The 144,179-nt window shown below is 42.6% G+C and overlaps 5 protein-coding genes, 5 long non-coding RNA genes and 1 other non-coding gene across 11 annotated transcripts; 9 read left to right on the forward strand and 2 right to left on the reverse strand.

Moving 5' to 3' along the window:
• LOC110433012 lies at nt 24,245–29,017 on the forward strand. The gene is made up of 4 exons (XR_002450377.1): nt 24,245–24,324; nt 28,132–28,298; nt 28,440–28,518; nt 28,976–29,017. It is a non-coding gene; the product is annotated as an uncharacterized LOC110433012 (long non-coding RNA).
• Nucleotides 30,984–31,532, forward strand: LOC110433193. Its single transcript, XR_002450617.1, has 3 exons — nt 30,984–31,022; nt 31,105–31,144; nt 31,265–31,532. It is a non-coding gene; the product is annotated as an uncharacterized LOC110433193 (long non-coding RNA).
• On the reverse strand, nt 33,487–33,568 carry TRNAS-CGA. The gene has a single exon. It is a non-coding gene; the product is annotated as a tRNA-Ser (tRNA).
• LOC8084587 (prohibitin-2, mitochondrial) lies at nt 33,743–39,024 on the reverse strand. Its single transcript, XM_002461768.2, has 5 exons — nt 38,765–39,024; nt 35,862–35,978; nt 34,621–34,791; nt 34,308–34,520; nt 33,743–34,153 (listed from the first exon to the last, which is right to left on the reverse strand). The coding sequence occupies exons 1-5, from the start codon at nt 38,936–38,938 to the stop codon at nt 33,959–33,961; spliced, it is 870 nt and encodes a 289-aa protein (XP_002461813.1). The 5' UTR covers nt 38,939–39,024; the 3' UTR covers nt 33,743–33,958.
• LOC110432229 lies at nt 41,594–46,085 on the forward strand. Its single transcript, XR_002449640.1, has 4 exons — nt 41,594–41,692; nt 41,778–45,357; nt 45,572–45,631; nt 45,720–46,085. It is a non-coding gene; the product is annotated as an uncharacterized LOC110432229 (long non-coding RNA).
• On the forward strand, nt 63,215–63,922 carry LOC110433047. The gene is made up of 2 exons (XR_002450423.1): nt 63,215–63,516; nt 63,634–63,922. It is a non-coding gene; the product is annotated as an uncharacterized LOC110433047 (long non-coding RNA).
• LOC8084588 (E3 ubiquitin-protein ligase ORTHRUS 2) lies at nt 65,266–72,706 on the forward strand. Its single transcript, XM_002459630.2, has 9 exons — nt 65,266–65,775; nt 69,820–70,355; nt 70,464–70,589; nt 70,790–70,889; nt 71,091–71,155; nt 71,266–71,368; nt 71,449–71,563; nt 71,702–71,916; nt 72,020–72,706. Exons 1-9 carry the CDS (start codon nt 65,326–65,328, stop codon nt 72,416–72,418), a joined length of 2,109 nt encoding a protein of 702 aa, XP_002459675.2. The 5' UTR covers nt 65,266–65,325; the 3' UTR covers nt 72,419–72,706.
• On the forward strand, nt 91,799–96,973 carry LOC8054471 (hydroxypyruvate reductase). Its single transcript, XM_002459631.2, has 10 exons — nt 91,799–91,994; nt 92,937–93,073; nt 93,952–94,096; nt 94,184–94,311; nt 95,455–95,526; nt 95,619–95,733; nt 95,820–95,923; nt 96,018–96,059; nt 96,301–96,513; nt 96,696–96,973. The coding sequence occupies exons 1-10, from the start codon at nt 91,862–91,864 to the stop codon at nt 96,762–96,764; spliced, it is 1,158 nt and encodes a 385-aa protein (XP_002459676.1). The 5' UTR covers nt 91,799–91,861; the 3' UTR covers nt 96,765–96,973.
• LOC8054472 (hydroxypyruvate reductase) lies at nt 98,125–101,346 on the forward strand. Its single transcript, XM_021452571.1, has 10 exons — nt 98,125–98,323; nt 98,739–98,878; nt 98,984–99,128; nt 99,206–99,333; nt 99,971–100,042; nt 100,143–100,257; nt 100,336–100,439; nt 100,527–100,568; nt 100,690–100,902; nt 101,066–101,346. Exons 1-10 carry the CDS (start codon nt 98,197–98,199, stop codon nt 101,132–101,134), a joined length of 1,155 nt encoding a protein of 384 aa, XP_021308246.1. The 5' UTR covers nt 98,125–98,196; the 3' UTR covers nt 101,135–101,346.
• On the forward strand, nt 106,439–107,350 carry LOC8054473 (putative F-box/FBD/LRR-repeat protein At5g44950). The gene has a single exon (XM_021453384.1). It carries the CDS (start codon nt 106,439–106,441, stop codon nt 107,348–107,350), a length of 912 nt encoding a protein of 303 aa, XP_021309059.1.
• LOC110433080 lies at nt 124,102–124,812 on the forward strand. Its single transcript, XR_002450473.1, has 2 exons — nt 124,102–124,583; nt 124,770–124,812. It is a non-coding gene; the product is annotated as an uncharacterized LOC110433080 (long non-coding RNA).

The raw sequence follows: 144,179 nt of genomic DNA on the forward strand, positions 1-144,179 counted from the left end.
TCTTAGTAGGCTGTGAAGACTTGACCAGAGACCGCTCATAGTCCGAAAGTGCTGGCTTTTTCTGAGCTTCGCGTTGCTTCTTTTGATGGTCCGCCACCTTCTGCCTCAGTTCCGATGGCTTCACATAAAAGTACGGCTTTTCTGGGTTAAGCCGTTTTTTCCTTTCCTCCTTTATTTTATCAAAAAATTGTTGGACCTCAGCTTTAGATGTAGCAATTACCTCCTCTTCACTCTTTTCGTAAGGTAATTTTTCTGGCGTCTTAGCTCTCTTTGCTGAGGCAGCCTTCTTTGGAGGTGGGACCGATGACTTCGGTCCTTCTTGGACGGACCGCTTCTTACTACCTCGCTTTGGAGGCGAGGGGACCGACCGTGCACTCTTTGGAGAGGGCGGTGCAGGCGGTGGAGGGGGTGGGGCCGATCTTTTTGGCGTTGGAGAACGCGGTGGAGGACTTGGAGAACGCGGTGGAGGAGTTGGAGACCTCGGTGGAGGAGGTGGAGACCGTGGTGGAGGCGGTGGCGGGGTCGGTGTGGCCGCCGCAGGTGTTGGAGGAGATCCAGCATTGTCACCGCCCGCAGCACTATGATGCGCTGGGGAGAGAACTGGACTTAGGTTGGAGGAGTCCCTGCAAAGAAAACAATTACAAGTTTTGTGAGTAAACTTTTTTTAAATTTCAATACATAATAAATAATATAAGAAGTAAAATCACACACAAACCTATGCTGAGGAATAATTATGAAGCGCTTGCGCCAACAAATAAATGTCTTCTCAGCTTCACCTAAGGTCTTCTCTCCGTCTCCCCCTTCTATGTCTAGTGGCACATTGCCACAACCTTTCTCAACCCTATCAACCGAGACGCTAGCATATCCACCAGGTACTGGTCGATTATGGATTCTTGGAGTGCCCGTTCGGTCGATAGGGTTGACAACAGCGATAGCCACCTTTTTGGTGGCATTCCCATCTGGTACATGCAGCTCACAGGTAGTAAAAGCCTCTGTGACATCATCCACGGGGAAGTGTAGCTTCGTGTCATCCTGAATGGTTGGTACTTCCGTGGATGCGCAGCTGCTTTTCAACTGGCCTGGGGGGCTAACATTGACCTCAGGCTGTGATGTACCTTGCCCTTTCGTCATTTGACTAAGTGCTGCTTGCACTTGCCTTTGAATCTCTGCCTGCATCCATTCTTCACGAGCTTTCTCGCGCTCTTGTGACTGCAGAACAAAAGCTTCCAGGCGGCGGATCCGCTCTGCCTCCTCATCCTTCTTTCTCTGGCGGCTTCTGTAGGTATCTTGATCGGCTTGGAATGATTGCAGCCACGGAACTGCCCCATAGCCTCTCGTACGCCCACCGTGCTCAGGATTTTCAAGCGCATAGGTGAGTTCATCCTTCTCCCTGTTAGGCCTGAACTCACCAGACTGAACCGCCTCTCGTGCACGGACTAGTCTCTCTGCTGCTCTAGAGATTTCTTGGCCCCAAACTAGCGCCCCGGTGTCTGGGTCCACGCTTCCCCCATGACCGTAGAACCAATGCTTGGAGCGCTCGCTCCAATTCTTTGCTATTGTCTCGGGTGTGACCCCCCTAGCAAGCATCTCCTGTTCCATTCGGTCCCACTTGGGAGCAGCACTCTTATAACCACCTGATCCCATATGATGGTGGTATGCCTTTTTACTGGCATTCTCTTTGTTTCTATTGGCTCGTTCCTCGCCCTCTTCTGATGTTTTGTACTGCACAAAGTCATCCCAGAAGGCCCTCAGCTTTACATATTGCTTGAGGTTGAAATCTGGAGTCTCGTTTTTCTTGACATATTTATTGTACAAAGACTTCTTCCAATTCTGGAAGAGTACTGCCATCTTCTTCATAGTCCAGTCATAAATTCGCACCTTCAACTCTTCATCGTTGGTGTCGAAGGTGAAAACGTCTGTGACGGCTTTCCAAACTAACTCCTTGTCACGATCAGAGACAAAACTGATCTCAGGAGCACCTCGCTTCTCTCTCCATTCACGACAACTGATCGGTATTTGATCTCTCACAATATATCCACAGTGATTAACATATTTATTTGCATGCTCACCAAGTGGTCTGCCTGTAGCTATCTCAAACTCAGAGATTACATAGCGGCCCTCCAACGGCTTCTTTGGCCCTCGTGGAGGTACGCTTCTCCCCGTAGAGGTCGATCCAGAAGGCTACACGTACATATAGAAACAAAAATACTAAATTAATAACCAAGTAATAAGTCTAAAACCTAATGTAAGAGATGCATTATTTATATATGTTTACATTTACATACCTCGCCAGTATTTTCTTCTTGTTGCACGACAAGTTGTTGCTCAGGGGCATTGCCCTCTTGTTGCTCAGGGGCATTGCCCTCTTGTTGCTCAGTAGGATTGCCTTGCATGATGTCGTGGTAATCAACGAAGTACTGACTACCGTCGTCGATTATATTTTGAATGGCAGCTTCCATATAATCAGGATCATCATGAGGACGGTCAGCCATTTCTATGTCTGCAACCATACATATATATATTCTATATAAGATAAGAAATACACTAATACTACTACAAATGAAAGTGTTGGAGTGCTCTAAAAATAATACTAGGATCTTTTAAGCCAAGTAATACATTAGAATAAAAAACAATACTAGAATAATATATAGTAGAAACAAAAATATATACAAAACCCTACTAGAATAAATTTGGTGGCTAAACACTACTAGAACATATATTAGAGACTTATATACTACTACTAGTACTACTACAAATGAAAGTGTTGGAGTGCTCTAAAAATAATACTAGAATCTTTTAAGCCAAGTAATACACTAGAATAAAAAACAATAGTAGAATAATATACAACAAATATATACTAAAAAAACTACTACAAATAATATATTAAAAAAATAATACATACATACATACAAACAATTATAATTCATACATACAAACTATATATATGTGTGTATATATGTACAAAAAATAATATACATACATACAAAAAATAATACATATATACAAAAAATAAAACATACATACATACATACTATATATATATATACTACAAATATTATATTAAAAAAATAATACATACATTCATACATACAAACAATTATAATTCATACATACAAACTATATATATGTGTGTATATATGTACAAAAAATAATATACATACATACAAAAAATAATACATATATACAAAAAATAAAACATACATACATACATACATACATACTATATATATATACTACAAATATTATATTAAAAAAATAATACATACATTCATACATACAAACAATTATAATTCATACATACAAACTATATATATGTGTGTGTATATATATGTACAAAAAATAATATACATACATACAAAAAATAATACATATATAAAAAAATAAAACATACATACATACTATATATATATACTAGAATAATATATTAAAAAAATAATACATACATACATACAAACAATTATAATTCATACATACAAACTATATATATGTGTATATATGTATAAAAAATAATATACATACATACAAAAAATATTACATATATATACATATAAATATATACAAAAAATAATACAACAAATCAAAACACCATATATACATATATATATACATAAAAATATATACAAAAAATAATACTACAAATCAAAACACCATATATATATATATATATATATATATATATATATATATATTGATTTGTAGTATTATTTTTTGTATATATTTTTATGTATATATATGTAATATTTTTTGTATATATATTTCTGGTCTAGCTAATGTATATAAATACATAATTAATCAATGGCGTTCTCGATCTATACTTAGCACCGGCCGGAAGAAGATCGACGTGGGATGTTTTGGAGGCCCGCGCGCTCGATCTGGCCGTGGCCCGCGGCGGCGGCGTTGGAGGAGGGGCGCGGCGGCGCTGGTGGAGAGCCGCGGCGGCGCTGGTGGAGACGGTGGTCGCGGCGGCGAGGGAGTCGAGAAACGACGGCGGCGAAGACGATGAACCCGGCGGCGCTGGAACGAAGACGAAGACGAAAGAACTGCCGGATCCAGGATGCCTGTGGCTTATATAGGGACGGACCCTTTAGCACCGGTTTCCACTTTGGGCCGGTGCTAAAGGCCCATTTTTTTGTTTAGGGTTTTTCAATTGTTTTATATGTACAGTTTATATTATAAATTGTATAGTAAATTAAATATTTTGCATAATGTTTTTTAAACAGTGACATATATTGTAATTTGTTTTAATGTACACATAAAAATTTTTAAACTTAAATATCTTATTGTATTTTTATAATTTACAATGATTTTGTAAGAAATGTTTAGTATTTTGTTAATGCAAAAATATATTATTCCAATAAATTTACAAAAACTATATCCAATGAACTGGAAATTTATTTTCACATCATATTGACGTAAAACTTTTTATTTTTGTTATTTATTACTAGGAATGCTACTTGGGTATAATTTTCATCAAATAAAAAATCATATAAAAATATATATCTTGATGAACAAACCCTTTGACCGAACCCTAGATTGTCCCAAATGGAAAAGTCATGAATACAAAGTTTGCTACACTCATCAAGTTCTACATTTTGTCTAATGGTCAACTTTTCATTTGGAAAAGTTTGAACCACTGAATTTTGAATTTTCATGGAACTCATAGCCACGCAGCGGTTTCGGAACCCTACATGGTCTCGAATGGAAAAGTCATGAATACCAATATTGTTCCACTCATCAAAATCTACATTTCATATATAGACCATTTTTGCATTTGACAAAGTTTTGGGAAGGTGTAGTTGAAAATCCACAATTGACACATATAGTTTCATATAGTTTGTGTGAGAACTTAGAATTGGTGGGTATTGTTAAATTAGATTTTCTCAAATGGAAAAGTTGTGTATATAAAAAGTTTAGATCTTGAAGATATCTAACAACTTGGTATTCAAAATATTTTCATTTGAAGTAATTTAGTTTGTCATTTGACCAAGTTTGACCGAAACCCGTCTTGGATTTTATAGAAATGTAACTAGAATTGGCTCAAAATTATCCAAATGGAAAAATGGACAATATATAAAATATAGATTTTGATGATCTCTAACAACTTTGTATTCAAACTTTTTTCATTTCAAGTCATCAAATGGGCTATTTGACCAAGTTTGACCAAAGTCAAAGCATTGGTTTTTACAAACACACCCTTTGACCGAACCCTAGATTGTCCCAAATGGAAAAGTCATGAATACAAAGTTTGCTACACTCATCAAGTTCTACATTTTGTCTAATGGTCAACTTTTCATTTGGAAAAGTTTGAACCACTGAATTTTGAATTTTCATAGAACTCATAGCCACGCAGCGGTTTCGGAACCCTACATGGTCTCGAATGGAAAAGTCATGAATACCAATATTGTTCCACTCATCAAAATCTACATTTCATATATAGACCATTTTTGCATTTGACAAAGTTTTGGGAAGGTGTAGTTGAAAATCCACAATTGACACATATAGTTTCATATAGTTTGTGTGAGAACTTAGAATTGGTGGGTATTGTTAACTTAGATTTTCTCAAATGGAAAAGTTGTGTATATAAAAAGTTTAGATCTTGAAGATATCTAACAACTTGGTATTCAAAATATTTTCATTTGAAGTAATTTAGTTTGTCATTTGACCAAGTTTGACCGAAACCCGTCTTGGATTTTATAGAAATGTAACTAGAATTGGCTCAAAATTATCCAAATGGAAAAATGGACAATATATAAAATATAGATTTTGATGATCTCTAACAACTTTGTATTCAAACTTTTTTCATTTCAAGTCATCAAATGGGCTATTTGACCAAGTTTGACCAAAGTCAAAGCATTGGTTTTTACAAACACACCCTTTGACCGAACCCTAGATTGTCCCAAATGGAAAAGTCATGAATACAAAGTTTGCTACACTCATCAAGTTCTACATTTTGTCTAATGGTCAACTTTTCATTTGGAAAAGTTTGAACCACTGAATTTTGAATTTTCATAGAACTCATAGCCACGCAGCGGTTTCGGAACCCTACATGGTCTCGAATGGAAAAGTCATGAATACCAATATTGTTCCACTCATCAAAATCTACATTTCATATATAGACCATTTTTGCATTTGACAAAGTTTTGGGAAGGTGTAGTTGAAAATCCACAATTGACACATATAGTTTCATATAGTTTGTGTGAGAACTTAGAATTGGTGGGTATTGTTAACTTAGATTTTCTCAAATGGAAAAGTTGTGTATATAAAAAGTTTAGATCTTGAAGATATCTAACAACTTGGTATTCAAAATATTTTCATTTGAAGTAATTTAGTTTGTCATTTGACCAAGTTTGACCGAAACCCGTCTTGGATTTTATAGAAATGTAACTAGAATTGGCTCAAAATTATCCAAATGGAAAAATGGACAATATATAAAATATAGATTTTGATGATCTCTAACAACTTTGTATTCAAACTTTTTTCATTTCAAGTAATCAAATGGGCTATTTGACCAAGTTTGACCAAAGTCAAAGCATTGGTTTTTACAAACACACCCTTTGACCGAACCCTAGATTGTCCCAAATGGAAAAGTCAAGCCGACACAACAGTGAACTTCTTCTTGACGTATGACCCTTGGTTATGATCCTGCCGTAACCATGGAGTATCCTCATTGTTTAACAGAATGCTTGGGTCTTTGTTGACTATGAAGGGCGGAATTCGATCATCCCTTTCGTAATCGCCTGACATGTCTGACTTTTCCTCAATTCCGACAATGTTTCTTTTCCCAGAAAGGACAATGTGGCGCTTTGGCTCATTGATGATTGAGTGGTCATCATTTTTTCCTCTCTTTGGTTTCGTAGACATATCTTTGACATAGAACACCTGACTCACGTCTGCAGCAAGGACGAATTGTTCGTCTTTGAACCCACTATTGTTAAGGTCCACGGTTGTCATCCCATACTCCTTGTCGACTGTTACCCCACCTCCGGTCATCTTCACCCATTGGCACCGGAACAAAGGAACTTTAAAATTAGCTGCATAGACTAGTTCCCATATGTCTTCTATGCGTCCATAATATGTTTGCCTGTTCCCATTTGGATCCGTGGCATCCACGCGTACACCACTATTTTGGTTGGTGCTCCTTTTATCTTGGCCAACTGTGTAAAATGTGTTACCATTTATCTCGTACCCTTTGTATGTGATGACATGCCATGATGGTTGCCTGGCCAACAAATAAAGCTGCTCATCAATGTTTTCATCACCTTGACATTTTTTGCGCAACCAATCGCCAAAAGTTTCCATGTGCTGACGCATTATCCAAGCTTCATTCTTCCCGGGCCACTGGGACCGTAGGTAATCTTTGTGTACCTCAACATATGGTTCCACCAATGAGGAGTTCTGGAGAACTGTGTAGTGTGCTTTATTGAAGTAATCGTTTCCCGTACCAATATATGTTTTCTTCCCAAGTGTTCCCTTTCCGCTGAGTCTGCCCTCGTGTCGAGATTCAGGAATGCCAATTGGGTCAAGGTCTGGAATAAAGTCAACACAGAACTCTATGACCTCCTCTGTTCCGTAGCCCTTGGCAATGCTTCCTTCTAGCCGGGAACGACTATGGACATATTTCTTTAGGACACCCATGAATCTCTCGAAGGGGAACATGTTGTGTAGGAACACAGGACCGAGAATACGAATCTCTTTGACCAGATGAACTAGGAGGTGTGTCATGATATCGAAGAAGGATGGAGGGAACACCAACTCAAAGCTGACGAGACATTGAACGACATCATTCTGCAGAGTAGCTAGTTGCTCTGGATTGATTGCCTTCTGAGAAATTGCATTGAGGAATGCACATAGCTTTACGGTGGCTAGACGTACGTGTGGAGGTAGAATTCCTCTTAAAACGACCGGCAGCAATTGCGTCATTAGAACGTGACAGTCATGGGACTTCAAGTTCAGGAATTTCTTCTCTGGCACATTAATTATTCCCTTGATATTGGAGGAGAATCCAGATGGGACCTTGATGCTGCTAAGACATTCAAACATGCTTTCCTTCTCTTCTTTGCTCAGAGTGTAGCTAGCAGGGCTTAAGTAATGACGTCCATCATCTGTCTTTTCTGGATGCAGGTTGTCTCGTTCTTTCATGCGCTGCAAGTCTTGTCGTGCTTCAAGTGAATCCTTAGACTTCCCGTAGACACCCATGAATCCGAGCAAGTTCACACAAAGATTCTTTGTCAGGTGCATCACGTCGATCGCGTTGCGGACCTCTAGGACATTCCAGTAAGGTAGCTCCCAAAATATGCATTTCTTCTTCCACATGGGTACGTGTCCCTTAGCATCCTTGGGAATAGGTTCGCTGCCTCGTCCCTTTCCAAATACCACTTTTATATCCTTGACCATTTCGAGTACATCATCCCCGGTTCGATTGAGAGGTTTGGTCCGGTGGTCTGCCTTGCCTTTAAAATGCTTGCCTTTCTTTCGTACTGGGTGGTTCACAGGAAGAAACCGACGGTGGCCAAGGTACACGACCTTTCGACATTTTTTCAAAAATACACAGTCAAGGTCTTCATAACAATGTGTGCATGCATTATATCCCTTGTTTGACTGGCCTGAAAGATTACTCAGAGCTGGCCAATCATTGATTGTTACAAACAGCAATGCTCGTAGGTCAAAGTGCTCTTGTTTGTACTCATCCCACACGCGAACTCCTGGTTTGCTCCATAAAAGTTGAAGTTCCTCAACTAATGGCCTAAGGTAGACATCTATGTCATTGCCAGGTTGCTTCGGTCCTTGGATAAGCACCGGCATCATAATAAACTTCCGCTTCATGCATAGCCATGGAGGAAGGTTGTAGATACATAGAGTAACTGGCCAAGTGCTGTGACTACTGCTCTGCTCACCGAAAGGATTCATACCATCTGTACTTAAGGCGAACCGCAAGTTTCTAGCATCATTTGCAAAATCTGAGAATTCTCTGTCTATCGCTCTCCACTGGGATCCATCGGCAGGGTGTCTCAGCATATTGTCTATCTTACGGTCTTCTTTATGCCACCGCAACAACTTTGCATTGTCCTTATTTCTGAACAGACGTTTTAATCGTGGTATTATAGGAGCATACCACATAACCTTGGCTGGAATTTTCTTCCTATGACGTTCTTCACCCTCAACATCGCCAGGATCATCTCGCCTAATCTTATACCGTGATGCCTTACATACTGGACATGCATCCAAATTCTCGTATTCCTCCCCACGGTAGAGGATGCAGTCATTAGGACATGCGTGTATCTTCTGGATTTCTAATCCCAAAGGGCAGACAACCTGTTTTGCTTCACACGTAGTGGTGGGCAATTCGTTGCCTTTCGGAAGCATCTTTTTTATGATCTTCAATAACTGCCCAAATGCCTTGTCAGATGTACCATTCTTTGCCTTTCATTGCAGCAATTCTAGTGTGGTACCCAGCTTTTTTTGCCCCTCTTCAGCGGTGGGATATAGCGATTTCCTGTGGTCCTCTAGCATGCGCTCGAACTTGGCTTTCTCTTTATCACTTTCACATTCTCTTTGTGCATCACGGATGGCATCACCAAAAGCATCATCGCCCCGATCATCTTCTGCCGCCACCTCTTCTTCATTATCTCCCCCCATTGCAACATCATTGAAGCCACCGTACTGAGCAATAATATTGGCATGGTCCAATTCTTCTTCTTCTTCTTCTTCTTCACCTTCATCCATTATAATCCCGCTTTCTCCATGTTTGGTCCAACAAATATAGTTTGGTACGAAACCAGACTTTAATAAGTGTGAATGAAGAGTTCTTGAGTTAGAATATTCCGTCAAATTCTTGCACACGGCACATGGACAGCACATGAAACCGTCCCTCTTATTTGACTCGGCCACACTTAAGAAATAGTGCACGCCATTAATGAACTCTTCGGAGCGCCGATCGGCATTATACATCCAATTACGTGTTACCATCTGCATTAAAGATAACATATATATTATGAAAACCATGCACACATATAGTTTCTCATCTTATTGCACAACATGTCTAAGATACATAGTTGATTAATTTAGAAAAGCTTGGCTACAACAAATACAATCGCAACTAGCATTAAAAAAAAACAAAACTAAAATGCACTTAAGCAACATAATTAGTTCGCGTCCGATCCCAACTATAATAGATAGATCATTCGCTTGATCAACATCATTGAACTTCTTTCGTCGGCTCACTGCCTCACCACCTTCAGCCTCAACCACCTGTGCAAAAGATTTCTTAATGTGTTCAATGTATTCTTCCTCCCAGTACCAACCTGTACATCCGCCGGTACCGTCCCACTGAAATTAAAAGAGAGAATCAAAAGTTTAATTAATATCATTTAAAAAAATATGCACATATATAAGCAAATGTCTGGAAATAACTCACATTACGATCTGGACACTTGTAGAATATACGACCCTTGTTTACTCCCTCTTTCGACACTTTGTACTCCATCAAAATCTTCTGCCCACACTTGCCACAAGTAATGAGAGGGAGTTCCGGACGGTATCGCTTTTGAACCCGTTGAGAGACGGAAGACCCGGTCACGGTTGCCATCTACTATCCATACTCAATTTTAAAACAATTATAAATTCCACATTTACTAGTAAACATGTATGATACAATGGACATTATATGTAGTAATAAAAATAAATCAAGTGATATTAACAAACCAATTAATTTGAACTATCCTACTTTCTATGATCATAAAAATATACTATAATTCATTCTTGCAAAATATATTAAAACTAGGTCAACCATGAAATATGATATATATATATGGATACTAATTCATGTGAATGATTCAAAATAACAAAGTGGATTTGAGCTAAAAAATGATGGGAACATCACAAGCCAAAAACAACATGAAAAAGACAAGAAAGGCTGAAGTTAGTCACCTCTAAGCGCGAAGAGACGATGACGGAGTCGAAGAAGATCAACGATGGGCGTTGGAGATGAAGAACAAATGAAGAACAAGCAAGAAGAAGCTCCAAGAACAACAATGGTGCTCTCGGTTTCAAATGGGCAGAGGGGAGGAGGGAGCCGGCCTATAAACCAGACCTTTAGCACCGGTTCAGAGCAAAAACCGGTGCTAAAGGGTTACCTTTTAGCACCGGTTTGTAACACAAACCGGTGCTAAAGGGTTTGCCTCGGCCCGTGGCTCTGGCCGGTGCTAAAGGGACCCCTTTAGCACCGGTTCTGGTTAAAAACCGGTGCTAAAGGGTCCCTGCCCCGACAGCACATGTCAGTAGCCGTTGGGCAGGACCCTTTAGCACCGGTTTGTCACACGAACCGGTGCTAAAGGGGTCTTTAACCCCGGGCCGCAAAAAGGCCGAGGTTTTTGGCCATTTTGGGCATCGACCAATGCCTCATTCTGTAGTAGTGTAAGTGAATTAAGAACAAATAAAGGGGGTCTCGATGGTTTAAAACAACTAGAATTTGGCTTATTTACAAACCCAATGAAATAAATCATGAGTCGGAGTTGAATATGAGGATTGTTTACCTTCTGGTTTGCGCACTCTTATCTCACACTCATGTGAGCCTTCGAAAGCAGTAATCCAGATTGTATCCAGAGGAGGGACCAGTGCCAAAGGCACCGGCGGCTCCATTCGCACTAGTCGACATAGTGCGTTGCTCGAAGTAGCGGACCACAGTCGGTGCAGGAAGATGTTCGCAGTGCAGTCCCGCGAACGGCCACCAGGAAGAAGACGAAGACGCCGTAGTCGATCTCGATCCGCGCGGACGTCCACCAGGAAGAAGACAACGAACTCGCCGATGAGCAGTCGCGGAAGACGCTCCCCAAAAAACCTGATTGCCCGCAACACCCGAGCAGGAGTCTCGTTGCAAGGCGTCGGGTTCCGGAGGCCTGCTCTCCCGATCTCTGTGCACGCAGAGGTTCGGAACGGGAATGGACAGAAAGCAACTCGACAGGAGAGAGAGGACTGAATGTGTTCTCGCTAGTATGGAAAGAGTGAGTGCGTATGTAATATATAGGCCTCAGGAGGAAACGTCTGATTGATGACAATTAATCTCATTTAATTGCCATAAACCGAGTCAATCAATTAGCAATTAATTGCCATTAATTACACAACGGTCAGATCCCATTTTCCTCCCTTTCCTTATTCACCACGCATGTGCCACGTCACGTATGGTCTGGTCCTCGTGTGCCACGTCACGCTCGCTCGTCTCGACCTAGACAAGACAATACAAGACACGTCACGCCACGGCTCGACGGCGGCGGCGGCGCGCACGTGTGGCACCCCTTCACCCTCCCTCAACTTCTCCATAGGGGCTAACAAAGACCACCTATTTAAGTTGAGTTAACACATGGTCAATCATCAATATGGTACTAAACTATTTTCATTATAGCATTAATTATGGGCCCTTGAATTAATCATCAAATATAATTATGGGCTAAAAAGGCCCATTATATTCAACCCACCTATTTCTAGGGCACATAAGAAAAGCTCTCGAGTTTCCATGTCGTTTCATATACCAGTCGTTTCGGTGGAGACTGTTAAGTTGAACTTCCACCTAGAGTACAGACTACACTTAGCCACAACTTGAACAATGGACTATGCCTTGAATTGCAAGTTTTGTGTGATATAAGTTTCATCTACACTCATAACTGATACCGGGTTGCATGAACATCCCCTCTGGTTGAAACATATAAGTCATACTTCTGGTCCATTCATGAGTATCTAGAGATCACCCAAAATCTCATAGACTGTGACTAGCAGTCAAACTCATATAGGTGTATTCCTTAAAGATGTTCTGTAGGACAACATCTATCGCTTCACAAGCCGCTTTGGAATACATTAAGGTATATAACCAGCCTTCCTTAGAGACTTAGGAAAGAAGTGCAATTGAGATGAGTTAAGTAAAGGGTCTTTCCTCACAATCTACTTCTGGCTTGTTTCACCATTCTACTTCACGGGATCTCCGATCACATAGAACAGGTTGCCACCATGGTAGACCTCACGTGGGTCTCAAACCCATCTCACTCGATGCACTATCTATCACATTACGTGATAGTCCCTTTGTGAATTGATCTGCCAGATTCTTGGACGTATGAACATAGTACAATGCTATAACTCCAGAGTTTCTCAATTTTCTGACAGTCTTCAAACGCCGTTTGACATGCCTAGTAGACTTCATGTTGTCCTTAGAACTGTTGACTTTAGTGATCACTGTTTGATTGTCACAGTTCATGGAAATAGCCAGCACAGGTTTTTCAACCACCGGTAGATCCATCAGGAGTTCACGACGCCACTCGGCCTCAGCACCGGCGGTGTCTAATGTTGTGAGTTCTGCTTCCATGGTTGACTTCGTTAAGATAGTCTGCTTGCAAGACTTCCATGAAACAGCGCCACCTCCAAGTATAAACACATATCCACTTGTGGCCTTTAACACATCAGCATCAGATATCCAATTTGCATCACAATAACCCTCTAATACCTTCGGGTATCCGGTATAGTGAATGCCATAGCTCACTGTACCTTTCAGATAGCGCATCACTCTCTCAAGAGCTTGCCAATGAATATCTCCCGGATTTGACACAAACCGGCTAAGTTTGCTCACTGCAAACGAGATATCAGGCCTCGTGGCACTAGCAAGGTACATCTATGAGCCTATAATTTGGGAGAATCTTAGTTGATCACTTGCTATTCTTCGATTTTTCCTCAATAGCACACTAGGATCATAAGGCGTAGGAGCAGATTGACAGTCACTGTACCCAAAGCGACTTAAAATCTTTTCCACGTAGTGGGACTGCACAAGTGTAATCCCACCATTGCCTTCTCTTGAAAGCTTAATGTTTAGAATAACATCAGCTTCTCCCAAATCTTTCATCTCAAAGTTATTAGACAAAAAGTCTTTAACTTCCTTGATCACAACAAGGCTTGTCCCAAAGATCAGTATGTCATCCATGTACAGACAAAGGATCACACCTTCACCCCCACCAAACCGATAGTACACACATTTGTCAGCTTCATTAACAGCAAAGCCGGCAGAAGTTAAGGTTCTGTCAAACTTCTCATGCCATTGTTTTGGAGCTTGTTTTAGGCCATAAAGGGATTTTAATAACTTACATACCTTGCCCTTTTGACCACTTGTTACAAATCCATCAGGCTGATCCATATAGATCTCTTCCTCTAACTCTCCATTTAGGAAAGCTGTCTTCACATCCATCTGATGAATGAGAAGACCATGGGAGGTAGCCAAAGACAGTAACACTCGAATTGTGGTCAAACGGGCAACAGGTGAATAAGTATCAAAGAAATCTTCCCCTTCTCTTTGGGTATAACCCTTAGCCACAAGCCTAGCCTTGTACCTCTCAATAGTACCATCAGGCCTAAGCTTTTTCTTGAACACCCATTTACACCCTATAGGTTTACACCCATAAGGTCGTTCAACCACTTCCCAAGTTCCATTAGACATTATAGAATCCATCTCATTCCTTATTGCTTCCTTCCACAAGTCAGCATCAGGAGAGGAAAATGCCTCTTTAATGGTTGTTGGGGTATCATCTACGAGGTACACAATATAGTCATCTCCAAAAGACTTCACTTTTCTTTGTCTTTTGCTCGTTCGAGTGACTACATTATCATCCTCCTCAGGATAGTGAACATGGGGTTCCTCAGATTGTTCTATCGGAATAAATTGCTCATGGGAGTTTATAGACTCATGACTAGAAATATTAGGTGTACTTTTCATAGAAAACTCACTTTCAAAGAATGTTGCATCTCTAGATTCCATTATAGTAACAACATGCATATCTGGTACTCCAGAGTTTATAATTAAAAACCTATACCCTATGCTGTGAGTAGCATAACCAAGGAAAATACAGTCAACTGTCTTAGGTCCGAGTTTGCGTTTCTTGTTTATTGGCACATTCACTTTAGCCAAACAACCCCAAGTACGCAAATAGGAGACATTTACTCTTTTCTTTTTCCATTCCTCAAATGGTGTGATTTCTTTATTCTTTGTAGGAACTCTATTTAGGACATGACTCGCTGTCAATATCGCCTCACCCCACCATTCCTTAGATAGACCCGAAGTCTCTAACATGGCGTTAACCATCTCAGTTAGAGTACGGTTCTTTCTTTCGGCAATCCCATTGGACTGTGGTGAGTATGGCGGTGTCCTCTCATGAATAATTTCATGTTCTACGCAGAAGTGAGAAAAATCACTTGAAAAATATTCTCCACCACGATCGGACCTTAAGCGTTTAATTTTCCTCTCAAGTTGATTTTCTACTTCAGCTTTATAGGCTTTAAAATATTGTAATGCTTCATCCTTTGTTTTAAGAAAGTACACATGACAAAATCTAGTACAATCGTCTATAAAAGTGATGAAGTATCGTTTACCACCTTTAGTCAACTCACCATTTATCTCGCATAGATCGGAATAGATTAGTTCTAATGGTGCCAAGTTCCTCGCCTCCGCAGCCTTGTGAGGCTTGCGAGGTTGCTTGGCTTGCACGCATACATGGCACTTAGAACCTTTGACTAAATTAAATTTCGGAATTAAATTCATATTTGCTAGCCGCGTTAAACAACTATAATTAACATGACAGAATCGCGAATGGCAAATATTCGACTCATTCGAAATCACAGTATGGTTCACGATTTTATTACATACATCATGCATGGATAAGTGGAATAAGCCTCCGCAATCATAACCTTTACCAATAAAAGTTCCAAACTTTGAAAGTATAACTTTATTGGCCTCAAAGACTATTTTGTAGCCATCTCTACAAAGCTGTGAGCCGCTAACTAGATTCTTTTTGATGGAGGAGACATGCTGCACGTTCTTCATCAGCACTGTCTTTCCCGAAGTGAACTTCAGAATGACCGTATCAACACCAAGAACACGCGCATGAGAGTCGTTCCCCATTAGTAAGGCTCCAGTGTTGCCGGCCTGATAAGAAGAAAATAAAGAGATGTCAGCACACACATGAACATTAGCCCCAGTATCCATCCACCACTCAGGTGAATGACAGACTGAAAGAACAGTAGGTAAATAATTACCATACCCAGATGTTCCTCCTTCAGCCTCGCCAATGACCATGTTTACTGACTTTTTCTCTTCTCGTTTAAATTTGCGGTCTGGACAACCACTCGCCCAGTGGTCATCGCTACCGCAAACAAAGCAGCCACCATCTGCCTTTTTCTTCTTAAAAGTTGCAGTTTGTTTTGGCTTTAGGTTTGCTCCTTGCTTGTTCTCTTGCTTGTTCTTTTTCTTATTACGGAATGCGAATTGCTTTTTCTTCTGCACCACATTGGCACTAGAAGACTCAACGCCTTTCCCATGTGTATCTTTTGCTCTCGCCTTCTCAACATCAAGAGTCCCCATGAGTTCAGCAAGACCAAACTCTTTCCTCTGATGTTTTAGAGAAGTAGCAAAATCCTTCCAAGAAGGTGACAGCTTAGCGATTATACCGCCGGCCTCAAACTTTTCAGGCAATACACAAGGAAATTGTTCTAGTTCCTTAGCTAGTGTTTGTATCTCATGTGCTTGTTCACAGAACGGCTATCCACCATCTTGTAATCAAACAATTGTTCCATGAGGTACAGCTCGCTACCAGCATCAGAAACCCCGAACTTGGCCTCAAGCGCATCCCATAATTCTTTAGCCGTGGTGCAAATAATATAGTTGTCGACATACTTTTTATCGAGCGCACTTATGACGGCGCCTCTGAAGAGGTTATCAGCAGCCATGAATGTTTTCTCCTTCTCAGAAGTAAACTGTTCCGGCTTCCCCTTCGCGACGTCATAGCAACTCATAGCAGTCAACCACAGTATCATTCTCGCGCGCCACCGCTTATAGTTTGAACCATCGAACGCATCCGGTTTTAACGCAGCAGCAAAACCACTAACAGAAAAATACCTAATATCAGGTTTTTAGAATGTTAGAAATTTAGACATTTTAATGTTTGATTTAATCCAGAAAATTACCTATAAAATTGCGGTGGCATATATGTGTACGTGTGCAATTTTATCACTACTCAGATTAGAGATAAACATTGCAAGAACTACTGCAACTACAGCAGACATACTGAAAGTAAAAAACAATCGTTTAAGATTGTACCCAGAGGAGGGACCAGTGCTGAAGGCACCAGCGGCTCCATTCGCACTAGTCGACATAGTGCGTTGCTCGAAGTAGCGGACCACAGTCGGTGCAGGAAGATGTTCGCAGTGCAGTCCCGCGAACGGCCACCAGGAAGAAGACGAAGACGCCGTAGTCGATCCAGGTGTCTCGTTGCAAGGCATCGGGATCCGGAGGCCTGCTCTCCCGATCTCTGTGCGCGCAGAGGTTCGGAACGGGAATGGACAGAAAGCAACTCGACAGGAGAGAGAGGACTGAATGTGTTCTCGCTAGTATGGAAAGAGTGAGTGCGTATGGAATATATAGGCCTCAGGAGGAAACGTCTGATTGATGACAATTAATCTCATTTAATTGTCATAAACCGAGTCAATCAATTAGCAATTAATTGCCATTAATTACACAACGGTCAGATCCCATTTTCCACCCTTTTCTTATTCACCACGCATATGTGCCACAAGACACGGCTCGGCGGCGGCGGCGCGCGCGTGTGGCACCCCTTCACCCTCCCTCAACTTCTCCATAGGGGCTAACAAAGACCACCTATTTAAGTTGAGTTAACACATGGTCAATCATCAATATGGTACTAAACCATTTTCATTATAGCATTAATTATGGACCCTTGAATTAATCATCAAATATAATTATGGGCTAAAGGCCCTTTATATTCAACATGCCTCGCCTACATGAATATAAATACACACCAAATGTTTCCAAACTAAAGGTGACAAATTTGAAGTGATTCTTTTATCACCAACTAAGGCATCCCTTTTATAGGAGTGGCATAAAAAAGAACTCATAGAGAACCTTTTGCTCGCTCCTCGAAAAAAAACAAAAAAAATATAACTTCTAGCTCTGCCCTGAGTATCATGTGCGTGGAATGAAAGAAGGCAAAGAGCTTACTATGGAAATGAGAGGCATCAAGAAATAAGAAAGCACGAGGGAAGCTTGGTCACGGCATTGAAGCTTGGTCTCGTTGTATTTTTTTACTCCGATTAACATGACAAATTACTTTGCTGAAATAATGTTTGGCGAAGAGACCCCACTGCTTTTTACTCAACAGATTTGTTAGGACTGCTTTTACTCGACATTATTAAACAAAAGGATTGTTTAACAGTCCAACAAAAGAATCTTTTAAACAGTCAGAAAAACAGTTTAAATAGTGTGTTTAAATCGTCATACATTTATTTCTTAAGGTGGTTGGTGTTATCGGTGACCTCTAAAAATCAATTTCTAGAGATAGATCTAAAAAAATTAAATACACTTTAAAAATTGTTGAACTCTGCATCTAAAACTAATTGGAGCGGTTATATATATAATTAGAATTGAAACTCAAAGGAATATATTAAATAAAAAATTCAATAGATTTATTAGCAAACAAGTAGGAGTGCAATGAAAAATGCATTATAGTGGGATTCAGCACGTATTCATATGTGTCATGACTAGGAATGAAAACGGATCGGATACGAACGGATACCACTGATATCATATTTGTTTTCATATTTTTGGTCGGATTCGGATTCGAATACGGATAATATCAACAATGTTGGATAAGATACGATTGGATGTCGACATCATAAATATACGATTCAAATATTCGGATACGGATACGGTATCAGATATTAAACATTCGAACTCGGATACGGACAGATCTCAACCTCTCTAAACGAATTCGGTCTCGAATACGGTCGGAAAATATCCGTACCATTTTCATCCCTAGTCATGACTCATGATTTGGTTGAGGTGGAGGAGCTAATGAACACCTTACACGCAGGTAGTGAGAAGGAGAAGAGTCATACGAGGACTGTCGCCTTGGTATTGACCTTGTTGGGATGTGTCATGGTAAAATGGAAACCACACTCTTGCATTGCCACCGGAGATGCTATGGTGATGAGGAGAAGCAGCAGAATGGGTGGGCTGTCGTGCTTGGCTCATAGAGGCCATTGCTCTCTTATATCATAAGCTAGGGGTATGGGTTAAATTTCTTCTCCCGTTACAAGTTACTACAACACAAGGACATGTTTGGTACGAAATAATAAAGAAGAAGATGACTTGATAGCATGATTATATTCATGTGCAACTATGAATGTGTCCACAAAATGTGTCTGGCCTCTACTTGAATATAAAATTATAAATACACAACAAATGTCTGCAAACAAAAGGTCACAAATTTGAAGTGATTCTTCCAACCAATATATATACTAGGGCACCCTTTCTTTGGAGCGACTTCAAGAAAACTGAGGGAACTTTTAGCTCTCGCTCCTCGCAAAAGCAAAAGCAAAAACAAAAACAAAAGAACTTTTAGCTCTGCCCTGTGTATGATGATGTGCATGGAATAATATGCAAAGAACGCAAAGAGCTAATGATGGAAATGAGAGGTATCGAGAAACAAGACAGCAGGAGGGGCTTTCATCCACAAAAATATCCGATCCACAAGAGATGTTGGATCCAAAGTGATGGGTACGTGTGCAGAGAGAGTTTTCACTTTTTAGACGTGGGTTGCTCGATAACAACACGATGGAGCAGTCATGGAGGATTACTGCCACGATAGAGCCCAATCTTGAAAAATGCATAAAAAAAGAATTCGGCAAGGCGAGTTGATATCTGTGCAGGGTCGTGGATTACGGTAGAGAGCTGATGTGTTTTTTATTTATCATTTCATCTCAGCCGTTGGATTACGGTAGAGCTGATGTGTTTTGTGTGAGGAGATGGGTGGATGACACGTGGGTCTAGGGTGTATAGCTGTCAGAGGGACACCTTATTTCCTGCATGTCACAGGTGTCATGTGTTTTATTAAACTGTCTGGCGTGTAGCGCTAGACCATCCAGTAGGTCATATGCTATACAAAAACTGTGTAGACTTGTCAGCTTGATATGCAAGTTTCTGATATTATATTTTTTTTTAAAGTACAGACTAAGCTTCTGATACTTGTGAAAAAAGAGTTAACACGACTGGGCGTGATATAGTACGTGAAATTAAAGAAGGTATACTTAGGCCTTGTTTAGTTTGCAAAAATTTTCAAGATTCTCCGTCACATCGAATCTTTGGTCACATACATAAAGCACTAAATAAAGATAAAAATAAAAACTAATTACACAGTTTACCTGAAATTTGTGAGATGAATCTTATCAAGCATGAGTCAACCCTCTCCCTCTCGCCGCTACGGAAGGGAGAGGAGGGGCCACAACACAACTGAAACTCGCTTGGGGCCCATGGGCCTGCGGAGTACCTTCCAGAGGAAACCTCTCTACACGGACCCCCCCCCCCCCCCCTCCTCTCACCCGGTCAAGTTTCAGGCTTGGACTTTGTCCCTGACCTTGAGGATTATAGCGTGACAGACACAGCGTCACATAGTATTTTGCCTAATAAACTCATTTAAATTGTCATCTATACATGCGTAAATGAGAAACTATGGATATACAATGTAGTTTATTCCCTAAACAGGAATTGAAAAACATATAAATGGTAAAAAAAAGTTTCAACCATGTATTTTATGTCGTGATAAAAGTGGAAACGCATGTTTGCAATCCGAGAATGGTGAGCAGAAGCGATAGAATGGGTGGGGTGTGTTGCTTAACTCGTAGATGGCGTTGACCTGTGGTCAAGTCATGTTTACTCTGCTCATGACGTGTCTATTTACAACACACACGCACATACTCGTAGTATCAAGTAATAGAGGAGAAAGATGCCTTGCGAGCAAGAGTCGCAATTATAGTATTCTGCATGCACAACTATTGAATGCATCGATATATACATCGCCTACTTGAATATAAATACACACAACAAATGTTAGCAAAGTGAAGGTAACAAATTGAAACGATTCTCGATCTTCATTCTGACCAATATATATACACACAAGGGCACGTCCTTTCTTTGGAACCACAGCAAATTATCACTCATAAAGAAATTTTAGCTCGCTCCTGAAAAAAAAACACATAACTTTTAGGTCTGCCCTGAGTCGTATCAATCATGTGGAGTGCAAAGGAAGGCAAGCAGCAGATGATAGAAATGAGAGGCATCGAGAAACAACCTTGCAGTAGTAGTTTTCTTTCGAGCTTGGCTTAAATTATCCGATCCCCAAGAAATTTTAGCTCGCTCTCAAGCTAAGCAGCTGGGGTATGAGAATATGGGCACGTTTCTTATTCCACAAACTTCGTCCCGAAACGCGGGACAGGAATATCATAGGACATCATTCCCAAATGCAATGGAACGCGAATCGTATCCAGAAGCAACAAGAGGAATGTTGAGTACCAAACGCCTGTGGAACGTGACTCGCAGCCATAGCGATTCGGGGACATACGAAGCTTAGGCGCGGAAGAAAACGCACCTCAAAAGAAGATGATGATGAATTGATGTGAGAGGGCTATGAGTATCTATTTTAACAAGCATGTAGTCATATAATCATGTTCATGTAGTACACCAGTGCACTTTTGCTTAAATGGACATATTTGCTAGTAATACTTACTCCATCTATTATTGTTTGATTTAGATCAAATCATACATGTAACATTTGCCTAATCTATATCTCCTATATAAAGATAAACCCCACTAGCACATATAATTACTCCCTCCGTTCTGCGTTCAACGGTAGTTGCGTGAAAGGAGGACGTTAGCTTGTTTCAATGGCACTTTGGACGCTGATGCCCCTCTGTGTGAGCCCGTTCACATACTCTTGTCATTAATTGCGCCGTCCTCCAGTGAAGAGATTGTGCGCTGAACGTCCAACGCAAGTCTAGCACCATGCAAAAATTTAAAAAATACAGCAGCCCAAGTCCAGTACCATGCAAAATTTTAAAAAATACAGCAGCCGCCACGAATTGAACCGGCGACCTTTGGTCTTAGCTATAGAGTCTTGGCCAGCTAAGTTACAATTGACTGTTGTAGGGTAGCACCACACACTGTATTTAATAAAGACAAGACAGGAAAACTAACCCCTAATTAATCATCCCTTGGTAATCATACTCATGTTCTAAATATCATCTAATTAGGATACAGAGGAATATGATAGTTTCTCTTCATCCACTAACATGTATTTGGTTCTCCACAAAGATGTGTCAATCCATCCATCAAAGTTAGTTTAAGATAGTTTCACTCATATAACAATAAATATAACCAATCTAATTTCTTTTTAAATTATTTGGAATACCCACAACAACACGTGGGGTATCTACCTAGTGTTTTTTAATGACATATATTTCTCGTTCCATTTCGATTTGGTACGTGTTCTCTTTCGATTTGGTACACGTTTCGTAAACATCTTCCTTATTTTCGGGAACGTGTTCCATGTCATCGTTTTATTTCGATTTGGTACGTGTTCCGTTTAGGTTTGATACGAGCTGCAGCTGTATACCCCTCTCGTTCCATAGGTTTTGAAGATGTTGTACAGCGTACCACGTTTCCGTACCACGTCCCCAACGTTCGGGGAACATGGCTGCTAAGCTCTGAAGACAGTGTCAAGAAAGATGCCTTGAGAGCAAAAAAAAAGAGCCATTGAGCCTTGACCACGTTTTCTATTGGCCTGCGCTTCCCCTCTTTTTTTTCTTTTCTTTTTTTTGGTTCTAGCTTCCCAAAAATTTCCGTGTTGTCACATGGTATGTAGCTTCCGGTTATTAGTCTAAAGCTACCATTTTATTTATCATTTCATCTCGGCCGTTGAAAGTTTATATTTTCACGGATTAATATGAGAATTTATTGAGTATCATACATAGTGCAATGGTACGGATACAGGAAGCAATCTATAGGTTAGGAGTTTGACTTCCCCGTTCTCAAAAAAAAAAAGGGCCACGTGCTCCTTGTGCTATATTGGAGCCACCCTGTCTTCGGCGGGACATATACGGATAGTAGCGAAGCTAGAGTAAAATTAAGAGGGTGCATTTGGTTTTTGATGTATAAACTTGTGTTATTAGAGCATTTTCAAGATATTAGCTAAATCATTTTCTTAAGATAAATTTAGCTATTTGAAGAAAAAAATTTTCCAACAGACTCTGTAAATAACTCTCCAATCTATCACTACACCACAGCCCTAATACAGCGTCACATATGTGTCGTTATAAATGAACTAGTACCATTCAATATTCAGTCGGTATACCATGTCTACCGATTATTTGTCGGAAAACATTTGTTTGGCATTCGAGCATCGGTCGTTATAAATTTTGGGCTATATGGTTCAACGATTTATCGGGACAGTTCATCAAAGAGAGCCCACCATTGGTCGGAATAGGGCCATACCCCTTCGGCGCCCGGCCCGTTTAGAAGAGCCCCAAACCCTAACTTATCCCCTCCTGCCGTCCACTCCTGTGCGCCCGAAATAGAGAAGAGGAGACGGCGGCGCGTAGGCGACTGGTGGCGGCGCGTACACGGCGGCGCGAAGGCGACTGGCGGCGGCGCGACTGGCGACTGGCGGAGGAGCGAGGAGCTCGTTCAAGCTGGAGCACACCCTCGGTTCGTAAGTACCCCCGGCCTCCAATCCCTTCCCTGTTCCAAGTCGCTGCTCCAATCCCCTCCCCGACCTGGAGAAGCTGCCGTCGCAGCCGGCGGCGAGCTTCCACATGAAGCGTGTCACGATGTGGTGCACGGCCACCAGCGTCTCCACCTTGGCGAACTCGTTCCCGGGGCAGATGCGCGCGCCGCCGCCGAACGGGAAGATGGCCGGGGTCGAACCGGCCGGGGTCCGGGAAGATGGCCGGGCTCCACTGCATGGAAGGATTAGTGATTCCCTGTTTTGCTCTCTAGATGCTTTGATTCAGTTTAGAATTTATTTATATTTGGGCTTTGAGGCTGGATACTTTATAGTTTGCATATCCAGTTAGAGCAACTCCCTTTCTATGTATCTTCAACTATCATTTTAGTCTTCTATGTATTCAGAGATATTTGCATTGATATTCAGAACTATTTGCATTGGTATTTAGTAATATTTGCATTGGTATTCAGAAATATTTGCATTGGTATTCAGAAATATTTGCATTGGTATTCAAAAATATTTGCATTGGTATTCAGAAATATTTGCATTGGTATTCAGAAATATTTGCATTGGTATTCAGAAATATTTGCATGGGTAATCAAATCTACTTGTACATGTACTCATCTTATGTCATGTGTACTCACACTACAGGTGCCTTGTTGAGTTGGTGTTGTAGCTGAAAGAATCTCCACAGGACCGTTTACTCCAGCTTTAAGCCTAAGTGGCAACGGTATGATCCTCTATCTGCAGCTACATGCCATCTTTGTTAATATTGTTTGAGATCATGAACACGACAATCGTGTTTAAATTAAAGCTGCTTATGGTATTTATTTATTTTATAGTTCATTTCTAAAGTTGCTTGATATTTCACAAAGAAGGATGGATAAATCATGGATCGATAATGATGCTAGGTACCAACACTATTTTTAGAAAGACTAAAAGTTCTATCTTCAGTTAACATAGGAATTAACTTAAAAACTGCATGTAGGCACACCGAGATGTATCAACAAGGGGTGAACAATTTCATAGCTTTTGCATTTGAGAATTCAGCTGTAGGAAGCAAGATATTATGCCCTTGTACAAAGTGTGTTAACTCATTTTGGAAAGAGGGAAGTGAAGTACGTGAGCATTTGATATGTGATGGGTTTTTAAAAGGGTACAGGACATGGACCTTACATGGAGAAGTTAGCTCTTATTTGAATCATGGAAATGATGGTGTTGAACTTATGGAGGAGACTGACGAAGATGATAACATCTCTGATTTCCTTAGAGATTTAGCTGCTGGTATAGATGACAGAGGGGATTTTGATCACAACAATGAAGACCTAGAGCCCTGTGCAGAGCTAGCTGCCATTAAAAAGTTAGTATCAGAGAATAAAAAAGAGTTATACCCTGGTTGCAAGAAATATACACAGCTGCGTTTCCTAATTAGGTTACTCCACACCAAACTCCTTGGAGGGTGGAGTGATAAGAGTTTTAACCTGCTACTAGATCTACTAAATGATGCATTACCTGAGGGTTCGATGCTACCTAGAAACTTTCATGAAGCTAAGAAATTGGTGAAATCGATAGGAATCGGATACAATAGTATTCATGCTTGTGAAAATGACTGCATTCTATTTTGGAAGGATAAAGAGGGGTTGGATTCCTGTCCAAAATGTAAGGCTTCTTGGTGGAAATCAATAAGGAAGGCCTATGATGGAAAACATGTATATAAGGTTCCTAAAAAGGTTCTCCGCTACTTTCCAATAAAGAAATGTCTTCAACGCTTATTTCTATCATCTAAAACAGCTAGTCTAGTGAGATGGCATGATGAAGGCCGAAAAAAGGATGGTCTACTTAGGCATCCTGCAGATTCTCTACTATGGCAAGACTTTGATAAGAAACATCCAGAATTTGCTAAAGATAGCCGAAATATCCGTTTAGCATTTGCCACTGATGGTTTCAATCCATTTAGGACCATGAATGTTACTTATAGTGTTTGGCCTGGTATTTGTATTCCCTACAACTTTCCACCTTCAATGTGCATGAAGAAATCAAATTTCATCCTCTCTTTGTTGATCCCTGGTCCAGAAGCTCCTGGAAGTGATATGGATGTCTATTATCAGCCACTAGTTGAAGATCTATTAGATTTGTTTACCAAGGGAGTTAGAACATACGATGCTTCGAAAGGGGAGTTTTTTCAGTTGAGGGCAGCAGTACTATGGACTATTACTGACTTCCCTGGTTTAGGCTATGTGTCCGGGTCTGTCACATCTGGTGAAGCTGGATGTCCTGATTGTCATAGCTACACATGTTCACTTAGGCTTGGGAATGGTAGCAAGACTTGTTATATGGGTCATCGCAGGTTCTTGCCTGAAAACCACCCATTTAGGTTTGATGCTAATAAGTTTGATGGTAAAACTGAATTTAGGGCAGCACCTACTCCACTTTCTGGGGAGCAGATTTTGGAGTGCACTAAAGACATTAATCATATTTTTGGTAAAGATCCTTCTAGAAAGAAACCAGCAAGCAAGAGACGTAAGGAAGGAGAGCCATTGGTCATACTGAAAAGGAGATGTATATGGTTTAAACTACCTTATTGGAAAGATTTGATGTTGCGACATAACTTTGACTTCATGCACATAGGAAAAAACGTGAGTGAAAGCTTAGTTAATACATTCCTAGGCACAGAAGGGAAATCCAAGGATAATTTGAATTCTCGTTTGGACCTTCAAGCTCTAGGTATTAGAAGTGATCTCCACCCTATTGAAGTGGATGGCCAACTTTATTTACCACCAGCTCCATACTCAATGAGTCCCGATGAGAAGAAATTATTCTGTCAAGTCCTGAAGGGGGTCAAGTTTCCTGATGGATACGCCTCTGATATACGTCAAAATATACATGTTAGTGAGAGGAAGATATTTGGCCTTAAGAGTCACGAGAGCCACATTATTTTACAACACTTGCTTCCACTAGCTGTGAGAAAAATATTGCCTGAAACTGTGAGTGCTGCAGTGATCCATATATGTAATTTTTTCAAGAAACTTTCCTCCCCTGTCATTAGAATAAGTGATATGGAAAATTTAGAGGTTGAAATAGCTGAAACATTGAGCCTTCTTGAGACTATATTCCTTCCTATCTTCTTTGACATCATGGTCCACTTGATGGTTCATCTTCCTGCCCAAGCAAAGATACCTGGACCAGTTCATTTTCGTAGTATGTGGCCTGTGGAGAGGTATCTGATGAGACTGAAGGGTTCTGTTCGTACAAAAAGTCACCCTGAGGGATCAATGATGGAGTGGTCTAATTTTACAGAATGCCTTACACTTTTTTCACGCTACTTACATGATGGGACTCAGACCACACCTCAGTTTGGAGATGAAGAATGTACCACAACTCCTTTCTTTGGTACCATTGGTCGAGGATTGGCCAGAAAGTGTTTAGTGAGTATTGATCACAAGACATGGCTGCAAGCCCATAGATATGTTTTGTTCAACTATGACAGTATACAACCTTACTTGGAGTAAGTTATCTAGACCCATTGTCACACTTTTCATCACATGGTTGGTTTTCTTTGCATACTAAAGTGATAAACTGATGCACCTTGCAGCAAGCATGCTCACTATCTATCATCAATTGGTCTTCGAAATAGACGAGACATCAATTGCATGCATCATGAATCCTTTCATGAGTGGTTTAGGCTGCATGTAAGTAGTAATAAAACCTAACACTAGTAAATTTGGATTTTGCATGTATATTAATTGTAATTTCAAAATCACAGGTGGAGGAAATGGGAGAGGAAGCCCCTGATGAGATAAAAATTTTAGCTAAGGGGCCTGCAATGTTTGCACATAAATATAGTAGTTATAACATAAATGGATTCAACATTCACATAGTTTCTTATGATGAGGGTAGACCTATTCAAAGTAGTGGGGTTGCTCTAGTTGCTGAGTCCCCAAACTTTGAAAGTGGTAATAATGATAGCCTGTTAGTAGGAAGCAAGACATATTTTGCTATTATAACTGAAATTCTTGAACTGAACTATCACCACAAAGGAAATGTGGTGCTTTTCAAGTGTGATTGGGTCGACAACCGTGTGCGAAACAAATGGGTACAAACAGATCATTTTGGGATCACATCTGTGAATTTTAAGCATTTATTCAATACAGGTGAAAAGATATCCGATGAGCCTTTCATTTTAGCAACTCAAGCAACTCAAGTATACTATGTCCCTGAAGCAGTTGATACTGAGTGGGTTGTTGTTGTTCAGTCAGTCCAAAGAGATGTGTGTGACTTTGATAACTTGGAGGATGATCACATTGCTAATCATAATGGCCTAGTGTACCTGCCTAATATAAATGGCAATGTGACTGTGGATATTATTAATGGGGTTGTCCCATCTATTAGAACAGACATAGATGGTATTATTGTTGCTAAAAAGAATGATAGAAAAGGTTCTAGAAAGTAAGTTTTCTATGTATATTGTTGCTACAGACTCACATATTGTGTTTATTGTTTTCCTCTGAGTATTGCTATGTTTTTTGTCCATTCATAGGAGGAAGCATGCCGACAACTAGGAGAACCAGTAAGGATGCCCCTGTCAATCCTTATGAGAAATGTCGAAATGAAACAATTGCAGCGAACAACAGGAAGCTTCAATCTCTAAATCTGCCTCCTATGCAGAACTTAGGACAAAATGGTCAATCTAGTAAAAGAACAAAGGTGTTAGACAAAATCATTGCATATTTCTGTTGCATATTGATAACTTTTATTTATAGTGTTATGTCCCTTTTTCTATAGAGAACACACCAATCAAATGATGCAGCAGCTGATTTGCCCAATCTGCGCCGGTCACAAAGACAGGCTGAAATTGCAAGTCAGCAGATTGAAGAAGAAGACCCTGAGTATCAACCAAATGGAGATGATTTAATCAATGATGAAGGTCTTGTATAGTGTTACATGCTGCATCACAAATATCGTTTCATGTTACATGTTTCTAATTTAAAATTGTTTACTACAGATCATCATACTATTTCACCAAAGAAGAGGAAAGCAAGAAGCATCACAAGGATGGATAACTTGTTTGCAAGAACACCAAACATGTCTAAGATCCCAATAATGCTCAATGAATTTGCACAGCCTATTGGAGATTATTATAGACAATTTTCTAGTGTTATTGGTTGTCTAGTGAGAAAGAGTTTATCTGTTGGTTGTTCAGACTCGAGGCATGTTGATATTAACAAGAAAAACCAAGTGTGGGAAGCTTTAAAGGTAATGCCCCTACCCTGTCCTCTTGACATGTATACTGATTTGGCATGAAGTGTGGGTGGTTCCATCCCAATCCTCTTTAGATTATTGTGTTAAGGACTGATTTGGTGTGTTTTATTCATGAAACATAGGAAATCTATGACATTGATGAGGCGGCCAAAAACTGGGTTCTGCTCACTGTTGCAAGGAAATGGAAGGAATTTAAGTCTACCTTGAAGGCAGATTTTTTTAATGAAAATTTAACAAATGAGCAACTGCAGCGAAAACATGGTGATAGAGTTAAAGATGATGACTGGAAGTTTCTGATTAAGCATTGGACCTCTCCTGAATTTGAAGTGAGATAATTTTTATCTATGCATATTTGGACTTGTGTACTTCAATATATTTGCAAAATCTAACTGTTTGTATCCTAGGCTCGAAGGGAAATATCGAAAGCTAATCGTGCCAAGTTGGGGATACATCATACCTCTAGAAGCAAGAGCTTTGCTGCTTATAGGCATGAAATGGTATAGAAGATGCATTGAATTTTAGTGCATTTATTTTGCTGCCGTTATAACACAGAATTGAAACAATTTCAGAGTGTACAGCTAGGGAGACCGGTTCGAAGAGATGAAGTCTATATTAGAACACATACAAGGAAAACTGGAGTTCCAACCCAACAAGCAGTGCCAATAATTGTAAGTTCTTTCATAATAGAATTGTAGTCAGTAGCTGAATTGATCTTTCATAACTGATTTGATATTTGCATAACATCCAACTTCCTTTTTGTTAGAACAAACTTAAATCAATTGCTGAAGCCCACCCAGAGTTGACAGAAAGATCAATTCAACAAGGTGATGTTCTTGCTGCTGCCTGTGGAGAAAAGGAGCCAAGAGGGCATGTTCGGGCTTTGGGTCTAGGACCAACTCCCCAAGACATTGGTACCCCTGGTTTGAGGTGCTACAAGTCAACAAGGCTACAAATGGAAGTTCTAGCTCATCACAAGGTTGAGAGTGACAAAGCCGCTCTTGAACGACGCATACAAGAATTGGAAGAGCAACTGCAGGAAAGAAGAAATTTGGAAATAAGCTCGTAGAATTGTTCTAACTCACGGAGCCATGTGGTAAATGTCTTCTCCCGACTTAGAATTACTTCAGTCTTGATTATTGAATGTATGTTATACTGGATATTAATGTGACATGTTATGACTTCTCTTGTCTTGTTTATGTAGAGTCCAAGGTCTCAAGAACATGTTGATGAGGCACAAGCACATGATGGTCAAGCATTTGAAGATGAGGTTTTTCCATATATTAATGATAACTCTGAACAATCTGATCAAGAAGATTATTTGCTTCTTCGTAGGCCTCCTGCTGCCCCATCTACACAGCTTGGTAATTTCCTATCTACACAGCGTGCTGCTGCCTTATCTGCACGTGCTTCTGCCCTACCTACACCTCATGCTCCTACCCTATCTGATCAACATACTCCTGCCCTCTCTGAGCGTGCTGCTACCTTGTCTGCATTGCGTGGTCTTGCCTTATCTGTGCAGCCTGCTACTGCCCCGTCCACGCAACATGCTACTAACCTATCCGCGCAGCCTGCTAATGCCTCGTCCATGCAGCGTGCTGCTGGCCAGTTCGCGCAGCGTGCTGCTGGCCTATCCGCGCAGCATCCTGCTGCCCTGTCCACGTCGACACATCGTGCTGGTGGCTTGTCCACGCAACCTGCTCCTGCGCCATCTTCGCAACGTGCTAGTGCCTCCTCTGTGCACAGTGTTGTGGGAGGATCAAAGAATCAACTTATGGACTGCAGCGCTACCAGTCCCATGAAGAATGTAGTCCCAACAAGGAAGAATAAAGGCCCTCGTGTTTCACCTGATGATCTTGTAATTACTTCAATCTAATGGTGCTTTCAGTTCTAACAGTTCTATAAATGTGTTTATTTTTTGCTGACAAGTCCATAAACTATTTGTGTAGGTTGGAAAGGAGGTCACATTATATGCCATGTTGCGACCAGAAATTGTGGGTAAGGCGGTTGTTATTTCAACAAATCCAACCAATGTACTAGGAGGCCAAGCTCTAGGAAGGCTATTTTGTGAAGGTTGTGATCAAAAGGGATACAATGCTACCTCGCCCTTATGGTGGCATTGAGACTTTGGCTGATGCTAAGTCAATGCCAGTTCAGTGGCCATACAACAGGGTAATAGACTAGACAAGACTTTGTTTCTTTTATTCATATGTGGTAAGTTAATAAAGTGTCTAATTACTGATATTTCTTACAGTTGAAGGTTAGCATGACATCACATTCATCCCAGTCTACAGGTATGTTTTTTTCCTCAACATGACTTTCACCAAACTGCTATTTGTGAGACTAATATAAGTTTAATCTAGAGATATTTTTAAAAAAAAACTGCTCATACTTGTGGTATGTTGGTCTTGTAGGAGGGGATGTCCAGAAAACGCACTGAAGCAGATGGAGATGTGACCTGATCATTTTGTGGTGACCTGATCATTTTGTGAGGTGGCAAAACATCGATGATCCATGTTGCTGTGTATGGGATGCCATACCATTTTGTAAAGTACTGCTTGCTCATGGATGTTGGTTCCTTTGTTGCATGATGTTAGATTATGAAAAGAACTCCAAGGACATGCCTGTTAGTTGTGTTCTCACATGAGCATGTTAGTTGTAGTATGCAATGCAGACTTGTTAGTTGTGTTGTAACATGGGCATGTTAGTTGTGGTGTGTACAAGGCAAACTTATGTCATTGTTGCGAACATCATTGTACCCATGGCTGTTAAATGTGTCATTTGTTTGGCATGAATGAAATACTCCTATGTTATGACTTATTCTATGTCTGACATTGAATGTGAGCTTCTATATATGTTTAAAATGTCAAACAGTGATGCATTTGATAAAGCAGGATTGAAAATATGTATTTGGCTCATGTGATCATGGCGTTTGATTATTAGTTGGTATAGTTCCTATTAGCCTTGGTACTTTGGACGGTATAACATATATATGCCATCAGCACTTTGGTCGGTATTTGTTCATCGAATAATCAAACCATCGGTCTCTAAAAACATGTCGGTCGCTATAGCCTATACCGACACCATATTCAGCGTCAGCTATTAAGTGTCGCCATAGATCTGTAGCGACCGATGGGACGTCTCTATATCGATATATAACGACCCATCGTGCAACGTTACTCTTGGGCTGTGGTGTAGTGTATCCCACCTTATTCGCTCTCTACTTTTGGATAGCCTACCTCACTAGCCATCCTTTACAGAATCTATTGGAGGACTACTATTTTTTAATTAAATCTATTTTAGAAAGTAGCTAAATCAGTAAATTTGGGCTAGTCTTTTTGGCTAATCTCTTGGATCCGAGAGTCTTTCTAAATCTCACTCTCTAAATCATCATTTGGAGAGCTATTTGCATAAAAATCGTTTTCTATATATCTTTTCACTCTCCAACAGTTTTGCTAAATCTCATGCGCACTCTAGATAGTCATTTTTGTCTTCTATATTTGGCTAGCGAATAATCCAGAATAAACAATACCTATATGGATGACCATTGAGAGAAACTGTTGGAGGATAGTTTTTCACTAAAACCTTTATTCCTAACATTTAGAAAGAATATAGAGAGTCTCTTGGAAATACTCTTAGGGGTACATATATGGTGAAAATCTAGAGAAAATCACTGTTTTCACAAAATTTGAGGGGTGCATTGCACCTCCTAATTAAGCTTTGTTTAGTTCCACCCAAAAACCCAAAATTTTTCAAGATTCCCCGTCACATAGAATATTTAGACGCATGCATGGAGTATTAAATATAGACGAAATAAAAACTAATTACACAGTTTGGTCGAAATTGATGAGACGAATCTTTTGAGCTCTATAGTTGGATAATAATTATCACAAATAAATGAAAGTGCTACAGTGTCACGAAAATTTTCCCTTCAGGAACTAAACAAGGCCTTACTACCTACCTTTGCCTCTATATACGGATATACCAAATACTTGTCTCTCAAAGAACTCTGTTTTTGTCCAGGGTGACGCAGAGGATGGAAATGATCGAGAGTAGACCCTTTTTTTTTGCGAGTGGTTGTCTGGTCGATGCTTTGCCTAAAATGTTCGCAAGAGCCATTGGAAGGTGTCTAGAAGCTTTGTCATGCACAGCTACAGCCCAAATATGAGTTTCTCATATACTATACTATAATATATGAGGTTAGTAGGAGGGAACATCAAAAGCCATTATTAGCCTGTTTTTATTTCTTGAACATAGTCATTCGATTATGTTGCTGATATCGTGATATTTCCAATTAATCAGTGCCAACTTTCTCATCCTTTCTGAAGTACAATGAAAAGGACCACATTCATGTGATCTTTTCATCAGTTACGAGAGGTCTCTCCAGACAAACTCAGTGATTAGTAGGCCAACAATTTCAAAATTTTGTAAGAAGGCTTAATTATTTTATTTACATTGGTATATTTTGTAAAACTGTAAACTCTCCTGCAAGAGCAACAAGAACTTGTGGGAATACTGGTACAAAACTGAGGGTTAACAATTTCTAACGCTAAAACATATGAAGTAAATCCGCTACTTAAATTCTATGAAAATTTACACTATGTACAAATTGTGCAGCAAAAAGAATTAAAAAAAACGTCGACAGCAGGATTCGAACCTGCGCAGGCAAAGCCCAACAGATTTCGAGTCTGTCTCCTTAACCACTCGGACATATCGACGATTCGTTGGGGTGCAGCATTCCAGAACATTTATAAGAGAGTATTATTCCTCCGGATCATTCGGCTATATATGCCAATCACACCTACTCTGGAAGGTTGCCGCCAGTGATTCCAAAGCGAACGTCCGTAAAAGTAGTGCTGTAACAATATCTAACCCCCAAAAGGCAACAAAACAATGCCAACCATGGTATCGTAAATTAAAATAACAGAATTTGGTCTTTATTGAACTTCCTCAAGCTATAATCAAGTTTAAACAAACCCTGCCCAGCTTTGCTTGCCTTCGAGCACATACTCGCCAAATTCCACATCAGATAAGGCTGGTACAAAGGCATCCACTGCTAACTGTAATAATAACTCAGACGAAAGGGGGGGGCATAAAATGTGACATCATCATTTCTTCTGCTTGCTCGACACATTCAGCTGCTGGAGGTTGAGCAGCAGGTCGTTGGAGTCCAGGAACACCTTGTTGGCGGAGGACGAAATCGTGTGGGAGATCTCCCTTGCAGCTTCAATCTGCCTCAGGGCAAGGAAGGCAGGGTTGTTCGCTATGGCTTGACCAATCAGCTCGGCACTCTTAGCCTCTCCCTGTACACAAACACATACCAGAAGCAAATAGTGTTTCAGAGAGCAAGGTTCAGCTCAACACAATAACATCAACAAGGATACTACAATCTAGTCTAGGAATAAAAGCAAATAACTGCTAATGCTCTCATTTTGCTTCATGAAATTGGTTTCTTACCTGAGCCCTGATAATTGCACTTCTCTTATCTTGCTCAGCTTTCTCGACAATGAACTTAGCACGCTCAGCTTCCTGTGCAGCAACCTGCTTGGCTTCAATGGCATGAGTGAACTCCTTCCCGAAGCTCAGGCTTGTGATAGAGACATCATCAAGAGCAATGTTGAAGAATCGAGCCCTCTCAGTCAGTATCTTCCTAATCTCCCTACTCACAGTCTGAAATTGGTTGGAGAAAAGGGTTCCTCTCAAGTACTTACAAGTAGCTCCCTTTTGAAATAAAATATAGGTAATATGCAAAATATATGTTCAATCATACCTCTCTCTGTGTGATCAGCTGACTAGCATTGTATTGAGCAACAACAGCTTTCAGTGTTTCATGGATGATTGAAGGCAGAACTCTCTCATTGAAGTTCTCTCCCAGAGTTCTGTAGATATGTGGTAGCCTCTCTGGCATAGGCCTTGTGAGGACACGGAGACCAATTTTCACCTGCCAAGATAAAGAACACAAGAGATAAGTATCTCAACATATCAAATGAATCACTGTCATCCAAATCTTGTCTTAAAAAACAAAATCACATAGCACCACATGGTACAGGATGAAGCGCCTGATTAATGATGGCTTCTATTACCGAATAAATGTGTATTATTCCATTAACTACAGTGATAGAAACTAGTAAAATCAAAGGTGCCACATCTTAAGTTACATATAAGAACCAAATTCTAGCATTCTAATGAGTTCAATAAACATACTGTAGAAAAATTCATCATCATATAAAAAGGAGCATCGGAATACCAATAATAATACTCCTAGCAAAAAGGTAACTAGAATAAATGCAGGCAAATGGGCATGCAAATTTAAAATGTCCAAATATAAGGCCAAAACAGCCATATATGACAATAATCAATATTTGTCAAAAGCACAAGATGTTCTGAATTTATCAGGTTCATTGGTCACAACATTTGCAAGAAGAAATATTTCAATGAAAATTGCAGAGAAACTACAGGTGCTGAAATAGTCATAATAGCCAATGGCAGCTATTAGGGGATCAAATGAACAATAAATCAAGGAAGAAACAGGTTTGTTGGCCCAAATTTCAGCTGAACAATGTGATGAAACAACCAGACGCAGAAGCATGCATGTCAAGCAGCAGACAGCAACATTTACACTGGGACTAAAGACACGCTCCAAATAATGAAGAATGGTAGGCTGGAAGAATTGAACTAGAAGTGATGTGCATATTTAGGCCTTGTTTAGTTCCAAAATATTTTGCAAAATCGACACTGTAGCTTTTTCGTTTGTATTTGACAAATATTGTCCAATCATGGACTAACTAGGCTCAAAAGATTCGTCTCGTTAATTCCGACCAAACTGTGCAATTAGTTTTTATTTTTGTCTATATTTAATACTTCATACATGTGTCTAAAGATTCGATGTGACGGAGAATCTAAAAAATTTTGCAAAATTTTTTGGGAACTAAACAAGGCCTTAACAACTAAAAACAGGCTCCAAATCATGGAGAATGGTAAGCTGGCGGAATCGAACAAAAGTGTACTTACCATCTGAAGATCCCGGCTCCCAGAAGTACTCTCAACAAGATTCGGTCGAGCGCGGACATCATAAATGATTGGCCGTTCAAACCATGGAATCATAAAGTGAGTCCCTTCGGGGTATACCTGCATATATAAATTGTTTGGTGTAAATTGAACTGGTTCATTTTCTAGGGGGAATGCAAACTTAAGGATAAATTTTAAATAGAAACCCCAATCAACAATGCCAGTCAAATTGTACAATAAGAGTTTTTCACTAATTCAAGCAATTGTATAAGTACATCAACAAGTTTGGATGTACCAAAAAATATCGCAATTGACAAAAGCACTACAAATAAAGGTGCACAGAAAAGATCAACAAACACAACCTACTTCGACAGGTACATGTTCTGGTTCAGTTTGAAGCATGCTCAAGATAAATGAGCAAGATAGGTATGCTCCTATATCAAAACAAGATATTGCAAGCTGCATGTCATGTTTTATGCATCCAAAATTTCATATTTATACCTATACAAGTATATGCCCATTCAAGCAATCACAATATACTAATATAGCCAAACTTTATGCTATTTACATAGCCCGAAATACACCTTCTGGTGCATGACACAAAGGTAAACTGTTAATAAATCAAGTTATTTGTGATTACACATGAATCAAATGGAAAAACATGCTTTGTTAGCTTAGCTCTTCATTTCATTCGAGCTAACAAATAATAAGCATGAACAGACAAATATTTTGCAATAAGAAAAAGCTAGAACAATAGCTAACATTTTATTGTGCCTAATTGTGGCAATAAGCATGTAGACTTTATGAAGTTTGCATCAGTTCTCAACACATAAAACTCACTATTGACTCTGTAGGAACAATCATCAATGGAAAAAAATTAATACATAAACCTCCATTCGTCTCCGCTTGACACAAAACTAGCACCAAAACAAAACCTAAAATGTTTCATGGCAATATTATCCAGTGAATTCACACTATCGTCCCATCAAATACGTTGTAAATACTTGCTAGTATTTCACAGGAAGTGATGGAGTGTTCAGGCATAAAAAAACTGCAAAGATAACCAAGAATCATCACAATCATACATATGTCCTTTCCCCTCAAAGGATATCCAAGGCCAAGATACTACAATCTTTCTCTCAAAGAATTAATGGTTAGTCATTCAATACACACCAATGACACCTCTTCCATTTTGAAATTACAAAACCTAATTGGGTGCATCCAGAAATGTTGCAGACAATAGCATGGACATAGAACAACCTTTCATATGCAAACCATGATCTAGACATTTATCAGGAATAAATTATTTAAAATAAGCGAAGTCAATAACTTAGGGCCTGTTTAGATTTGAAATTTTTTGGCCCAAAGAGAAAATTTTTTGTGGAATTGGGGCCTCGGAACCAAACGGGGCCAGCAACTATGCACGCACTCCCATGGAAGCCCACCAATGACAACTGCAACTGCATGCAGCCAAAGTTGTGTCAGAAAACAATTTACCAAACTAAACACCTAAAATTTTTTGCGTGCGTCCGACCACAAAAAATTTTACCACTTTGGCCAAAAAATTTTAAATCTAAACAGGGCCTTAGACATTTGAATTATATATAGGTAACATAAATACAAATGTAGTAGACTCTCATCTAATCAGGTGAATATTTTATTTGAAAGATAAAGAGTATCAAAGAACATTGTCACGGGTCTAAATGGGCCCGGAAGCAGTGGACCCAGACAAGGGCCAGGGATAGCCTATCCCTGGCTGGGCGCATGAGGGAGGGTAGAGTTAATAGGCTCTCCTGCTCCCTAGCCCCCTTGCACCGACCCTCTTCCAGAGCTACCACCAGCCTGCCCTTGCACTTGCACGTGACCTGTGGGCAGCCATGGACCGGCGTCGCCTCCCCATTCCCCATCTTCCTACCTCCTACAATCTACACAGTCCACCTCTCACCAACATCGACCGATCAGAAGCACACATCAGTTAAACTAACATATCACAGAAATTAAAAATAGAAATGTTTCTGTGTTCATAATGGATAAGGAAAATCACATGAAAACCTAAGGGTTCAACTACAACAGAGAACGCACAAATGCATGGAGCCATAGACACACGTCCATGTTGATACCTCTGATAAGTCATTGCACTTGCCCATGACAAAGTTTCTATTTTAAGAGATGTAATGTAACAATGGTGAAGTGAATCATGAACTTTTCTTGTAAGTACATCCACAACTCCTAAGCTGAAAACAGAAGCCAGCAGCTAGTTCCAATTTTTGAACAATTTTTGGGTAATCCAGCACAGCAAATTTTAGAGCTACCAACCTACTATAACTGTCAATGTGGGACATTTGTTCAACAATAAAGATACCAAGCACTTCAGAAAGTAGGTGTCCAAACAGGATTTGGAATACTATTGCAAGCATCCTTGAAGATTTGACAAGCACATGCACCTCATGTTTTGTTTTGCCAATTGTAGTACAGGATTTGTATCTAATCTAAGGTGTATGTGCCCAAAAAATCTCAATAACATCCTGGACTGCAATTTACGGAAGCCCAACATCTCTCTAGCCACATTTGAACAACGACAAAGAGATGCCAATGCTGCTGACAATTTCACAAGTTACTAAGGCCGCGCATGCTATGTGTCCCAGACTCCCAGATTTTTTTTTCCTATCCTATATACAAAAGTAGCACGCATGGTTATCTCAGATTTACTGGGAAGTACCAAGAAATCGAAAGAAATCTTCTTAGGGACACCAAGCTAGAATGGAGTTCATCGCAGCAGAGCGTCCTCAGCAACATTTCTCTCCCAATCGCACCCGCAATGACTACCCAACCAAACCTTGTCCTTGATGGGGATAAAAAATGGGGGAAGCGGGGAGAACAGGAGGCGCGCCCGCGGAAGCCCAGACCTTGTCCTTGATGCCCTGGATGCGGTTGAAGACGATGGCGCGGTGGCCACCCTCGACGTTGTAGAGGCTGTTCATGGCGGCGTACACGGCGGCGCCGCCGAACACGGCCACCTTGACCAGCGCGCTGGCCCCCGGCGGGGGCACCGGAATCCGGCCGCCGCCCTTCACGTTCATCCTCGCCGCGCGCTCTTGGGGGGCCGCCGGAGACGGAGCTGCTGTGGTGGAGACTGGGGAGGGAGGGAGGGAGGGAGGAGCGCGGGGGGAGGGGGGGGGGGCGGCGGCTAGGGTTTTTGTGGGTTTTTGTATGAGGAGATGAATGGAGGGGATTGGGAAGGTGCGGCCTTGTGGAAGGGCGGCGTGTGATCGGAGCCTTTGGATTTTAAACGGACGGTGGGGCGCAGCAACGGGGAGTGAGTGGTTTCTTTCCTGCACGGCAAGAAAAGAGGTGGGAGGACCCTGTTGGTGGTGGTGGTGGTGGGTCGTCTTCAGCTCACGCCAATGGTGTGTGGGTCCACGCCGGGCGCTTCGAGATGGGTTTCTGAGCGGCATCCACGACTGTACCGGACCCGGGCTCCAACGATGACTCTGAGTAGTTTGTGCGCTTCATCAACTCCTTTTAGATTACTCTAACCCTTACTCAAATCTTCAGTAATCTATATAGAGCCGATTCTTCAAAACTTCTGAAGATTAGCAGAAACTTCGACTCCACAGCGGATTCCTTAGCACGTCAAGCTCTCAGTTCTCAATCTTTGGTCTTCAGTCTGGGTGTTCTCATCAGCATAGTTTAGACCATTGCTTTATTTCTCAGGCTCTGCATTCTGTAGACTTGCACAATATGCTTATACTTACAGCGCGTTGCTGCTAATGAATGAGAAGTTATGATTGCTGCAAAAAAAAAACGATGCCATGCATAAACACAGAGTCAAAATAGGTGCTCCCTCCATACTTAGACTATCTCCAACAATCATCACCCAAAATGCAAGACCTATTTGTTCTTTGGATAGTATTACAGGTAAAAGGTTTCATAACTATTTTTTATTTTCTCTAACAATAAGACCTAAAATACAACACTCTCTGCAAATAGATCTCGAGCAGAGAGGATACCTAAATTTGGGTTATACCTCTTTTGATACCCAAAATGGATCTTCTATATGAGTACTCTGTTGGAAGCTATAGAGTTTGTGTTGGAGACTCATTTTGGGTTTGAGTTCCCAAATAGGTCTCCTATCGGAGACAGCCTTAGAACAGCTACAGGGTTTTTAAAATGTCACTTTGACTTCTTATTTTTATGCAAACAAATTAAAAAATAATAATGTATATTTTTATTAAAGTATATTTTAAGAAAAATCTATTTATATAGTTTTTATATTTTTTAAATTTAACAATTTAAAAGTTATTCATGATTTATGTTCTCAATGCTTAACCAAAATTTTATCCAAAATGACTTTTTATAGGTATAGAGAGAGTATTTGCTGAAGAAGTTCAAAAAAAATATTTGCTAGAGATGTTTATTTTTGAAAATAGAGTTAGAATATTTGCTAGAGACGTTTTCTTTCAGAAAAAAAGTAGTGTGTTTGAATGTACCAATACCTATAGTTTACATATAGTTTGAAAACCAAATACCTGCCAAAATAATTTTATTTCTATAATTCGATTGATGTTTCTAATATTAATCATTCAGGTGTGAAAGACCATACGAAGAAATCATATAAAAGGCCACACGAAAACAGTGCATGACACAAAGATAATGCAAAAGGGAAATAATAGATGTGTTAATGTAGCTATGGCAATTATTAAAAAAAAAGCGCAGCACCATTCGAATGTCCATGCAACAGTAAAGCAAATAATTCAAAATGATCTGGAATGCTCATTAATAAGCTATTCAAGGATAAGCCAGGCACATGCATTCGACATGGGATAGCACGAACATAACCACCAACACAACCATAAGACACTTCTATCTTCGCTCCACTTTCCACCTATAATCTTATTCAACATTTCTAATATACTATCTCAATCTTAAATTATAATTTTTTCTAACTTTTTTAGAAAATCAAAGAATCTTTATTTAACTAAATTTATATAACAAAATAATAGCATTTATGCATACAAGTATGGCCTAGTAAGAAAAACCACCTTACCAACATTCTTGGATGGGATCTGACAGCACCGTGGATGACAGCTTAACAACCTCCTCTTTTGGATAAAGATGCAAGCAGGTGCGGGCCGACCTGCGCTCAGCCCGCCTACAAAAATAGGCCTTGTAGACATTGCAGCCTCCTGCTTCAAGTGATGCGGGCCTAAACAGCCAAGCATGCAAAGCCGAAAAGACTAAAGCAGACACCTACGTTAGCCTACAAAGGTTTGCTGTGTGGGAAGCACACCGGTAAGATTTCTTTATAGCCTTCTGGCAGCCCACTCATATGATGATTAGCTCATCACTATTAATACATGGCACACTTGTATATCTCACAAACTTTCTTGGTTTTTGTATGAGCCGGCTGTAAGCTTACAGCCCGCTTTTACTCTCTCTTCTTCTCTCCTCCACCTCAGCATTTAGATGGCTTAGGCCTTGTTTAGTTACCCAAAAATTTTGCAAAATTTTTCAGATTCCCCGTCACATCGAATCTTTAGACGTATATATGGAGTATTAAATATAGATGAAAATAAAAACTAATTGCACAATTTGGTCGGAATGACGAGATGAATCTTTTGAGCCTAGTTAGTCTATAATTAAATAATATTTGTCAAATACAAACGAAAGTGCTACTATTCATATTTTGCAAAAATTTTTTAAAGTAAACCAGGCCTTACAGCCTGCTATAATACTTGCTCCAAGCGGACTCCTACTTGAGCGCCGCATTCGCAGTGACGGCGCTAGGCAAGTGTCAATCAATTGCTCCAGTGAGAATCACTCATCTGTTGTCGGTGAGAATCACTCATCTACTGTTCTTCTTCTCCCTTGTTCTTGTTCTTTTAATCAGAATCTTCTTATTTTTGTTGGCGTCACTAGTCACCATGGCCACCGCCCTACCTCCAGATGGACGTCTCGAGTCCACCCCCATGCCTGATGTTGGCTCCCCATTCAACTCTTTGCCCCAACCCCATTCTACAGCAGGAGGGAAACACAACCCAGATCCACCTAACGCCCGCACCTTCAGCTCGCCATCGCTCCTCAGCGTCCCTGCATCGCAACCTTCGAGAAGGAACTTACGAGGGCCTCCGCGGCTCCAAGACGAGACCTTTGGGGCCGTGGTGGGGTTGGCCGGTGCGAGGAACCAGAGGCAGGCGTGGAGCCACGAGGCCTCCGCCGTCGGCACCCGCGTGGAGTCGGTACGGGATCAACAGGTAATTTTTTATTTTAGCCTGCTGATGCATTTCAGACATTTAGCTTTGTTAAAATATGTTCATTTTTTTTAAAAAAATTTGGTTCTTCATACTTGGACATAATATCAATTACTACTCCATATAGCAACATTGAAGAAGTTTCGTAGGTGTGCTGCCCCTCTCTCTCTCTCTTCATACTATCCATGTTTTGTAACAGAATCAACTTGACTTGGAAAGAATTTATAATCTTTTGTATTTTTTAGGAGTTTGTAAGAGCATCTCCAACAACTGCTCAAATTCAATTGGTATTCTTATTATTTTGAGAAAAACATAAAAACACCTCTCCAACAACTCTTTAAATTCAGTTGGTATATTTCCCAACTTGGTAAACATCGACTCCGCACGCGTAAATCTCCTCGCGCGGCGTAGACTCCCTATCGCGGTTTTCGACTTCGACGGCCTCTCCCGCGCGCGCGAGCGATCCTCCCCATCGCTGAAGACTCGGCCGTCCCTGATCGAGTTCTCCCTCCCCGTCGCTGCTGCTGAACGCGCGCCGTCTCCCTTCCCGTCGCGCAAGCGCAAGAAGCCCCGGCCGTCTCCCTTCCCGTCCCGTCGCGCCATGAACTGATGTCTGATCGGAGGACCTACTCACCAAAAACGGAGGAGGATGAGATGATGCAGGGAAGTGCTGGCTACTCGGTGACGCTTCGTTACGTGAAGTGCTGGCCGGAGTATACGAGCTGAACGACGACGGCTTGTGAAGTGCTGGCCGGAGTATACAAGCTGAACGACGACGGCTTCGTTCGGCGAAGCTTCGATCCATGAACGCCGGCTTCGTTCGGCGAAGCTTCGATCCATGAACACCGGCTTCGTTCAGCAAAGCTTCTGCGAACACATGGTTTTTACATAACCATTGTGGAGTACCCTTGTTGTGTGATGAGCGATTGTCAACATGCCAACATTTTGGTAGGTTGTTGGTTCGGTGGTTCTACTGATATCCTGGCACAGGGTTATGTGTCGAAACGGTGTCTCTTGGCTTCATGATGTGCAGGTGTGGAGTCTGGATGCGGTGGCAGCGGTCGGGTGAAGGTCAAGTAGGGCGTGCCGTGCTGACGGACTGGTTGCGGTGAAAGGATGGACGTGAGACTTGGACTGACGGACCAGGAGGCCGGATGACCAGCCGCAGTGGCTGACATCTGGGACATTGACAAGTGCAAGAGTACATGGGAGTGACCGTGTTGACCAAGTCAAGACGGCGGACGCGAGTCGAGCGAGGCTCAGGAGGACTTAGCGGGCCGGCCGGTCGAAGACGGTGGTGACACGTGTCGAGTGGCGGGGAAGCGTATGGAGTACGCTACTCACGGCGGGTTTCGCGGGTTTGGGCCTCAAAACCCGGGCGGAGGTCCCGATGCGGACGGATGGCACGTGGCGGCATCGGTGAGATCGCTTCGGAGCGAGGCTACCGGTGAGGAGGCGCGGTGGCCGTCGGATTTAGGTCATGTCGAGTTGGACTAGAATGCCCCTGGGGCTAGCTAGTTCGCTCAAAAATATCTAGGGATATTTGGAGAATATGTAATATGTCTGATAAATAAACCGGGGGAGTTCCCAATCTCCCTATCTCTCTCTCCTCTCTCTTTTCCACCGTCTCTCCCTTCTGTTATCCCGTTCTTGAGCAGTAGGTTCCTCCCCCTTGAGTTCTTTCATGTGAGAGGTCCAAAAATTCCAAAAATCTGTGTAACAAACTTGTGATTTTCGGTTTGGGAATGGAGGCCCGAATCCTCCTCGTGCCCTCTGGGATTCGTGGCATATACGTGTGATTTTGTCTTCACTATGTTCTTGAGTGTTTCTCTTTTTCGGGGTTAGCTGTGATCTGAATTTCCCAGAGTGTGGGTTAATCTCAGACGATGATTTTTGGGGAGTCGTTTCGTGTCTAGGTAAATTTCATCTGTGCCAAGTTTGGAAGTGATTCATGGAGTTTTTGTTTGGATTTCTGTGATTTTTGGGTCGTCCTTCTTTCTCTGTTCGTGGCTAGCAGTAGCTCTGTTCGTGGTGTTTGTTCTTTGCCTGTGTCGTTGGGGATTCTGTAGTTGGGGCGAGCAGAAGTGCTACCAACGTCAAGCGCTTAGGCGTCTTGCGTGCTTGATTCAAGCAGTACTCTCTCCTGTGCCTAAAGGTTCGTTCTTGCTCTGCGAGTCTAGTTTTCTTGTTCTTGAGCTGAGTACGGAAGTCACCGATGCAGTGGGATTCAGGCAGTGCAGACCCTGCTTATTCCCAGCAGCCACGTTCAGGAGCACCAGCACTGTGCGCATCTAGCGCCTGGTAGCGCCAGCGTCCGTGCGGGAGCTCGTTGAGAGTTCCTCTGTCCCTTTGGCAGCAGGAAGGTGTCTGCTCAAACTCTGATCTTCTCGTTCGTGCAGGTTCTCCACTGGTTTCCTGAGCAAATCAGCACCACAGTATGCTTGTTTTTGGTGGGTTGTTCGTCGTGCCAGAGCTCGGTACCGAGTAGGCTTGATCGTTCGTCCTGCCTGTTCTGCGTATTGATCAGGACCTTCCAGTTCGTTTTGTTTGAGCAAGGTCATAGCTGTGCTCGTGTTTTGTTTTTCTTGCAGATCAAGTGTAGCAGGCAATTCTTGTCCAGCAGCAAGGTTTTTGTTTTGTTCTCTCGTGATTTGATTTTCCCTCTTATGTTGTCACTTTCAAGCTACAGAAGCCTAAGCTATTGCTTGCTCTTTTAGCTAGTCTTTTCCTGTACGAGTGATTTCTATTGCTTTCAAATAAGTATCGTTTTTCAATTTTGCTCAGCAGTGCCTGCTACGAGCATTTTGCCCAGGCAACACAGGACCGTAGCACTTGTTCATGTGTGGCAGTAAAAAGAATTAATACAACCAGTGCCTGATGCTATGATTGCTGTCTGTATTTTTGGGTTGTATCTCTTAGGCTGTTTTCAGTCCTTTTTCCCAGCCACGATTTCTTGTTTCGCTCGTAATTTGGTCGATGAGCTCCGATTCGTGTTCCGTTTGTTTCGTTAGCTTCCTACCGTTCCGAAGAATTTTTCTAGATACTCTCGGCACTAGTTCGCTAGAGTATTTTAGTTTTGGATTGTGTTTGCGCTTGGCGGTGATTTTGGGACAGCGGCTAAATATTTCGAAAGAAATTTGAGGCTCCCATTCATCCCCCCTCTGGTCGCCTTTTTCGGTCCTTCAGCTTCGATCTGTGAAGCAGCGTTGCGGTCGACCGACGGCGGCGGCCACGCACGAGACGCGCAGGTAAGCCAATTTCACGTGACTGGAAGGCCCAGCACCGGTTTGGAGAAAGATGGGCCTATTTTTTTTTAATTTTACCAAGTGAAAATACCAATTTGTTGGAGACACATCCTTTTTCCCCTTGCCAAACAAAATAGCAAGTTCCTATAACTCAAGATATACCAAGTGAATTTTGAGGAGTTGTTGGAGATGCTCTAACCATGCACTCCACTTGCAGTGTATCAGTCATTGGCTAAAGACCCATCAAGGGTGCCTCTATTGGTCAGCAGCCCTGGAGGTTCTACCTCTTGATCAATGTGATTGTTATCTGTTACTCATGCCCATCCGCACCGTCTGACCTTCTAATTTGTAATTTGACATTGCAGATAACAGTGAGTGGGTGTTCCAGAAGTATGGTCACTAGAGAGTGGCTTCGGCATGGAGTTGCTTCATGTTTCTCGTAGTTTAGCAGTAGTGTTTCTTGTAGCTTCCACGAAATAGCACAAAAGATTGTTGAGGTGATTGCCAAGTCTTGCTTGGAGAAAGGGCTTGAAGTCTGCTAGAGAGCACATGCTTGAATTTTTTTCATATATTCAAGATCATTTATATTCTCTATTTTCTCCATATGTAGAACATAGTTCTTTTGTAGGCCTTGGCCTTGTGCAGGGTGCAGACATGGTCAGTCTTTGATCACGTCATATTTTGTAAGAGTCTTGTGTTCTGATGCTTTTCTAATTTAATATTAGCATACATCTCTCTCGCTGTTTGTAGCAATCAACTAGAAGATACATGCAAGCACCTGCAGATGTCTGCAACCTGCTGCTTGTTTTGCCGCAAAGCCCAACAGAACATTGTAGAAACTAGTGTAGGCATTAGCAGGCTCTGCAGGTGTGGTTACAAAGCCAGGGCAGATGATGCGGCGGCCCGCATGCACTGTGCAGAGCAGCCCGGCTGCATCCTTAATGGAGCAGTTTATCTCACAAACCGTTTGCTGCTTGATCTTTATCCTCAAACGAAAATCATAGATCATACCGTGGTGAACAACTTTTGTATATCTCTACAACTAAAAATTATGGAGAGGATCCATCTACCACATCCACGGTGAAGCCACAACTCCCGTCCATTTTACTGTGTCATGATAGGCTATCACATCAACTCAGACCCCACTCACGCCCATGCATACAAAATTGTTTTAGCAAATTAAAAAAAATCATAACTCTTAAACTGAAGATATAAATTAAATTCTGATTGCACCATTAAATTTCTTATAACAAATCCTTCAAAACAAGATCACACATGGATAGATATTTAGATAAAATTTTACTAATGAATATTTATCTCTACAACTAAAAATTATGGAACTCACATCCCTTTTGTGGTCTTTTTTTACTATGCGATGACACGCTATCCCATCAACTTAGGCCCCACTCACCTATGCATGCAATATTGTTTTAGCAAATTAAAAAAAGTCATAACTCCTAAACTAGAGATATAAATTAAATCTACAACTAAAAATTATGGAGATGACCCATCTACCACACCCATAGCGAAGCCACAACTCCCGTCTATTTTACTATGCCATGATAGGCTATCACATCAACCCAAATCCCACTTACGCCCATGCATACAAAATTGTTTTAGCAAATTAAAAAAAAACATAACTCTTAAACGGAAGATATAAATTAAATTCCGATTGCACCATTAAATTTCTTATAACAAATCCTTCAAAACAAGATCACACATGGATATATATTTAGATCAAATTTTATTAATGAATATTTATCTCTACAACTAAAAATTATGGAACTCACATCCCTTTGGTGGTCTTTTTTTACTATGCGATGACACTCTATCCCATCAACTTAGGCCCCACTCACCTATGCATGCAAAATTGTTTTAACAAATTAAAAAAAGTCATAACTCCTAAACTAGAGATATAAATTAAATCTACAACTAAAAATTATGGAGAGGACACATCTACCACACCCATGGTAAAGCCACAACTCCGGTCCATTTTACTGTGCCATGATAAGCTATCACATCAACCCAGGCCCCACTCACGCCCATACATACAAAATTGTTTTAGCAAATTAAAAAAAATCATAACTCTTAAACCGAAGATATAAATTAAATTCCGATTGCACCATTAAATTTTTTATAACAAATTCTTCAAAACAAGATCACACATGGATATATATATTTGGATAAAATTTTATCTGTACAACTAAAAATTATGGAACTCACATCCCTTTGGTGGTCTTTTTTTACTATGTGATGACACGCTATCCCATCAACTTAGGCCCCACTCACTTATGCATGCAAAATTGTTTTAGCAAGTTAAAAAAATCATAACTCCTAAACCAGAGATATAAATTAAATTCCGATTGCACCATTAAATTTCTTATAACAAATCCTTCAAAACAAGATCACACATGGATATATTTAGATAAAATTTGATTAATGAATATTTATCTTATAAAGATAAAATATTTTCTTTTATTAAGTAGAGACAATATTCTAGGTTCAACAAACAATGTTCTGTCTTTGTAAAAAATGTTATCGATTTAGAAGAATAGTATTTTGGTTTTAGGTTTATGAAACTGATATTACAATATACATAAGAATACATAAATACATGACATAGATAAAAATAATAATAAAATCTAGAGTAAAATGTATAAGAAAAAAAGTAAAAACACAAAATGGAGAAAAAATTCAAATAATATCAAAAGGTTACTTTTTAAATATCACAAATATATTTATAGAACACTAACATCACTAAATACATCATAGAACATCATTAAATATATTATAGAACATCGCATCTATTATAGATTACATGTATACTAAGTGAACACCATAAGAAACATCATAGAACATCACATGTATATACTACATAAATATGACATAACACAACATAGAACACTAAATATATACTACATAAACATCACATATATATATAGAAAATAAAAATAAAAAATAAAATTAATAAGAAGAAAAATATAAAAACAAACATAATTAACAAATGATAAAAAGTACATAGAGCGAATAAAATAAATGAATAATTTAAATAAAGATAAAAATAAGATTAAAAGGAAATAAAATATAAAATAAGAATGAAGAAACATAGAAAACCTAAAAAGAAAAAAAAACAAATAGAAGCAAGGAAGAACAATAAAAATAAAACAAAAAAAAAGAAAATAAAAAGTAAAATTAAAACAAAAAAGAATAAAAAAGACAGAAAAATAAAATAAAATCGAAAAACGAAAACTGAAAAGACATGAAAAAAAAGAATATAGACAGAAAAAATAAAATAACAATGAAAAAACATAAAATATGTGGATTTAAAAACCCGTAACAACATCATCTTAGTAATGTTAGAAAGCCGTTCCAAAGCAATGTGCCCAAAAGGAATGCGTCCAAAACCGAGCTGACGGTCGACGCCACGCGGCGCCACGTCGCTGTCCCACGACGCCGCCGTGGCCACTGGCCAGTGGCGTCGCTTCCCTGCGCGCGCCATCTCTGAGCCTTCGCCGACCCCGACTGATCCCGTTAACTTGCTCGTGGTAAGCTTCTGTTCCTCACATTCCCTGGCGGCCTGGCCAGAACACCCCGTAGCCATGCCATGCCGCCCCTGCCCATGGCCGTCGTCGCATGTGGCCATGCCACTGCATAGGTACCGAAATAGGAAGAGGGCGTCGACTGAAAGAATATAAGGAAAGACAGAGTTCTATTTGTGAAAGAGCTAGAGAGAAAGTTCTTTTTTAGGGAAAGATTTGGCTGGGCTGCTAAGCTGCTTGGGCCGCTTGCCCTTTTTTTCCTTGGGTTTTCTTCCGGTTTTTCCTTTTTCTTAAATATACACAATCTTGTAAATTCTATCTAAAATCAATCTGTGGAACAAACATTATGTAACAATATTTTTTAGAATTGTCCTGAGTAGATCCATGAAGTGAATGTGTTTAATCATGTTGCGTTTAGAAAATAATTATTGTAGCTGTAAATCTATTAAAAGCATGCTATATTTATATATATATGAAGTTCTAGTTGTCAATAAATCTTGGTAATATAGTTTATAGAAAATTGTGTTCTTTGTACAGTATCCTTGTTTTTGTGTAATCTATTTTCTGCAAAATTCCAATTTCTAGAAAACATAAGAACAAAGAGTTATAATGTTACCTTGTTGCATGTGATAGCGTTTAAATATATGATGAGTAATGGTTATGTTTTCTGAAACCACCACCACCCCCATTGTTTATGTGAAGAGTTTAGAATTCTTTTTCTACTCCATAAACGAGTGTCCAATGTGTTGTTAAGAAAGTAGTTGCACCATGTACGGTCTAGCTTTTATCTTGTTGGCTTTGTTGTTTATTAAGTGATATGCTTGTATGCCTTGTTGTGTGGCTTGAATACTTGCTTATTGCACTGTCATGCATGCATATAGAAATAAAAGTTGTTGAGAACATGCCAACCGATAAGTCATCAATGAGTATGTACGTGTAGGAGATTTTTGAAGCCCCCGCTGAATTTGTGACTAACACCCCAAGATTCCTCAAGGCAAGCCCCAGTGCATAACCTCTATTTTTCGAGATCGTTATTGTGCTACTACATTAGGTTATAGGAGAAGTATGATACCAACCTACATATATATAACTACCCTATAGGTCCTACTAATAAACAACACATGTATAGTTACTATGCTTAATTAGGGCTCTCGGTAAACATGAGTGACCTGTTGTCACTCACCATAGGATGATACTTATCTTGTTGATGCTATCATGGGAGGTTGATGATAAAAAATGGACTAGACCAGGCAAGATTGTGATGGTAGGGCAACAGGGTTGAGACCCTCGTTGCATTAGTCCCTCATGTGTCAATTAAGGACTGCACTCAAGGTAGTGCTTTAGTAAATTTGAATTGTTTTGGATGCATACCATTTGTATGGGGGTGGGAAGCAGTGTGTCTTTCTTATCCTTGAGTTGTTAAACACTATGTTGGCCCATTGGGATGTAGCTAGGTGGTGAAGAATCACAACTACAACTCATGGTAGATCTTGTCAAGGACATGGGCCATAGGGTTGGTTTCTCTAGGGCAGCTGGGTCGAATTAGTTCTTATGGATAAGATTGGAAACGACAGCCTTATGTGGGTCTTTAGCTAGATTTGTATGGGCATGTGTTTGGTACTCCCAGCTGGATGTACATAAATTGCAATTGCCACTCTATATGGATACCACTTTCTATCTTACTACTATCACAATAAACAACTAGAACATAAAGGAATAAATTGGAGGATTACATGAGGATGTTGATACTTGACTTACCTCATGCTTGAAATTTGTATAGGTGCTTACCTAGACTGGTTAATTAATGAAATTAATATTACTGCTAAAACTTCACTTGTAAGTATAAATTATATTATTAGTAAGCTTTCAAAAGAAACAATAGATAGCAAACAAAAAGCCTTTCACATTCTTTGAGAGTTAGGAGACTCCTCCCACCCTAGTCGGGTAAGTCTTGTTGAATACACTCCAATACTTAGGGTTTTATCCCCCTGTTGTAGGTGGAAGGTGGATCTAGGAGCTAAACAGTGTGTGGATACCTCTCCTAGTGGGCTCAGTGAGGAATTCCTTTCCACTTCAATATAGACAAAATTTACACTATCATTTTTTGTTTAATAAACTATATATGCTTCAGTTCATTCTTAATGTTTAAAATGTTTTGTGAATAAATGTTTTATTTCACTCTAACTCCAATCACTTGTATCTATCTAGCTACCTTGCATTTTTAATCCTATTAGTTAAGTAACTGTTTCACTTTTTTAATGTTACATTATAAACTTGTTGTAATAATTCTGATTCTGTAGTCATGTAACGAATAAATGGTTTTGATATTTTTAAGTTTTTATGTTCTCATTTTATGGATTATGTATAAAAGTAGATTGTTTCGAGTTCTCTCTTTGGGTATATACTCGACAAACTACCTGATTTGACTTGGTCTCTTGAGCATTTAGTGTCAAAAGGCTAACAAGTGCACTTGGGATTATGTAAAATTGGGCTACCATAGGCATTCCTTTGGAACTTTGCATGTTGGTGAGACAAAAGCTTCAGTTAGTCATGTGATGATGCTTGTGACAGTCCCACTCGGTACTCACTGTATGCCTTGCAAGCTTGCTTCAGAACAGAGATACTCTTACCTTTACTATCCCTAACCACAAACACATAAGGCTCATGCTTTGTCTCCCTAAGTGTCACACCCAATTTACTGAAGAAGACCTAGCACTAACTATATGCGTGCTTCGGATGTCCATAAGATATATATAATGACAAAATTTGAAATTATCAGAAATATTGTTCATTAAATAACATATACCTATTTATATTAAGACTTCCATTTATTGCACAACACAATAGAAATGATTGTTGATATTATCCTTGGAGCTCCATTTTCCACAAGGAGGATTGATTGCACTATTACATGTCTGGCATTTTCTTGAATTGAAGCAAGTGTGAGCTCACCATCTCAACAGGTTTAACACAAGTTTATGCAAAGCTTAAAAGGCTAGACACAACTGACTTGTGGTAAGCACTTTTATTTGATCGATTTTTATTCTATTAGAACCCGAGTAGCTAAGTCATATATGCTTAAGCCCCAAAGTGTTAGTAACTAAGATTGCAACATGATCAAATCATAAGCTAAACCATCATGGTAACCATTTAACTAAAAAACTAGGCCGCTCATGATTGAAGCATGACTTATGAGGCCTGCCTTAGTTAATCGAGCCAAGTCCATTTGGCCTACTCAACCCACTATCAAACAAAGGACATGAACTATGCAACGCCCTCCATGTAGGTGTAGCTGAACTGACTAGCATGAATCCAAGTTCTATCCATCTACTCAATACAACAAAAACCTCTAATTAGCCATGTCTGAATGAAATCTTTCCTGCTTTACGTTGCAAGACATTGAAGTACCAAGGATGACCATGAAAAGCTATGAATTCTAGGCCATGGGAGAGGACAATACCTATTGTTGGGGGCACCGCTACCGCTGAAGTCACCACTATAGCACTATAACTCTCCGTCGCTTCAGACCGCCATAGCTGGCCGCTGCTGCACCATATGCGTTTTTTTCCTTAATTTATGTATGTGAGACACATTACTGGAAAGATGAAATTCCCTGACGTTGCACTTATTGTCAGGGAAATTGAAAATATTGTCACGAAATAACTGTCAGGGCTAGCTCGACATGGAAATTAAATAATGTTTGCTTGATGGTGACGTACCGACAAGATAATTGGTAACCATCAGGGATAAATGACTTTCTCTATAGGTTACAACCGACAAAAAATCATAGACTACCACCAGGGAAAGTTATTTCGTTGTCAGTGTAAAACCGATAGGATATAGGGCTTACCCTGTGTAATTACCAGATACCGCTATTGGAACTTAGTGTGCAATAACACCACTATTCACAATCCTCTACCTTGATACCAATTCACTAACAACTCGCTATATGCTATTTAATACCTTGCTCACATCTATACATGTTGTTCTAGGCAGCTACCAAATGGCTAGCGTCATCCACCCTCCTTGTGGTCTCTGTTATTGGCGATATATGCCTTTATTCCTCTTCTCGATCTCTTAACCTCTCTATATCATATAGGTTACATAGTTTAACTTTTTGTTCAACTCCATTCTTTTTCTTGAGGCATTCAACACATGTAAATAAACTTGGACTTACAATTTTGTATTCCATGATTTGATGACATATAAGCTATGCAGTCGCTAACAACACTAACCCTCCTTATTAGGTGCATATTGACTCCGTCGGAAAAAGGAGGAAGAAGGAATCCTAAAATGCAAACTCAAACACACAATTGCTTCTGTGTTTGCTGACTGACATGACTCATCTATGCGCCACCAATGAAAGAAGGAGAAGAGCCCTGGTTGAGGGTTAGGATTCCCTAGTTGGGGGATCCACTCATCGGTGACTATAGAAGAGGGTTTGGGGGTGGTGGTGGGGGGCGGGTTGGGCGGTGGCCGCGACACGGTAGTAGGAAACATTGATTAGGCGAGGCTAGCAGTGGGGCGTCGCGATGTGAAAGATCTCTATGGTCCTATGATTAGGGGATGGCGGGGTGGAGGTGTTGGTGCAAAAGCTGATCTGCAAACACAAAGGGCTAATACCCGGTTTAAACGTTAAGGCGTGCCAGCCGATTTGACCTTACTACCGGCAAAGGTGATAACTCGAATACTTTGGTCCTGACAACAGCGATGCTCCCGGATGCCACGGCCAAGAGGTATTCACGCGGAACTTGAGAATACGCCGAGCTTAAGTCGACGAATTCCTAAGAACTCGTAATAAAAAGGAAAAAGTATGACGAAGTCGTCGAAAAAGTAGATGCTGGAATATGAGTAAAACTTGTGTTTGATTGATTGATAGATTCATCGATTACAAAGCCCTAGGGTCCATATTTATACCCTGCTCAAAGAGCTACAACCAGACATGACTAGAACTCGAATTCCAAATTATACAGAATCCGTATACAAAACAATTTAAATAACTAAGGAAAACATAAAACTATCTCCCCGTGACAAACTGGAACACCTCCACAGACCGATCGGCAACTTTCCAGACTCTCCTTCCATAGCATCGGTAGACTCCCTTGTCGTAGCCATCGGCACAGACACATCAACACCTATGGACTTAGTCACGTTTAACAACCCCTCCATCGGCAACCATCCTCATCAGCAACTCATCCTCATCGGCAACTCATCCTGTAGACAAAACACTGCCGTCTTATCTTGCCAACCTACACTTTACCAATCATGGACACGTGCCCAAAAACGGTGTCAACACATGCCCCCCAATTTCAGAGTATGAAATCATTAATGCTCCGAAATTCTCTGCAGTAATGATGCCCTTCCGCAATTAATGCTCCCAATCTGGTAACCGACAGCCTTAATCTGAGCAATTCTGATTTGATTCTTCCACAGATTCCTCGAAACCCTCAGCTTCCCAAACGGACATTTTCATTTTAGTCGCGTATCGGCAATACTACCGTTACAGGGACTTGCCGATGGACTGACCAGGACGCCCATATCTTATCTTTCCAAACGGCTATCTCCACTTCATTCGCCCATCGGCAATATGACCGTTAGAAGGCGCTGCCGATGGACCGACCAGGAGATCCCGCACAGTAAAATATCTCTGGATAATGACCGCTTCCTGTCCAATCACCTGCACAATCTCTTGATTATCGTGCGAACAGTTACCAAATCTACCTGAGTACCCTCGGATTTCATGGATACGGCGAAGAGATAAGTCAATTTTGCCCTTGCCCGTTTTGTCCTATAAATAGTTCCTTCTCGGGTACTCCTTCTCCATCACATCATTCCACAACCCCAACTTTACTTTCCCGGCGGCGGCGCTATTCAAGGTCTCCAAGCTCTCCGACGAAGTCCCTTCTTCACCAACTCTGAAGCCCTCGATCATCCTCCCCGTGGCAAGATGGCCGTCAACTTCATCGTTCCTGAGGTCGGTTATTCACCCCATCTCCTATACTTTTTCTCGCACCCCTGTTCATCCACAATCCATCTTACTAAACATTTTCTTTTTCTTTCTTTGTGTTTTTTTACCTTCAAAACCATTAGGATTTGTCCAATAAAATTGTCATCCCCACCGATCAACCACACCTCCAATGCCTTGGCCCGTTAGGGGATCCAGATCCAACCGATCTCATTAACGCAGAAACCAACAGGATTCCTTTTAGGGCCGAGAACTTTTCTTTGGATCTGTGGAAGGATACTTTCCGTTCTTGGCCCAGCCCTACTGTATGATGGACGGATTGGTTTTTGAGGGTCAGCAATTCAAATGAAGTCCAGTGGGGCGAGAGAAAGCTAGACCAATGCATTAGGTTGTCCATTGCCGATATGCATAGGAATGAATCACTGCTGATAGCTGCATCATATTTCTGGTCAGACACGCTCAATGCCTTTGTCTTTGGCCACGGCCCTGCCTCCCCTACTCTTGCCGATGTAGCTATGCTCACTGGCCTAGATGTATCTTCTGCCGATAGCACCCATTTCTTCGATACCAAACCCAAGGCCAAGGTAGAAACTCGTGCTATCGGCGGTTGGTCAGGGTACATCCAAAAATACAGCCGAACAGGCCCTGTCAACATAAAAGAGCAGACCTGCTTCCTGAATATGTGGTTAGATAAGTTTGTGTTTTGCGGCCGATCGGCAGGACCAACCTCCGTCTACTTAGCAGCAGCAGAAAATCTGGCTAATGGTGGCCGATTTCCCCTCGGCCGATACCTGCTTGGTGCAGCCTACCACCTCCTTCACCAAGTGACTAGGAAACTCTTACTCGGCCAGTCTATCGGCAACTTAGGAGGTCCCTGGTGGTTCATCAACATGTGGCTCAATCTCCATCTGCACAAGCGCCTTGAGTTTGACCTTTTCGCGCAGCGTTTTCTAAGGGACATAGCCGAGAACCATGAACTGGATGAAGAAGAATCGGCCACACGCCCTCCCCTGAATTTCGGTGAAGCTGTCATAGTCCTCCCTGGCTCAGGGGGTAATGCAGACCAGGTCAGCCGATTCTTCCAAACTTTGTATGAAGGCTTGACCAGAGAGGAGCGAGCATGGTTAGCTTATGACGATCCAGACAATATGTTTCCTCTGGTCTTCAACCCGTTCAATGATGCCCTTGACACAGATCATGAAGTGAAAATGGCACTGATCACCCCCAGAGCTATACCAGTGAATTTCTTTGGTAGTGGGAAAACCTCCATCCAGACCTATGAGTTTTATAACCCATCGGCATTAGCTCGTCAACTAGCTTTCGGCCAGCTGCCGATTGCACTCTGTTACGCCGATTTAATAAAACCCAGGGAAGCCATCACTAGCCTTCTTGAATGGATTTGAGTGGCCCAACTGCCATCAAGTTCCGATACAGATGTAGACCTGTCAGAGTGGGTTCCAGCCGCCTTCATCACTCAGGCATACAAGCAATGGTGGGTAGAATGGAAGGAGCATCTATTCTGCAAATCGGCTCTTACGTATCGCGACATGATCGATCCTGAGTACGAAGTTCCCAATAACATTGTAAGTATCTTTAAACCGATGTTTCAATTTTCTCAATTTTATTTCCATCGGTGATTCACTTCTGCACCATCTTGCAGGTTGACAGCATCCCTCCATCGGTCAGCAGGAGTGGCAAGCCGATTGACTTGTTTACATCAGGTCCAATTTCTTCAATAGGCCACAATGCTCCCACCCTGGCCGCCATCGTGCATCGAGGTATACGCCTCAAGAAAGTTACCACTAGGAGAACTCAGACATCACCATCGGTAGCTGCTTCCACCCTAGCACAGGCCTTCAAGGTACCGGTCAAACCTCTTCATCCATACCGATCTTACTTTTACATCGGCTGCATTGGTATTCACAAATTCTTCTTTCTGTAATAGCAAACCAGCACATCGGCAAGAACCAAAAGCAAAGGTGCCGATGCCCCCCAGTCCAGCCAGCAGAAGAGAAAAGGTGTCAAGAGTACCAGGGCACAAACAAAGCGCCAGATAGTGGCAACTCCTCCTCCTCCTCCGTTATCTCCTATTCCGGTGGAATCCTCTCCTTCTCCCCCAGAAACAGAGACTCAGCAAGTACCATCTCCCCCTCAACCGCAAGAGGCACCACAAGCGGAAGAGCCCCAGCAAGAAGAACCTCAACTAGAAGCACCCCAGCCAGAAGACACATCAGCCGATGTAGGCGAACAAACTACCGATCCGGCAGGTTCAATCATATCATCGGTAGTTTCTTCAATCCAGACCAGCACCGTCCCTCCTCAAGGTAACACATTTTTATAACATTACTGCCGATGAACTTATTCTTTTTTGGCCTTATAACCCCTTCTGTTAATTTTCAGCTGACGTAGTTCCATCGGCAACTCTGGCCGATCAATCTGTGGCTCCATCGGCATCTTCCAGTCAAAGGCGAGAGATTGCCTTGAAGCAAGTAAGCCATCCAATCTCCATCAGTATTATTTGCCGATGTTCTGACCATAGAATGACTCACTTTGTTTTCCTTTTCAGGAACAGGATTCTCCCGACAGCCTATTCTCCTTTGCCATTGACATCTCCGAAGACGAAGGTGAGGAAGCAAGTTCCTCCCGGGCAGTTGGGATCGCATCGGCAGAGATCAGGGCCATGCTGGAAGAACTGTCGGCTCTCCTCCATCAAGACACGGCTCAACTGGTCAATGACTCTGACCCAGCCAAGGTTCTGTTCAAGACCCTCAGAGGCCAGATTCCTGCCGATGCTGAAGAAATCCTCTTCCAGGCCACACATCTGGAGAGTCGTCAGCTGCAGTACCAGAGGGCCGCCCGACGCCTTGCCGATAGAGCTGCTCAGACCCGGCTTTCTGAGGAGATGATCAAAGAGAAGCTCCTGACCGATGAGAAGCACAAGAACATCGGCACCTTGAAGTCTTCAGGAGACGCACTGAAGCAGAAGATCTCCGATTTATCGGCAAAAAGAGAAGCCCTGTTGGCAGAACTCAAGCAAGTGGAGGATGCTCTATCCCAAGCACAACAGGAAGAGAGTCAACTGCCAAAGACCATCAAGCTCCTCGAGCAAGAGCGAAATGCCCATGGTCGCAAAGCACTGCAGTTGCAGAAGAAGTTGAAGCCGATAGAAGGCTCTGCCGATGAAGACATCAAAGAGATAGAAGCAGCCAACCAAATCCGCCTACATGCTATATCGGCCATCCAAGCGCTGCTAAACATATGAGCTCTTCATCGGCAGCACACCCGCCTCTTCCTGCTTTCCAGCTTTCTTGATGTTTAGTCTAGCCGATAGGATTGCTATCGGCATCTTTTTAGACACTAAGTCCGGCCTCAAACATATTTCAATCCAGCCGATAGGAGTGTTATCGGCATTTAAACTTTTATGCATCGACCCATATGCTGGGGTAGTACTTCTTTAAATATTTGCCATTTAATGCTCTGGGAAACTCAACTCCTTCGAGAGTTTCTAGAATATAGGCATTACCAGGAGCCGATTGACTTATCCGATAGGGACCCTCCCAGTTGGGAGACCACTTCCCAAACTTTGAACTTTTAGTCCCGATCGGTAAGATTAATTTCCATACTAAGTCCCCATCGGCAAATTCCTTAGCCTTTACCTTCTTATCATACCATCTGGCAACTCTTTTCTTATTCTCTTCTATACTCACCAAAGCCTTTAACCGATGCCGTGCTAGATCATCCAACTCGTCTGTCATCAAAGTAGCATAATCATCGGCAACCAACTGATCTTGAAAAGATAATCGCCTAGACCCAGCCTTAATTTCCCAAGGCAATACTGCATCATGCCCATACACCAACTGATAGGGCGAAACCTTGGTCAATCCATGACAAGCCATCCGATATGACCATAAAGCTTCATTTAACAACATATGCCACTTTCTAGGATTTTCTTCAATCTTCCGTTTAATAAGCTTAATAATTCCTTTGTTAGACGCCTCGGCCTGCCCATTAGCTTGAGCATAGTAAGGAGAAGAGTTTAACACTTTAATCCCCATACCGATTGCGAATTCATCAAACTCCCCTGATGTGAACATAGTGCCTTGATCGGTAGTAATTGTTTGAGGAATCCCAAATCGGTAAATGATGTGCTCTTTCACAAAATCAATCATATTGGCCGATGTGACTTTCTTCAAAGGAATAGCTTCAACCCATTTAGTGAAATAATCAGTGGCAACTAGAATAAACTTATGCCCCTTGCTAGATGGTGGATAAATCTGGCCGATCAAATCAATAGCCCATCCCCGGAACGGCCAAGGTTTGATAATAGGATTCATGACCGATGCGGGTGCTCTTTGAATATTGCCAAATTTCTGACATCCTTGACATCCTTTGAAATATTTAAAGCAATCTTCAAGTATGGTCGGCCAGTAATATCCATTCCTCCTAATCATCCACTTCATCTTGAAAGCCGACTGATGTGCTCCACACACCCCTTCATGGATTTCTCCCATCAAACTTCTAGCTTCATCATCACCCAAGCATCGGAGAAGAATCTCATCAATAGTTCGGTAGTACAATTCATCTTCGAGGAGCACATACTTGGTAGCTTGAAACTGAACTCGCCTTTCAACTTTCTTAGATGGATCCTTCAAATAATCAACGATTTCTTTTCTCCAATCATCGGCACCAATTGCCGATATTGCATCAATCATAGGCTGATATCCTGAGGCATGCTGAGCCAACCGATTGGCCTCTTCCTTATACAATCGAGGAATATACTCTAATTGGAAATCCTTGAATTCCTTCAACAATTGCATACTCCGCTCGTAATAAGTTATGAGAACTTCACTTCGGCATTCATAACTTCCAGCCAATTGGTTTATAACCAGCATAGAATCTCCGAAGACCTCAACAGCATCAGCACGAACTTCCCTTAATAATTCCAATCCCTTTATCAAAGCTTGATACTCAGCCTGATTATTTGTCGACGTGGCAACAATTGGTAAGAAAAGCTCATACTTCCTTCCCCGAAGGGAAATTAATACTATACCGATTCCTGCCCCTCGGTCACATGTGGATCCATCAAAGAACAGCGTCCAAGGTACAATTTCCAAGGCTTCCACCGCGCCGCAATGTTGAGTTACCAAATCGGCCATAATCTGCCCTTTAACTACTTTAGTCGATTCATAACGTAGATCGAACTCCGACAGTGCCAGAATCCACTTACCGATCCTGCCACTCATAATCGGCATGGACAGCATGTACCGGACTACATCATCCTTGGAAATAACAGTGCACTCGGCCGATAGCAAGTAGTGTCTTAACTTGACACAAGAGAAATATAAGCACAAGCATAATTTTTTAATGGCCGAATACCTGGTTTAACCATCAATCAACCTCCTGCTTAAATAATAAATTACACGCTCCTTCCCTTCAAACTCTTGAATTAAAGCCGAACCGATGACCATCCCATCGGTAGACAGATACAATCTGAAGGGCTTCCCTTGCTGAGGTGGAATTAGAACTGGAGGATTCACTAAATAATTCTTGATTTCATCCAGAGCCAACTGTTGTTCCTTCCCCCAAACAAACTCTTGATCGGCCTTTAGCTTAAGAAGAGGGCTGAAGGCACGAATTTTACCAGATAAATTAGATATAAACCTTCTGATAAAATTTACCTTGCCAATTAAGGACTGGAGCTCAGTCTTGTTGGTAGGGGCCACTATCTTATTGATGGCATCAATAGATCTTCGACTGATTTCGATCCCTCGTTGGTGCACCATGAAACCAAGAAATTGTCCTGCCGATACACCAAATGCACACTTATTGGGATTCATTTTCAAACCATGCTTCCTTGTGCATTCCAACACCTTTTGCAAATCGGCAAGATACTTTGTGAAATCTCCAGACTTAACCACCACATCATCAATATAAATCTCCACCAGCTTGCCGATGAACTCATGAAATATAAAATTCATGGCCCTTTGATAAGTAGCACCAGCATTCTTTAAGCCAAAGGTCATAACTATCCATTCAAACAATCCAACATGACCAGGGCATCTGAACGTGGTTTTTGGAATATCTTCTTCAGCCATGAATATTTGATTGTATCCTGCATTGCCATCCATAAAGCTAATAATCCGATGCCCAGCCGCAGCGTCGACCAGCAGATCGGCAACTGGCATTGGGTATCCATCCATCGGCGTAGCTTTATTGAGATTCCTAAAATCAATGCAGACCCGAAGCTTCCCGTTCTTCTTGTAGACCGGAACAACATTGGAAATTCATTCGGCATACCGACACTGCCGAATAAACTTGGCTTCAATAAGTTTGGTTATTTTGGCCTTGATGTCAGGAAGAATATTAGGATTACATCGGCGAGCTGGCTGCTTATGTGGCTGAAATCCAGACTTGATAGGCAACCGATGTTCAACAATTGATTGGTCCAAACCAGGCATCTCAGTATAATCCTAAGCAAAACAATCTTTATATTCCTTTAATAAATCAATTAACTGTTGCGTATACTCAGAATCTAACTTAGCGCTAATAAAAGTGGGTCTAGGCTTATCACCACTACCTATATCTACTTCTACTAGATCATCGGTCGATGTGAACCCCTGGCCTAACTTTCCATCATCGGCGAACCTATCCATTAAAAACCTTCATCAGAACCGACTGCTTGGATCGGTGGAATCTCATAATCGGCAACCTTGAGAAAATCTTTTCCCAAATTTCTTCTGAAATACACCTAGTCCTTTCATAGGTGTCTGCCTCCGCTGATGCGATGACATAAGAAGAATCTCCTAGGACAATTTCAATCTTGTCACCTGCCTCCGCTGATGCGATGACGAGGAGGAGGTGGCTGCCTACGGGGACGCGGACGGGGACAGGGACACAGACGAGGTTGAGAATGAGCAGGGTCGTCAGGAGGAGGTGGAGTGTGGGGACGAGGTGGAGGAGGAGGGGGACTGCGGGGGCACTGGTTCTGCTTCTTGTACTTCGTCGGGTCTCTACTTGCGAGGTCCCGCTAGCCTCCCACCTACGCCGCCTGTTCATCGACGCCCGGTGATTCGTCCTGAAGGGCAAAAGTAAGTAACTTTATATATTGTCATCAATACTAGAGGAACTGGACTTATGAGTAAGTACAATCTAATATGTGTTCTTAATCACTTATGCAGGAACTGGACTGTTGTGTCAGGTGGTGGTCTTGCACGCCATGTCAATGGCATCCTAGGTCTTCTGTGTAAGACCCACTTCCCTGGCCTGGTTCAGCATGCCAGCAAGAAGGAGCCGGCCTATACCTTTGACCACTACGCCTCCTTTCCTGATGTGGAGGCTACCAACAAAGCGATGCGGGTCAAGCGAGACTTTTGGGTAAGAATTGATTGCACCACATTGGTAGTACATCACATTCATTAAATAATGAATTGTCCACATTGTGCTTGTATGCAGCTTTATTTCAAATGCGAGGAGGGATTTGAGGTTCGGGCGGAGGCAGTGCTTACCAAAGCATGCAAGAAGCTTGTTGTGGACATTCATTATGAGGCACGCGTCCAGGCCATCGTCACTTATCACAGGTCGAAACTTGGTGAGGATGTGAAGAAGCCACAAGCAAGAAGCATGACGTTGACCCGAGAGCAGTACATAGAGGTACATAAAGAACTTTTCAATTTGTTAGTATTAATTTGTTTCTCTCATATGTCAAATACTTGATGATCTACAGATGTGTCCCTGGTGGTGCGCCGCGTATCCCGAGTGTTGGGAGATGATGGTGGACAGGTGGTGCGGCCCTGAGTGGGCTGAAGCGCACAACGCTGCTCGGGAGCGGCGATTGCTTATGCCAGGTGTATCACACCATCAAGGCAGCCGCAGCCTCGCCGCATACGGACAAGCATGGGTACGCAAAATCATTTCTCTATTTTAACGCTCAATTTTTCTTGAATTCTACTAATTTGTTGGTCCTTGCAGTCAGCGGCACATGCGGGCCAGGAGTGCACTACGTTCATGGCATATGCTATGGCTCACAAGGGCAAGGCGACGTCCGATGTCTCCTACAACCCGGACGACCCACCTGAGGCGTATACAAACCCGACCGCCTACGACCGCATCAGTGAGTACACATCAGCAGCAAGGTCTATCCATGGAAATGACTACAACCCGAGCTCCCAGGACTTAGATGCAGAGGTTGTCATGAGGATTGGAGGAGGAAAGAAGCATGGGCGGTACTATCTTGGCGATGGCGTCATCGATGCGACCTCTACTCCCTCTCTCTCCCAGCTCCGAGCACGGAGCACGGATACAAGCATTCCCATACGCCCACGGCCAGAGACTCCATAGCAGCGGATTCTTTCACTTCAGGTGATTTCTATTTTATTAGTTGTTTCTTGATATTTACATATCTTCGCTTCTCATTATTCAAATATTATGGTAATGTTGTAGGCCCAGGTCCAGGCTTTAGAGGCCCAGCGGGAGGCCGATCGACAGAGGATAGAGGCTATGGAGGTCCAGCGTGTGGAGGAGCAGCATCGACAACATCAGTAGATGGCGGAGATTCTACAGTACATGCAATCTCTTGGGCAACATACGGGTTTAGCTGCGCCACCTTCGCTATTCGCTATTCCTCCACCTCCACCTCCACCTTCCGCGCGCGGTACTCCTGTAAGTATGAGTATGAGTGTCTAAGTTTGTTGCTAATTGCTTAGGATTAAACCATAATATTATAGGTAGCCAAATGGATTTAGGATCGAACCATAATACTATATCTCTTTTGTGCAGCCTCCATCCGCCGGTTCGAATGTTCCAGGTCATGGTACACCACAGTCGCAGTGGGGACCTTGGGGAGCCGGGTAGTTCTCTTTGCATGTGTTTGTTCGGTTGGTACACCACAGTTGCAGTGTCATGGTACAACACAGTTGCAGTTCTCTTACGATGCACTTGTGTTACTTATTTGGACTTGTGATGGACTTGTGGATTTATTTAGATGGACTTGTAATGAACTTGTGGATTTGTACTTATGGATTTGTTTAAATGTGACATTTATGTGATGTGCATGATATTTATGTGATGGATGTGAGATTTATGTGACAAATATGAGATATCTTTGAAGAATGTGAAATATATGTGATATATTTTGTTTATCACGATTAAATGTAAAAATTAAATAAATAGGTCGGTTCTGGTCACTTTGCCGAGTGCCGGGAAAATTACATTCGGCAAAGTGACCATTTGACCCAGTAGGATTCCCAGCTTTTTCCGAGTGTCCCCCAGCAGAACACTCGGCAAAGAATTTTTTAAATAAAAAATTAATTTCTTTGCCGAGTGTCCTGCCTGGAGACACTCGGCAAAGAATTTTTTAAAAAAATCCCGAATTTCTTTGCCGAGTGCCTCCTGTCTGGGCACTCGGCAAAGAATTTTTTAAATAAAAAAATTAATTTCTTTGCCGAGTGTCCTGCCTGGAGACACTCGGCAAAGAATTTTTTAAAAAATCCCGAATTTCTTTGCCGAGTGCCTCCTGTCTGGACACTCGGCAAAGAATTTTTAAAATAAAAAAATAATTTCTTTGCCGAGTGTCCTGCCTGGAGACACTCGGCAAAGAATTTTTTAAAAAAATCCCGAATTTCTTTGCCGAGTGCCTCCTGTCTGGGCACTCGGCAAAGAATTTTTTAAATAAAAAAATTAATTTCTTTGCCGAGTGTCTCCTGTCTGGGCACTCGGCAAAGAAATTCGGGATTTTTTTTAAAAAAAATCTTTGCCGAGTGCCTTCTTGGAGACACTCGGCAAAGCTACCGTTAGTTTATAACCCATCGTAACGGTAACTTTTCTTTGCCGAGTGCCTTCTTGAAGACACTCGGCAAAGTCTTTGCCGAGTGCCCGATAAAAGACACTCGGCAAAGAAACCTTTGCCGACCCAAAATTTGCCGAGGGGCCTTTGCCGAGTGCGGCACTCGGCAAAGCCTTTGCCGAGAGCAATAGTGCCTTTGCCGAGTGCCGCAGGCACTCGGCAAAGCAGCTGTCTCCTGTAGTGTTGGAACGTCTTGCTTAAGTCTCACTGTGCTAGCCACTTTGCAAGCATTTGTTGCATAATACATACACACAACTCTATTTAATAAGGATAATTAGAGAAAAATTATCCTAATTAATCACTCATTATATATGTACAATCATGTCCTAAATAACCAGGGAGTGCCATGTATGGTTTCGCGTGGAAACTAGCGGCGGCGTGGTCGAGACTCGAGAGTCGAGACCGCAGCAGGCAGCGGCAAACCAGGCCAACATTCGAACAGAAAGTAGCTTTCCACCACCTTCCGCTTTCGTCACTTCCTCAGGCCTCACGCTTCTCATGTTTCAGCGTCCGCAGTCCGCTCCCCACAAAACCCTAAGACAGCGAACCACCGGCCGATCCCCCATTCCCCATTCCCAGACCCAGCCGCGCCGCCGCCGCCGCCACCCACCACCACCACCACCACTATGGCTGTCTTTCTTCCCTGCAACGACGCCGGCATCTGCATGGTCTGCGGCGTGGCCGTGCAATCCGAGGACGAACTGCTACGCTGCTCCACCTGCGTCACCCTGTGGCACTCCCCTTGCCTCTCGAATCCCCCCGCGGTCTCCGATGCCGCGACCTGGAGCTGCCCCGGCTGCTCCGTCGTCGTCGTCGACCCTGCACCTGCAGCTGCCCGCGCGGCGGCCCCTGCGACTGCGACAACAGGAGGCGAGCTCATCGTCGCGGCCGTCCGCGCGATCGAGGCCGACACCACCCTCTCCAATGCAGAGAAGGCGCGACGCCGGCAAAACCTTCTCGCTGGCCGATCTGCACCCGATGATGTCGACGACAGCGCAGAGGACGGCGTCCTCAACATCCTCGGCGAAAGCTTCAGCTGCGCCTTCTGCTTGGAGCTGCTGGATCGCCCTGTCACTGTGAGTTCCGATCCTTTCTCTCTCTCTGTCTCCCGCTCATCTATCATTCTCTCGAACTACCAGATGTGCTTTCGCGATTTGTTTTTCCCAGTCCGATCCGTCTGCTTCGTCTGATCTCTTGCATCCACGGATCTGCGTTCCTCTTCACAAGGTTTCTTGTTTCTGTGGTTTATTTCTTCTATACTGTAGCTAGCTAGGTGTTGCCCTGTGTCCCTAACATCTCTTTTGCTTCTATAGTCGTCCTACCAATTCTCTTGTGGTAGATTCAGGATTCCTACTTTCCTCAAGATAGTCATGTTTATATATATGCTTCTTCGATTGTGATTTTACTACCACTTTGTAGCTAGTTCTCTGAGTAGCTCTTGGGCGGGCTCTGTGCAAAATTTCCCTCCATTAGTGTAAAGTCAGAGATACTGTCAATGGTCATAAGTCATAGATTCAATGGAATGCTATTTTTAGGTGCTACATACGTATTATGTAGTCATGCATTTCTTTGCCAGTTTTGACATCACCATATGAGTCAGGAACTAATGATTTATCAACATACATAGTCTGTACAGTGATGATCTTGGCCCACGTAATGAATGAGCTTTAGCGTGATCGATGCAGCCACAAATAAAACTGCTTTTCTTCTTTTATATTTCAACTTTGAGATCAACGATTGCGCTTCACTGCTTGATGATAGCCACTGAACGAGTTATATTGGCTGTTTATCAACCTTGCAGTCTTTTCCAATTTTGTTTTTACGTTTCTACTGCTGCGCAAACATATCTTTGCTTATATATAGTTCTACCAATTCTTGTTGTAATTCCATGCCAGGATTTCTAGTTGCTAATATATCTTTGCTTATAGTTTTACCAATTCCTGTGGGCGGAGCTCATTCTTTGTAGCACTTTGCTATATGCTATATCATTTACAATAGTGTCACCTTTGTGTTCTGGTGTTGCTCCATGTTGCTTGGATTCTAGTACTGCTTCAACAAAATGGCATGATTTTTATGTATACCTAATAATCTTTGTCTTTTCCATATGACCATGTTTTTTTATATGCTAACTGGGTTTTGACGTGACCTTTTTCTTTCTCTGCATTCTGCTACAATGCTTAAGTTTGTGTTTACAGCACCAAAAGGCCATGGGTTTGTTTTACCTTTTTTGTAGCTAGCATGTTATTCATTAATATTGTATTTCTCCTAGAAATCTTAGATGCACTTGAATTTGAAGTCTGTTTATTTGTAACACTGTAGGTTGCAAACACAGATTTTCTATGAATACAGCAATGCTAGCTACTTTTAGGGCCGGGGGTCTCTCTTATGTACAGACATCATCCTTATCCTTTGCCATTTTGGGCTCGTAGGCTATGAACTAATGACTGGTGCCGACCTAGTTTCTAATGTAATGCCCCTTGGCGATACTTATAAAATTGATGCCATCCTAAGAAACAAAACCTGTTTTTTCTTTTTTTTCATGTACCAAATGTTTCACCTTGGGATGGATCTATATAATGTTTTGAGTCTGGCGTTTCTTGTATGCATTTTTTGTGCATCCAAATGCTGAAATATAAAAAAATTAGCATGAAACAGAAAATCAGTTGCTGGCACACACCTAATAGTCATCTAATTGTTTGATGTTTTTTCAGACTTCGTTTTTTTTGTCATTGTTGTTGTTAGCCTCTTAACAAGATGACTGAAAACATTTTTTATTTTCTCATTCTGAGCATGCCTTGGGATGGATCCTTGTTACTTTAAAAAAATTCTGCCATAAAGTTTCAAAGGAATATTTGTGGTCCACCCTGATATTGTAAATATATTGCTGTACTGTAACTCTTTGTATGTGTCATTAATTGATATGTTGTCATTGAGTCCACGAAAAACTTTTATTGTATGCCTAGCCTGTTGTCTGACCATCATCTAGCTTCGTCCTTGTACCCATGAGATCACAGATAATTTGACTAACATTTTAAGCAAAAAGCTCAGATAATCGGTGAGTTGTTTTTCTTTCAGTAGAACAAAATAAACTAGGTTCAATCATTGATTGGTTGGTTAAAAATAATTTTGTTCCTTTTAGTAGATAAAAATAAAGTGAAGGTTACCAATCATTCAAATCTTATTAGTACAATGAAAGAACAACAACTAGCATACCATAGAACACCCAAGCTAGCGCATTGAATCAAACTTTTTTTTTTCTGAATGAAGATTAAATCAAAGTGCCAAAGAAGAATGGCGAGAAGCAACCATAACAAAGGCATGACATTCACAAGAAACGGGATCAACAAAAATCAGCCAAAGATGGCATCAAATGCCTTGGCCTTATTATAGTATAAACAACAAACTCTGAAGCATGAATTGCTTCTAAATGTAGCTTCTCAACGCTCTTAAATTATGTAGGTCTAGACACATAAATGTTTCAACAATTTTATGACCTTCACAGCTATAGCTTCTTCTTATGACAGTCGCCCATCTAATCATTCAAGTTTGCAGTGGAGAAATACTAAATTTACAATATTACAAATGAAGAGCACTAATTAACACTAATTAGAATGTACTTGAACCAAACTATACCAACTTGATGGGTGACTCACCCCCAGCAACGACCTTCCAAGTTCCTAGATATTTTGCTAATCCTGTTGGATAAAGAGGTGTTGGGACCGGGTGCCAGGGGCGCTGGGATGGCAGGGTGTTGTGCCGACCGGGCAGAGCAGGGAGGGGCTATGTATGGTGTGAGAGTGGGCATGACGGCAGGGCGGTGCTTTGGCATGGCAGACCGTGCACAACGGCAGGGTAGGGCAGCAATGCGGAGGAGCTCTGGGTGGCGCTATTTTCTTTTCTTTTTTGTTTTAGATGGAGGGCTGCTGAGCAATAGAAACATGGTGGGGGCAGTAGTGGAGTGGAGCAAAATGCATAGGAGAGAGCGCCAAATGCCTCCTACTTTTTAAGCAGGAGAGAATTGCACTAGACTATGATCAATGTTCATTGTATGTGCACTCAACAAGGATTTGAGCCTGGTGGTGCTGCGGCGTGGAAAAGTGGGATGGTGGTTAGGTGGGATGGGGAGGGCCAGTTGACAGTGATAGGGGCTGCAGAGGCTACTACCGCGGCGTGAAAAAATTTCGGATTTCGCTACTGTAATACTTTCGTTTTTATTTGACAAATATTGTCAAATCATAAACTAACTAGGATCAAAAGATTCATCTCGCGATTTACAGACAAACTGTGTAATTAGTTTTTGTTTTCGTCTATATTTAATGCTTCATGCATGTGCCGCAAGATTCGATGTGACGGGGAATCTTGAAAACTTTTTGAATTTCAGGATGAACTAAACAAGGCCTTACATGGAGGGCTGGCGAGTGTTATAATAATGTCGTGGGGCTGGTAGCAGAGGGGGTGGGGGGTGGGGGTGGTAAAATGCAGAGAGAAGGAAGCGAGAAACACCTCCTACTTCATAAGTTGGAGAGAAGAGAATTTCTCTAGACCACGATAACAGATATTGTGTATTTGCAGTTTCAACAAGGACATAAGTAGAATTTTCTGCCAATTCTATTTTATATATATATATATATATATAAGTAATGGTTCAGCCTTTTTTTTATTTTACATCTGTGATTGTATCAAGCAACCACCTGTGATTCACACCTTATTGTTCAATAGACTGTGTATGCTATAAGTCCACAGAACATCTCAACTCTATACTGCTCCTTGTAGAAAACTCTATATTATGTTGACATTGTGTCAAACCCTTAGAGTTTTTTTTACCTTTAAGACATGATCTCAAAGTTGAAGTTCAGCGGTTCATGGGGAAATGAGATAATATGGATTTTTGCTAAAGATAGCATTGTCAAGTTTTTTTTGTTGCATGTTGGGTTAGAAATACGTCTTATTTCAACTGGTCTTTATTTAAAGTTGTGTTCAGAAATTGCAGCCATGATTTTTTCTCAATGACATGTTTGACCTTTTGTTCAAACATGTATGTTGTTTCTTTGTGTTTCTATTGTTTACAGTCATCCATTAAACATTCATTTCGTAACAGTAATACATCTTCTGTTTTGCAGACACCATGTGGGCACAATTTTTGCCTGAAGTGCTTCAACGGATGGACACGTAAGGGAAAAAGGGCATGTGCAAAATGTCGTCAACCGATCCCGTCCAAAATGGTGCAACAACCTAGAATTAACTCTAAAATGGATGAAGTCATCCGTAAGGCCAGGATGCCAAAGACAACTAATTCAACTGGCTTAGTAGATTCACATCGCCATTATATACAGAATGTTGATAAGCCCGACAGGGCATATACAACTAAAAGGGCCAAGCGACCTGGAAAAGCAAATGCTTCAAGTGGCAAGATTTTTGTGACAACTGAACCCGATCATTTTGGACCGATCCTTCCCAAACATGACCCCATGAGGGAAATTGGCGTCAAAGTTGGAGAAACATGGGCAGATAGATTGGAATGCAGACAATGGGGTGCTCATTTCCCTCATATAGCTGGAATTGCTGGGCAGAGCGGAAAGGGTGCTCAGTCAGTCGCCCTATCTGGAGGCTATGAAGATGACGAAGATCATGGGGATTGGTTTCTTTATACTGGAAGGTTTGATAATTTTACTACAAACCCTCTTCTACTGTTTTGTTTTGTCTAGTCACATATATATTTCACTATATTAAAATGTGCATAAAATAACAATTTATACTAATCCAGTGGCGGGAGGGATCTAAGTGGAAACAAGAGAACAAATAAAGAGCAAGGATTCGATCAAACATTTAGGAACATGAACGAGGCTCTTCGACAAAGCTGCTTGTCGGGTCACCCTGTTCGGGTTGTGCGGTACGTATGTTTATTTTCTTTGGGCATGCATATGCATATGCTTGAAACTACAATAATGTTCAAGTAGGTGATACTGCGTGGTCTATGATGCACGTGATTATAGGGCCATTTCTAGGTGTTATGAACTGTTTAATATTGAGATACTTTGCTATCTGTTGCTATCTTTGAACTTTTGTCTCATTATTACATTCTCTTGATAGGTCGCATAAAGTGAAACACTCTTTGTACGCTCCTAAATTGGGCGTGAGGTATGATGGAATTTACAGAATTGAGAAATGTTGGAGGAAGATTGGTATTCAGGTAACTTGATTCTCACGTGTAATGTGGATCCATGCTTTCGTAAGGCTGTATGCATTGAATGGTTCTAATGGACATAACAGTGTCACTTTTTGAAAAGAAAAGAAACTCCATGTTTCTGGTACCTTCCAGCTGCTTATTACCAGCTAACAAATGAAATAGGCTTATGAAAAAGTTTTAATTGTGCTTCTGCCTTTCCCATAGGGGAAGTTCAAAGTCTGCAGGTATCTCTTTGTACGCTGTGACAATGAACCAGCACCTTGGACCAGGTTTGACAAAAGACTCACCTTTTTTCTTTGACTATTAGACTTACCATAACTTTTAGAGAGAGAAAAAACTATACACAGTCCTGGCTGACACAATAGGCTTTGGTTGCTAGTGATGATCATGGTGATCGTCCAAGGCCATTGCCCGACATTCCGGAGTTAGAAAATGCAACTGATATATATGAGAGAGATGAGCAACCTTCATGGGGCTACGATGTATGTGACAGATCATTTGTTCCTAGCTTTTTGCAGTATGACTAAACTGTTATTTGACTAGTTTATATTCACTGCTACAGGAGAGAGAACGCTGCTGGAAATGGATGCGTGATGAACCGCAGCCAACAAGGATAAAGAATGCTGGCAAACAAGTCCAGAGAAGAGCAAGGTCTAACACTAAAAGACTTCTGAAAGGTTATCTTCTCTTCTCTTCGATTCATTTTTTTTGCAGCACAAATTTTGCTAGATTGTGTTTGTAGCTTGATTGAATTCAAAGTACTTCATGCTGAGTGTTGTACAATAATAAATTTTTTTTGTTGTCTTCTCCTGCAGAATTTAGTTGTTCTATCTGCTGCAAAGTGATGACAGAACCACTCTCTGCTCCCTGTGGTGACAACTTCTGCAAGACTTGTTTGCTGGGGGCATATGATAAGCAGTCCTCCGTGAGAGAAAGAAGCGGTGGCGGTCGTACCCTTAGGGCTCAGAAGATCGTGAAGAGATGCCCATCCTGTAGAATTGACATCAGTGACTTCCTAGTGGATCCACAGGTGCAATCTATTGAAAGATATGTCAGTCAAATTAAGTGTGATAGATCAAGCTTGTAGAGTCCCTAACATATATACGCTTGGTGATATTTATTTTTACTTTCAGATCAACCGAGACATAATGAATGTGATTGAGTCTCTGCAACTGAAACTCGAAGAAGGTAACACCACCAAGGACATACCATATGGTGGTGGTGACATGGCTGAGGAATTCCATGATGATGAACAAGAGGAAAATGATGGCGGCGGTATGGAGATGGATGAGGCTGGTTGTAGCTTTGATGTCGAAGAGGGAGACAATGCTGAGGATCATGAGGATAACCCAGCTGATATGGATGATGATGCTTGTGGCGAAATTGTGGTTGGAATCAAAGAAGAAGGGCAGCAGCCTGACCAGAAACGCAAGGGTGACACTGACATTGGCACTGATGGTCCTAATAAAAGGACGACAACCAGAGTTGGCGTGGGACAACAGAACAGCAAGGGCGATGAGGCAGGCATGTAAAACTCATGGCGGTCATGTTGCGAGCAGCGGTCGCAGGGGAATGTACTCAGGACAGTGTGAACAATGCTGGTGGTTGCTGAAGATAGTTTGTAGAGAGAGGCGGTGGAGGTGCAGGGATGCTGATGGCTTGGAAACACAAACAGCATGTTGTTTTAGGCTCTGCGTTTGTAGACATTGTATGCATGTCGACTGAGAGGTTTGGACTGTTTTCGTTGATTTGCGTACTCTTGTTGGGAACTGGATTGCGTAAACATGGTTTGCGAAAAACTTGTTGGAATACCTGTACTGTGGTTTATTCTATCGAAGATGTTTAAACTATTTTAAGTTACTAGTAGTCATGTACTTGCGTGACACATGTTTATGGTTGTGATCGGTAACATCCTCTGTTTAGATATGTGCTAGGGCTGTACCTAAAAAATGCAATACTCTTAGCTTACTTATGACAAATTGAGATAACACAATGAATAAGAACTGTGAAAGGAAATTATAATTAGCAATTTTACTATCTAGCTAATCCATGGCCAGAATTTAGCAAATATAATTCTACGGTGTTATAGATATCTCTGTTCACATGTATTAATACAAGCAAGAGCTAACTTCACCTAATAACAAACATTATTAAAATTAAAATGTAGTCCAATGATTTATCCTATTTTTGTATGAAACAACATGTACATAAATGTATATGTAAACTAAACTATAGGATTAAGGAGAAAACACAACAAAACCATGGAAGTTTGTGGCCCTTGTGGTTTGTCGGTTCATTGTAATTAACTTGCTAGACTTGCCTTCAAATGAACCGGACAATTATGCTGATATCCATGACTTCTTGCTCCTTATTTTCAGGCCGGCAATGCAACATACTTCTCCTTAGCATGTTGCGTCTATGTCCAAGCTGTTCCAGATTTACAATGTCCAAGTTTCTCTTATCTACAAATCTATCTCTCTTATAATCCTAAACATCACTAGCTATATATCTCAAAATGCAAGCTGTCCACACCTCAGCAACACTATCACTTCAAATTATAATCCAATAGCACATGTAATTGTAGTGTCCATGTCAGCAAGACATACACAAATGTTTTATTATTCTATTCTTGTCATGTCATGTAATCCATTACTCGGCAATTCTCGTAGAAATGTGCAGGGCAAGCTTCTAGTTTTATTCATAAAAGTTTTGTTTTCATAACTTAAAATTTACATGTTCTTTATATGCCAACATATTATTATAATGTAAATAAATAAATTAGTTAGCACCTTGTACATTATCCACCTCACTGGATGAAAAAGGATGTATCGGGAGCCACTACAAGTTGATTTTCTTGTCAAAGACATTTGTAAATCACAAATTCCACTTTAACGGGTGTTGAGGCTAAAATTGCAACTGCTGAAAACCACGTACAAGAACTTATCTGGAAGAGACATCAATAAATGTGTAAACTCTATTTTTTTCTAATGAGTGGAATGGACAATATGTTTGGAAAGCTATGAACTAATTAATGAAGCTCTCCATGAGGTTATTAACATTTTTTTGAGGGATCTGGAGGGGCCTAAGCCCCTACACTAAATTTATTTAAAATATAAAAGGTATCAGAAGCAAACAAAAAGGAAAGAGGGATACATAGGCAATAAGCATAGGAAACAAAGAAAGAAAAAAAAGAAAATCAACTTTAGGCAACTACTTGCTCCAGATTTTGTATCCATGATGAGAATTGATCTTATTGTCTTGTGTCTTGATTCTGAACTGAAGTAGTCTTAGTTCCTTTGAAGAAAACTCTTCAGTAGCCTATCAGGTTCGTTGTGATGCCTTCTCAAACTATTTTTGGTGCTCAACCTGTCCTTTATCAACAGCCAAAAGAAGACCCTATGCTTGCGTTGGCACTGACTTTTCCAAAGCCATTTGAAGGTAGGGTGGATCTCTGAATGCCCAATTAAGATTTTGTAAACTTTGGTTGATGCGAAGATGTAGGCTAGCTATTAATCTCTGTTGCTTTATCAAACCGATAGATCTTAGATTATCAAAAGAATTGAATAACTAAAATATTGATTTCAATGTTGTAGGTAACAAGCATAAGGTGTTAGGTATATGTACATGCCAAGAATTAAGATACACCTGTGGCCCATGCTACTTTTGGCCCTTTCTAAGGAAAAATCCATAAATCGACATAAAAATAGTACCACATTGATTCTTCCAACAGGACAAGATCATTGCTACTCCCTACAACATCCAACTGTCCAATTTATATTTAATATCCTTTTGTCCTTCAACCTCTCTACCCTTATGTTGTTGTTCATCTCTTGATCCGGTGACCAAGGATGGTGTCCTAGACTTGCTAGCTAACCTAGGCAACCTATCATTTCAACTTTATGATATATGACCACATCAAAATGAATCATTGTTTGGAAGGGGGTTTTATTCATCCATGCAAAGAACATTCAAGAAGGTTCAAGTACCTACATGCAAAAAGGATTTGTAGAAGAAGTTCCTAGGGAAGGTGAGCTACTTGAGGAGATTGATTTTGAGCTTGTCCGGGAAGATTATTCCTTTTACCCCCATACTTTGGTTGAGAGATGAATCTGAATTTACCTACGAAAAGAGCAACAAGTAAGATCAAGGAATATCTGTCAACATCGGTTCTTCATGCATCGAGGAGAGCTTCACTCAAATTATATACTGCTACCAAAGAGAAGATCATTAGTGATATTTTGACTCAAGAAGATGATGGAAAGGAATGTCATCACTTTTGGTCAATGTCTTCTTGATCCTGAGATAAGGTATGCCCATATTGAAAGTTAATTATGTTTGTCATTGTACTATGCATGTGGTAAATTGATACATTGTTTACTATCTAGTATATGCATCGTTGCTTGCTAGGACAATATTATTAAGCATATGTGTGGGGGTATAAACCCCTATACCCTTACGGCTAGACTTGGGTCAGGAGGCTTGGCCCATTACGAGACGAGTTCAAGGCTTGATCCGACAGCCTGGAGTTTCGCGTAAGGAAACAAGATGTGGAGATCAAGTAGGATTATAGTCGGTTAGAATAGGAATTGATATCGAATTATCCATGGCAATTGTAACCGACTAGGATTAGTTTCCAGATCTGTAACCCTGCCCTCCGGACTATATAAGGAGGGGCAAGGGACCCCCCTAGGACGGGATATTCTCTCAACACAATTCAATATAACCAGACACAGGACGTAGGTATTACGCCAACTCGGCGGCCGAACCTGGATAAAAAGCTTGTCCGTGTCTTGCGTCACCATCGAGTTCGTAGTTTGCGCACCGTCTACCGATAAACTACTACCATGGGTATACCCCAAGGTAGACTGCCAACTAGCTTTCGTCGACAGTGGCACGCCAGGTAGGGGGTGTGCGTGCAACTTCTCCGGCGAACAAGATGGTTACGATCCCAGCTTCCGCGACCGTGCCTGAAGGCCTCACGTTCACCGTCGGCCAGATCACGTGGACGACGTGCAGCGGCGGCCTCACGACCACGGTTTCGAAAGAAACTCAGATCCGATCTGAGATCACGCCGTCTCCGACCACTCGCGTGGCGGCACCGAGCGCCCGACCACCGCTCCCGCTCTACAAGGGAAAGAAGATCGACTGCTCAGACCTTCTCCAAGCACTCGATCGCGCTGATTCCAAGCTACTTGAAGCCTCCCAACTAGTGGACGGAATCCTACGTCAGCCTGATCAAGCTGCTCCAACGGATTTTTTCAAATCCCGTCGGTCAACTCGTGTCGTTACACACGAACGGCTGGGAACGTCTCTGACGATAACCTCAACTCCCTCAGGATGATCCGTCAAGCTCAAGAAGGGAGACTATCCTTGCGGCCTGAACAACTCGGTCTCTCTCTACTCGCGGCACATCCAATCCGTTTTCAGCAAAGCGGGTTGGTCGCCAAAAAGGAACGGTCGTCACTACGTCAACATGGTGACAGTACAAGAACTACGGGACGGCCAGGCTTCCAGCACCAACTCGAGCACCGGTTCCGTCCCCACCAAAGTTATAAACACCGAAGACGAGGACTACGACCTGGATTTGCCCTCGCACCCTCCGGGTTTCCCTCGTTTCCCGGTATTCCCCCCTCGGCGAGGAGATATTGTCTTCAACATCAGCGCCGACGAACCGGTCGTCGATGGAGAAACGGACGAGCAGAGGCAACTCCGCGAGCAGCGCAACGCCGATCACGCCCGACGACGTGCGGACGAGCAACAACAAATTCCACCGCATAATCTCAACGACGCTTTTGACATGGTCGGGGACCAGCCAGTCTACAAGACGCCAAGCGCCAACGTGGCTGTCGCCATGGCCAATCTAGATCGGCTCCCTGATACCCCTGAGTGCCAAGGAGTCCGGACCAGCATCCGAGCACACCTGATCGCCGCAATGGGACAGACAGCCACTCTGCTCAAGAGAGTCCAGGACGTCTCTTACATAGAAGCCACCTCCGACAAGACTAATCGTAGCCGGACCTCACCACCTCCCAGCAGGCGTCGCCATAGCCGCTCCCCCGACAACCATCGAAAAGATTCACGGCGCGACGATGGTGGTCGGGACACTGACGGTCACCGTGAGCAGAACCGCAGACGAGATCAAGAAGTAAACCAACACAGGGATCTCCGGCACAACATCCCTCCCAAAGATGCCCGGGACCGCATCAACAGGCGTGCCACAGAGAGAGCAGTCCACGAAAACCTGCGCCGTATTGAGTACGATGCAACACACGGCCCCCCGGGCCTAAGACAATTCTCCTCACACCTCCGCCAGGTCGTGTGGCCCCGCAATTTCAAGCTCGAAAAACTTAAAAAATACGATGGCAAGGAAAATCTAGAGAACTGGATCACTCTCTATGAAATCGCCGTCCGATCAGCAGCGGGAGATGAGCACGTCATGGCCAACTACTTCCCCGTAGTCCTCGACCAGGCCGGTCATCAGTGGCTTCTTGGCTTGCCCGAGGACTCCTTCGACTCCTGGGAAGAGCTACGCCAGGCTTTCATTGACAACTTCATTGCCACATGCGAGCAGCCTGGAAACAAGTATGACCTTGAAAGGATAAGGGATAGGAAGAACAAACCTCTGCGCGATTACATCCGACGATTCTCGGATATGCGCCTTAAGATCCCGAAGATTTCCCACGACGAGGCCATCTCTGCCTTCATCAAGGGCCTGCGTTTCCACAAAGCGCTGAGGAACAAGCTGTTGCGTAAACGTCCAACAACGGTGGCAGAGCTCCTCGCCACGGCCAAAAATTACGCCGATGCCGACGACGCAGAAAAACTAATCCGAGACGATGCGAGAGGTCCCGACCAGCCTCCCCGGCGAGATGACGGTCGTGGTCGCTACGACAACAGGAACCACCGCCGCCTCGACAACCGTGACCACAGAGAAGGTTGGGATCGGCGGCGCGACAACCGCGACGATTTCAGAGGAAAGCGCCCTCGCGACTACGACCACGAAGTAAATACGGTCAAGCGTCCCAATGGACGACGGGACTACCAAGAAGACTACAACAAAACGTTGAAGGGACCGTGCCAACTACATCCAAAGTCTAATCATACCATGGAAGAGTGTCGCGTCCTCAAAAGCATCTATACACGGCGGGCCACCCAAGATGACTCCGCCAAGAAAAACAACAAGCGAGACGGGCACGACCACGAAGATGAGGATGAGGACCAAGATAGGGACCCCCGACACCAATACGTCAGCCCCACTGACGTGGTCCACTCCATCTTTGGGGGCAAGGTCTCCATCGAATCTAAGCGAGAAAGAAAGCTGTTAAAGAGAGCCTGCCTCAACATAGACAGCACCGACGGGCTGATTGCAGACCCAAAATTTCCCCCGTGGTCGCACAGGGAGATCTCATTCAGCAGGAAGGACCAGTGGGCCGCTATCCCAGAGCCAGGTCGTTTCCCTCTGATTCTGGACCCTTGCATCAACAGCATCAGATTCGAGCGCGTGCTCGTTGATGGGGCAAGCTCCATTGACATCCTCTTCCGCAACAGCCTGCCTGCTCTCAAGATATCTCCTGCGCAACTAAAACCTTACGATGCCCAATTCTGGGGGGTTTTGCCAGGACAGAGTTCAGTGCCCCTCGGACAGATAACATTGCCTGTCCAATTCGGCACACCCGACCACTTTCGGACGGAGTTCATCAACTTCGTGGTCGCGGACTTCGACGGGACCTATCACGCTATACTGGGCCGGCCATCGCTGACAAAGTTCATGGCAGTCCCGCACTACTCATACTTGGTCCTTAAGATGCCTACGGAGAAGGGTGTCCTAACCGTCAGAGGCAATGTCTACACTGCGTATACCTGCGAAGAGGAGAGCTTCAAGATCACCGAAGCAATCAACCTCTCAATCCGCATGGCAGAAACAGCAACTCAGGCCGCACAGCTGCCTCCCGACCAGCTACGATTACCCGAGCAGGAGACAGCCAGGAAGAATTCAAAATCCAAAGAGTACAAAGAAGTACAACTGGTCGACGGCAGCCCCGAGAAGACGGCCCTCATCGGGGCCAATCTGGATCCAAAATAGGAAGACGCGCTCGTCAGGTTTCTAAGGGACAACGTGAGCGTTTTCGCATGGAAACCCGCAGACATGCCCGGCGTCCCACGAAACCTGATCGAGCACTCCTTAAATGTCTCGAAGACCGCAAGACCAATCAAGCAAAAGCTGCGACGGTTCGCTCATGACAAAAAGGAGGCTATTAGGACAGAAATAACACGGCTTCTAGCAGCCGGATTCATAAAAGAAGTGTATCACCCCGATTGGCTCGCCAATCCGGTTCTTGTACGCAAAAAGAATAATGAATGGAGAATGTGCGTTGATTACACTGATCTCAATAAACACTGTCCTAAAGATCCTTTTGGTCTCCCTCGCATCGACGAGGTGGTCGACTCAACGGCCGGATGCGAACTCCTCTCTTTTCTAGATTGCTACTCTGGTTATCACCAGATTTCGCTAAAAGAAGAAGATCAGATCAAAACATCTTTCATTACTCCTTTCGGCACATACTGCTACACGACCATGTCATTCGGACTCAAAAACGCCGGAGCCACTTATCAACGGGCCATCCAGCAATGCCTCCACGACGAGATTCGTGATGACCTCGTCGAGGCTTATGTAGACGACGTGGTCGTAAAAACAAGGGACGCGAGCACCCTAATCGACAACTTAGACCAAACTTTCAAGGCGCTTAATAGGTATAAGTGGAAGCTCAACCCCAAGAAGTGCATTTTCGGCGTTCCTTCCGGTCTACTGCTCGGCAATGTTGTCAGTCGTGATGGCATACGACCAAACCCTTCAAAAGTAAAAGCAGTACTCGACATGCGACCACCCAAGAACGTCAAGGATATTCAGAAGCTTACCGGATGTATGGCCGCCCTCAGTCGCTTCATCTCAAGGCTAGGAGAAAAAGGCCTCCCTTTCTTCAAACTATTGAAAGCATCGGAAAAATTTTCTTGGACAGAGGAAGCTGACGCCGCATTCAATCAGCTTAAGACCTTCCTCACTTCACCACCTGTCCTTACAGCGCCCCAGCCCAATGAAGACCTACTTCTTTACATTGCTGCAACCGACAGGGTTGTTTCTACAGCAATAGTGGTCGAGCGAGATGAACCAGGTCATGCTTATAAGGTCCAGAGACCCGTTTACTTCATAAGTGAGGTCTTAAATGAGTCCAAGGCCAGGTACCCACAAATACACAAGCTTATATACGCCATTCTAATAACATCAAGAAAGCTGAAGCACTACTTTGACGGCCATCGAGTCTTGGTAACAACCAGTTTCCCTCTCGGGGACATTCTGCGCAATAAAGACGCCAACGGCAGAATCGTGAAATGGGTGATGGAATTATGCCCATTTTCCCTGGAATTCCAGAGTCGCACCACAGTCAAGTCTCAGGCCCTGGTCGATTTCATTGCTGAATGGACGGATCTCAACGAGCCTCCCGTTCCCGATGTCTCCGACCACTGGTCAATGTTCTTTGACGGGTCCTTGAACATCAACGGTGCCGGCGCTGGGATACTGTTCGTGTCACCCAACAAGGACAAACTGCGTTACGTGCTTAGGATCCTTTTTCCGGCGTCAAACAATGTCGCCGAATACGAAGCATGCCTGCATGGCATAAGACTAGCCGTTGAGCTGGGAGTCAAGCGCCTCTATGTCTATGGCGACTCCGCTTTGGTTATCAACTAGCTCCAAGGAGTGGGACGCAACCCACGAGAAGATGGATCTCTACTGCAAAGAAATTCGCAAATGGGAAACCAACTTCTACGGCATAGAGTACATCCACGTGGTCCGGGATAAGAACCAAGCAGCAGATGTGTTGTCGAAGTTAGGGTCATCTCGGGCCCAGATCCCGCGGGGTATTTTCGTCCAGGACATTCACGAGCCAAGCGTAGGCTCCACCCTGGTCGACAAGCAACCCACCGAGGCAATGCTCATAGACGATGCCACTCCGACAACCGGTAGTCGTGATTGGCGTACCCCGTTCATCAAATATATATCGGACGGGACAGGCCTTCAGGAACAGAGAATGAGCGCCTCATTCGACGATCAAAAAACTACATCCTGGTCGACGGTAAACTCATGAGAAAAAACGCAAGCTCCGAACTACTGCTCAAGTGCATACCCCAAGATGATGGTATCAAGCTCCTAGAAGACATACATGCTGGATCTTGCGGCAATCACGCTGCTTCCAGAACGTTGGTCGGAAAAGCCTTCCGGGCAGGTTTTTATTGGCCAACCGCGATCAACGACGCAGAAAAATTGGTTCGACACTGCGAAGGATGTCAGTTTTTCGCTAAGAGGACCCACGTACCTACTCACGAAATTCAAACCATCCCGTCGTCCTGGCCCTTTGCTTGCTGGGGGCTTGACATGATCGGGCCATTTAAACCAGCCCCGGGCAACTTCAAGTTTGTTTTCGTGTTAATCGATAAGTTCTCCAAGTGGATCGAATACATGCCTCTGGTCAAAGCAACCTCCGAGAAGGCTGTGGAGTTCCTCAATCAAATCATACACAGATTCGGCATCCCGAACAGCATAATCACCGACTTGGGTACTCAGTTTACTGGCACCACATTTTGGGACTTCTGCGATGACAGGGGCATAGTCATAAAATACGTGTCAGTGGCTCATCCACGGGCCAATGGTCAAGTTGAACGTGCTAACAGAATGATCATTGATGCCCTAAAGAAGAGGCTGTACACCGAGAACGACAGAGCACCCGGTCGATGGATGAAAGAGTTGCCGGTAGTGGTCTGGGGCCTCCAAACCCAGACCAGTCGAAACACAGGAGCGTCTTCCTACTTCATGGTGTATGGCTCCGAGGCAGTCCTGCCGTCTGACATAACCTTCGGATCCCCTAGGATCGAACACTACGACCAGGCGACGGTCGACAACGCCAGAGAACTCGAAATCAACTGCATGGAGGAAAAGCGTTTGAATTCTTGTCTCCGAACAGCAAAATATCTCACGGCAGTCAGGCGATACCACAACAGGAACGTCAAGGACCGTTCTTTCGTGGTCGGCGATCTGGTACTTAGGTGGAGAACAAGCCAGGAGGGAATGCACAAGCTATCCACTCCCTGGGAAGGACCCTTCGTGGTCACCGAGGTCACACGACCCACGTCCTACAGATTGGCATACCCAGATGGAACACGCGTGCCCAACTCTTGGCACATAGACAAACTGCGATGATTTTATTAATAAAGTTTTAATAACTTTCCTTTGTAAGTATCTTATAATTATCAATAATAAAAATTTTTATTATTTGCCTATACTTTGTTGCACGCAGAACTCGGCAAAACTTCTGCAACGGAAGCTTTTAGCGACTACAAAGTCGAATACGGTGACACGTCACTCAGATAATTATACAGCGCTCAAAACGACAGTCATGACTAAAAGCAAACTTTATTACAAACTTTACATACAAATTTTACAATAAATACCCTGACGGGCAGACACTGGTTTATTCCTACAGACTACTCTATTGGCCTAGCTGCTCGGGCTGATCACCCGCCTGGCCCTGCTGCCCGGACGAAGGGGTCGGGGCCACCGACGCCTGGCTGGTCGAGACCGCAGGCGTCGACCGCCCATCTCCCGCAATGGACGCGCCTGACAGCTCCCTGGCCGACCTATCTGAACCCGGCTGGTCTGGGGGAGTGGCCGTTCCGCACAGATTGATGTCGCCGATCACCGTCGACGACAAATCCAGCAGACCACCCCGAAGCTCGTCCGCCTCCCGCGGGCCGACCTCCTTGGGGTACCCCTTCTCCAGCCTGGTCAAGTCGACCAGGGGGTAATGGGCGCGCACCATGCTAAGGACATGCGCGCCAGCAAACTCCCCGGCGTCCTTCACGAACTGCTGGAGCCAGTCCCACGCCCGTTGCGCCTTCTCGACTGGGGTCAACTTCGGCGCGCGGGGCTGGCTCTCCGGGAGCTCGGGACTGATCAGGTCCAGGACCGGGGATACTCCTTTCCAGATCTTACAACAGTTGACCTTCCAGGAGTCCCGGTCCCCGACTTCCGACCGCAGCTGGTCTACCTCCGCGGCCAGGGCCTTGTTCTCGGCTACGACGCCTTCTATCTGGTCAAAGCACCATTTCCGGTACTTTGTCGTTTTCATTGCGCCCTACAAAACGAAAATATGACGACCAAGCAAGACAGCGCACAGAATGTACAACAGTACAAAGAATTGCTTACCTTAACTTCGTCGACGAGGCGTTTGGCCGCGCGCTCCACCCTGGCGGCCTCCTCGGTCTCGGCGAGCTCCTCATGACCAATAAAGTGATCCCCGCATTGGCGCCACACATACACGTGTTGGCGGCCGTCACGGGGACGACCCTCAATCTCCTCCACCTCGTCGTCGGAGGTCGCTTGGGTTTCCTCCTCCGGCGCTGCGTTGCCCCCGGTAGTGGCCGCAGGCATTACTGGCCCCCGGACCAGACCCGGGGAGCCTGCGGTCAAAGCGGCTCATGCTCGGGGCGGCGTGAGGACTTCACTCTCCCCGGCGGGAGGGGGGGTCGGGGCTCTGCCCTCCCCTTCCGTGGAACTAGCTGGGGGAGGCGTCCCCGTAGCCTCCTCAACTCTGGTCGGGCTGCCTGTCGTAGTCGGTGCCGCGGCCGGGAGCTCCTCGGTGCTCCCAGGCACGGCTGCAGTCGTAGGCTGCTCTGCGGTCTGCGGGGCCGCGTCTTCAGCAGCGCAGACCGGCTCACTCGTCTCCTGGCCAGCGGCATGGCCGGGGTTGACATCCGACGCCGCGCTAAAGGAACAAAACTGCAATAAAAAAAACAAAAACCGCTGAAATACGTAAGTCGAACACTTACAGGTCTGAGCGACGGTGGGTCGCAGTGAACCTCCTCCTCATCCGGCCAGTCGGCACCTGTGCCCCCGACTCCGCAGCACGAGGCGCAGGAGGGTCGCCGGCTACTCGATCAGCAGTGGTCGGCCCGCTGTCCGGACGGCCAGGAGGCCTCCGGACCAGCGACGGTACGGCCTCCTCCTCCTCCTCGTCGTCGTCGATCCGAACGAACCGACGCCGTTTTGACGCTCGGCTGCTCTCTGCCGGCAGTGTCGGCGCCGGCGACGGATCTGCAGGCATTGGCCTTTTCCCCGCCACCCTTTCCTCGGTGGTCGGGACGGGGCGGGCTTGGTCCTCCTCACTGCTGGTGTAATGAGTACACCGAGCAGCGTCCTCCTCTGGCGGGTCTTCTCCCGCAGGATTCTCCATCCCCGGTGCCAGTGATACATACACTGTGCACCGGTCGATTTCGCCAATCTGCAAAAGCAACAAAGATGAGTCAGCTGCAGACGATAAACGAATGCTAAAACAAAATAATCTGCTACATACCTTTGGTGCTGGTCATCCTAACTTGAACGCTTGCACCCGATCACTGCCACGGATGAAGCCTCCGTCCGCGAAGTTGAACAGCTCGTTCAACAGCTGTTGTACCTCCGCCTTCTCCAAGATCTCCGGCCGCATCCTGGTCGGGTCCACGCTTCCGGCATACTCGTACGCCGAGTGCACCCTCTTCTGGCAGGGCATCACCCGGCGACAAATGAAGTTGCCGACCACGCCAAGCCCGTCCAGGCGCGACCAGTCGATCAGCTTCATGAGATCCGCCACTTGACCGTCGAAATCCGGGCGGTCGGTCCAGCTCACCCTCTTCTCAGGAATGTATCCCACATCGCAGAACGTGGAGCTGCCCGGTTCCTCCGTGATGTAGAACCACTTCCTGTACCATTCGGTCAAGGAAGTGTTCCATGGACAGTGCAGGTAGCGATTCTTCATTCCATCACGAAGGTTGAGGTATACTCCACCTGCAACCTTGGAGCCTCCAACTGCTCCCTTCTTCCTCAAGCAGAAAAGATAACGAAAAAGATCGAAGTGCGGCTCTATGCCAACATAGGCCTCGCACAGGTGGATAAAAGTGGAGATGAGGAGAATTGAGTTCGGGTGCAGATTGCAAATCCCGATCTCATAATACAAAAGAAGACCTTGAAGAAAAAGGATAAACAGGAACCCCAAAGCCCCTTTTAATGAAATCTTCAAATACGACGATCTCACCAGCGCGGGGGTCGGGGTAGCTCTCCCCTTCCGGTGTCCTCCAGCCGCCGAGCTCCGGGCTGTGCAGAAGCCCCATATCGACGAGGTCGCCAAGAGATTTCGTGGTGCTGCGGGACTTTTTCCACTCCTTGGCCATCAGTTCGGCCCTCTTCTTGGAGTCGCTCTTCGCCATTGGAGGTGAGAAATTGGGCTTGAGTTAGGAAGATGCAGGTGATTGAAGGAGGCGAGAGTGGAAGGCTTGAAGGCAATGGCAGGGTAAGCAGTACATGCGGAACTGTCAGGCTCTTATAACCCGCAACTCCACCTCTCCCACTTCCCGTATTCTCGAGAAGCGGGTGGACCATGCGGCGGATGTGGCGTTTCGGTTTACGATGATTATAGACAATTAATGCGGCGGAGTTTTCGTACCAATTGATGGTTTCCTTTTTCTCAAACCATGCAAAGGGCGGCTGCACAGTTGCCAGGCGCAACTTTTCATGCATCCATCTGACACCCCGTCAGGAGGTCTCGTCATGTCAACTTTAACTGGAAAGATCTTTTCAATAACAAGAAGACAAATATGGCAGAGAGTCAACAATCGGGGGACTGCACCGACCACCGAGCACTTGATGCTCGGGGACTGGTCGCCCAGTCTATCAGCTCGGAACTGCAAAGACTGCACCGACCACCGAGCACTCGATGCTCGGGGACTGGTCGCCCAGTCTATTAGCTCGAAACTTCAAGGACTGCACCGACCACCGAGCACTTGATGCTCGGGGACTGGTCGCCCAGTCTATCAGCTCGGAACTTCAAAGACTGCACCGACCACCGAGCACTCGATGCTCGGGGACTGGTCGTACAGTATAGCAACGCAGAATTCTAAGGAGCGCATTTGGTGCTTGGGGACTGGTCGTCATACTATTATACACCCAGGGACTGGTCGATTAGTCTATTCAATTGCAGACGGACTGGTAAATTCAATTTTTAGACCTTGCTACAAGGCTCATACTTCGCCTTCCAGCAAGCTCGGGGACTACATCGGTACGATGCATCTGGCGATGCATCTCAGTTACAGAATTTCTTTGAGGACTTTTATTTTGACCCTGGCACCACGTGCCTACGTCACCTACTACCAGGCTCGGGGACTAAGTGGGCACACTTCACCTTGCGGTGAATATGCTTGCTTTTTTTAGGTTTATACCTTTCAAAAAAGTAAAGTGGGCACACTTCACCAAGAAGGAAATCTTTTTGGATTTAAGAGCACCATGCATTCTTCGAACAACTCGCTTCTTCGATGTCAATGTTGATCAACTGTCTTTTGAGTTGGTCAAAGAACCGTTGCAACTGTTTGGGCGACTTTCCTGCTTATTGAAGATGTCAAGTCTCGCTGATCGAAGAAGCTCAAGACGGCGTGTTACATCACAATACATGGTGCTCGGGGACTAGCTGTGGGGGTATAAACCCCTATACCCTTACGGCTAGACTTGGGTCAGGAGGCTTGGCCCATTACGAGACGAGTTCAAGGCTTGATCCGACAGCCTGGAGTTTCGCGCAAGGAAACAAGATGTGGAGATCAAGCAGGATTCTAGTCGGTTATAATAGGAATTGATATCGAATTATCCATGGCAATTGTAACCGACTAGGATTAGTTTCCAGATCTGTAACCCTGCCCTCCAGACTATATAAGGAGGGGCAAGGGACCCCCCTAGGACGGGATATTCTCTCAACACAATTCAATATAACCAGACGCAGGACGTAGGTATTACGCCAACTCGGCGGCTGAACCTGGATAAAAAGCTTGTCCGTGTCTTGCGTCACCATCGAGTTCGTAGTTTGCGCACCGTCTACCGATAAACTACTACCGTGGGTATACCCCAAGGTAGACTGCCGACTAGCTTTCGTCGACAATATGTTATATCGGCCAATCCTTAGCAAAAGGATTGGTAAATGGCATACACACTAATTAAGTATGATTGGGCCTTTGAACCACTAAAACATTAAAAAGTCAAATTTTTGCTGGTTTTGTTGTTGAGCAAGGAATAAATTTAGAAGATGAGATCAATTACCTGATCTGTACCCCATGGAAGCTTTATTTCAATTAATTGGCTTGCAAAGAAGGCCAAGGTGTTGCCATAATCATTATTTCTCACAATGGTGTTGTTTGAGACATCAAGCTGATTAAACTACATATGCACCAACATTTGATGCTGAATTTGATTCTCTTGTTCATCTTAGCAATATTGCAATCCATGGAGGTGAAACACATGTTAAAACCTTTGGTGATTCTTTACTAATGGCACAACAAGACGCTAGTATGCTTCAATGTTATGGAAGGATCACTCAATATTTATCTTGATATGTGCCTTCATATCATTGCTTCTATTTCCAAAATCCAAATTTGGCATATCACAAGGCATGAAAACAGTAATGCTAACATGTTGGCTCGACAATCATCAGGCTTCGACATCGGTGGGGGGGACAATTTTCACATCAGAGAAAAGCTGGTGTAAAAGGATCAAGTGGCAACAAGTGTACCAGTGGTGGACGGGCCAGTTCTAAAATGTTTTAGATGGAAACTACTATTTCTAGGTCGTTCATGGATTCACATGTTGTATTTCTTCTTCTGGTTCTAATTGTACTTGCCAAGTTTTTTACTCACCCTTGAGCTTATTTGGTTTTTAGGTACCAATTGAATGTGACATGCATGGGGCTGGGGAGTAGCACCTTCATGAGCAAAATCACTTAGTTAGATTATGCTTAATTTTCTAATTTTTGCAACTATAATAGTTTAACTATGAGGTCACTTAAAGGTTATTTTGGATGAGATGGTATTTGTTGGGGATAGTCCTATTTATTCTATTTTTGGTCTGTGATGTTCATGTCTTTACGTATGTGGTTACATTATCTATGTTTGCTTTGTCTGTTCAGTTTACTGGGGAGACTTTGCCAAAATTTTAATAATTTCTGAAACTTAGTAGAATTTACGTACGTGGTCACACGAGCACGGACGGATCCAAGCTCCGCCACAACCGCATGAGCACCACCGAATCTGAGCTCCTCCTCGCCAAATTGACCGCCACAACACTAGCATCACCAGATCTAAGCTCATCTTCGTTGGATCTAGGATCATCATTGTCGGATCCACCGCCGTTGCACGAGCACCAGCAGCAAGAGAGGAGGAGGCCATGGGGAGGAAGGGTACCATAATGGAGGGGTCAAGTCGGGCCATCACGCTTGTGAAGTTGGGCCACCGCCGTCGAACGACCAGGCTATGCTGCCAAATGGCCTAGGAGCCATGCCCACAAGCTCTTCCTTCACCTCCAGATATGTCTAGTGAGGGAGAGGGACAGGAGGGGAGTGGTGGCACTCGCCGGAGAGCCGAGCTGAGTGGGGAGGAGTGGCCTCCGCCAAAGGAGGATGCAATGTCGTTGAGTCACGAGGAGGGAGGGGGCGCGACTCTGAGTCGGGTCGAGGGTGCGGCGCTAAAGGGAAAGTGTGAGGGGAGGTAGAGAGAGGGGGGTGGGAGAAGAAACCCTAGGTCTTGTTTTAATACTTGAGCGCCTATCGGGTCTCGGTCTAGGCCTGTTTGGGCCATGGCCTTTTTTCGAGGCAGGCAAATTAGGAGGTCTGCCTGCAAAAATGGGGGCATTTTTGGAAGCGGGCCTCTTATAAAGCCTGCCTTCGTTAATAGATTTTTGGATGCGGTTATTTTTTAACTTGTCTCCATAAATCGAATTTGCGAGGCGGTTCAAAACCGTGCCCACCTCCGAGGGGTTTTTGGAAAGGTCGTGGTTAAGTTTTTTTAGTAGTGTCAATGGGGATTTCAATCTGTTTAATCACCTGGGTACTCCTATAGGTTGAGTTTCATCATGATTAAACTCTTTTCCGTTCATAGCATTAATTAGAAATGAAACTCCTTGAAAACCCCATCGAAATTGGCCTAAGATGAAAAAAATAAAGACTCTAATATGAGAGGTCCGTTAGAGTTGCTGTTACATGGATGAAAAAAGAGACTCTCATATGAGAGGCCAGTCTTAGTGATGAGTTTTATAGCATAGTTTCAAGAGTGTCATGTTATTTAAATTGTAATAAAATATGGATGAAACACCCACTCTCAATACAGAATTTTCATTCTATGATTTTATAAACACTTAATTTTATTACTTATAGAGAGTTAGTAATCGTGCTATGAGAGTTTTATCTCTACGAAACTCACTTCTTCTTTCTCTTATCATCATAAAAAACACTTACATGACATCTTATTAAATGTCAATGTAATTCCGATGAAACTCCCACTAAGATGGCCTAATAAGAGAATATATATTGGACGATTTAGGACAACTTTAGTGTATATCTTGGCTTTTTTTTTGAAACTAATATCTTAGCATTTGCTAAAACTGTACACGTCACGAGGTGCTAAACTGGTGTAAGGCCTTGTTTAGTTCTAAATTTTTTTACAAAATCGATACTGTAGCACTTTCGTTTGTATTTGACAAAAATTGTCCAATCATGGACTAACTAGGCTCAAAAGATTTGTCTCGTCAATTTCGACCAAACTGTGCAATTAGTTTTTATTTTCATCTATATTTAATACTCCATGCATGCGTCTAAAGATTCGATGTGACGGGAAATCTGAAAAATTTTGCAAAATTTTTTGGAAACTAAACAAGGCCTAAAGTGCTCCGATCATTGGTTTGCGCAACTATTCTAACGATTGGACCCACAGGAATTAAAGTATTTAGTAGCTCCTTTGCTTGGTCACCCCCATCCAGGACTGGTAAATAAAGCCGGTCGTAGTTCTACCGTTGAGCAGAGACAAAATATTATTTAGGCTTGGCGAAATCAAAATTTTGAGAATCACATCAGACATGTTGAAAGAATATCAGAATGGGTTTTGGGGTTTTTTTATATTAATAAAAAAACAAATTTAATAGCTCGTTTGAAAACAATAAGACAAATTTATTAAGGCTAATTAATTCATCATTAACAAATGCGGTTACCATAGCAATTATAACTAATCATAAACTAATTAGATTTAGATTGGTCTTGCGATTTACAAGCAAACTGTACAATTTGTTTTTGTGTGTATATTTAGTGTTTTATGTATGTGTTTAAAGATTCGATGGGATAAAGATGACGCGCGGATCGGTTCGCTTGGCTGATAAGTCATAGCTAAAAGTACTGTTCGCTGATTTGTTATGAGAGAAAAACACTGCTCACTGGCTGACAGGTTCGGCAGATAAGCTCAAGCGAACTGTAGTTAATAAACGGTGTCCAATTATATATTAATTAAGCTCAAAAGATTTGTCTTATAAATTACTCTCTAGCTATGTTTTTATAAATAGTCTATATTTAATACTGCACGTATATATTAACATATTTAATGTGACAAAAAGTCTACGGAAGCAAACCAAACCGGACATAATAGAGATCGACGCAGCACAAGATTCACCGCGAGAGGAATTTGGGACCTGTCAATCACGCCGGAATCCAAGGCAACGGTGCCCGTTTAAAGCGTCTGAAGAATTACTAAGCCTTGTTTAGTTCATAAAAAACCAAAAAGTTTTTAAGATTTTCTTTCACATCGAATTTTTTGGCAAATGCATGAAGCATTAAATATAGACGAAAATAAAAACTAATTGCACAATTTAATTGTAAAAATCGTGAGACGAATCTTTTGATCGTAGTTAGTTCATAATTGGACAATATTTGCCATAAATAAACGAAAGTACTACAGTAGTGAAATCTAAAATCTTTTCGTATCTAAACAAGGCCTAACCACCAAACTGTGCCACAATTCCTTTTGCATTACAAATACTTTAGGCCTATAGATGCACTTAAAATTCTAAAAGTTTATAAGATTCTCTATTATATCAAATTTTTGGATGTATACGTGAAGTATTAAAAATAAATAAAAAATAACTTACACAGTTTGTCTGTAATTTATGAAATGAATCTTTTGAGCATAGTTAGTCTATGTTTAGACAATAATTATCAAATACAAACGAAAGGGCTACAATATCAAACTTCAAAAACTTTTGACATCTAAACAAGGTCTTAGAAGATTTTATCAAAATTTTCCGCAATTAATTAATTGCATAAGCGACCAACCTCACATAAAGGTAGCACAAGCATTGCAAATGGACAATGGGATATTCAATTTAGGAGACAACTCAATAAGACTCGCCCTCAGTGAATAATAGGATCAACTCACATTTTCAACCAAACGGTGGTTGCCACGTCACATGATACAAACAAAAAAAAAGCAACGGATGTACGTCACATGAAAAACTTTGAGGAACTAAAGCCTTGTTTAGTTCACTCAAGAATAAAAAACTTTTCACAATTTTCCATACATCGAATCTTACTGCACATATACGGAATATTAAATATAGACGAAAACAAAAACTAATTGTACAATTTACTTATAATAAATTGCGAGATAAATCTTTTGAGCCTAGTTAGTTCATGATTGAACAACAATAGGTCAAATAAAAACAAAAATGTTACAATATCTAAAACCAAAAAACTTTCGAAACTAAGGCCTTGTTTACTTCCGATAAATTTTCAAGATTTCCCGTCACATTAAATCTTGCGGCATATGCATTGAGCATTAAATATAAATAAAAAAGATAACTAAATGTACAGTTTATCTATAATTTATAAGATGAATTTTTTAAACCTAGTTAATTTATGATTGAACAATAATTGTTAAATAAAAATGAAAGTGCTATACCTTAAAAATTTTCATGTGTTGCATTGAGACTGTGTCATGAAACTATTGCCACGATTCCCAACCCGACAGCGGGGCGGGGGAGTGACGAGTGAGTCACTCTCTCCAACCTCCCGTCCGTTTGTTTCCTTTCCCTTTCCTATATGGCCGGAGGAGCAAGATTAGTTGGCAGACTCGGCCGCCACTCCACCTTCTTGCTCCTGCACCTGCCCCGTCACGCCGCCGCACACCACCACCGGCTCTACTCTCCTTCCTCCTCCTCATCCTCCTCCCAAGGTACCGCCCCTTCACCTCCCTTCCCCTCTTTCTCTGACCCCGGGCGCTTCCCATCCTTGTGCCCTGCCGCTGTCCTGCAGGGGCGGGGCGGCCCCTGTCCCTGATCTTACATCCCTCTGGATGCAGTTGCAAGAACCGGATTGCCAAAACTTGTGTGGGTTCGGGCTGTGCAGGGGCTAGGATGGTCTTTATTCTTTTCCTTTTGGGATCAATCGGTACGGGGCCGATGAAATCGTATCGGATTGGGTACTGCGACGAGGAAATGCAGAACAAATGATTACACATATACTGAGGTTGACTTTCACATTCCTGTTGACAGGGTTTATGTTGCTGTCACTGTCAGCAGGTTCAGATGAGTTTGTGTTGTTGTCCTAGTAACTGATGCAGACTTGCAGAGCACAGCTAGTAACCACTAAAACTATGAGATGCAGGGGAAAATGGGCGTATTAGTTGCTCAACCGATCTGTGTTGGAGTCAGTAAACATGGTTCTTTACCTCCTGTACCAGCTCTAGATTTGTCCCTTCCATCTCTTGGTTGATTCTTGTCTGACATGTTTTTACTTCATTCAAGAGTTGAACCTTTAACCAGTATAAGGCAGAGCCAAAATGACCTTGTTAGCTAAAGAATAACTGCTCTCGATAAAATTACTGTTGACCTGGCTGAAGATAGTCCAATATATTACTGCTTTCTGGAAACTTTTGGTTCTGATATATATATATATATATATATATATATAAGTCCAATTGTATTTATGGAATAATAGTTATGCTTCTGTGAAATTTCTAGGATGCAATTAGTTATTTTGGATATTCCAATTGATGGATGGATATCTCTGACATCTTGTTATTTTATTAATAATTCTCAGTCACATGGAGAGAAATGGTATCTGTGTTTCCACACAACAATTTATTTTATTTTGACTACATAGCTCATCATTACAGGTCATTACTCAAAAATGGGTGATTCAAGTGAGAAGAATGGTCATGGCACTCTAACCCGGGTGCTATTTTGTGGTCCATATTGGCCAGCTTCTACTAACTACACCAAGGAGTATTTGCAGGACTATCCATTCATTCAGGTTTGTTGCACATTTTACATGGTACCATGCAAAAGATCTGCTGATTCATGTATCTGTTGATTGAGATGCATATGAATGTACTAGCTGACTGTCCATTATTTTTAGTTTCATTTATATTGTACTAGTATAGTTGGCTTAATGTTACCAAAGTTAGAATTTTGAAGTTTTATTTATATACATCTAATGCTCTTGGAGGGTTACAATTTGGAATATGCATTGCAATATATCATTCTTGTCCTCTGCTAGTTAGTAGTTACCACTGCTGCTTCATTTATGTTTATTTGGCCCTTGTAGTGATAGTTTTCCCCCCAGAGCAACCATGAGATGGTCACATGTTCTTGAAAAGAACAGAAATCAGGACAACCATGAGATGGTCACAGCTTCTTGAAAAGAATAGAAAGCAGGGCATGCTTTGCTTCCCCAAAGTCAATAAGAGTAATCTGATCACATAATGTCATACAAATATCTGATGCTGATGTTTATTAATAGTGAGCTTCCTTTATAAGTGGAACATCGTACAAATTTCCAAATTTTCCATTGTGAATATAAAGTGATCTTTTTCAACTAACCAAACATTACAATATCAATACACTAGCTCTTGCAGATTTGAATTTGTGAAAGCTTAGCATTACCAAAGTTCTATAAGCCAGGCATAGTCTGGTTATTGGTTCCTTGTTGACATGTTTATTAGGAATACTGTACTCGATTTGTTTGACTGCACAGGGACCTGTGTCCTCCATTAGGATAACATGAAACAAATTCTGAATCCTCAGATTGTAATAATATAGTAGTTTCACAGTAGGTGCTTACCACATAATCTTGAGATATGAGCATGTCTTTTTACACGAGTTGCATTTGACTGTCAATTCTTTTTGCAGGTTGATGAAGTAGGTCTTGAGCAGGTACCTGATGTTATTGACAACTATCATATATGTGTAGTAAAAAATCGGCGTATAGATTCAGATATCATTGCCAAGGCAACTCAGATGAAGATTATAATGCAGTATGGTGTTGGGTTAGAAGGTGATTCAAATTCTGATGCTATCTTGTCTACTCAGTCAATCTGTCAATTTAACTACGCATATTATATTAACTGCATATTTTCCACAGGCGTTGATGTAAATGCTGCTACGGAACACAAAATTAAAGTTGCACGGATCCCTGGAAGTACGACAGGGAATGCCGTCTCTTGCGCAGAAATGGCAATCTATCTTGCACTAGGTGTTCTGCGTAAGCAAGTATGTGTTGTGTGCCTATAGTGCTGACCATGTGAATGTTGGAAGTGCTCTATTTTCTATCAGTTTTTTAAGGTTCTCTTTGATGAAAGTTAGCAACATTCCAACTTGACTGTTTCCACATTCATAAACAGTTACAGTTTCTACACTCTAAAGATATTATAATTTGTAACTAATCTTTCTCTATGATGCAAGCAAGCATGATTATTCTGCAGAATTAGGTCCTTCAGTTAAAATCCTAGTATTCTATATGGAAGACTAATAAAAACATAATAATTATTATTTTTTAACAACAACACATATTGTAACGGTTAGAACAGAGTACAAAGGTTTGGGATTGTACATCCCAAAGAACAGAGGTGTAGATCCCTAGCTACTAGAAAGGAGTCAACAGAATGACTCAGATAAAAAAGCCTATCCTCTTGAGTTTGAGTTACCAGCTTTGAGTTTGAGGTCTGTGAGTTTGGATGAAAATTAATATTCCTAGTTCTACTTTTTGTCTAAAATCTGCAACAATTATATGGTCCATCCCCATTTTATTATGTTTCAAGTTAGGCAGTTAACATGAAATCTATTACTGAGATATTTTCATGACAATGCATTTTCAGAGGAAAAAGAGTCTGTGATGCTGCAAAACTGTTACACATTGATGACCATTAAAACTACTCCCTTTTTTTCCTGGATTATGATGTTTTCCAACATTATTTCTGCATTTGAGATAAGACTTTGATCATAGGTTTTTCTAATAATGAATTAGCAAAAATATGAAATATACAATCATATGGGAAAAATGATGATAAATCAATTAGTACCATTTCTGTTTGAAAATCATAATAACTTTACTTTATAATGGTGTTTAAAATGATAAATTTTTTAATGTTTATACCTTGGTGACACCTATATAGGAACACACTAGCTTTAGTTCAAGTGTGTCCACTAATTTTTAACCAAAATTTCTGGCGATTGGACTAATCTTTGGCTCATCATGTATATACTGTAGAGGATATGTACTCATCTCTTTTAACATATACACTACTCTCCTAGTTTTCATCATCTTGAAGCTAAGTTATTTAAGTTTCTCAAACATAACTTCGATCCTTTCATATGTGGGCTACCATGGTTGAACATTGGGCATTTGACTTGCAGAAGGAGATGGACACTGCTGTGAACCGGAAAGACCTTGGTATTCCAGTTGGAGATACATTATTTGGCAAAACAGTATGGTTGTGGTGTATACACCATTGCATCTTTGATCTACATTCCATGGGAAATATCCCATTCATGTAGTTGTTGTTATCTGTGCTGTATAGGTCCTTATCCTTGGATTTGGGGCCATCGGCGTTGAACTTGCCAAGAGGCTAAGACCCTTTGGAGTAAAAATTCTTGCTACCAAAAGAAACTGGTCATCAGACACAATGCCATCTGGTAAGCTCCATTCTTCCATTTCCTCACATGGCCTTTATAAATAGTTTCTGTTCTGCTCCACCTGCTTAAAAAACATTCCAATGCAGACGTTGATGAGCTAGTTGACAAGAAAGGTGGCCCAGAAGACATGTATGAATTTGCTGGTGAAGCTAACATTGTTATAACATGCATGACCTTAACCAACGAAACAGTTAATACTTCTCTTTGTGTACTTAATTACTTATTAAAAGTTCCTTCCAGATGACCTTTGGTTGACCTTGATAGAATGTGATTATCTTTTACAGGTTGGAATTGTGGATCATAAGTTCATTTCATCAATGAAAAAGGTACATGCTTGTTTGTTTCATACTGATCTCCATGTTATCAGATCTGGGGCTCTTCATTTTGCTGACCCCATTCTTCTGTTTTAGTGTTACATAAGTAATAGAGAAGGAATGAACCATGAGATATGCTATCAGTTGAGAATATTCCTACAAGAAAATATTGTCTGGAGCATAATATCGTTGGATAAACAGATACCGCCACCATCTGCAATGGATTAACTTTAACTGCCTTAATTTTAAGCAGGGATCATATCTGGTCAACATTGCCAGGGGACGGTTGCTGGACTACAAGGCTGTGTTTGATCACCTGGAATCGGGCCATTTAGCTGGTTTGGGGATCGATGTTGCTTGGATGGAGCCATTTGATCCAGAGGATCCTGTTCTGAAATTCCCAAACGTTATTATAACACCGCATGTGGCTGGTGTCACTGAATATTCGTACAGAACTATGGCAAAGGTTTGCGCTTTGTGCTTGCTCCATTTAAATTATGTCCTCAGTATTTAGCAACCACCAAGTACTACTGCGGTTGGTCAGCAGATATGAATGGTGCAACCAAACTCCAATTATTAGTTATGCACTGGAGAACAGATTGCTGCTATTTTGGATACTTGTGGTAACTCTTGCTCTGCCTTTTGCAGTCTGTTGGTGACACTGCCCTCCAGCTTCACTCAGGTCAGCCGTTCACGGAAGTAGAGTTTGTCAACTAAAAAAGGAAAATTCTCAGGCAGCAGCCATAACTGCTGTTACTATCATTAGTAGCGAATAATGGGTCCGGCGATATGTAACCAGATGTTTGATGGTGATCTCCATGAAAATTGAAAACTCCGCCACTGGCTGGATTGTAGTGTTAGCGAGTCATTTTCTTGCAACATTGCTTCATCAGCTAATAATAATGTGGTCCCCTGAATCCCCTGAATCTCAGCATGATCACGGCTCTCTTTGTTAATGTCATTTTCACGTGGAACGCGCTCACCTTTTGAAAAATCGAAGTAGTTGATTGATCTCAGGAGATTGTCGTTTGGACACGGTCACCTTTTTTTTTTTGGAAAAAAACTACGCAAAGGTTTTTCTTTGGTGTTCACGCACCGGCCCCACCTGGCAGCCTCTGTTTCTTCGTTTAGGCCTACACAAGCGTGCAAGCCGAATTTCTGCCACAAACATTCTGCACCTTTATACTCAGTGGTAGATTCTACATCAGTCGGGAGAATCCATCACCGTCGGGTTTCACTCTAATCGACGATAGTAATAAAGGTTATGACCGCTGGTTTGCAACTGACATTGATAAGTTTTATATCACTGCTGGCCTAAGCATATAATTAGTTTAGCTAACTAGTTGGCCAGCCTTAGCCCTCAACTAATATATGCTAATTTTTAGCCTCAGCTAACAACTAGCCCCTCGATGCATAAAGGTAGTCCATATTGCTCACATTTCAATAAATGCAAAGTCTAGGAGGCGTGAATTTATAAAATACACAAATACTAGATTCCGAGTATGCAGGTAGACATCTTAGCGCGCGCACGGTCCACTGTTGATTTCGCTACAACTCCAACTCCCACTGCCCCCAACCATGTCTTCCACCTCTCTCCGCCAACACGCCCCTGCTCTCTTCCACCTCCCTCCCCTCTCCCCTTCACTAGGTAGGCCGCCTCCTTTCTCCTCTTCCTGGATTTGCTTTTCTAGGGTTCTGATGAGGTCTCCTCTCATCTTTCCCAACTCCGTCGGGTATAGAAGGGGCTAGCCGAGGGGAGGAGGCCATGCAGGCGGTGGGGTCGACAGACGAGCGATATAGGGAAGCTGGTGGTGGGCTAGGCGAAAAAGGTGGCGCCGCGGACGAGCTAGGGTTTCGCTGAGCTCCGATAAAACCTAGCTCGCGGCAAGGGCCTTGGAGCCAGGGAAGAAGAGCTGCTCATTGCCCAATAAAATAATATTAAATGTTAAATGTTCTTGTTGCATTAGGCACAGCAAAAAAAGTAATATATTTGGAAGCATAAACCAATCTACCTTCTAATAATTTTATATTATTATAAACATAAAAACGAACACCCCTAGCCCATATAAAAAGGTAGTGCACTACGCAGAAATTTTAGGAGGTGAATGAGATTTTGAGAGGCCTTTTGTTTTCCTAAATTCAATATTCAATGGCGGGAGCAAGATTGGCGGCTAGGCCGGCCACACACGCCCCAGCACACCAGCTCCCTCGCGCCGCCGCCTTCGCTGCCGCAGGTCGCCGCGGTGGCGATTCCCCTTTCTTCCCGCGAGCACGAGGTATGGCATTCCGCCCGCCCTTGATAGCCTTCGTCCTCGGGCGCCTCCTGGTTCGCCTTGTTTGTTCTTTGGTCCGGTGAATCCCTGGGTCTGGCGTCGAGGGCGATGTTCCGTCCGATCCGTTCCTGCAAGAAGTATTCACCACCACGTGGACTATTGGTTTCGGGGAAGATGGAAACTGGATGTGGTACTCAAATCTGAAAGTACCTGTGTTCAGTGAAATACTGAGGAGCGAAAATGAGCATTTCTGAAGGCATAGTATCTGGTCTGGCCACCTCCATCCGGTTCATGCATTGGATTTTTTTTGGTCAAATTGAGTGATGGACGGTGTTGCCGTTTGTGATTTTGGTAGTCCAGTAGAAAGAAACAACTGCTTTATGTCAGTTGTTTTGTTCATGCTGTTACTCCACTGCAGGTAGTGTTTTAACAGTAGCTTGTGCAATCAAAAGCAATGGCAGCAACAGCAAGGTTACAAGGGTGCTATTCTGTGGCCCCTATTTCCCTGCATCCACAAGGTACACGACCGAGTATTTGCAGGACTATCCATTTATTGAGGTTTGGGAACCTCTTCTTCGATCCCCTCTTTTTTTTAACACATCTTAGCAAGCTGATTACCTGTAATTTCAATGTGAAAGCCCCCCACTCCAATTCAATTTGCAGGTTGACGAAGTGGGCCTTGAGCAGGTACCTGATGTTATCCACAACTATCATATATGTGTTGTGAAGAATCGACGCATAGATTCAGATGTCATTGCCAAGGCGACCCAGATGAAGATTATTATGCAGTATGGCGTTGGGTTAGAAGGTGACTAAGTTTGTTATTATCTTAATTAGTATCAGCATGACTGCCTTCTCTGATATTAAGTTCACGATTTACATCAGGTGTGGATGTGAATACTGCTACAGAACACAAAATAAAAGTTGCAAGAATACCGGGGAGTATGACAGGAAATGCAGTCTCTTGTGCAGAGATGGCAATCTATCTTACCCTTGGTGTTCTGCGGAAGCAAGTATATTTTACAGATACCAGTTCCGACAACATGCAAATTGGATATGCTGTTCATATGTTTCATGTTTTCTGATGAATGGCTTCAATGATTGTTCATGGCTTCTTTTTCTTCACCCTCTAGAGGATTTTTAATACTGTACCAAGTTACAGTATTGAAACTAAGCAAATCAGGACTAATCCCATCTTAAGCAAGCAAGAATTTTTTTCTTCACTACAGCATTCTCATTAATTGAACATATGTATTCAAAGTCCATAGTATCCTACAGAAATAACAAAGACAAAATAGTTTTTTCTACGAGCTTTGGTTTTGGCTCTCCATTTTTATGTTTTGAATTTTTGATAGATAAACAAGTATGCCAAGGGGAAACATGGAAATTTGTAGTGTTCATCTGTTTTCTTATTTCAAGTTTGGAAGATACTATGAAATTTGTCAGAACTGAAGACTTAAAATGCATTTTCATGAAAGCAGCAAAATTCTGGTGTACAAGCTTGACAGGTCATTAAATTTAGTTTCTGTTATAAGTTTTTTTAATAGAATAAAAACATTTATTTAGTTGTTTTTGTTGTATTAATTAAAATTAGATGCCTTCATATATAATGAACCACTCATGGTTTGGACTTTGAGCATTACTTTGCAGAAGTTGATGGATGCTGCTGTGCATCAGAAGGACCTGGGAAGTCCAACAGGAGAAACAATATTAGGCAAAACAGTATGCTATTGGGCCTATTTGTGGAAATTGCTTGTTTGATCTACTTTCCATGTGAATTATCCCATCTGTGTAAATAATTGTGTTTGTGATTATTGTCTAGGTCCTTATCCTAGGATTTGGGGCCATTGGTATGGAAATTGCCAAGAGGCTAAAACCATTTGGTGTAAAAATTCTTGCTACTAAAAGAAATTGGTCACTAGGATCATTGCCATGTGGTAAGCTGCTACTGATATCAGGCCCACATGAAAATTCTTTACATGCCCCTCCTGTCACTTCAAACATTCCTTGTGCAGATGTTGATGGGCTTGTAGATAAAAAAGGTGGACCAGAAGATATGTATGAACTTGCTGGAGAAGCTGACATAGTCATAACATGCTTGCTACAAACCAATGAAACAGTTCGTTCTCCTCTTGGTTTATTTCTTTCCCTCTTCTATACAGACAGCCTTTTATCTACTCTAGTTACAAAGCAAGCATATTTGTAGGTTGGAATTGTTGATGATATGTTCCTCTCAGCGATGAAAAAGGTATGTGCATTTCATTCTGATAGTGACTTAACTTTTACTGACAAGAAGGTTCTGTTACAAAAGTTTTCCTGTTATAGTAATACTGAATAATTAAATGTTAGTGGTGTCTTTACATACGCAGGGTTCGTGTCTGGTCAATATTGCTAGAGGAGGTCTTTTGGACTACAAGGCTGTGTTCGATCACCTTGAGTCAGGTCATTTAGGTGGTTTGGGTATTGATGTTGCCTGGACAGAGCCATTTGATCCAGAGGACCCCATTCTGAAATTCTCAAATGTTATTATAACACCACATGTTGCTGGAGTCACTGAATATTCGTACAGAACTATGGCAAAGGTTTGTGCTTGTTTTCTATATGGCCTGTGGTTATTTTTCATTATTCATGCACTTCAGATATTTATTTTGAATGTGTAAACTCCAAGGGGCTCGTTACAAAGACAATGTTCTCTGTTTCTGTGGCCATTTCCATCTTGTAGTCAGCTTTGCTCTTATGGTGCAGGTTGTTGGTGATGTCGCTCTCCAGCTTCATTCAGGGGAGATATTCACCGGAATAGAGTTTGTGAATTAGATCAGATGGTGGCATGCATTATTGTTTATTTCCTGTTGAATTCAGACAGGTAACAATAACTGTTTGTGGGATGAGCATTTTGCCATGTCCAAAGGAATAGTGAATCGGCAATGGCTGTAGGAATTGTTGCTCTCCCCAGATTGAATTTGTATCAAGCAAGATTACTGCATATTGCAGCAGGCCTATCTATATGACATAATCTGCACAGAACACATGACTACTAGTGTTTGTATTTGCTTAAATTCGTATCAAATATTGATGGGAACTTGGGAAGCTAGTAAAACAGCTTCTCTCAGAGCAGCTGAAGGCCATTCCATTAGTAGTGTATTGAAGCCTGGATGGGTGGTGTTGCTAGCCCTTCAGAATTGTGGCCCCCTATGCCAATGGGTCCAAACAGCTTGGATGGATGGAGGCTCTGCCAGGTGGGCTCGTGTAGTCAACGGGCCCAAGTCTAGCCATCTAGTAGTACAAATCAATGGTCATAGCATTTGCTAAAAAAAAAAAAGAACAATGGTCATAGCATCGTGGTGCCCCGTCCCGCATATTCGAATATTCAAAGTTCCCAAAATCATTGGTCATAGCATCATGGTGCCCCGGCCCGAATTTTCGAATATTCAAATTTCCCAAGATATAGGTACGGGATGCAAATACTGAGAGATTATGAAAAAGGGGTTTATTTTTCCCTCCAAATAAAAGGCTGATGAACTTCACAAATTTAAGGCTCTAATGTTCATTTTGACTCTTTGTCAACTAAATCATGTGGATATTTTCTCTCATACTGCACATTTCTTTTTTCACCTTATGTTTAAAGGTCATGGTATTTAATGCGATCATATAAGAAAAAGGGCCACAATTTTTTTAAAATCTCAAGTTTCTCAACGTAGATATAGACACTCGTATATACACATATATAGTTAAACATATATACGTACGCTCTACCTATATGATCACGTCCAGTCACCATGGGCTTCTCACCATTGATGAACACGAGACCTACCCAAAAAATAGCATTATTAAATTGTAAAATAAATCTAGGGAAATACAACATGCCGAGTCGATGGTTCCTCCAAAGCATAAAAAAATTAGAGGTACAAGAAAGATGAATCGACCCTGCTTAATATTGCAAAAAATCAACTTAGAGGCCGTTTGGATCCTTTCATTCTGGAGGAATTCAAATCTACTTAATAGACTAGGCTATTTGGCTTGGAATTTGACATTCCACAAATTCCCAAAGTTCACATATAAGTCTATCTCAAATTCTTCATAAGGTGGGAGATAGAAATTTATGGTATGTATCACCATGATATATTTCTACTTTGCAACTTATAACACGCTTTCCAACTCGCTCCCGTACGTTAGAAACACAACATATAAGTATCTCTCTCTTATGACCAACAATAATGTATAAATATAATCCACATATATTCATATTAGTTTAATTAATCTATGTCTAAATTATGATTATTAAAATGAATTCAATTCCAAGGATCCAAATGGTGTTATTGTTTTGGTTGTACTAATCAAAGCATGCTGCGTCACACTAAAACAATAGCCCTTGGTGTAGAAGTTGCTTGTTTAATCAACAATTTTCACGGGAAGTGTCTTTATGTGTGGTTGTGATTATCCCCACATTACCCTATATATATCCAAGTTTATACACAATGCAACTTACCTGTGTTTTGTTTTGCCTATAGTGGTTGTAAGGAACAGTTACGCATAAAGAAGGGGGGAGAGGGGTTGGTGCATTAGCCTTTCTAAGAACTAATACACTCTAATTCTACTCATCAAAACCTATGCCTATCTTTATCTAAATGTGCATCTAGGTTTTGCTATGTGTGTTGCTAACTCTATCACAAGAGACTTATGCAACATAAATTCTCATACTCATACTACTACAAAGATGATCTTCTGAGACACTGCCCAAACATTAACGCAGGCGATCACAAAATGCCCATCTCCTAATTCAAATACCTATGGATTTTCAGAGGCGGTAACTTTGTTTATGGATGCGGTCATAGTTGCCCCTTGCAAAATTGATTTACGCAGGTTGATGTTTTATTTATTCAGGTGATTAGATTCTGCCTGTCTCCTAAAATCCATTTTAAGATGTCTACCTCTGAAATGTCAACCATTTTTCATAGGTGGACGTCTTTAGAGGATTGTCTCGGTTAAAAAGCCTAAGGCCCGGATAGGCTCGTGACCTATTTTGTGTATATAGACTTAGGCTTTGCCGGCTCCTCATCCCCCTCTCTCTTGACCAACTCTCCCTTGTCTCTTACCTCCTGACAGCACTCTCTCCCTTTGCTCTCTCGGCTCCTAGCAGTGAGGGCCACATGCGCCAGGCAAGGAGGACCACGTGCACTCGCCTTGCAGCAACAACAACCTCAAGTAGGTTATTTGATGCTTTATAGCCTATACTATCATATTTTATAGTTGAGGGGATCATACAATCAACCGTTAATATGTTAGAGGGTTATATAGGCTTTTTAATATTCCATATCAGCAAAACAACCTTTAAAACCGCCTTAGGAGATTATTTAAACGGTTTTTAATAGTTTGAGGGGTAGAATACCTGGTTTTATAGTTGAGGGGGTGAATTAGACAATCACTAATAGTTGAGGAGTTAAGTAGACTTTTCCATATCTAAAATAAAAGGCCATGTAAATGATATGACATTGTCACACGCCCAACGTGGGATACTCCCCATGGTGGAATAAACAAGCTAACAATAGCCCAAGAGGAAGCGCCGGGCACCCCTAACCCTAAACCCTAAAGGGCTGCGCGCCTAGGGGAGAGGCGTGCGTGCCATGGCCGTTGCTACCACCGCTGCCGCCGCCGCCCGCCGTCGCCGACGTCATCAATTGTTTTCTAGTTACCTTAGTTGAGTCTTAGTAGATTTGGAAAGAGTTGGTTCGTTAAGGAATCGTGTTTAAGTTTGTTCGGAAAAGAGAATCCAAATCCTATAAGGTTCTTCTAAGATTATTTAGGGGTCAAGTCTCCTTGGGACAATAAATACTAGGAGGATGTAACTGTTTAGATCAAGAAAGGAATAGCTAAAAGGCTTTTACCTCTTCCTCTCTTTCTACGCACCACCGCCCCTCTCTCCTCCCTCTCCCTTGTGTCGCTGCCCCAGGCTCCTGCCCTATCACGCTACTGCTGCCACCTCCACCATAGCCGCCCCCAAGGTTCCCCCCACGTCATGCTTGTTACATGGTATCCAGAGACTAGATGATCCTATGGCCACCACCACACCAACATCAAGAAGCGGTCTGCAACCTTCTCCACTACCGTGAACAACTGCCTCGATGAGATCAATGCCAAACTCGCCAATCTTGATGCCACATTGACTAGATCGAGCCTGCATGCCCCAAGGAGGACACCATCGATGACATCCACAATGTCATCAATAATTGGAAGGAGAAGTTTGAGGAGTTCAAATTTCTTACGCTTTTGTCAACCTGATTCAAATTTTCTAGACCAATTTACAGAAGACATGACTTGAATCTTTGAATACTATTCCTCTAGAGAGGAAAAGATTGAAATAACAAAATTAGAGATCGATCGCCACTCGCCATTGCCCAGGCTGCTTGCCTCGAGACAACCATGTTGAGGCCGATAGGGTGATAGGAGACGCCGAGACCAACAAGTTTGGGAATGATTGGTAGCAGTCAGAAGAAAAAATGATGTCGGTGCGGCCAGCTAGAAAATCATTTCTATTAGGCTAAGAGGAAGTACAATAATTGATTTATAGCAAAACAAATACTAATGTGGAGGATAGAACAGATAAGAAAGAGGAGAGCTTAATTCTCATGCAAGCAACAAACTGGTTACAGAAGCATAGACAGTGATTGACCATACATTAAGTGGGTGTGAGAAGAATTAAGAAAATGAAGGTGAGACATGGATAAAAGTAGAGAAAAAGTCTACATAACCCCCTAAACTATTTAGGGTGGACTACTTCACCCTCTGAACTATAAAACCAGATATTCTACCCCTAAACTTTCAAAACTGATGAAATAACCCCCTCAAGTGGTTTTAGAGGGTGGTTTTGTCTTTTTCTTTTTTTATTTTCGCTGAATCTTTGAAAAATCATAATAAATCACAGAAAAATCCTAAAACTAGAAATTCAATTTGGTTGGACTTCTGATGAGTAGATCTACACAGTGAACATATAATATGATATACTTTAGTGTAAAATTTTTGTTGTAGCTTTAAATGTATGTTTTTCTATAATTAATAAGAATAATTCATATATGTAGTTCCTATGGTTCAATTGTGGTAAAAATTTTATGGTGAACTCATTAATGTATGCTTGAACTATGGTAAAAGTTCTGTACCCATTGGGTCACATATAACTTAGTTATAGATTTATTTATCTTTATTCTTGTTAAATCTATGCTTTATCTATCACTAAGTTATACATGATCCAATGAGTATGAAATTTTTACCATAGTTCAAGCATACAATAATGAGCCTACCATAAAAATTTTACCATAATTGGACCATAGAAACTACATATATGAATTATTCAAATTAATTACAGAAAAACATATATTTAAAGTTATAGCAAAAACTTTATACTAAAATATACCATATTATATATTCACTATATATATCTACTCATTAGGAGTAAAAAAAAATTGAAAATTGCATTTTATGGTTTTTTATGTTTTATTATATTTTTTCAAAGATTTAGAGAAAATAAAAAAATAAAACCGCTATCTAAAACCACTCGAGGGGTTATTTAACTGGTTTTGAAAGTTTAAAGGCAGAATATTCCTTTTTATAGTTTGAGAAGTGAAGTAATCCACCCTAAATAATTTCAGGTTATGTAGACTTTTCCCATAAAAGTAACGATAAAATCGCTTCTTAGATACATGGATGATGGTGGGATCATTCCAAAACCCTGCATGACTCCGAACCAAACAGCACCAAAACTGGGATCGGTACCTTAGGGTTCGGTACCCGTGGCTTTTAAATTCGAAAGCTAGGCCATGGTAGCTACAGTGCCTTCGTCTCCCACCCAGAGCTTCGAGGGAAACGTCCTAACTTCGCCAGCGCCAGTCCTAGCTAGCTTGTTCCTCGAATCCGAAAGCTAGTTACTTACTTACTTTCTGTAGTGGTTGCCTGTGAATTTTTATGGCACGTTGAATATTGTTACAGCTCGGTAAAAATTAAACTTGGAAGCATTCACTCCGCCGATCGAGCTGGTGAAATCCAATGATCTGGCCGGCCGGATCCCCCATTCCCCCAGTCGGCGCTACAGAAACACTCCAGCCACCAAACCCTAGCCACCAACCAACCATGCTTCCCCGTGGCGAATCTCAGCCGCCGCCGCCGGCGGAGCGTGCGGTCGACCTGCTGCGCGACCTCCCGACGCATCTCCTCGACAGGATCCTCGCCGGCCTGCCCGCGCGCGACGTGGTCCGCACGTCCGTGCTGTCGCGGCCATGGCGCCGCCGCTGGGAGTCCGTCCCGGGCCTCGACATCGAGCTCCACGACGTCGGCGACGATACCCGCGCCTGGGACTCCGCCGCACGATTCCTGAGGCTCTGCGCGGGCCCCCTTGGCCGCGTCGGCATCCGCGGCGTCCCGCTGAGCGTCTTCCACCTCGCCGACCACTGGGTGCGCCTCGTGGCGGGGAAGAGCCCGCGCTCGCTGTCCCTGGCGCTCCCCCAGGCTTTCGTGCTGCGGTCCCTCTTCCGCTGCGACCCCGCCGCGCTGGCCGAGCTGGAGCTGCGCCGCTGCGCGATCCCGCCGCCGCCGCCTGTCGCGAGCGGTGGCTTCGCGGGGTTCCAGCGTCTAACCAAGCTCGATCTGCAGGACGTGGTTTTCACTGGTGCGCATGCGTGGCTGCAGCTGGAGGCCATGATCTCGGCGGCCGCGCCGACGCTCGTGGAGCTCCGCCTGCAACGCATCGCCTTCGCCGTCTGTCGCGACGAGCTCGTCCCAGGCGGGTGGGTCATCCAGGCGCCCAATCTCCGGCGGCTGGTGCTGTGCCTGAGCATCGCTAGAGCTGGCCTCTGGGAGCTTGGGCCGCTGCCCAACCTGGAGCTGGCCAGGATCTTCCTCAACGACTCCGCGGAGGAGAGAGACTACATCAAGATGTTCACAGCCATTTCCAACGTCAGGGAGCTTCACATCGGCAACTTTCGCATCAACACACAGGTTCTTTTGAGAGCGGCGCATCTCTTTTGCATACACACATGCTACTAAGGATGAAAACGGTCGGAAACGGTCGGAAACGGAATTACAATGTAGAAAACGAAAGCGGTCGGTACGGAATATTTCTATATTTTAGCAATTAAAGAGTACAAAAAAAGAATAAAAATGGTTGTGAAACCAACTGAAACTGACAATTTTTTATGTTTGACAAAATTCGAAAACGGTTTTATAATATAGAAAACGATATCATAATGTAGAAAACGAAAGCGGTCGGTACGGAATATTTCCGTTCCGTTTTCATCCTTACATGCTACATATGCTAGTCATATAAACGTTGTTTAAATAGCACTAAATTTCCCCTCCTCACATGCTAGTCTGATTTCATACAGCCACCTAAAGAGTTCATCTACAACGCAAACTTTCATGTTTATCATCTAATCGGATGTTTAAACGCCTGTTTTGACATTTACATCTGTCTAGGCACCGTTTAAACCAAGTTTTTTTTGACTGGTTTGACCATTTAGACATGTCTAGCATTTAAATTTTTTTCACAATGAAAGTACCCCTAACTTATTTTTTTCTCAAACCTAGTACCCCAAAATCCCAACATAAATTTTTAAAAGCATAAATTCAAAAAATGCCTTGGAACAAGTTTCATATCAATCTATATGCTGTAAAATCATAAAATTTCAGAGGAAAAGATATATTCAAAACTCAGTTATGGGAAGGTGTTCTTAGGTGTTTCATTAATTTGTCAGGTGCAAATCATTGCTGTTCAACACCGATTGTCTAAACCAAGAAGGCAAAGTATAATAACATATAACTTATGATGCAAACAAACAATTAGTCTGAAATATATAACATATGTGTGTGGGTTATCTTTGGATTTGTGTTGTTAGAGATTCACCAGCAGGGCGTATATAGATGGTTTGATATTTTAATTTTATTTTCCTTGGATTTTGTAGGAACCATTTTTGTCACTGTTAGCATATCATGTTTAATTTTGGAGACACAATGTCATACGTCTCCAAGAAAAACTAATTTATTTGTCGAAAAGATACTGAGAAGCTAAAGCCATCTTTAGCCCTGCATGCCCCTAGTTTAGATTGTATACTAGAGACCAGATATCCCCAATCTGTGCTATAGAAACATCATCAAACATGTTGGGAAGAGGTAAATTTCTATGTGTGGTCACGATGAGACACGGTCATAACTTGTTCCAACATTTAATTACTGAAATGCATGTAGTATGTGCTAACAATACACTATTTGCTTCTCATAGGTGTCCCCAGCATTCATGTGTAATTTATTAGTACATCCATATGAACATAGTGTTGTGAGAGGTTTTTTCCACATAATTTATTTATACTTAGTGTTAATTATCTGGCTATAATTCTATTATTAGAAGAAAAATAGGCTAATTCATAATGGAAGTCTATGCAAATGTAAAATCAACAAATTGACTCTTTGTTGTGTCCTCTGTCATCTCCTAGAGCTGGCACAATTGAATGTAAGACATAATAAAATTCTTATCTTTAATGTACAAAAAGGAAATTACATATATCTATAATGGGTAACTCATGTTTTCAGAGTGCTAGTTGTTCGTTATCCTTTGGTGCCTCCTTATAACAGTTGTGCATGTACATATTCGGGCATCATCTGTCATCACTGATATATGTCTACACAGAATTACAAAAAACAGGACCTGAGTAATTCTGATCTTCATATGTCACAAGTTCTTGTTCAAAAGATTGAATATCATTGTTAGGTCACTATAACATGACATTGTGATGATGTTACATAACAAAAAGATATTATGATTTTCAGGCAGCCGTAATGAACATATTCCAAGATCTTCTATGGAGTTTTAAAAATCTAAGGATTTTAAGAGTCGATGGACACTTTCATGAATCTCCAACAAGTCATCTGCTCAGCCTTTCTCAGTCCCTTGAAACTGTTGAAATTAAGGTAATTTAATTGATGATATCTTATTGTCGTTAGTATATGATATTTTATGTTAATTCAATCGATTGAAGACATTCTAAATATACTTACACGATTTTTTAGAGATGGTACTGATCAAAGTCCACAAAAGTATGGAATACACATTCCCAGTGGCAACAAGAGCTATGAAGAATTTGAAATAATGTTGCATTTCTGAAGAATATATAGGAAGGAGCTGAAAGAATTTTAAAGAATGTTGCAAGTAGAACATGTCCGCTTTAAGCATGTGGAGCTTCTTTTACTTCTATGTTGTTATCAATTGGAAAATATAAATGCCGTGTTGTATGATACTAGTACTTTGAGATAAGTTATGGGATTTATGTAACTAATAACTTTTATGTGGAAAACATAGTTGCTTGGTTGGCCGGTTGCCAATGTTTTGGGACATCAACAATTCAGTTAATGGCTTCTAGTGCTTCATGTATGCTGGTGAAATTATACATTATTTTGGAACTTCTTTTTTTGTATGCCTTTATATATGTGGTATATAACGAGAAAAGGCTTTGTTCCTCCAGTTTACTAAAAATAAATTAAAGAACACTTATAGGTTTTGTGATAATGGATAAAAATACTAGATCGTGTCACCGATTATACGGCTTGGCGAATTGAAAGGCGCGTTGTATCGCAAGCTCTTAAGAGCTTGGCAATTGCGTCGCTGTCATGCGTGCCAGGTCATCGTGGGTCTTGTTGTTCAGCATGACCTCTGTGTGCTTCTCTAATGTGTAGAGAAGTCACAGTCGACTTGGCCTGCATCGTCCGCTTTGGTGCTCCCCACCGGTATTTGGATGCTCGGGAATCTGACACACGCCATCACAATGTTAGAATTTTACCGTTCACAGAGATGCACTAGACAAAGGTCACCATCCACAGTGATGATCCCTTGGGGGCCTGGTATTTTGAGCTTGAGGTAGTTGTAGTTGGGGATAGCCATGAACTTGGCATAGCATGGACGACCCAAGATGGCATGGTAAGTGTCCAGGAAATATGCTATTTTGAAGTTGAGCGTCTCCATGCAGAAGTTTTCTAGACCTCCGAAAGTCACAGGTAGGTCGACCTGCTCGAGGGGAATAACCTGGAGCCTAGGTATATATGACCCCATGGAACATGGCATCTGATGGTCATATCGCCACTCGTTATAGGCCCATGGCATCGTTTGTTTCAACATAGAGGAGAAGATTGACGCCGCGCCTTCCGTCCATGAGGACACGAGATAGGCATGTCTTGCCGATGATTGGATCAATGATGAGGCCGAACCACCCAGGATGAGGAATATGGTTAGGGTGATTTGTCCTGTCAAAGGTGATCATAGTTTCCGACCATTTCAAGAAGACAAGGACAACCCCACCCAGAGTGGTAGCCACATCAACCTATCTAGCCGTAAGCTTTTGCTGGTGTCTGGATTCACTGGCCGCTGGTCCATTGATATCTTCAGGCACCCTATGAAGTCTTTCAAATAGTTGTCTAACAAGTTAGGGCCACTAGGTTTTATTGGTTTTATTAGTTAGTCTGTGTGATACAACCACTCATTGGGATCCACAGTTTGCTTTTCCCATTTGCGCCACATAGGTAACCTCTAATCAAGCTAGAAAAGATCTTCATACTTGCCTAAAGCTAGAGCCATATAGCCCTCATGTTGTACTGTAAATCTCGGGTGATCACATACAGATAAGTCTTCAAGTTGTTAAAAATTCATTTTTATCATTTGTTGCTTAAACATTAATCAAATCACAAGATCATGGTGACAGAAAGAAAACCCAAGCTATATTTGCCTTGATCAAAGTTTTCCTGCTTCTCCTACTAGTCATCAAGGTGCTAGTCAAACAATCAGAGGCAATCATACATGAAGAAAACAAAACTATAATTAGAATAGTACACCAACAGCCACAAAACAATGAGAAAAGTTTATCACATAGACATAGAGATCTCAAAAATTAGAGCTAAAACGCAGAAGTCATGAGTTTTCTAAGATTTCCTATAGAAAAGTAATTAATTAAATCATACCTTGAAAATAAAAAGTTGCAAACTAAAAAACAATAACACTAACACGTAAGTTACGGGAATACGAATCTAACGAACTTTCAATGAGTCAAATCAGAGTTAAAATAAGCATTTTATGACCAAAACATTCTCAATGGCAAAACTGTAATTACTTGAAAACGTATTTTGAATCTAATTAACTAAGTTTACGTTTTCAGAAAAGGAAAACATAATTTTAGAAGGCGCCAAGGATTGCGGGTTTTAGTAGACCAAAACCAAGCAGCACCAAAACTAGGATCGGTACGTACAACTAGGCCATGGTAGCTATAGTGCCTTTGTCTCCTAGAGCTTCGATGTAAACCGTAAACGTCCTAACTTCTTCAGCGCCATGTCCTAGCTAGCTAGCTTGTTCCTCGCAGCAGCCACTACTGGATTCCAGCACTATGCCGTGTGCCACATGCACTCGGCAAAGGCACACATACGCACGACAACATGTTTACCGTGTGCGAGACTCGTCATTCATCACACGACAAAGTGCTTGACGGGAAACACATGCTTTGCCGTGGGCTGACGTCCAAGCACACGGCAAGCTTTTGCCATGTACCCTAGGCCACACACGACAAAGAATAGAGTAAAGGATGGTGACTTAACGGCCGTCACAACAATTTGCCGTGTGTGGCGCACGACAAAGTTTGTTGTGGGCCTTAAGCTGCACTTGGCAAAGCATAAATGGAGGCTAAATAAAAACAATAAAAAAACAAACATATTTTGCTGTGGGCTTAAAGAGAGGCACACGGCAAACTTGGCACCTTTGCTGAGTGTTTCATGCACGACACACGACAAACTTGGCACCTTTGCCGAGTGTTATGGCTTGTGCGCTCGGCAAAGACATTTCCCAAGTGCCCAATTCCTTCGCTCTTTGCCGAGTGTTATTGCATTGACACTCGACAAGTGTGTAGAGGCAACATTTTTTTTGTTTTTTTCCTTCCCAAACAGTAAACAAAATATACATCACATATCACAACATTATATCACACCATAGCACACATATATCACCACATATCACACAAACATCACATATATGTCACACAAACCACAAGTTCATCACAAGTACCATACAAGAACATCAAGTTTGTTATGAAGTTCATAACCAAACCACAATTTTATCACCACAATTACCATGCAAGTTCACCAACCAAAAGAACCATTCCTATTGCCCCAACTAGATGGAGGTGTTTGCTCATTCGCATAGCCGTCCCACCCATAGGATTGAGGACTTTTCTCATTCACCACATCATTTGAAGCCACCGACTGAATCTACACAAAGGAGAAGTCAAACTTGTGGTAGGTGAAGTTAGATATTAAAGAGTTAAAGTTGAAGCTAGAGATTGCAAAGCAATAAACATGGTAAGTGAATTCAAACTCACAGGAGTACTTCTAGGTGGAGGCGGTGGAACAAACAGGAGGTCAGGTGGTGGAGGTTGACCCATCTGAGTGCCAAGACATTGCAAGTATACAGAGCCATCTGATTAAACCTTATTGTGTCAGCAGCCACCCTCGCCTCTAACTCCTGTAGGTGCTGATCCTTTTTGTCCATCCTTGCCTACAAGATTGAACACCTGTGTTACAACAGAAAGTTATGTTATGTTTAAATCAATAACCAACAAATGAAATAGCGAGAACCTACATTACATCCATCTGAAGCTGGTGAGCGGGGTGTATCTCCGTGCCTCGGCCCTTGCTTTGTGCTCTAATCTAGTTGAGACTAGGAGTACTAGATGAGTCGATTACACTATCAGTACCACCCATGCTTCTTGCCTCCTCCCACCGTCATCACCAATTCTTCATCAATCTTCTCGGTGTATGGGTCAATGTCTGGGCCACGTACCTCCCTTGCAATCAAAGTGTACGAACTGATGTGAATGTGGACAGTGGCGTTGCTGTAGGCCTGGGGCGGGTCCTCTAGGTTCCAGTCAACGTCAGATGTCACCTTCCCCTTGTGGGCCAGGCCCATGCCTTGAACTAGGAGCAAGGTTGGCCCTTGTGTGCCACCGACTACAAAAAAAATAGTGTCAAATGAAAATTTCAGAAGCACCTCCCCTGCATGAGGAGGTTCCCAAAACCTGCAACAAAATAACGGCACGATGGCCAGCAATGGCACGATGGCCAGCAACAAAATAATTCAACAAATTTGTGTTCATACCCATCTCTTTCTGTACTCCTTGAGGGTAAGGTTCCCTTGATGGTGTGCTGCACCTGGCATCTGTAGGCCTCGGTCACGGCAAGTGTTGTGGGTCTCCTCCCAACCCTCAATGCACCACTTGTTCACAATCACTTCCCAGCACTGGGGATTTTTGGCGCACCACCATGGAGGCACCTAGAGATCATCAAGTAATTGACATATAAGAAGACCAAATGAACCTTAAACTCAGAAGAAATGAGTATTAATGTTATATATTTACCATCATGTATTCCTCCTTGGTAAGTTTTTCGTTTCTTGCTTCCTCCTTGGTGACCTTCTTGTGCCTGTACTCAGCATTGAACGTTATGATGGCCTGGACGCATGGCTCATAATGCATGTCGTTCTCTAGCTTCACACATGCATTCATAGCCACGTCATTTGCCCGTTGCTCATATCCCTGCTCAATCCTATAGAAATCCTGCATGTACAAGTGATGTAGGCAGTCAATATTTAAAGAAGGTCCGAAGAATGTAATGTAGTGAGCAACACGGACAAAGAATTCTTACCCACATCTCCATCACCACCCTCACCGCGTTGCTCTAGAATTTCCTACCAAGCACATCTCATACATCGGGCGCGACAACATAGTGGTCAAAGGTGTAGGCCGGCTCCAGCGTGGAGGCAAGTGTCACTATGCTGGGAAAGTGGTGCCTACACAGAAGACCTAGAATGTTATTGGGCCTCCATTTGTGACCACCAAGAGCCACAATCACTAAGGTCTTACACAAGTGATTAAAGGAAATTATTAGTTTAAATTGTGATTTTCAACATAACAAATGACAAAGGGGTGCTTTCCAACATACTTCCCTCAACCGAACCATTGAGCAACGCTCGAACATTATCGGTCGCTTGGGAAGCCTCAAGGGACCTCGCAACTAGATAGTCAGCTACCCCTCCTCATCCTCATCCCTGTCCCCGTCCACGTCCACATCCTTGTTCCCCTGCCCTGTCTCCTACCCCTGCACCTCCTCCTCATTGTCCTCTCCCTGCCCCCGCTCCTCCTCCTCCTCCTCCTCCTCTTGCTGCCCTACTCCAAGACTGCCTCCTACTGCTCCTGGACTGCCTCCTACTGCCCCGACCCCTCAACTCGCTCCTCCTGCTCCTCGGTCTGTCTCTGGTATCACGGCTCACGTTCCTCACTCCACTTGCCTTTGTTCAATCACCTACATTTAAGAATAGTAATTCAATAAGCACAAATAAACAAGACGTATTTACATGCAAAATATAGAAAACATAATGACATAGTATTACATGTATTAGAAATAATAATCTTGATTGGCATTAGGTGGATCATCCCTCTCATCATCACTATCAGCCTTGTCCATATACTCATCACTATGCGAAGGAGGGATGTTGTCGTCACTGTCATTGTCTAAGCGTAACTGCTCAAGTAATTGTAAGTCCCCTTCACATTTTGAACCTCAATGTCATCGTCCTCATCAACAACACTCCCAACATCGATCGCTATGTCTATCACAAAAGTCCCTTCTAGCCCCTCTTCTTGATAGAACTCCCCTTCATATGTGTTTGGGTCTAGGTTGTAATCTTCTTTGTTTGGTACAGGTAGTCTACCGTGTGGCGATACCTTGTGCACAACATACCAACCCTTAAGATGTGCATCAGTTTTGCACGGGTATGACGTATAATAAACTTGTCTGGCCTGTTGAGCGACAATGTAGACATCTTCTCCTGCTAAGATGGAATGCTGTCAACTTTTGATTAGCCCAAGATGAGGGGTTCGTCTCATTACTTCAGGGTCAAACCAATGGCATTTGAATATGAAAGAATTAAGATCTTTGCAACCATGAAATGTGAGTTCATATATTTCTTCAATTCTTCCATAATACTCGACCCCATTTTGGCCGAGTGTGAAAACTCCAGTATTTGTGGTTTTCTGGTTGGGCCGCCTTTGCTCGTGCCTTGCTGTGTGAAAGTGATATCCATTCACATCATAACAGTCAAATGACATGACCCTCTTGGAACAACCATTGGCAACCTGTCTCAGTTTGGCGCTCACAGATGTATCGGTTTGGCTCTGGAAGGTCAAGATTTATAGTATGTTACATTACCAGCACATACCATCTACTTGTAATGTGAAACTAAGTGTACGAGCTAAATTGGAAAAGTCCTTTCTGTTTGAACCAAGAAATGAAATCGGGCCTTCCATTACCCGCACCCTGTGTGAGAAGGGTCTCACTTTCGTGCTGGGTTGGTTCCCTTGATCGACACCAGAATTCGTTGTGAAATTGACTGCATCATTGAGAAACAAAGGGGTTGCATGCAAAATAGTGATAGTGCATGTACGACACCAATGGGAAACAAAGGGGTTGTGTAAGAACTTACTGCATGTAGGGATCCACCTTGTCAAGACTGGGCAACACATATAGCATGATAGTGTGCCACAATTGATGACACAAATTCTTGGGGGTCCCTTCACTTGCACTGCTGAGTTGCCCTCAGAAGAGGGTGAGGTTCGATTCATTTCATCGGAATTTTAACAAGGGAGTGGATTATGCATGCTAGGATGGTTATCACTATAATATGATGTTGTGAAGTTTGATGCCTCCTCAAGGATGTGTGCCTTTGACATGGAAGCCTCTATTTTGGATTTATTTCTACATTTTTTCTAAAGGAATTTTAGATATCTCTCAATTGGATAGCACCAATGGCCTTGCATGGCCCCTCATCCTTGCCTCATACAGGAGATGCAAAGTCAAATGCTGCATCGGATTGAAGAAGCCGAGTGGAAAGATCTTCTCTAACTTACAGAGCAACACATGCGCCGCTTCTTCCAAGTCACGGATCATAGACCAAGATAACTCATTGGCAAAAAGTTGATGGAAGAAATAGCTCAACTCCGCCAGCATGACCTAGATGTGGCAGGGACGTAGCCTCGAACCATAACCGGAAGAAGCCGCTCAATCCCGACTTATGAGTCCACATATGTTTCCCCGGGTGTTCAGGAATTACCAAAGACAAGAATATCATCTGTCATTGGAAGATCATGTCGAGGAGGGGGGAGATTGAAGGGGATAACAAACATGGGCCAACAAGTGTACGGGGTAGCCAACAATCCATAAGGATTGAACCCATTTGTTGCGAGTGCAACACGTACATTAGAGCCACTAAAGATTTCTCACGATGAATCCCATCAAAATGGGTCCATGCTTCACCTTCAGATGGATGTACCAACTTATTAGGATTGTATCGACGACCATTTTTGTGCCAAGTCATTTGTTTCGTGGTCTCCTTGATCATGTATAGCCGTTGAAGCCTCGGTACAAATGGAAGGTATCGTAGGATCTTCATGGGGATGTCCAGGTGCCTCTTGTGACCATCACCAGAGTCTACCTCCAAGAACCTAGAGGAGCCACACTCTGGACAGTACTTTGCATTTTCATAATCTTTCCTAAATAAGATGCAGCCATTCGGACAAGCACGTATTTTCTCATACGACATCTTAAGTGCACGAAGAAGTTTTTATCACGTGTACATGTTCTTTGGTAGAATGTGACCTATCGGAAGCAAGGTGGCAATAATTGTCAATCTACCATCAAAGTGTTCTCGAGTCATGCTATACTGGGACTTCAAGGCCATCACACAACCGATGGCATCCAGTTGTGAAACCTCTGTATGGCCGCGGAGGGGTCTCTGAGCCGAGGACAACATGTTGTAATACGCCTTTGCGTTAGGCTCACGATCCTCCTCCATAACTCCTTCACCAAACTATGCTTGACCAAAGTCATCTAACATGTCTCCTACCCCACCATCAGCATGACAATCCTCAACACATGGTCTCACAACCTCCTCTCTCGTACGATCACCTTCACCATGGTAGGTCCATGGGTATAGTCCTCCATAAACCCATTGCAGAGATGTTGTGTCATGACCTCCTTTGTATGCTTCCGCCTATTTGCACAACTATTGTAGGGACACCAAGTGGTAGCAGTGCCTTTTGCCCTATCAAATGCTTGTTCTAAGAAAGCTTTAGTCTTGTCAATCCATTCCGGGGAGAAGTCTTTTTGACTTCTCTGGCCCGTGTACATCCAATCATGGTCATCCATCCTCTAATATATCATGCAATAATATAAGAATCAAATGCATCTACATGATATCCCTAGTACCTAATAGGTGAGGATAGGTCCTAATCCTACCCGACGATGCGTAGATGGGGTTAGTTTCCATGCCAATTCCCATCCGACATAGAATTTTGGCAGCACCTCCTCGCTGTTCTCCAAATGCACGTCCTAGCAGGGAGGTTGTGTATCCGAAGAATAAAAGGGAGGTGATACCGAAACTCTATCTCGGATCAGAGTACACAAGGAAACTAACCCCGTCTACACATCGTTGAGCTGTCGAGCTGTCCAGAAAACATGGACAATTCAAAACAGATACGAGCATAGATATGCAAAGATCTGCATATTTCCAACCATATCTCTTTCGAATGGGAGACACCTAACTAAGTTATGCCATCTACAAACCAATGGCATGAGCAGTTATACCGTGGATGGCGGTGGAGTCAAGCTAGTGGGGTAGTGGCAGCGCGATGCAGTGGCGAGGCGACGCGGTGCCGGCAGACCTGCGACACTGACGAAGACGATCGGGGTTGAGTTACTTCCCTCCTGCAAACAAAAAAAAGAAATAATAGGTCAAATGAAAATTTTAGCAGCACCTCCCCTAAATGGGAGGTTTCCAAAACCTGCAACAAAACAACGGTATGATGGCCGACATCCACAATGGCATGATGGCCGACATCCACAACTACCTTATGTAGCGACGGCGCTCAACAGGCCGGGGCAGAGAAGCTCGGAGCACCAGAATGGGACAGGCTGGAACGCTCGTGTCAAGTGGGACAACCGCGGAAGGCGACCCTCCTCCTCCTCTCCTCCTCCTTCTCCCCTTCTCCTCCTCTTCCCCTCTTCCTGCTCCTCTTCCTCCTCCCCCTCTCCTGTGACAAGCTGGCTGGGAGGAGATGTGGCAGGGGGCCGGGGCTGTGGCGGGATGGGCGGGCGGCGCGAGGTGGCACGTTGGGTGTGCGTAACCTGCGCGGGGGCGTGCGCGCGGCCAGGGATGCGGTGCATGAGTGCGCGAGGCTGGGGCGCGTGGGGAGCTGCGGCAGGGTGGGCGGGTCGGAGTCAAAGCGAAGAAGCGCGTGTGAGCATGTTATTTAGGTGGGCCACGATGGGGTTTGCCGTGGGCGCGATCGCGCACACAGCAAAGGCGACCTGTTTGCCGTGTGCCGCAGATCAGGCACATGGCAAACACACGTTTTTTCTCTATGATTTTTTAATTATTTTGTCCCTTAATTTTAGATTTAGAGTTAGCCGTGTGCTACACTTAGGCACACAACAAACACTCTTTTTGCCGAGTGCTAGCACCTTGGGCACACGACAATCAAATTCATTATTTCATGTGCCTTTTCTTTCTTTTCGACAAACACATTTATTTGTCAAATGTATTTTAAAATTTATTTGTGAAATTCACTCAACAATGTATGTCCCATGTTTGTACACCATTGTTTCATGCGGTTGTTCTTTCAATTCGAATTTGCTACATTAAAATTCTACAATTGCTGCAAATATATAAAAATTAGCAAACGGGTCTGAAAATTTTTGAACAATTTACATGACAAAATATTTGTGGTGTATTGCTAGTACAAAATATTTCGAAGTCACACGCCAACATGAAATTCGAATCGACTCGAAATCATACCACTTTGTTCTCAACACTCAGAAACTTAACTTCCCTAGAGATTGTTCGGTTTGTAAGCATCGTATGTGACAACTTGTGTGAAACATTCTCAAACTTTTTCTACAGCTTCACGGATAATAACATGACATATGTGCAAATCTCATGTTGTTCTGACTTCGTTACCATTTTTTTATATTTTTCAAAACGTCCAGCCACAAGTTTATGGTCGTGTCTCCTGAACAAGATGTTCGAAATTTACTTTTGTTTCGAATGTACATTCTCAAACAAGGATGGGTAACATGAATATTATTTTTCAAGTTTCTTTTCCAAATTTTTGAGTCACTTGTAGTTCAAATTTGGTCTCATTCAAAATATTGAAAGAAATGTTGTTAATTAATTAAATATAGCAAACATGCACAAAAATGTATCAAATTTCAACATGGGTTAACACACGTTGTGTGTGTACAGTACAAAAAAATTGAAGGCACATAAATGAAAAAAGGATTAGATTGCCATGTGCGAGGAAAGGGGCACACGGCAAACCCTGCTTTGCCGTGTGTCATAGTGTAGCACATGGCAAACATGGTCATTTTGCCTTGTGCTGTGTTTTGAACCACGGCAAAAACTGACGGTGCTGGCTGCAGTTAACGGCATCAAAGTTAAGCCGAGGGTTCATCGTTGGGCACACGGTAAAGGGTGGTTGTGCTGTGTGCCATGTTCGTTGCCCACGGCAAACAGCCGGGCACACGGTAATTTCCCGGTTTCTGGTAGCGAGCAACGCCGGTGCCAGAAATGGCTGTTGCCCAGACACTTTCTCTGACGGCTGGTGCTGTGCCTAAGCATCGCTAGAGCTGGCCTCTGGGAGCTTGGGCCGCTTCCGAACCAGGAGCTGGCCAGAATCTTCCTCAACGACTCCGCAGATCTTCACATCGCATCAACGGACAGGTTCTTTTGAGAGCGCATCTCTTTTGTATACACACATGCTACATATGCTAGTCATATAAACGTTGTCTAAATAGCACTAAAATTTCCCCTCCTCACATGGTAGTCTAATTTCACGGTCACCTAAAGAGTTCATCTACCACCCGAACTTTCATGTATATCAACTAATCGGACGTTTAAACGCCTGTTTTGATGTTTACATCTGACTAGGCACCGTTTTAAACCACATTTTTTGACTGGTTTGATCAGTTAGACATGTCTAGCGTTTAAATATTTTGTGACAAACCTATTTTTCCATCGAAAGTAGTACCCCTAACTTATTTTTTCTCAAACCTAGTACCCCAAAATCCCAACATATATTTTTAAAAACATAAATTCATAAAATGCCTTGGAACAATTTCATATCAATCTATATGCTGTAAAATCATTAAAGTTCAGAGGAAAAGATATAGTCAAAACTCAGTTACGGTAAGCTGTTCATAGGTGTTTCATTAATTTGTCAGGTGCAAATCAATGCTGTTCAACACCGATTGTCTAAACCAAGAAGGCAAAGTATAATAACATATAACTTATGATGCAAACAAACAATAGTCTGAAATATATAACATATGTGTGTGGGTTATCTTTGGATTTGTGTTGTCAGAGATTCACCAGCAGGGCGTATATAGATGGTTTGATATTTTAATTTTCTTTTCCTTGGATTTTTTCGGACCCATTTTTAACGCTGTTAGCATATCCTCTTTAATTTTGGAGACACAATGTCATGCGTCTCCAAGAATAACTAATTTGTGTGTCGAAAAGATACTGGGAACCTAATGCCATCTTTAGCCCTGCATGCCCCTCTCTGTTTACAGAGCCTTGTTGGCCCATCCTCATATGTCCATCACGGAAATGCAGAAAGCATAGTAATAACTAGTTTTGATAGTATACTGGAGACCAGATATCCCCAATCTGTGCTAGAAACATCATCAAACATGTTGGGAAGATGTAAGTTTCTATGTGTGGTCACAATGAGACACGATCATCATATCTTGTTCCAACAATACATTTAATTACAGAAATGCACATGTAGTATATGCTAATAATATACTTTCAGTCTTCTGTTAATTCTCCAAATTATTTGCTTCTCATAGGTGTCCCGAGCATTCATGTGTAGTTTATTAGTACATCCATATGAACATAGAGTGTCGTGAGAGGTTTTTTCCACTTAATTTGTTACTACTTAGTGTTAATTATCTGGCTATAATTCTATTATTAGAAGGAAAATAGGCTAATTTATAATGGAAGTCTATGCAAATGTAAAATCAACAAATCAACAAACTGTTGAAATTAAGGTAATTTAATTGATGATATCTTATTGTCGTCACTATATGATATTTTATATTAATTCGATCGGTTGAAGACATTCTAAATATACTTACATGATTTTCTAGAGATGGTACTGATCAAAGTCCACAAAAGTGTGGAATACACATTCCCAGTGGCAACAAGAGCTATGAAGAATTCGAAATTATGTTGCATTTGTGAAGAATATATAGGAAGTCTTCTGCAGGGCATCAGGAGCTGAAAGAATTTTAAAGGATGTTGCAAGTAGCACATGTTCGCTTTAATCATGTGGAGCTTCTTTTACTTCTATGTTGTTATCAATTGGAAAATATAAATGCCGTGTTGTATGATACTAGTACTTTGAGATATGTTATGGGATTTCTGTAAGTAATAACTTTTATGTGGAAAACATAGTTGCTTGGTTGGCTGGTTGCCAATGTTTTGGGACATCAACAATTCAGTTAATGGCTTTCATTTCTAGTGTTTCATGTATGCTGGTGAAATTATACATTATTTTGGAACATCTTTTTTTTTGTATGCCTTAATATATGCGGTATATAACGAGTAAAGGCTTTGTTCCTCCAGTTTACTAAAAAATAAATTATAGAAGACTTATAGGTTTTGTGATAATGGATAAAAATACTAGATTGCATCACTGCAGACATTCGATCGCTTGAAGACATTCTAAATATACTTATACGATTTTCTAGAGATGGTACTGATCAAAGTCCACAAAAGTGTGGAATACACATTCCCAGTGGCAACAAGGGTTATGAAGAATTTGAAATAATCTTGCATTTCTGAAGAATATATAGGAAGTCTTCTGCAGAGGCATGAGGAGCTGAAAGAATTTTAAAGAATGTTGCAAGTAGCACATCACTACTGGAAACTCCTTCTGTGAGTCAAATTTTTCTGTGCGTTTTTCTCAACACGCACAGAAAAATTCCAATTATTCTGTGGGTTTCAAAAATATCCTCACAGAAAAATACAAATACCCACAGAATAATTATATGATTTTTCTATGCGTGACAATACACACAGGGAAAAAATTGACACTAAAAAAATACATTTTTGTGTGCGTTTCTGTAAAACGCACGGAATAAAAATTAAACACACACAGAAAAATTACAATTATTCTGTGAGTTTCTACAAAACACACAGAACAAAGTAAACACACACAGAAAATAGAACAAGCGCCCTTATACTAACTTCATATGAACAACGTAGTTTTTCTTTTTAATCTCTATCTAAAACTTGTAACTAGTCTTTTGCCCCCGTACTAACTTCAAATTTGATGAGTTCTAAGTTTTAGACCAAAATCAAAGTTTTAGATATCTTTTCTGTTGACCAAATTTTCATTTGAAATTATTTTTGACATCTTAGAATTTAATACATTTGTATCAGCAAAAGAAAAGAAAATAAAGAAAAAACAGCATCTTAATTAGTGACATTTGCTGCATCTTAATTAGGCCTAAACTTGGGCCTAGGCTGGGGAAGCCCTTACGGGCCACTTCTTCTCCGTCGGCCCACCAGCTAAGGCTGAGAGCGCTCCCGGCCGCAAGATCTAAGGGTCGGCCTTCAATCTTGGGGAGACAAAACTAGAAGCAGCGGCACCTCCAAAACCCAAGCCATTTTTTCTTTTCTTGCTCCCCTCCGCCTCCCATGGTCTGTGAGCCAGTCACCGCACAAGCCGCCGCCGGAGAGGCGCAAAGGTGCCGAGCGGGAGTTGGTGGTGCCGTCGGGGCGCCCCTCGCCAGCGCACGCGTGCATCCTCACATGACATCGTCGTGCCGTCCCTCGGGTAGCGCCGTGAGCCAGAGACCATGCATGCACAGGAGATGGGCGGCACGACACATCTCCATTCTTTTTTTGGCTGTGCACAAGGTCGTGCAGATCCGCAAGGCCAGAACCAATCCAAGTGACGTCTTAGGGTAAGTAAAATTCTTTTGATGATCATAGGGCTAGGGATTTGCAACGAAATTTGGGAAAACTTTTGATTTAGGGTTCGGATTTTGGGATTTTGGGGAAGAACAGGGGCTTTGAGATCAAGACTGATTTGATTTCCCTTCTTCTAAATGTAAGGCTATTTTGCTTTCTTGACTATGCTAAGGTAAATCTTTGTTATATATGATGCGCTTGTGTTGGCATGCTTAGATCGTATCCATGTTTTAGAGAGAGCACACATATGAATGAATATTAAATTTGTACGTATCTACATTGGAGTGCTAATGGTATCTCTGTATGAATATTAAATTGACATGCTTATGTTATCGTTTTCTTCACCAGGTTGAGTGTAAGGCCAGTCTGAATGGCCCGTTTCAATGCACTGTTTCCAAAACAAATCTGCTGACAGAGCATCAATGAAACGAACAATGAAACAACCTCCACAATGCATGAGTTTCACCTTGATGTTTCCTAGGCTGGACAAAGCATTTAATTACTGCAAAATAATTGGATCACATGCAAGATGGTGAAACGATTTAGTCCTCAGTGGGGATTTCATCCTGTTTCACCGCGTGGGAAACAACGCCAGCGGAGTTTCACCATGGTGAAACTACTTCCTTTTCTCTCCTCTTCGTTTCATGCAAAAAGTGCAGTTTTGCTGACATGACGCTCTAATAAATGTGCATGACATCCTGGTGAAACCCCCATTGAGACTGGCCTAAATGCCCCTATGCCATCTAATTTCTATTTTTAGTATTTGACTAGTACGCTTTTTTTTAAGGTAGGCTGTAGTTCAGTCATGTTTCTGCACCCAATACACAGTGATGTATATTATTTCAAGAATGATGTTGCTGAAGTTTAGTCTGTATCTTGTTTGCAACATTTTTTTGTAGGCATATAATTCAAATCAGGGAAAATGTTATGGATGTATCTCACGCCAAGTATGAAGCTAAGTCAGCTAGATTAGCACCAAAGGGCATCAAATTTGTATGATTTTGATGAAAAGTAAAGGCAGCTGTTAGTTATTTGTGAAATGAGCATATGTTAGTCATAGCAACGTACATATGATTCCATTCTCATTTGTATACAGGGAGGAAATTGTGAGACCAAATGCAATTAGTTTTTTGTGAGACTGCAGCAACCACTGAATTCGCTAGGGTGAGTGAAGCTTCCTTCCTTCAGTTACCTTTTGCCATAAGGACTACTCTGAACTTTGGTGTCTATATGATGCAATCTCCTGTTCTATTTCCTACAGTGTGTCCCCACTATGCTCAATAAAAAGGCAAACTTTTTACAATACCAGTGTTTTTTTTGTTGTCTAAAAAATATATCTTTGCTTAACAGGTAGAGATGGAGTGGATGGTGAAGCAGTTTCCTATTGACTGAACAAGAAAAAATAGTTTTGTTTCTTTTTTCATATCCATATTTGTGAATTCATTGTATTATTCATGTTGAACAAGTAGAGAACTACATATCATATTTGTATATATGATATATGTACTAATAGATCAGACTCATTCCATTTTTGACATCAAGTGTTGACTCCTTCATGCTAGACTACTGATTTCTATGTATTATTTGAATGCTTCTGTAAAAATTATGTTAAATATACCTCAGGTCTTGTAATTACTGTCTGGACAATATATATTTAAATATGCTGCGTTTAACTCTTTTTGAGGATGGCTACACAGAAATATTATTTTTAATTTGGGTGAAAGGAATTTTTCTGTGTGTTTATTTCATTTTTTCTGTGTGAATTAACGCACACAAAATTTAAGTTTAATCTGGGCTAACACAAATTTTTCTGTGCGTGTAAGACCCACAGAAAAATTCTATTTTTCTGTCATTATATTTCTGTGTGTATTTTTCTGACTGTACACCGTCAGAAATATATTTTTCTGATGGTATTTGCATTTTTCTGTGTGTTTTTGCACACACAGAAGAATTCGAGTTTCCGGTAGTGCATGTTCGCTTTAAGCATGTGGAGCTTCTTTTACTTCTATGTTGTTATCAATTGGAAAATATAAATGCCGTGTTGTACTTCTGTCTATGATACTAGTACTTTGAGATAAGTTATGGGATTTATGTAACTAATAACTTTTATGTGGAAATTATAGTTGCTTTGTTTGCTGGTTGCCAATGTTTTGGGACATCAACAATTCAGTTAACGGCTTTAATTTCTAGAGCTTCATGTTATGCGGGTGAAATTATGCATTATTTCGGAACATCTCTTTTGTATGTGTTTATATATGTGGTATATATCGAGTGAAGGCTTTGTTCCTCCAGTTTACTAAAAACTAAATTATAGAATACTGATAGGTTTTGTGGTAATGGATAAAATTACTAGATCACGTCCCTGAGCATATGGCTTGGCGAATTGAAAGGCGCGCTGTGTCACAAGCTCTTAAGAGCTTGTCAATTGCATCGCCCTCACACACGCCAGGTCATCGTGGGTCTCATCGTTCAGCAAGGCCTCTGTGTGCTTCTCTACTGTGTAGAGAAGTCACAGCCGGCTTGGCCTGCAGCGTCGGCTTTGGTGCTGCCCACGGGTTTTCGAATGCTCAGGAATCTGACACACGGCATCATGATGTTGGAATTTTACCATTCGCACAAAGGTCACCACCCACAGTGATGATCCCTTGGGGGCCTGGTATCTTGAGCTTGAGGTAAGTGTAGTTGGAGATGGCCATGAACTTGGTAAAGCATGACTGACCCAAGATTGTGTGGTAAGTTTCTTGGAAATCTGCTATTTCGAAGGTGAGCGTCTCCATGCAAAAGTTTTCTCGACCTCTGAAAGTCATGGGTAGGTCGACCTGCCGAGGGGAATAGACTGGAGCCCAAGTATGACCCCATGGAACAAGGCATCGGATGGCCGTATTGCCACTCGTGACAGGCACATGCCATCGTTTGTCTCAATGTAGAGGAGATTGACGCCACGCCCTCCATCCATGAGAGTGAACCGCCTAGGATGAGGAATATGGTTGGGGAGATCTATCTTGTCAAAGGCGATCGTAGTTTTCAACCATTTCAAGTAGGCCAGGATAGCCTCACCTAGAGAGGTAGCCGCATCGACCTCTAAAGCTATGAGCTTTTGCTGGCGTCTAGATTTGCTGGCCACTAGTCCATTAATATCTTCAGGCACCCTCTCGGGTCAAGGAAAGCATCTCCCTTTTCCTAACCTCCTCTGTTCTAGCTAGTTTTTCTGCACCAGTTTTCTTGTATTTGCCCTAGATGTAGCATTTTGCAAGATCACAATCCTCAAGGGTGTGCTTGATAGGGTAACCGTGGTTGCAGGATGGCGATTTTATTATTTTTCAAAAAAAATTGAGGCCTGCCAGTCTTTTGCTAGTGGACTCTGTCGACCGCTATGACAAACTCACTGTTGACCTCATCTATGGGCTGAGCCCGAGCCTTGCCCTTATCCTCGCCAAAGTTTGCCCAGATAGCCTCCTGGCTGGAGGTATGGCTTGTCATGAGATCGTTTAGTTCTCGCATCATCCAAGGCTTGTTGCATCCCAGCACATTGACAAGGGCCTCATAAGTTGTGCTAGAGATGAGCGCTCTCAATCACATCTTGTTTCTTGTTTGTAGGCCTTGAAATCCTATGAATTTTTGGGGGCACACATATGTGCTTGAAGTTTCCTATGAAGATGTGTTTCAAGTCCACCCCCACAAGAGGATGTTGTTCGCATTGTGGTGCTCGAGCCAGGCTTAGGTGTTCCCTGTGAGGTATAGGGGAAGGTATGTTGGAAAATGAAGAGATCATCATCCACTCCGCCTGCTTGATAGGCAAGGTAGAAGTCTCTCTCCCAAGCACTACTCTGATTTCATCAGGACATAATCTAGTCTATGTGTGGTGTCCATTGGGGGCACCGCTTGTAGAGGAGATAGGTATGAAGTTTGCCTCGTGATGTTGCCTCCCCATAGAGCTTTGAGCTTGCTATATTGCCGCAGCTTCCAGCACATCTCGTAGGTCCTTGTGAATGCTATTTCCCTCGTTGCTCGAGGGTTCGGGAGCCATTCGCTTAATCGTGGCTGCTACAACGACATTCTAGCTGGCTTAGAGGAAGACAGGCATCTCTCCCTCGCCATGATGGATCTAATTGTACACGTGGTGAGGCCATTCCTGTGCACTCGCTAGGTACTGTGGGTTAGGGCATCCGCCGTCGCGACATTCCTTGGCAAGTTTGGATTCATGAGCTTTGGCTCGCTTTAGGCACTCTTGCTCATACACCATCTTCTCCCTAGTGTGTGCAGGATTGGGTACACGTCGTCCTCGTCGCCTCTTGATAGCTAAGCAAAGGTGTTGGCTAGCACGTGGAACATGTGTCGGCTTTGTTTCAACTCGGGGTCCGTCCCAAGGTAGGCGTCTATCCTACATGCTAGCGCATCAGAGTTGATGATCACAGGGCCATCATAGGTCGGGCCTAGCGTTCTGCAATAGGTTTTGTGGCGATGTCTAGTCCCTCTTGTAGAGTATATTCCCCGATGGGATCCACAACCGTCCCTTGGAAATCAGAGGCCTTGTATGAGACCAGGAAATGAGGCATACTAGCACAGAAAAATAGGACTATAAGATGTACAAAATAATATAATGTACTACATTGCAATAAGATATGTCAAGAATGGTACCTATGTTGCATAATCTTTACTTGAATAGCATCATTCTTTTGGTGTTTTGGAAATGAAATCTTCAATCATATGCTCTCTAGCGTCCAGAGAAGGATTCAAGTCATCATTATTACTTATTTCATCACTATTATTTATTGACCATCTGAGTATTTATGTTGTCAGCAAGACCTTCCACAACTCCAATATTATTTTCTAGAGGATTTATAGGGTCATAGTCATCATTGTTTGTTTTTTCTTATGCTTTTGTCACCCTGATTCAAATTTTGTAGACCAATTTGCAAAATATATGACTTGAGTTTTTGAATACAATTCCTCTAGAGACGAAAAGATCGAAAGAACAAAATTAGAGAGAAAGTACCGGGAGAGAAAGGTAGAATTAAATGAGTTAATCCATTCTTATGCTTTCTCCATCTGGCGCACATGGTTTAATCTTCCTGCGGGCTCGCAAGGCGAGGATGTGCTCATAGACGTTGCTGCCACCATGGGGTGACCGACGACGATGAGCGCAAGGGCACCTGCAGGCCACAATATAATACCTGTCGTGCTCGCCAGATTATTGGTGCTGTCAGCAATACACATCATATTGGATAGTGTTTGGTTGGGACTCAAGGTGGGGCAGGATGATCACGTCTCCGGTTTCTAGGACGGAACAGGGATTGGATGACTCTAATTTCTGTTTGCTTGAAAAGGAACGAGACCAGTCCATTTTCATCAAAAGAATTGGCCACTGCTAGTTGGGAACCAACTATCAATTTTTTTCATTTTCTACCTCTATCTTTATAGCCCCCAACCGCACCGCCCAACATTGGCTTGGGCACCATGCATGGCACCTTCCCCGGCGAGGCCTGTCACGTGCTGCACCATGCCTCCTTCCTCGGCGAGGCTGACCGTCCCCAGCCCTGTGCCTCCCCCTCCGCGGTAGCGCCTAAATTTGAGCAGATATTTTTTCAATTTCGTATTTATCACCATGGACTGAATTCTTTTCTTACTGGTATTATAAACCCCTGCCACAAAGACGTTCCAGGGAAATCCTGAGATTTGAATTATAATGCGATTGTCCCAGACAATCATCTCATCACTATCCAAATTTCAGTCGATACATTGTCATACGTGTACAAAAGGGAGTACATCAGAGAGGTTAACTCATTGTTACATGGCCACCTGTATGCTCATCTGTTTGGTTATGGCCTTTGAATTTCCACCCTGGGCTATCAAAGCAGTGGATAAAATTCAGCGTGGTTTTCTTTGAAGAGGCCATAAAGACGCAAAAGGTGGACACTATCTAGTTGCTTGAGGCAAGGCGTGCTGCCCTGAAGAGCTTGGCGGTTTAGGAATTTATGATCTCAAACTTCTTGGCTGGGCGCTACTTATGAGATGGGTCTGGTTATAGAAAATAGAGCCACATCGCCCCTGGGCTAATCTCCCAATCCATGTGCTTGAGCAAATATCTGTCTTTTTCGCACAAGCCATTTACTCTGAAGTTGGAGATGGATCCTGAGCGATGCCCTTTGTGTGACCAAGATGCATAGACTATTGTTCACATCTTAGTCCTTTGTGTATTTGCAAGTGAGTTCTGGTACCGGCTCTTCTCACAGTTTTGTCTCCAAACCTTTGCCCCATAGCCCACAGAAATTTCTTTCCATATGTGGTGGGAATTGTTGAGCAGTGCTGCTCGAGACATGTTAAAGAAAGAAATCAACTCCCTCATTATTCTTGGAGCTTGGACTTTATGGACACTCCGCAATAAGTGTGTTTTTGATGGAGCAGCCCCAAATATTTCAGGTGCACTGGCTGTAGCTGTAGATGAGGGAATGGAATGGTCGTTGGGAGGGGAGAGAGGCTTATCCCTCCTAGCTGCCTTTGCTCTAGGTGGTTAGCGCCCTGTCTTTGTGACTTTTGGTCATTTGTAGTTTCTTTCGCAGGCACGAGTGTTCCTAGGGGCAGCAGTAGCAAGGTGTGTGTTTGTGTGTGTGTGTGTGTGTGTGTGTGTGTGTGTGTGTGTGCGGCCTCTTTGTGTTCTTTGTGTTGTTTGGACACTTATCACTCCCTCTTTTTCATCTTCTTAATGTAATAATGCGCAAGTCTCCTACGTTTTTGAGAAAAAAATTATTACATCGCCACTTGCCAGAATCACACACACAACATCTAGAACTGCAATAAGATAGAGCGGCAACGGGCGTGGACATCAGCTCCTCCATCTTGAGCGTAGGAACAAGACAGCTACTCCTCCCAATCATTTCCCACGTAGTCCTGCTTGGGCTCAGAAATCATGCAGTACGATTTGTGCTGGCCACTGGCTCCCACCCTTTGCTTTGCATTGCTTTGTGGTAGGTGGAATGCAAGGATATATAACAAAAGGGCCTATAATATGACTGTAGTCTCCTATGCAAGTAATTCATAGTTTAATAATATATTCGTCAAGTTTTAAACTAACTTTTCCACCCATTCTCCCATCCCAATGCACATCTCATCAACTCTAGCTCTCTAGGCAGCAAGGATGACTCCCGCTCAAGCCTTGCCTCAAGACCAATGCCCAAAACCAACACTAACCTAGGGAGAAGTCCTCTCACTAGTCAAGTGAAGCTGTACTTAGGAAAGGTACATAGTTGTAAGACGGCATATGTGTCGATTCGATCAACCAGAACTCTATAGAGGTTTATGCTATCCACAAGGTCACCATCATCGACGCTGTACATCATCTAGGCTGATTCTAGGTTGCCTTCCAACTAAGAATGGTACCACCCTACCACTCAAAACTGGGGCTATGTCAGAGTCCACCGACATGTTGAGATTGTGAGACGTAGTATCGGGCTCTCGAGGCTACAATGCTACCTAAGGAGGGAGTGGGTCCCGATGCCCATACCTCCCGACACTATCCGCTGACAACCTAGTAGTAGTGATACCTCCTTAGCATCCGCCCCATTTCCATGGTTAGGGTGAGTGGAGCGTAAGCTCCCTAAGACCTAGTCCATAGAACATATCAATCCTTAGGATGACCAAACAAGAGATCTTCTCATAGGGCCAGCCGATGCCCCACTCGATGAAACATCTGGTGCCCCATGCTAAACAACACGTCCATCTGGGGCTTCATCCCATAAAGACACTCTATCCAGGGATCTCTCCCTGAAACTGGTACCCGCCACAAGCACCTCTTGTGGGAAATGCCCACGTAGCACTCCCCCAGCATGACTTGCCTCAAGACTCATCGTAGAGTCCTAATCGGTAAACTCAACCCTCACCACTCAACCAAGACACACGCCAAGATATCCCCAATTCCATTATCAGGTTTAATGGCACCCCGTGCCTTTTCTGGTTCCAACAATCATCCACCAAGCATCACATCACAGATATCTGTAGTAGAATAACAGCAGGCATTTATCCTAGCAGCGGGTAAGTAGGGGAATAGATTGCGACAAGGTAAAGGCTCACAAGCATTTCTACCATGCAACCTATCACAAATTCATTGCATAAAACTAAAGTGCTAGCATCTAGATTGTAAACATGACTAATAGGATTCTACGAGGTTGGGTGGGACATGGCATCTGGCAGGTCGTCCTTAAGCTCCTCAGTGTAGTTGGGGTTGTACTACTCAGTCGACGGCTCCTCTCGGTCTGCCAAACCAGACATAAAGTCATGATAAGCGACTCCTATAGATATCAACAAAAATCCAAAAAAATCCAAATCCACTCATACACAAGCCTAAGACGTAGAGCTCAATTTTCGAAAAAGAAGTTTTGGACACTGGTTTCATATTTTTTGAAATCGTACTAATTTTCTATGTACTTCAGAAGTTTAAAACATCATTTGAAAAAGATGAAAGAGAGAGAAATTCCTAGGCTGACTTGTGGTCTACTCTGATTGGTCAGGTGATGACTGCCAAAGACTGGTGGGGCCAAGTCGACGGTCGGTGTTGTGGGCTTGGGTCCAACGGGCCATGGTGCTAGGCAGCGCGAAGGCTCCGGTGGTATTACGGGAGCCCCAGGTTCTACATAGGAGCGTGGAGGCTCTGGTGGCGATACGGGAGCATGGAGGCTCCACGGTCTGCATGGGAGCGTAGAGGCTCTAGGGTCTGCATGGAAGGTTCCGAGGGAAGGCGCGGGGGTTCCACGACGGCATGGAGCATAGAGGTTCTATGAAAAGCGCGGAGGTTCCATGAGAAGGTGAGGAGGTTCTATGGTCAACTACCCCTTTCGCTGGTGCTCGGCACATCCTATGACGGGCAAAGCTTGCGGCGGTGCTCGAGAATCTCTACTGACACAGGCTAGACGGAATGAAGTGGTGTCACGGGTGGTCTTGGTGATCGGGGATGCGCACAGGCATTCCCAAGCCCATGTAGCTCGGCAAGGCCAAGCCTTTGCTCATGCACCAACACGTGCATGAGCTGTGCTGTGTGTTCAGTGAATGCTAATTGCATGGGTTTGTGCTTTTCTCTAGTGAAGGGCGCGGATGTTCCACAAAAAATGCACAGGCTTTGCGAGCGGTGGTGGTCGCTAGCCATGGCGCGTTCTACGAAGGTGAGCGGGGAAGAGGAAGTTGGGCTCACAGGTGGTGACAAGGAAGCAGGCTGGCGGTGCGGTTGCGGGTCGGTGTCGTGCCATGAAGCCCACTGCGAGGAAGAAGAAAGACCCATGTCCTCTCCGTCTCTGGCGGACCCAAGCGGCTTTGGTGGCGTCGTCCTCCCCTTCTCTTCCCTCCTGCTACTCCCAGTCCCTCTTTGCTTCTTCTCTAGGCGTTCGCTCGTGTGCGTGCACCCAAGTGGCAGCGAAAGGGGAAGGGCATAGGAGAGGGGCGATGGCTCCAATTTGTTGGTGCACCATCCTAGGGTTGTTGCGGTCATCTCAGCGTCTGCACCCTTCGATGTGACAGCCGGGACACGTGGCGGCTATCCCAGGGTCAATGGTACAGACATCGAGGTGAGGGGAAGGAGGTGCAGTGCGCGTGCGCTCATGGCGGCGGTGGCGGCTTCCCAGGTGCGCTAGCCGCGCCCTAGTATTGGGGCAGGAGCGCTCGGCTGCGGGCCTGGTGGGCCACGCGGTGGGGGTGGTGGCGAGTGGCCTGGCTGGTGCGAGCTGGGCCTGCGCGGGAGCAGGGAGGAGAGTGGCCCAGTTGGTTGAGGTGGGCCGTGGCTGCTGCGCACGCTGGGCCACGGCTACAGCTCGGACTGAATGCCCTTTTTCTTTTCCTCTCTTAATCCTAAGTCTTTTCCAATTTCTTACTCTATTTCAATCATAAAACCTTGGCTCCTTATGTATATGCATGTGTGCCAGGCATGTATACACCCTTAGGGGTGGTCCACTAGGGGTCTAGGGTTTCCATGGATCCAAGCCAAGGGTGGCAACACATGAGGATTTTATTAGATAAATAAAGATGGTTGGTTTTATTAGCAATACATAAAATCAAGAAGACCCAAATCATAAGTGGAAATTAAAATGCATATGCTCCAACAAATTAAATAGGTTATACTTGTGCAACTACAAGGTGTCTTCCTAGCATGGCACTCACCAAATAGGGGTTATTTTTAGAAAAAAATTCAGGTAGTATTTTTGGTATTTGTGAAATTTTTGGGTTGTGAAAACCATGTCGAGGCCAATAGGGTGATAAGAGACGTCGAGATGAACAAGTTTGGGAATTGGGGTCATAGCAGTCTGGTGAAAAGATGATGTCCGTGCGGCCGGCAAGAAAAACATTTTCTATTAGGCTAAGTGTAAGTACAATAATTGGTTTATAGCCAAACAAATATTGATGTGAAGGAGAGAAGAGAGGAGAGCTTGATTCTCATGCGCAACAAACTGGGTACGGACATAGACATTGATCGGCCATACATTAAGTGAGTGCCAGAAGAACTAGAAAAAGAGAAGGTGAGACATGAACAAAATAGTTGCTGGATGGGATGGGATGGCCTTGGTGCGATCGTTCCAATCCTAACTGACTTTGAACCAAAATAGCACGGAAAGTGGGATCATCCCATCCCATCCCATTCCATCCAGCAACCAAACACTACCGCCGTCTCCCAGAGCTTCGAGGTAAACGTCCTTACTTCGCCAGCGCCAGTCCTTGCTAGCTTGTTCCTCGAATCCGAAAGGTAGTTACTTTCTGTAGTGGTTTCATGTGAATTTTTATGGCACGTTGAATTGTTACAGTTCGGTAAAAACTTCGAAGCATTCACTCCGCCGAGCTGGCGAGAGATGATCCGGTCGGATCCCCATTCCCCAGTCGGCGCGACAAAACACTCCAGCCACCAAACCCTAGCCACCAACCAAACCATGCTTCCCCCTGGCGAATCTCAGCCTCCGCCGCCGCCGCCGCCAGTGGAGCGTGCGGTCGACCTGCTGCGTGACCTCCCGACGGAACTCCTCGACAAGATCCTCGCCGGCCTGCCCGCGTGCGACGTGGTCCGCACGTCCGTGCTGTCGCCGCCATGGGAGCGCCAATGGGAGTCCACGGCAGGCCTCATATGGAGCTCCACGGTCAGCGACGATACCGGCGCCCGGGGCTCCGTTGCGAACTTCCTCAACAGGTTCCTGGCCGGCCTCCCCGTCCGCAACGACAATGGCGGCGCCTAGTGGGGCTCCGCTACCCGCTTCCTCGAGAACTGCGCGGGCCCTGTCGGCCGCATCAGCATCCGCGGCATACCGCTGAGCATCTACCACCACGCCGACGACTGGGTGCGCGCCGTCGCCGGGAAGAGTCCACGCTCTCCCTGGCGCTCCCGCTGCCCACGCCGAGGCCCTCGCTCTTCGACTGCAACCCCGCCGGGCTGGCAGAGCTGGAGCTGCGCCATACCGGCGCCGCCGGCCGGCTTCACGGGTTTCCAGAGGCTAATTAGTCTATGATTGGACAATATTTATCAAATACAAATGAAAGTGCTACAATGATCCATTTTATAAAAAAAATTGGAACGAAACAAGGCCAAAATAGTTGCTGGATAGGATCGGTTGGGATGGTGGTGCGATCATTCAGCCACAAGTCCGTGGTCGTGTCTCGTGAACAAGATGTTCAAAATTCATTTTTGTTTCATATGTACATTCTCAAATAAGGATGGGTAGCATGAATATTATTTTTTAATTTCTTTTTCCAAATGTTTGACTCACTTGTAGTTCAAATTTGGCCTCATTCAAAATATGGAAAGAAATGTTGTTAATTAATTAAATATAGAAAACATGCCCAAAAAAGTATCAAATTTCAACGTGGGTTAACACACGTGTGTGTACAGTACAAAAAATTTGAAGGCAAGGAAATGAAAAAAAGATTGGATTGTTGTGTGCGAGGAAAGGGCACACGACAAATCCTGCTTTGCCGTGTGTCATAGTGTAGCACACCGCAAACATGGTCATTTTGCCGTGTGCTTTGTTCTAACCCACGGCAAAAACTGATGGCGCTGGCTGCAGTTAACGGCATCCAAAGTTAACCCGAGTGCCACCTCTTCGTCGAGGGCAGCACTTGGCAAAATTAAACAGTCATTTTGCTGTGTGTTGCGTTGTTACAGAGGGTTCGTCGTTGGACACACGGTAAACAATGTTTGTGCCGTGTGCCATGTTCGTTGCCCACGGAAAACAGCCAGGCACACGGCAATTTCCCGGTTTCCGGTAGTGAGCAACGCCGGTGCCAGAAATGGCTGTTGCGCGGGCACTTTCTCCGGCGATGGAGCTGTGCCTGAGCATCGCCAGAGCTGACCTCTGGGAGCTTGGGCCGCTTCCGAACCTGGAGCTGGCCAGAATCTTCCTCAACGACTCCGCAGAGGAAAGAGACTACATCCAGATGTTCACAGCCATTTCTAACGTCAGGGAGCTTCACATTGGCAACTTTCGCATCAACACATTGGTTCTTTTGAGAGCGGCGCATCTCTTTTGCATACACACATGCTACATATGCTAGTCATATAAACGTTGTTTAAGTAGCACTAAAATTTCCTCTCGTCACATGGTAGTCCAATTTCACGGTCACCTAAAGAGTTCATCTACCACCCACACTTTCATGTTTATCAACTAATCGGACGTTAGACGCCTGTTTTGAGGTTTACATCTATCTAGGCACCGTTAAAACCACATCTTTTCACTGGTTTGACCATTTAGACATGTCCAGCGTTTAAATATTTTTTCACAAACATATTTTTCCATCGAAAGTATCCTAACTTATTTTTTTCTCAAACCTAGTACCCCAAAATCCCAGCATAAATTTTTAAAAGCATAAATTCATAAAATGCCTTGGAACAAGTTTCATATCAATCTATATGCTGTAAAATCATAAAATGTCAGAGGAAAAGATATATTCAAAACTCAGTTACAGGATGGTGTTCGTAGGTGTTTCATTAATTTGCCAGGTGCAAATCACTGTTGTTCAACACCGATTGTCTAAACCAAGAAGGCAAAGTATAATAACATATAACTTATGATGCAAACAAACAATAATCTGAAATATAATAACATATGTGTGTGGGTTATCTTTGGATTTGTGTTGTCAGAGATTCACCAGCAGGGCGTATATAGATGGTTTGAAATTTTAATTTTATTTTGCTTGGATTTTTGTAGGAACTATTTTTTACACTGTTAACATATCATGTTTAATTTTGGAGACACAATGTCATGCGTCTCCAAGAAAAACTAGTTTATTTGTCGAAAAGATATTGAGAACCTAAAGCCATCTTTAGCCCAGCTTGCCCCTCTCTGTTTACAGAGCCCATTGTTAGCCCATCCTCATATGTCGATTACAGAAATGCAGAAAGCATAGTAATAACTACTTTAGATAGTATATATACTGGAGACCAGATATCCCCAATTTGTGCTAGAAACATCATCAAACATGTTGGGAAGATGTAAATTTCTATGTGTAGTCACGATGAGACACGGTCTTAACGTGTTCCAGCAATACATTTAATTACTGAAATGCATGTAGTATGTGCTAATAATATACTTTCAGTCTTCTGTTAATTCTCCAAATTATTTGCTTCTCATAGGTGTCCACAGCATTCATGTGTAGTTTATTAGGACATCCATATGAACATAGAGTGTTGTGAGAGGTTTTTTTCCACATAATTTATTACTACTTAGTGTTAATTATCTGGCTATAATTCTATTATTAGAAAAAAATAGGCTAATTCATAATGGAAGTCTATGCAAATGTAAAATCAACAAATTGACTTTGTTGTGTCCTCTGTCATCTCCTAGAGCTGGCACAATTGAATGTAAGCGACATAATAAAATTCTTATCTTTAATGTACAAAAAGGAAATTACATATATCTATAATGTGTAACTCATGTTTTGACTCTGCCTAGTTGTTCGTTATCCATTGGTGCCTCCATATAACAGTTGTGCACGTACATATTCGGGCATCATCTATCATCGCTGATATATGTCTACACAGAATTACAAAAAACAGGACCATAATTCTGATCTTCATATGTCACACAAGTTCTTGTTCAAAAGATTGAATATCATTATTAGGTCACTATAACATGACATCGAGATGATGTTAACTAAAAGATATTATGATTTTCAGGCAGCAGTAATGAACATATTCCAAGATCTTCTGTGGAGTTTTAAAAATCTAAGGATTTTAAGAGTCGATGGACACTTTCATGAAACTCCAACAAATCATCTTCTCAGCCTTTCTCTGTCCCTTGAAACTGTTCAAATTAAGGTAATTTAATTGATGATATCTTATTGTCATCACTATATGATATTTTATGCTAATTCGATCACTTGAAGACATTCTAAATATACTTACATGATTTTCTAGGGATGACTGATCAATGTCCACAAAAGTGTGGAATACACATTCCCAGTGCCAATAGGAGCTATGAAGAATTAGAAATAATGTTGCAATTCTGAAGAGGCATCAGGAGCTGAAAGAATTTTAAAGAATGTTGCAAATAGCACATGTCCGCTTTAAGCATGTGGAGCTTCTTTTACTTCTATGTTGCTATCAATAGGAAAATATAAATGCCGTGTTGTACTTATGTCTATGATACTAGTACTTTGAGATAAGTTATGGGGTTTATGTAACTAATAACTTTTATAGTTGCTTGGTTTGCTGGTTGCCAATGTTTTGGGACATCAACAATTCAGTTAACGGCTTTAATTTCTAGAGCTTCATGTTATGCTGGTGAAATTATGCATTATTTCAGAACATCGTTTTTTTGTATGCGTTTATATATGTGGTATATATCGAGTAAAGGTTTTGTTCGTCCAGTTTACTAAAAAACTAAATTATAGAATAATGATAGGTTTTGTGGTAATGGATAAAAATACTAGATCACGTCCCTGAGCATACGGCGTGGCGAATTGAAAGGCGCACTGTGTCACAAGCTCTTAACAGCTTGTCAATTGCGCCGCCCACACACGTGTGGCATCATTCAGCATGGCCTCTGTGTGCTTCTCTACTGTGTAGAGAAGTCACATAGTCGGCTTGGCCTGCAGCGTCCGCTTTGGTGCTCCCCACGGGTTTTTGAATGCTCAGGAATCTAACACGCGGCGTCACAATGTTGGAATTTTACCATTCGCACAGATGCACAAGACAAAGGTCACCACCCACAGTGATGATCCCTTGGGGGCTGGTATTTTGAGCTTGAGGTAAGTGTAGTTAGGGATGGCCATGAACTTGGTATTGCGTGGCCGACCCAATATGGTGTGGATAGTGTCTAGGAAATTTGCTATTTTTGAAGGTGAGCGTCTCCTTGCAAAAGTTTTCTCGACCTATGAAAGTCATGGGTAGGTCGACCTTCCCAAGGGGGATAGACTGGAGCCCAAGTATGACCCCATGGAACAAGGCATCGGATGGCCGTATTGCCACTCGTGACAGGCACATGGCATCGTTTGTCTCAACGTAAAGGAGATTGACACCAAGCCCTCCATCCATGAGGACACAAGATAGGCGCGACTTGACGATGATTGGATCAACGATGAGAGTGAACCACCCAAGATGAGGAATATGGTTGGGGAGATCTGTCTTGTTGAAGGCTTCTGACCATTTCAAGTAGGCCAAGACAGCCTCGCCCAGCTCAAGCTGTGAGCTTTTGCTGGCGTCTAGATTCGCTGGCCATTGGTCCATTGAATATCTTTAGGCACCCTCTCGGGTCAAGGAAAGCATCTCTCTTTTCCTAATCTCTTTTGCTTCTAGCTAGTTTTTCTGCACCGATTGTCTTGTATTTGCCCTTTATGTAGCATTCTGCAAGATTGCAATCCTCAAGGGTGTGCTTGATAGGGAAACCGTGGTCGCGGGATGGCGACATTATTATTTTTTTAAAAAAACTGACAGAGGCCTGCTAGTCTTTTGCTAGTGGACTCTGTCGACCACTGTAGGAAACTCACTGTCGTGACGCCTCCAACTGTCCTTATTGCCATTTCCTCACTGAGCACAGTCCTTGATCTCATGTATGGGCTCAGCGTGAGCCTTGCCCTTATCCTTGCCAAAGTTTGCCTAGACAGCCTTCTGGCTGGAGGCATGGCTTGTCGTGAGATCAAGCAGTTCCCGCATCATCCATGGCTTGTTGCATCCCAGCTCATTGACAAGGGCCTCATAATTGTGCCAGAGATGAGCTCTCTCAATCACATCTTGGTTCTTGTTTGTAGGCCTTGAAATCCTAGGAATTTTTGGGGGCACACATATGTGCTTGAAGTTGCCTATGAAGATGTGTTTCAAGTCCACCCACATGTGGATGTTGTTCGCATTATGGTGCTCGAGCATGGATCAGGTGTTCCCTGTGAGGTATAGGGGAAGGTATGTTGGAAAATGAAGAGGTCATTGTCCACTCCACCTGTTTGATAGGCAAGGCAGAAGTCTCTCGCCCAAGCACTACTCCGATTTCATCAGGACGTAATCTAGTCTATCTGTGGTGTCCATTGGGGGCGCCGCTCGTAAAGGAGATAGGTATGAAGTTGGCCTCGGGATGTTGCCTCCCCGTAGAGCTTTGAGCTTGCTATATCACCGCAGCTTCCAGCACATCTCGTAGGTCCTTGTGAATGGTATTTCCCTTGTTGCTCGAGAGTTCAGGAGCCGTTCGCTTAATCCTGGTTGCTACAATGACATTCTAGCTGGCTCACGGGAAGACAGGCATCTCACCTTCGCTGTGATGGATCTAATTGTACACGTAGTGAGGCCATTCCTACGCACTCGCAAAGGTACTGTGGGTTAGGGCATCCGCCGTCACGACATTCCTTGGCAAGTTTGGATTCATGAGCTTTGGCTCGCTCTAGGCGCTGTTGCTCATACACCATCTTCTCCCTAGGATGCGCAGGATTGGGTACAAGTCGTCCTTGTCGCCTCCTGCTAGTGCCCTATTTTCTTGAGAGGTGCAACTTGTTGCATTCCTCTCAGAACTGGACTTGAAGTCGGTGTCACCTAGGTCAATGGAAGGATATCATAGACAGACTCTGGCTCTTGCTCTATCATCCCTATGAACCTAGAGAAGATAGGTGCCAATGAGTAGTAAACACGTCTGGCCAGCTCTTGTTCAAAGAGCGTGGCAGCATCCTTCATACCCGAGGGTAGTTTGACACACGGGTCCTAGAATTCTGCTTCTATCGGCATGGGTCCACCCCCTGATAGCTAAGCAAAGGTGTTGGCTAGCACGTGGAACATGTGTCGGCTTTATTTCAACTCGGGGTCCGTCCCGAGGTAGGTGTCTATCATACATGCTAGCGCATCAGAGTCGATGATCACAGGGCCATCATAGGTCAGCCTAGCATTCTACAATAGGTTTTGTGGCGATGTCTAGTCCCTCAGTATGTTTCCCGATGGGATCCACAGTGGTCCCTTGGAAATCTGAGGCCTTGTATGAGACTAAGAAATGAGGCCTACTAGCATAGAAAATAGGACTGTAAGATGTACAAAATAATATAATGTATTACATTGCAATAAGATATATCAAGAATGGTACCTATGTTGCATAATCTTTACTTGAATAGCATCATTCTTTCGGTGTTTTTGGAAATGAAATCTTCAATCATATGCTCTCTAGCGTCCATAGAAGGATTCAAGTCATCACTATTTCTTATTTCATCACTATTAATTATTGACCATCTGAGTATTTATGTTGTCAGCAAGAGCTTCCTCAACTTCAATATTATTTTCTAGAAGATTTATAGGATCATAGTCAACATTCTTTGTTTTTTCTTACGCTTTTGTCACCCTGATTCAAATTTTATAGACCAATTTGCAAAATACATGACTTGAAACTTTGAATACCATTCCTCGAGAGACGAAAAGATCGAAAGAACAAAATTAGGGAGAAAGTACCGGGGAGAGAAAGGTAGAATTAAATGAGTTAATCCATTCTTATGCTTTCTCTATCTGGCGCAGGTTTAGGGTCCAGTTTGGATCCGTTAACTGCTAATACTCTGATGTCACAGCTAATATTACTTGCTATTAGCTAGTTTGGTCCTAGTAATATAGTTGTTAGTTGGGTCGTTTTCAGCTTCCAATTAGCTAATCTAGACCTGGCTTGTTTGGATTCAATGAGGTAATTATTACTGACCGCTAACTATTAGCTCATTAGATCCAAGCAGGGCCTAACACCTCTGCTAAGTTTAAGTCAAGAGCTTACAGCAAGTCATACTCATAGATATATGGAGACACGTACATATATACTTATACGCATACTCATACTCCCTAGACCGTGACAGGAGTGCCACCTGCTGTGGCAGTAGCTTCCTGCGGGCTCGCCAGGTGAGGACGCGCTCATAGACATTGCTGCCACCATGGGGTGACCGACGACGATGAGCGCAAGGGCACCTGCAGCCCACAATATAATACCTGTCGTGCTCGCCAGATTATTGTTGCTGTCATACACAACATATTCCAAGATCTTCTGTGGAGTTTTAAAAATCTAATGATTTTAAGAGTCGATGGACACTTTCTTCAAACTCCAACAAATCATCTGCTCAGCCTTTCTGCGTCCCTTGAAACTGTTGAAATTAAGGTAATTTAATTGATGATATCTTATTGTCGTCACTATATGATATTTTATGTTAATTCGATCGCTTGAAGACATTCTAAATATGGTTACATGATTTTCTAGAGATGGTACTGATCAAAGTCCACAAAAGTGTGGAATACACATTCCCAGAGTGGCAACAGGAGCTATGAAGAATTTGAAATAATGTTGCTTTTCTGAAGAATATATAGGAAGTCTTCTGCAGAGGCATCAGGAGCTGAAAGAATTTTAAAGAATGTTGCAAGTAGCACATGTCTGCTTTAAGCATGTGGAGCTTCTTTTACTTCTATGTTGTTATCAATTGGAAAATATAAATGCCGTGTGTTGTACTTCTGTCTATGATACTAGTACTTTGAGATAAGTTATGGGATTTCTGTAACTAATAACATTTATGTGGAAATTATAGTTGCTTTGTTTGCTGGTTGCCAATGTTTTGGGACATCAACAATTCAGTTAACGGCTTTAATTTCTAGAGCTTCATGTTATGCTGGTGAAATTATGCATTATTTCGGAACATCTTTTGTATGCGTTTATATATGTGGTATATATCGAGTAAAGGCTTTGTTCCTCTAGTTTACTGAAAACTAAATTATAGAATACTGATAGGTTTTGTGGTAATGGATAAAAATACTAGATCACGTCCCCGAGCATATGGCTTGGCGAAATGAAAGGCGCGCTGTGTCACAAGCTCTTAAGAGCTTGTCAATTGTGTCGCCCTCACACGCGCTAGGTCATCGTGGGTCTCATCGTTCGGCAAGGCATCTGCGTGCTTGTCTACTGTGTAGAGAAGTCACAGCCGGCTTGGCCTGCAGCGTCCGCTTTGGTGCTCCCCTTGGGTTTTCAAATGCTCAGGAATCTGACATGCAGCGTCACAATGTTGGAATTTTACCATTCGTACAGATGCAACAGACAAAGGTCACCACCCACAGTGATGATCCCTTGGCGGCCTAGTATCTTGAGCTTGAGTTAAGTGTAGTTGGGGATGGCCATAAACTTGGTATAGCATGACCGACCCAAGATGGTGTGGTAAGTGTCTAGGAAATCTGCTATTTCAAAGATGAGCATCTCCATGCAAAAGTTTTCTCGAGACCTCTAAAAGTCATGGGTAGGTCGACCTGCTCGAGGGGAATAGACTAGATCCCAAGTATGACCCCATGGAACAAGGCATCGGATGGCCGTATTGCCACTCATGACAGGCACATGGCATCGTTTGTCTCAACGTAGAGGAGATTGACGCCACGCCCTCCATCCATGAGCACACAAGATAGGCGCGACTTGACGATGATTGGGTCAACGATGAGAGTGAACCGCCTAGGATGAGGAATATGGTTGGGGACATCTGTCTTGTCGAAGGTGATCGTAGTTTTTGACCATTTCAAGTAGGCCAGGACAGCCTCACCCAGAGAGGTAGCCACATCGACCTCTCAAGCTATGAGCTTTTGCTGGAGTCTAGATTCGCTGGCCACTAGTCCATTGAATATCTTCAGCCACCCTCTCGGGTCAAGGAAAGCATCTCCCTTTTCCTAGCCTCCTCTGTTCTAGCTAGTTTTTCTGCACCAGTTGTCTTGTATTTGCCCTAGATGTAGCATTTTGCAAGATCACAATCCTCAAGGGTGTGCTTGATAGGGTAACCATGGTTGCGGGATGGCGATTTTATTATTTTTTTAAAAAAAAAACTGACAGAGGCCTGCCAGTCTTTTGCTAGTGGACTCTATCAACCGCTGTGACAAAGTCACTGTCGCAACGCGTCCAACTGTCCTTATTGCCATTTCCTCACTGAGCATGGTCCTTGACCTCATCTGTGGGCTCAGCCCGAGCCTTGCCCTTATCCTTGCCAAAGTTTGCCCAGACAGCCTCCTGGCTGGAGGCATGGCTTGTCGTGAGATCGATCAGTTCTCACATCATCCATGTCTTGTTGCATCCCAGCTCATTGACAAGGGCCTCATAAGTTGTGCTAGAGATGAGCGCTCTCAATCACATCTTGTTCCTTGTTTATAGGCCTTGAAATCCTAGGAATTTTTGGGGGCACACATATGTGCTTGAAGTTTCCTACGAAGATGTGTTTCAAGTCCACCCCCACAAGTGGATGTTGTTCGCATTGTGGTGCTCGAGTCAGGCTTAGGTTTTCCCTATGAGGTATAGGGGAAGGTATGTTGGAAAATAAAGAGATCATCGTCCACTCTGCAAGTTT

The sequence above is a fragment of the Sorghum bicolor genome, chromosome 2 (genome assembly GCF_000003195.3).
Source record: "Sorghum bicolor cultivar BTx623 chromosome 2, Sorghum_bicolor_NCBIv3, whole genome shotgun sequence".
Lineage (NCBI taxonomy): Eukaryota > Viridiplantae > Streptophyta > Magnoliopsida > Poales > Poaceae > Sorghum > Sorghum bicolor.

Excerpts from the sequence above, each read along its gene's own strand:
- LOC8054472 (XM_021452571.1), top strand. The coding sequence starts at position 98,197 with ATGGCGGGAGCAAGATTGGCGGCTAGGCCGGCCACACACGCCCCAGCA. Across the intron at positions 100,569-100,689 it reads TCCTCTCAGCGATGAAAAAG|GGTTCGTGTCTGGTCAATAT; the intron begins GTATGTGCATTT and ends TTACATACGCAG. Across the intron at positions 100,903-101,065 it reads CGTACAGAACTATGGCAAAG|GTTGTTGGTGATGTCGCTCT; the intron begins GTTTGTGCTTGT and ends CTTATGGTGCAG.
- LOC8054473 (XM_021453384.1), top strand. The coding sequence starts at position 106,439 with ATGCTTCCCCGTGGCGAATCTCAGCCGCCGCCGCCGGCGGAGCGTGCG.
- LOC8054471 (XM_002459631.2), top strand. The coding sequence starts at position 91,862 with ATGGCCGGAGGAGCAAGATTAGTTGGCAGACTCGGCCGCCACTCCACC. Across the intron at positions 95,734-95,819 it reads ATCAGACACAATGCCATCTG|ACGTTGATGAGCTAGTTGAC; the intron begins GTAAGCTCCATT and ends ATTCCAATGCAG. Across the intron at positions 95,924-96,017 it reads TGACCTTAACCAACGAAACA|GTTGGAATTGTGGATCATAA; the intron begins GTTAATACTTCT and ends TATCTTTTACAG.
- LOC8084587 (XM_002461768.2), bottom strand. The coding sequence starts at position 38,938 with ATGAACGTGAAGGGCGGCGGCCGGATTCCGGTGCCCCCGCCGGGGGCC. Across the intron at positions 35,979-38,764 it reads TCCAGGGCATCAAGGACAAG|GTATACCCCGAAGGGACTCA; the intron begins GTCTGGGCTTCC and ends TTATATATGCAG. Across the intron at positions 34,521-34,620 it reads AGCTGATCACACAGAGAGAG|ACTGTGAGTAGGGAGATTAG; the intron begins GTATGATTGAAC and ends AACCAATTTCAG.
- LOC8084588 (XM_002459630.2), top strand. The coding sequence starts at position 65,326 with ATGGCTGTCTTTCTTCCCTGCAACGACGCCGGCATCTGCATGGTCTGC. Across the intron at positions 65,776-69,819 it reads TGCTGGATCGCCCTGTCACT|ACACCATGTGGGCACAATTT; the intron begins GTGAGTTCCGAT and ends TCTGTTTTGCAG. Across the intron at positions 71,917-72,019 it reads ACTTCCTAGTGGATCCACAG|ATCAACCGAGACATAATGAA; the intron begins GTGCAATCTATT and ends TTTTACTTTCAG.